We start from the raw sequence: 139,954 nt of genomic DNA on the forward strand, positions 1-139,954 counted from the left end.
ACCAAAGGGGGACTTGAACTCAGGACTCCAGACAGCCAACGCAGCACTAGGGAAGGTCCAGAGATTCCGTTCTCAAAAACCTCCCTCCTTTGGGATGTCTCCCACCACCCCGCCTGGCCTCGGCCAGGCCACCAGGATGCACGATGAAAGGGGGCATCCCAACAGGATCTCTTGCCCCGCCCCCGACCCCTAAGTCGTGGAACAGGTCACTGCAGTGGAGATTCTTTCCCCCAACCCCCACTCCTCCACGAGAGACGCCCATTCTCTTGCCTCGGCGGCGGGCTGCCTCCAGGCCTGTGGAGGGCGCTGTAGGTGCTGGGCCGCTCTGGCCGGCAAGCGGCGGGCTGGGAGGCCGCCTCCATGGTGGTGCGCTGTCCAGCATTTCAGCAATCGGCGGCGGCGCCCGCGGGGAGACGGAGGGCGCGGGGCCGCGGGGGCCGCGGAGCTACCCTGCCGAGCCGAGCCGAGCCGAGGAGGCGGCCCGGAGGCCACCCAGACAAGCGGGACCAGAGGGCCTGGCTCCAGCACCCGGTGGAGCGCAGCAGTCAGCAGGGAGGTGAGAGCCCCGGCTGGGGCGGGGGCATTTCCCAGAGGGGTTGGGGCTGGGTTGGATCTTGGGCCTCTCCAGCTGGGCCAGGGCCCAGAGTCTACGGAAGCCAGAGCGGACGGTAGCGGGTGGGGGACTGTCTGTGTGTTTGGTCGGGGGGTGCGAGGCACCTAGGGAACAGAGATGAGGAACGTTGTTCATTTCACTGAGAGAGATGGAGAAAGTGAGAACCCTGCCGGGTCACGGGCAGGACTCCACTGAGCTTAAATGACCACGGCCTGGTCCATAAGGATGCTAGAGAGGCACCCAACTGCAGTCTAATTGCCCTCTCGCAAATGAGAAGAAGGACCTGCTCCCTAGGGAAGGGAAAGACCAGTGAAGAGACCCTGTGGAGATGCTGGTCACTGGGAGGGATGAAGGGAGCAGGCCCCCACCTGAATGCTGGGCTTCTGTCCAGCATAGGGTGGCAGCATCAGGGACAGTCTGGCCCCTTTCCCAGCTGCCCAAATGCCCCTGGGGAGGCAGAAGCTGGCAACAAGAACTGGGTCTCACACAGGATGGCATTTACTCTCTCACTGGGGAGAAAATGAAGGACACAGAAGAAATAATAACCATCAGGAGTTTGGGAGGGGGGTTTCTGTGGTCTCTCTGGGTGCCCAGGGAGGGTTTCTGGGGCTCACAGTGAGTCCAACCAACCCCAGAACAAATTCTTGGTTTAAAAAGAGAGAGAGAGAGAAGAGACGCAGCCTCTTTCTTGCCTCCTCCTCACCCTCCCTGCCAGAGCTCCTGCCTGGACAGTGTGAAGCCTCCTGCAGTTCCTGCTCCTGGCGGAAGGTCCATTGTGGGGATGAGTCTGAAGGGGAGCAAGAAAAGGGCGCCGAGGTCTAACCTGGTACTCCAGTGTCTGTGCTCTATCCCAACCATAACTTCTCACTCTCTCAAGACCTCACTCACTCATCCACTTCTGGCCTCAAGGGGCCTGGGTTGACCTTTTGTTCCATGACAAGAGACAAGGCAGGTGCTTCGATGGAGACCTGAGCAGGGTTTGGAGAATTTCTCTGTAGAGGGAGCATCTTTAAGGTCATGATCCCAGCAGGTGTCAGATCCTTCCCCAGCCAGAAATAGGACCAAGCTGGCTCAGAAATTGCTCCCACACAGCATCAGCTTTTCGTTTCCCTAACTTTATGCCCCATCCCACTCTCCTGTGAGCGATGGAGGAGGAATTCTTGAAGAGCGAATAAAGAGCGGTTTGGATTTTTAAAGGTAGTGCTGAGTGGGTAGAAAGTCATGGACTTTGAAGTGTGAGAGAGATGGGTTCACATCTAAGCTGTGTGACTTCAGGTAAACCACTTAACCTTTCTGAGCCTGTTTCCCAATCTGTAAAACAGGTATAGCATTAACAGTATCTACTTTGGTGGTCAAAGAAATAATTCAACTATTTATTGGATAGGAAACTAGTTTTAAGCTATGCAATGCTGGGCAAGTTTCAGCAAATCAAATGCAAGTAAGAATTTTTAAGGAGAAGCTCTGCAAAGAGGGAAAAGTTTTCAGTATTGTTTGAAGCACATCTTCCTTTTCCCAGAGTGGGTGGACACTGGCTGACGGTCTCATACCAGGCACCATACTAGGCTACATTTAACTCAGCTCATCCTCATGAAAACTTAACAAGGAAGCCATCAATGTCCCCATTTCACAACTGAGAAATGAGACTTGAATGACTCTCACAAGGTCATGAAGCCACCCAAGCTGTCTTCCCTGGGACAGGAGTGGAGCTGATATCCTGTCCTGGCCCCTTGATATCAAGACCCAGTTAAATGTCAGTTTCTTGATTCATGATGCCAGCTTTCCAGGTGAGAAGCCTGAGGCATATGGGTGAGGAGGTGCGATGCAGTGAGGAACTGACTCCCCCAAGGTCACTGGGATATTTGGAGGTGGAACACGCTCTGAATTGTCCAACTGGGCGCCCCCACCACAACCCACCCCTGCCACCCTGACACCTGCCAGAAAGGGAGCCTGGGTCTGGCAGGCACATCTGCCCACTGCCCCACCCACTCTCACCTTCTCTGCCTGGCAGCCTCTTGCTGACCTCGGCAAGCCGGTGGCTGCCTGTTCCTCTCTGGGCAGTTAGCCCTCACCACTGTGATGAGGCCATGGTCCAGAGCAACTGCCAGCATTGCTGGGGTCAGCCTCTCCTACTGGCTTTTCCTTTGCCTGCTTCTTGCTGCCAGTGGGGCAGAACTGTAGTTCCTCCTGTCCCAGCAGCCAGCCAGGGTGCCTCTGAGGTGATGGGAGAGAGGCACTCCCCACTGCCTTCCTTAACTCCTACACACACTCTGAGCCCCTGCCATGGGCCTGTCACTTCTCACACATTATCTCATTTCATCCTCACATAACTGGGTGCCAAGCTGCCACCGTCTCCCTTTCACAGAAGAGCAAAACCAGATCTGAAAGTGACATGATGTTCCCAAGGTCACAGAGCAAGGACTTGGTGCAATCCTAGGCTGCTGCCTCAGGGGCCCAGGTGGCTCCCACAACACCACTCTGTCCTCTGTTCCCCAGGCTTTCCTCAGTGAGGATCAGCCAGGGCACTGGGGCTTGGCAGGGGGTGCATGGGGAGCAGGGGAGGGGGGCATGTGATGGAGTTCAAGGATCTTTCTGGGCCCATCTCTGACCCTGGCTCCTTGTGTGAGCTTGAACAGGTCCCTTCCTGTCTCTGGGTTTCAGTGTCCTCAACTATAAAATAAAAGGGTTTGACCACATGACACCCCACCCCAGCCCCCTGCTGAAGGCACTGCCAGCACTAAGATTTTAAGATCTCTCTGCTCCATAAATCTTGTATCAGGAACCCTGTGGTTCCATCAGCAGAGGTAGAATCCACCCTCAGTGTATGAAGGTTAGGTTTATTCATTGGAACTGAGATTTAAAATTCACCCATTCCCCTCCTAGGATCTTCCCAGGTAGCACTAATGGTAAAGAACCTGCCTGCCAGTGCAAGAGATGTGAGAGAAGTAGGGTTGATCTCTGGGTTGGGAAGATCCCCTGGAGGAGAGCATGACACCCCACTCCAGTATTCTTGCCTGGAGAATCTCATGGACAGAGGAGCCTGGCAGGCTATGGTCCATAGGGTCACAAAGAGTTGGATGTGACTGAAGCGACTTAGCCTACGCACCCACATCCCTCCAAATTACAAACCTGGGGTCTTAACTCAAAAGAGGAAAATGTGCCTGGAAGAGGCCCAGTGGTTCACTGGGAGATTGTGGTTCTGTGGCTGGGCCAGTATGGAGCCCTCCTGGCCCAAGACTTGAGGTGACCTCCAGGGACACTAAAGATGCTCTCCACACTCCTTCCTGAGTTGTTCAGGAAACCCCAGGAACCTCCCCCAACAGGACACATATACATGGGTCCTACATCAGGGGAGCAGCCGGGGTACAGTGGGGGAGGCTTATTTTTAGAGTCTTGGGGAGAGGAAGAGACTGCAGCTGACGCGCTAAAGACAGGAGGCAGAGCCCTGCCAGGGGAGTGGGTCGGTAGGGCCACTGGTTCTGGTTCACGCTGTGTTGAAGGAAGAGCAGCTGGGCAAGACATGGGGGAGTTCCTTCTCAATTCCAACAACTGGGCTCAGCGAGAGGGGAAAGGGATTGAGGAGAGAAAGGAAGAGGGCTCCAGCTGAAGGCAGGCAACTCCGTGGGTCATGGAGGCTCAGGAAGGGGGAGGAGGCACAGGGTGGTGGTACTTAGAGAAAGGAGGGCAATCATGAGTGGAGAGGAGTTAGAAGAGGGGAGGGGGGCTCAGTAGAGGGGAGTGAGATCAGAGAGGAGGAGGGGGTTAGAGAAGGGAGGGGGCGGAGTGAGAGCTCAGGAGGAGCCTGTGATGGGGAGGGACCGTTACCGACAGTTACAGACCCCAGCCTGGCCCAGCCGAGGTCTTCACTGGGGCCTCGTGCCCACTGACACCCCTGGGTTCCTCTCCCTTCACCTTCTTCTGGGTCATGAGAACAGGAGGGCGTCAGCTCTCTTGACTCTGTGTCATCCAGGACAGGGTCCTCAGGGGGCCTGGGCAAGCGAGCCAGGCAGGCCTCGGCTGCCCCTTGCACCTGGGAGAGAGACCTTGGTGGCCACTTGTGCCGGGGCTCCAGAGCAGCCCCCAACCCCCAGGGGCTCCTCGCTTATAGCCAAAAGCCGCCCGCCCATCCGTCTGTGTCGCTGCTTCCCCGGCAGTCAGCCTGGCCTCAGCATCCTGCCGCCCCCGCCCTGGCCTCCTGCCCACTGCAGAGGCTGCTGTGCCAGCTGGAGCATCCTGCCGGGGCCTGGGAGGACTGGAGGGGGACCTGGGCCCAAGGAACAGGACCCTGAGGCCCAAGCAGCTTACTGAGCTGGGGTGGGGTGGGGTGGGAGGCGGGTGCTCTTAGCCTGCCTGTTTCTAGCATGCAGAATGGCCTTTGGCTCTGAGATCTCTCCTAGGACTGAGTCCCATCCCCACCCCCATCCCCCAAAACTCCCTAGGATAGAGATAAGTAAGTTTCGTTGAATTCTTCTGATGTTAAGAATGGTGCATCCTCATTGGGTTAGACTCGGGAGATAGAAAAACCAAGGAGAGAAAGGGCACGTGTGGTCCCACCGTGAACAAACGGGTCCTTCCTACCAGGACTTTGTCCGTGTGATCATAGATACACAGCATTAAATAACTGGGAACACCCTGTTGAGCGAAGTAGGCGTGCTATTTTTCACTCTATAGTGAGAGTGTTCTGATATCTTTAAAGATTCTGCAAAAAGCCTACTTTCCGAGGCCAGATGAACACTGGGCAATGGTGGAGAGCTTCCCAGGGAGCCAGGGAGAGCTGCGGGGGTGGGGGTCGGGGGCTTGCTCTTCTCCGACGCTCTTGGGTGGGGCACACCTTGGGGGTCTGCTGATCATGGGTTTCCCTTGGGGAGGATGACTCTGGGGCCTGTGCCAGGGTCAGCTGGGGACTGGGGAGGGGACAGGGGGCCTGTTTCCCTCCCCCAGGGACCACGGCAGGGGAGGGCCAAGGCTGCCAGGGGAGGCGGAGCAGGAGACAGCCCTACATCCCATGGGCAGGGTGAGAACCTGGCCCCACTCAGACCTTAAAAGAAGGAGCTCAGAACTGGGAATCAGGCGACTGCCAGTCTCCTGGGCTCTGATCGCATCTAGACCCTCACCTCCATGATCAGGTCTGTTTCCCTTCCCTGTGAAATGGGCATGATAACACCAGGTGCATGCTGACAAGCAATTTGGGGGGTGAATGCCAAGGCACCCAAGGAGGGACAAGACCCAGTGCACTGCCCAGAGGTGGCGGTCACTTGAGTGAGACCACACCGTTAGCATCCACCGAGTGCCTCCTATTTTCCCGGCATCGTATGAACAGCGGGGACATAGCCGTGAGGCAGACACCCGCCCTCACCTTGAGGAGCTCCCACGCTAGTAGGAAGGAGAGGCGTGAGGGAACTGAGGGATGGCCGTTGAGGTTGTGCTAGGGACTAAGGTGTCCACAGAGATGTGGACAGCCAGAGGAGGTGCTAGGGAGAGAGACCTTGAAGTCGGGCTTGGGAGAGAGACAGAAAAGGTGCCAGACAGAGAAAGTAAAGGTAGGGCACTCCTGATAACAGCGGGGCCACGGCCAGGGGTGAGAAGCCCCAGGGAACTAAGAGGACGGTCGATGATCTGACTTAGCCGTGGCACGCCTGGAGCTACAGGGCAACCCCAGGGGTGTGGCCAGCCAGGTCAGGTCTTGAAGGACCTTGAAAACCACTGTTAGTGCTTGAAGGACCTTGAAAACCGCTGTTAGTGCTGGGAGTTGGTTTGGAAAGGGATGGGAGTGAGGGAAGGCTTTGGAGCAGTGTCACGAAATGATCACACCTGCCCTTAAGGAAGCCCGATCTCGCTGCCTTGGGCAGGAGGACGATGGGGAGAAAGAGGCCAAGGGTAGGGGGCCGGGGTGGGGGGTACAGCTGCGGTGGGGCGGGTGTGGGGGATGTACCCCCGGGAGGTTTGACAAGGGTGGATCTAGGGGGCAGGGGTCTGGGCATGGTCAGAGTCGGGGCGGGGGCAGGGGGAAGTGGCTGTCAGCACCGAAGAAGCAGGTGGGGAGGTGGGCTTCAGGCCGGGCAGGGGGGCCCAGCCACCTCTCCTCCCAGGGGGTGGCCAGAGCGGGATGGAGCGGGAGCTGGGACTCACAGCAGGTCTCGCCTCCAGGCAGCCCTGTCCCCACTCCCTGCCTGGCAGTCTCTCTCATGCTTCCTTGTCCTTATGACCCATCCCTTATTGACCCCAGAACACCTCTCTTTCCTGCCTCCCGAATTCTCTCTTCCTCTGTCCTCTGCTCCTCATACATCAGAAAGTAGAGATGGTCATTCATTCATTCATCAAACATGAGCTCAACAGCTCCTCTGAACTAAAACACTCAGTTATCATTGTCATCCCCAAGCCCCATGCTCAGCACTGGAGAAAGGGAGAAATATCCCTCAGTCTAATGGGGAGTGAGGCCCAAGAGCTGGTGACTATTTGGGGATGGAATACGGGTTACGTGGGACCATCCAGAGAGCTGCGGGGGCACTGGCGCTGGGGGCAGGGTGGCCCACCTGGTTGACGTTGGAGCCAGCTTCACAGATGGTCCCCAGAAGAGGAGGACAGATCTGCCAGGGGGAAAAAAGGGGAAGGGCATTTCTGGCAGAAGGAACAGCCTGAACGACAGTCCTGGAGGAGGGAAGAGTCCCGGGCACTTGGGGAGGAGGGTGGCTGGAGAGGCTAAGGAGTGTGGGGCCAGGCTGGAGAGGGAGGCCTCATGAGGGGTCTTAATGCCAGGCTGCGGAGTCTGGCCTTTCTCCTGCAGGCGGCAGAGAAACCAAGGGAGGTTTCCCACAGGTAAGCACATGGCCAGAGCAGTTTCAGGAAGGTCATCTCTGAAGGACAGACAGGACTGGACAGATGGAGTGGACGGGGGGCCGGCGGTAAGCTTTCAGGACACAGGTCACATGGCCTGGGACCTCCCCTGCTGCAGCTGGGACACCCAGAACCGCGGCAGCCATGGTCTCCAGGTGCAGAGTACCAGCCTCGGTATTTCCGGAACAGTCCATGAACAGCAGGTTCCTGGGACCCGCCCATGTAGAGCCTGATTGTAGGACCTGAGTGGGGGGGTCTGAATTTTTTTTTAACGTTTCATTTTATACTGGAGTAGAGCCGATTAACCATGCTGAGATAGTGCCAGGTGGTCAGTGAAGGGCTCCCCGGGGACTACCCATGCTAGCAGCGAGAATCGGGGCCTCTGTTTTGAAGATGCTCTTTCCCTTGCCTGCATGTTCTTCTTCCTGCTTCCTTTACCTCCTCGACCTTCAGTCTCTGCTCCTGTGTCTTTTGTGCCATGCCTTGTCCCAAGCCCCCAGGTACCACCTCTTTCTCGCCCCGTCTTTTATATTCTGTCCTCCTGGGTGCCTCCCTCAGTAACCATCAGGGGCACCCATTTGGCATCTCCCATGTGCCAGGCACCATCGCAAGGGTTTCACACGTCCTAACTCATTTAGTCCTCGCAACGTCTTACAACAGAGTCAGGTCACAGCGGAGGCTATTGAACCACAGAGAGGTTGTTAATGTCACCAGCGTCACCCAGCAAAGAGGCTGCAAAGAGGCTGCGCTGTTCTGTGACGTCCCAGATGAGGAGCCCTTTGAGGGCAGCGATCCTGTGCAGAGCAAGCACAGGGCCTGGCACGTGGGAGGTGCTCAGTTTTCTCATCTGTAGAATGGGCAATTCCCCTCCAAGACTGCTCCACAGCTTGGGCGAGTCCAGGGCCCTGGTGGGGCCTGTAAACTCTGAGGTGTACAGACTGGGATGGGGACGGGCGTAGCAGCAGAGGGGGAACTCCATGCTTGGACTTTGGGGTGGAACCATTTCCCAGACAGGATGCCTTTCTGCCTCCTCTGCTGTGCTGACATTCAGCCTCTAGTAGAATCAGACTCTCTCAGATCTGGCCAGGGGCTGGGGAAGGGGTTGTGGCCAGGGTGGGGTCAAACCCCCTGATGAAGATTCTGGGGCCCAAGGTAGAGCCAGGCGGGGGCTCGGAGAGGCTGTAGCTGCCAGAGTGACCCCCATTCTCCCTGTGAACTTACAGGGCTTGTCCTTTCCCAGAGCAAGGAGGGCCCCCCACGCCCCCCTGCCATCCCTGCCTCCCACCCACCATCCCTCGAGAGCCATAGGTTATTGTCAATGATGTTGTTAATTAACTGCTTAATTAACTATTTAGGCTAATCAGATTAATTGACATTAATTGGCTACCATTTGTCAAGGGCCCTGGAAAGCGGTGCCTCTCAGAGTTGAAGCATGTGACTGGGTCTGGGCAGGGGCGTGGGGCGGAGTTGTTGGTGCCCTTTGGAGCTGGGGGAGCAGGCGACAGGCAGAGGCAGGACAGAGATGCCCAGGTGGTGCCTCTCCCGGTGGCTCACAGGAGCAGTCCTCGGACATCTGAGTCCTGGGTCTTCATGCTTTGGGAACTGCATCACCCCATCCTTTCCCATAGTTGCATTTAAACAAAACAAAAAGTCCGATCAAGTACCAGAAGCAAGAGTGAGTGCTTTCCATCCCCAAGGGCTGCAAAGACCTCAGAGTGGGGAGAGACCTTAAAATCCTAAATAAGCTGTGATATAAGTAGGTCACCACCTAACAACTGTGGGGATGACGTGCACACATTTGTTTTTTTAAAAAGGGAAAGATGAAGCAGTATAGGGTATATCAATGATGCAAAATATTAAACTGTGATAAAATGATCCGATTTGCATTATTTAGTCAATGACAGCCCCCAAAACCCACAGTACATTTTTATACCTGTTTTAAAACACAACTTACAGTTTTAAATTATAGCACTTGAAACAAAAAAGAAAAAACTACTATGAAATGCATCCTACGTTTTGAAAAAAGAAAAAAAAAGGCAACCCACTCAAAACTGAAAGTGTGAATTTGTCTTCAGAGCCACTCTTTCAAGATTCAATGGCTCCCACATCTAGTCCGATGCTGGGCTGGAAGACAGTAGCCTGCAGCTGCCTCTGGACTGTTCACTGACCTCCCCCCCTGCTCCAGAGGGTCCCTTCCCCTCTCTGGTGAATCCCTGGCTTAGCTTCCTGATGTGCTTACAGGGGGGCATAGGAGGTGTGGGTTTCAAGTATTCTGGAGATGAATACAAATGTAAGGGGAGAAAGGAGGTCCATTTTGGTGGGAGAGTCAAGCTCCCAGGATGAGGGGTCCTTCAGGGCGTGAGGAAAGCTCCCGGCTTGATGACAGAGATCTCAAGCTTGGTAAGGGAAGACTTAGAGAATGAATGTGGGGTCTCTCTCCCCCTTTACTGCCTGATCCTGCAGCCCCTGGGGAAGGAAGGACCAGATGAGACTGGAGGCGGTTGCCTAGCAACGAGAGGCGCATCTGGATCGATGGGAATGGCAGACGAGGCTCCAGCCCCCAGCCCGACTCTCTCTTTGATCTCACCCAGCCCAGCAGAAACCTGGGGGGGATGCCCAGGGCAGCCTGCCTGATTAAAGCTGAGTCAATAGAGGGAATTTTCCATAATGAGATTGTGTGGGCAGCAGAGGCAGCTGCCCTGTCTCCCTGCTGCACCCTCCCCAGTGGGTGGAAGGGGCTTGTCTGTCTGTCCAGCACACACCCTTCCTGCTGATAGCTCCAACAGGGGCGTGGGGTACATCGTCACCCAGCTTGGACTCTTCGAAGTGTTGGGCTGCCAAGAATTCGGAGCCCAGCCCTGCCCTGGCCCCACTAGCATCCAGGCCCAAGTGCTTAGTTAGTCCAGATGGAGAAACTGAAGCCTGAAAAGGGAAAGAGATCTGGTTATACAACTTCTAGCCCATCTTCCCTGTCCTTAACCCAGCCCTCAGGTGTGAACCAGGGCAGATCTGACCTTTGTGGGGAGAAGAAGCGGGGAGAGGAAATAATGAAGCTGATGACAACTCGGGGCACCTCTGGTTTTACTCCAGACCTCCCCTGGTGGCTCAGCTGGTAAAGAAGCCGCCTGCAGCGCGGGAGACCTGGCTTCGTTCCCTGGGTTGGGAAGATCCCCTGGAAAAGGGAACAGCTACCCACTCCAGTATTCTGGCCTGGAGAATTCCGTGGACTGTGCAGTCCACTTGGTTTCAAAGAGTCAGACACAACTGAGCTGCTCTCGCTTGCAGCCCTAGAGGCCAGCTTGGGAGAGTCCTCGGAGAGCATGGTGTCCTGACGCCTTAGGTGGCTCTCTCCAGGACGCTACCCCAAGGCCATCTGGCTTGGACCCTCCCCAGGACACAGAGGTCCCCACTTCCCTGGCAGCCCAGGCCATCAGGGACAGCTCAGCCACGATGAGGTTCTCCTCTCTGTCTCCTCCCTGCCACCCCAAATCTCCGTTCGAGCTTAGGCAGCCACAGGGAATCTGTGGCTTTCTCTTCCCTGTCTGGAAGTCTACAGTTCTCTGAAGGCCACTGAGGGCCGTGAAAGGAAATAGAGTGGGCTGGGTGGGGGCAGGGATTCCTTTGTTCCACTGAAACACAGGGGAGGGGAGACTGAAACACAGCTTGCTTGTCTGCTTCCAGTTCTGGTCTGCACAGGCTGCTTCCGGAATTGACCTGGTCTGTTGTTTTCAGTGGCCGGTATTGTGAGTTCTCTCTGCTCCACTGGTCTGCATTGGTCTGTGGGTCCCCTACATTGTTGTCGTTGTTCGGTTGCTTAGTCGCCTCCCACTCTTTGCAACCCCATGGACTGCAGCACGCCAGGCTTCCCTGTCCTTCACTATCTCCCAGAGTTTGCTCAAACTCATGTCCATTGAGTCAGTGATGCCCTCCAACCATCTCTTATTCTGTTGTCCCCTTCTCCTCCTGCCTTCAATCTTGCCCAGCATCAGGGTCTTTTCAAATGAGTCAGTTCTTTGCCTTAGGTGGCCAAAGTATTGGAGTTTTAGTTTCAGCATCAGTCCTTTCGATGAATATTCAGGACTGATTTCCTTTAGGATGGACTGGTTTGATCTCCTTGCAGTCCAAGTGTTGCTCAAGAGCCTTCTCCAACACCACAGTTCAAAAGCATCAATTCTTTGGTGCTCAGCCTTCTTTATGGTCCAACTCTCGCATCCATGCACGACTAGTGAAAAAAACCATTGCTTTGACTACACAGATCTTTGTCAGCAAAGTAATGTCTTTGCTTTTTAATATGCTGTCTAGGTTGCTCATAGCTTTTCTTCCAAGGAGCAAGCATCTAATCTGAGCTCCTGGTTCTTCTCTGGCCTGTCCTGGGTTGCAGTGATCTGCACTGGTCTCATTTAGGCTGTCTTGCTTTTGCTGTGGGTCGCTCTGTAGGGAGCAGATAGCTGAGGCCTCTCTGTCCCTGGGGACCTGCCATCCAGGCCTTCTGCTCTAGGAACGCAAATCAGAGCCAACAGGAACAAAGACAGGGCCCAGGGCTGGTGGGCAGGAGCCTAGTGCCAGGCAGGGCCTTCCTATCCATTGAATGACAGAGCTGGGCTCCAGGGCTTACCAAGTATGTGACCATGTGGTCTTTGCAAATATCGACACATGTAAAGTCTGGGCATAATGAGAGTGGTAACCAGGAAACTTTGCCGCCGAGGTCCCCAGAGATGGAGGTGGCAAAAAACGAACAAACATACAAAAAAACCACAAGTAGTGAGCTCCCCATCAGTACAAACACAGGCTGGGTTTCAACAAATACTCACAGATGGTTGCTTTGTGCCAAGCTCTGTGCTGGGCAATAGGGGCACAAAAATGGACACAACCCAGTCCCTGCCCTTAGACAGCCCTCGCTAGGTCAGGGGCACATAGTCACAACAGAGAAAGGTAAGCATTGAGGGTGGAGACCACAGGGTGAGGCTCTGGGAGCACCACAGAGGCGCATCCCCCGGTGGAAGTCTGGGAGGGCTTCACAGAGGAGGTGATGCCTGAGCAGAGTCCTGTAGGATGAACCAGAAGGGGAAGAGCACTCCAGGCACAGGGAGCTGTTGGGCAGCATGTTCTTGGGTGGCTCAGAGCCCCGTGTGTCTGAGATACAGGGGGGCTCAACAGGTTGCCCAGGACGCAGGTGCCAGCTAAGCTGCCTGGCCCTCTCCTGCGGACAGTGGACATGCCCTTCCTCCCTGGCTTCCCTCAGACACCCCACCTTGGCTCTGGGAACTTCGCCAACCCGCTGCCTCCATTCCACAGCACAGTCTGAGTCTGCAGGGCAGGAGACAGCTCCAAGCCTGCCTGCCAGGCGCAGCTGCCCCCTCCGCACCACCCTGCAGACGGCACTGGAGCAGGGCGGGGGGGCAGGAGTGGGACTGTGAGGGCTGCTGTCCCTCCAACAACCAGCCCTCCCCCTAAGCCAGCCAGACCCAGCCCAGGGGCTCTAGCTGGCCTTCCCCTGGCTCCAACAGGAGCAGCAGGAAGCTCTGACTGTTGAATAATTGAGAAGGCTTTCAGCTCTCTCCCTCCCCCCTGCAGCGTCTTCTTGAGGGTTGGGTAACAAACAGCGGTGCCAGCGTCTCCCAAGAGAGACTCCAAGGAGGCTGGGAGGAAGCTCGCTCGGCTAACCCTCTCGCTTCCAGCCTACCTAGTGCCTTCCTCCCCGGCCTCGCCCCGCAGCATCTGTTTCCCTGTGAACACTGGTCCCTACTGGTCCGTGTGGGTGGCAATCTACTAGTCTTCACAAGCGGACACTGATCTGATGCATTATCAAACACATCAACCTCTGATTTCTACTGTATGTCTTCCTGATTAACTCATGCCTGTAGTGGTTTAGACGAGGTGGTGTTGTTTATGGGTAGTACATCACCAACTCAATGGGCACGAGTTTGAGCAAGCTCTGGGAGTTGGTGATGGACAGGGAAGCCTGGCATGCTGCAGTCCATGGGGTCACAGAGTCGGACATAACTCAGTGACTGAACTGAACTGATGGGTAGTACAGACACTAAATAACTATACACGGAACCTCCTACAGTCCTGGGCACTGCCACACTGGGCATATGTTCATTCCCTCACCTCTAAGGCAGGGGGTGCTTAGATTAACCCCATTTTACAAATGAGGAAACTGAGCAAAATGAGGTCAAGTCGCCTTAGGGCCCATAGTAAGTGATTTGAACCCAGGCCGGCTCTTCTGTCACTTGCTGGTACATCTTGGTTAATGTGGACCGAGCTGTCCCTGAGAGTCAGACCTTTCTCCAGGGCAGAAGCCACCAACATCGAAGGCTCCAGGAAGCCAGAGAGATCTTTCTGAAATGCAGAGCTGACCGTGACTTCCCCAGCCCAGCAGCCTTCATGAGTTCCCCACGGCCTGCAGGGTATCCCTAGCTCCTCTGGCCCTTCCTGGCCCACTGTGCACAAGCCCAGGGTTCTTCCCTTTTTCTCTCCAAGCCTTCTTCCCACATGCCCCACACTCTGCCCAAGACATCCTTCCTCCCCTTCTATGTCCACTAGCTCCTACTTATGTTTCATGATTCCTCCTCCAGGAAGACCTCCCAGCTATGCTCCTCCGCAAACACGCTCCAGCTCAGTTGATGTCTCTGCCGCCAGTCCCCCGTCCCAGCAGTTATCTTGCTTCTTCACCATGCCTCTCCCCCTGCCTCCCCTCTGGTGAGCCTCAGATTCTCAGAGTAGCTGTGACATGAGTAAGTGACCTGCCCTTAGGGCTGAGAGGCCATCTCCCATAACTCCCCAAGCCCCACCGCCTGGGGCAGGGAGGGAGCACAGGAAAGCTTGTTCTGGCCGTGGGTTGATTACCTCTGCCTCCCGCCCACACCTCCTGGAGGTCTGGAGAAGGGTCCCCACAGGAAAGGGAGGAGTTGGCTGGAGACCCCCCTCCACCGGGCACTCTGGGGACACTTACCAGCATCAGGGGTGCAGCCTGGCTTCAGGGCAGGGACTGGGGTGGGGAAGGGGTGCACCCAGTTTCCTCAGACACACCGGAGATGGATTTTCTTTGCCAGATTCATCAAATATCTTGACAAAAACCATTGTTGTTACACACTCATTTCTACAAAGACCCAGACTTTGTTTCACAAGCTAAGTGCCTGGTTTCTTGTGTGTTTATCAGTTCCATCACGTTTGTGACAGTTACAAAGGATATGTTTTTTTTCCTCCAGGAAACTCAGGAAACATGTCCCTCCCACTCCCTTACCTTGCTCCACACTGGGCTTTTTCTCCGGAAGGGCTAACCCTGGGTTTTCAGTCTCCATCTTCATGGGAAGACTGGTCGCCATCACACACCCCACTCCATCCTGACCCTCTTAATTCCAGGTCCCCAGACCCCACTATCCCTGAGCCTTCAGCCTGTGCCACACACCCCCCTGCCCCTGCTTGGACCACCCCCTTCCTTAGACTCATCCTTGGACCGCTTCAAACACCTTTGCTCTTGTGAAACCTTCCCTGACCATAACAGGCAAATACAGACCCACCCTGGTCTCTTTTTTGCTCCTTTGGCTTGGGACAGGGTGGGGACGGGGGTAATCAGGATCTGTCTTCAGAACAAGCTTGTCACTGAAAGAATGAATGATCCCACCACCCTGTGAGGGAGGGAATTTTTTATTTTTTATTTTTTGCCACTCCACAGAGCATGTGGAATCTTAGTTCCCCGACCAGGGATCAAACCCATGTTCCCTGCGTTGGAAGAGCAGAGTCTTAAACACTGGACTGCTAGGGAAGTCCCGAGGTAGGGACTATTGTCTCCACTTTATGGATGAGAAAGCTCAGGCTCGGGGATGTTTGGTAACATTCCCTGATCACCCAGGGAGAACTGGTAGAAGCAGAACTCGAGCTCGAATCTTCTGATCCCAAACCAAATGCTGCTTGTTCCTGAGCCAGTGGGAGGCAGCAGAAGGGCCTCAGTGGCAAGAAGGTGGTTGAACTGTGTGCACAGGTTGAGAGTTTACGGGAAGCTGTAGGAACCTGTACCTTTGAAGGTGCAGAAGCCCTGCATCCTCCTGTCATCACTGGGGAGCTGGGCCTCTGGCCAGCAGGGGGGCGGGGAGAAGGAGCCCCCCGGAGAGTGATGCTGCCCGCTGGGGGAGAGAAGTTTCTAAGCTTCAGGAACAAAAGGGGTCCCTGGGTTGGTGCCATGTGGGCTGGGGACTGAGACAGTGCACGTGAGATGGGAGATGTTTGCTGAGGCCAGTGGGGGGCGGCAGGGGGGAGACGGTGGCCCAGGTCATCCTTGCCCTGGGCTCCGGCCTCTGCCCTCTTCTCCCCCGACAAGCAGCACCTTGCTCATCCTTGGGTCTCAGTCCTCAGCCCCCAATCATAGCTCAGCCTTCTGGATATCTGGATGTCCAGGGACTCCTCGCCCCCTCCATGTCCGGAAGAGGACGGTCACCTCTGACAAATCACCGCTGCTTATGAGACATTCACGGCATGCCCTGTGCTAGCATGCCACATGTATTAGCCCTTTACCACGGCCCTGCAAGGAGGGCGCTGTTATTAGTTCCAGATCATCAGCAAGGAGGGGCTCCCCTCGTCGCTCAGATGGTAAAGAATCTGCCTGCAGTGGAGGAGACCCAGGTTCGATCCCTGGGTTGGGAAGATCCCCTGGAGAAGGAAATGACAACCCATTCCAGTATCCTTGCCTGGAAAATCCCATGAACAGAGAAGCCTGGTGGGCTGCAGTCCATGGGGTCGCAAAGAGTTGGGCACGACTGAGCGACAAACACTTGTGACTTGTGTGATTAGCAAGGAAACCAAGGCACAGAGTTTAAGCTACATGATGAAGGTCACTCAGCTCATGAGTTCCCAAAGGGCACAGCCCTGTTTCCCGGCCTCAAGCCAGGTTCCCCAGGGCAGGACCCAGTCTCCTCAGACGCATACGTGTTCCTCTGTTCCCTCCCCCCCGACCTGGGCCGGTCACTCCCGCCCTCAGCATCTACCCCTCTGAGCTTCGGGGTGAGTGATGAGCTCATTAACTCAGAGACCTCTGTGCCTGTCAGCAGGCTGGACCCTGCAGGACGGATTGGCTGTTGCCCCATCAGTTAATGTCTACCAGCAGGGCTGGACTTGCAGGTACCAGCTGCCAGACTGTGTTCCATCCTGTCCTCAGCCAGGCCTGCTCAGGGGACCCAGGCTGGGGTCTGAGGGAAGGAGGCAGGCCCAGGGACTCAGCTGTGAGGCTTGGAAGTCAGAGCTCAGGCCTTTTAACCACTTCCTGGCTGGCAGAAGGGTGGATGCTCCTCCTCCCCCCATGACTTAATCCGCACATGGGTTTGGCCTACCCGTGGGACCTGACCCAGTGCTGGGACGGCCCCAGGCTGAGCTCTGGGCAGAGTTGGTGTGGCTCTGGCCACTGGCTACAGATGCAGGGAGGAATCGGGCTGAAGGCTTGGCTCATACATACATTGCTAGTATAACCTAGACTTCCAGAGCAGGACAAGACTTGTGGGGTCTTTGAGTCCAGCCCCTCATTGTCCAGTGACGAAGCAAGGGTCCAGAGATAGAAACAGACTCATTCAGGGTCTCACAGCCAAACGGGTAGAGAAAAGACTTTCCATTTGTTGCCCTCTCTCCAAGGAGATGCAGCGTCAATGACCCCAAGCGTCTTAACAAGTCAGGGTCAGGGTCAGGTTCATGGCTCTAGACCTCACTGCTGCCTGTTTGACCCCACAAGCCCCTCCCCCTTAACACAGCCCAGTTTATCCTCCATATTCTCCATCACAGCAAATGGCTGCACCTGGTCACCCAAGCCAGGGACCCAGTATCATCTGAGGCACCTTCCTCCACCCCACACCCAGTCTTGCCCAGTCTGTCTATTTATTTCTCGAATCCTGGTCAGGCCCCCGCTGCTCTGGAGTCCCCGTCTCCAGCTCCTTCCGCCCCCTTCTGGGAAGCCTGCCCCGACCAACTGCCTGGAGACGCAGACTCTTCTCAAATTCTCTTCCATCACACTATGCTGTGATTACCTATGGTTTCCCAAACCAACTGGTGAGCACCCAGAGGGCCAGGATGGGGTCTTGTTTGTCTCCAAATCTCCAGTTTGTTGGTAGGGGAGGGAGAAGATGGCAAAGAAGTGTGTGCTGTGTTGTCAAGTGAACATAATAGTCTGTCTCCTATTTAAGCAGCTCCTGTAATGGGAAACTCACTCATCCTGGGATGAGCCACCTAGCTTTTATTTAAATTAAATTACTTATTTGTTTGGTGGCACTGGGTCTTAGCTGTGGTGCGTGGGATCTTCCACCTTCCTTGCTGTGTGCAGGATTTTTTTTTTTTAGTTGCTGAATGTGTGGGATCTAGTTCCCGGACCAGGGATCAAACCCAGGCCCCATGCATTGGAGTCTTAGCCACCGGACCACCAGGGAAGTCCCCCTACTACTTAGTTTTTGTAAAGTTTTGTTAGCGGGGGAAAAATCCTATCTTGGGCTTTATATGAAGTCCACTTCCTCACAGGAGTCCTGGTTTTGTCTTCTAAAACCATCCCGTTTGGCTAGGGGCTTGCTCCTTTAAGTGGGGTTCAAGATCTGGCAAAGAGGAAACTTGTTAGAAAAGCAGATTATCAGCACCCACCCCAGATCTACTGAGTCAGAAATTCTAGGGGTAGACTCTGGTCATGGGCTTTCCAGGTGGGTAAAGAATCTGCCTGCCAATCAGGAGGTGTGGGTTCGATCCCTGGGTCAGGAAGATCCCCTGGAGAAGGAAATGGCAACCTACTCCAGTATCCTTGCCTGAGAAAGCCCATGGACAGAGAAGCCTGGCGGGCAACCGTCCATGTAATCTCAAAAGAGTCAAACACGACTTAGCAACTAAACAACAAGACCCTGGCCATCTATGGTTTAACAAGCCCTTCAGGTGACTCTACTAATAAGATTCGAGAACTGCTGTTCTAGACACTGGCTCCCAATTGCTGTTCCATAGATGGTCTGTATCAGAATCACCTGGAGAACACTGACAATTTCACCCTCAGAGATTTTGATTCAGTAGGTTTCGACAGGAATCATATAAGATACAAGACACTTAGTTTAATTTGAATTTCAGATAAACAATGAATAATTCTTTTTAGTATGAGGATGCCCCAAATATGAAATTCATGAAATTCAAATTATTTTAACTGTGCATCCTGTATTTTTATTTGCAACATCAGGCATCCCAACCTACTTCTAACAAGCTTCTCAGCAGACTCAGCCAGGTTTGGCCTAAATTCTCCAACCACTTGTATATTCTTATCACTTCCCCCTTCCAGACATTATATTTTTGTTGATGTAGGCTAAGATAACATGCGCTTTTGGCAGCCACATTATGATATTGACTCAAATTGAGCCTATGACCACTGAAAACCCCTAAATTCTTCCTAAATATGCTCCTTCTAACATATGTCTACCTCACTCCAATTTTAGAAAGTTCATTTGGGACCCAGCGTCAGGATGTGGCATTTCTCGTTATCCGGCTTCACCTTCTCAGACTCCTCCCATCTTTTCCGTCTGTTGAGTCTTTTTAGATTCTGACTCTGGATTTCTGAACCTTCCCAAGTGGTCATCTCAGTGAATCTGGTCATCAGGTTTTCAAAGTTCTCTCCAGTCAATGGTGAACATACTAGATCAGACATGGGTGAGGACGGAGCCCTGCGGTCCTTCTCTAGATACCCCCATCTAATGTGACAGGGACCCATTCATCAGCTCCCTCTGAGCACAGGTTAATCCACCCACCAATTAAAATAGCACAGAATATTAGTTCCCACCAATGCAGTGTCTCTCTCTCCTTATGAAATTTCACAATAATTCTGTAATAGATAATATCAGATAAGGGCTTCCCTGGTGGCTCAGAGGGTAGAGTCTGCCTGTAACTCGGGAGACCCAGGTTCAATCTCTAGGTCAGGAAGATCCTCGGGAGAAGGGAATGGCAACCCACTCCAGACCTGACATCTGCAATAACTTCCTGGTCTGCTGGTCCAGCAACCCTGACTAGGAAAGAAGTGGGCTCAGCATACAATGATTTGGTCTTAGGGGCCTGGCTGCTCCGCTAGGGGCTCAGGGGTCATTCTTTTAATAACGTCCCTCAGATTCCTGCCTGGCGCCCTCCATTCCCAGGTGAAGCTGGCAGAATTCACCATCTGTGCTAGTGGAAACCCAGACAGCATCCGTCTTGTCTTCCCGCCCCTCTCCTCTACTTCAGTCGCTTCTGAAAAACTGCCCCCCAGCAGCCTAGCCATCTCAGCCAGGCATTCTCCTAGTGCTGGCGATGGGGTTTCTCAGGGTGTGGAGACCTGAGTGCACTCAGAACTGCTCCCACCAGCTTCCCCTGCCCCGCCCTCAAGGAGCTCAGGCCAAGTTCTTGGCTGGGGAGCCTCCCCCACATCGAGGGCAAGCATGCAGAGCAGCATCACTGAGAACCTACCTGTCTCCACGGCTCTCTCGGGGCCTGAGCACTTTGCTCCCACACCCCCAGTGCATCTTTGGCATTGCCAGGTGCTGGGTAGGCTCAGGGGAGCTGGAATGAAGGGCTGGTCCCCTCCCCTCGAAGGGCTAGACCAGGGGTCAGACGCAGACAATAAATTGAGCCTCAGTATCTAAAGAGGTGAGGACAAAAGCTGTGGGGGCACAAGGAGGGAATGGCTCATCCTTCGTCAGAAGCAGGGAAGGCTTCCCGGAGGAGGTGACATTGGGACTGAACTCTGAAGGATGTGCTGGAGTTCCCCAGGTACGGAGGAGAAGCAATGGAATTCTAGCACTGGGAACCACATGGGCAAAGGCTCAAAGGAGTGGGAGTGCATGTTTGGGGACAGGTGACCCAGGCTGAGGAGCTGGATGTTGGAGCTTCAGGATAAAGTTTAGCACTGGATAAAGCTGCAAGATTGCATAAGAAGAAACACAAAGGGGTCTTGAAGGCTGTATCAGGGACCCCACCTATAGTCCTCAGTCCTATCTCCCTTTTTTTCAAACTTTAAATTTTTCATTTTGTATTGGGGTATAGCCGATTAACAATGTTGCGGTAGTTTCAGTGAACAGAGAAGGGACTCAGCCATACGTATACAAGGATCCTTTCTCCCCCAAATGCCCCTCCCATCCAGGCTGGGACATAACACTGAGCAGAGTTCCAGGTGCTATACAATAGGTCTGTCTCCCTGTTTGTCTCTTTATTCCGCTCATAGGCACTGAGCCCCATGTGTTTCAGACGCTTTGCTGGCACCAGGAATTGGGGCTAAAAAGCCCTCAGCCCACAGGTGGAGTGAAACCTGTGAGCCCACGATGACAGTGAGCGGGGAGAGCGCCAGAGAGGGGAGGAGGGAGGCTTCCAGAAAGTGGTGATGCCTGTGAGCAGTGACTTTGAGATCACGCCAGAGTCAAGTACAGAGCATCCTAGGGAAAGGGAGCAGCGGTGGGAGGGAGGGGAGGCCTGGATGCAAGAGGGATGGAGGATCTGTGTGGGCGTGGCAGTGGACAGGCTGGTTCAGGAAGCAGGTCCAAGCTGTGTCAGGACTAGGAGCCAGGGTGACCGGAAGCCACTGGAGGCTGTTAACTAGGGCATGGCAGGGTCTGATTTGCTCCTGGCCCAGTCTCCCATGTTGCTGATGGAAGATGAACAGAAAGAGGTCAGGGCAGGGGGGTGGGCAGACAGGATGCTGATGCCAGAATGGACCAGAAGCAGAGGCTTAAACTGAGGTGGTAATGAGAGAGAAGGAGATGGGTAAATGTGAGCAGTGTCAAGATGGAATATGAGACCAAACGTGATGTTGGTAAGCTGTGGTGGGCCAGGACAATGGGGGTCTCCAAGCTCCATGCATGTCCCTGGCTCAGGGCATGAGACAAGCAGAGCTCTGTGTGGGGCTTGGTGAGTGGGTGATACTTGTGAGTTACCCTCGGAGAAAGCGTGGTAGAGCTAGGGTTGCAGGGCTGGGGTAGGGACAGGCAGGAAGCAGGCAGGGCTTAGAAAAACAGCTTTGTTCTGTAAAGCCCAAAGAGCCTTCCTGAAGAATCTGGATGATGCTTCCAGGCACAGGTTGAGAACAGAGGCTCAGAGAGGGGCAGGAACATCCTCACGGTCACACAGCAAGGCATGGAGAACCCTGGCCTAGACCCCGACACTTGGGCAGATGAACATGTGAAAGGAGCTTGTGTTACCATTGTCACCTCCTGTCACTGTCTCCTTCAAGGCCTTTTTCCTCTCCTGGTCCCCCTCTCTCCTCTCTGCCTTTCAGACTCCATGGCTCTGGACACTTTGAAGCCAGTGAGGAGAGTATGTGTTGTGGGGGCTGGGGGGGTATTGCAGGAAGGCCCCATCTGGGATGTCCAGACATGCCCGGTTCCTTCTCTTCCCACCTCCCTCCACCCCTTCCCTCCCTCCCATCCCACTCCCTGGGAAGGCGGCCTCCCTGTTGCTTAGCAACTAGCAGAGCCTTGGAGAAAGGAATTGGAAATAGCTCGGGAGGTGCCTCCCCTCTGTTAAGATAAGTCCGTGGTGTGTAGGTGCTTGTGTGTGTGTGTATGTGCATGTGTGTGTGTATGCATGTCTGTGCAGGGTACATACAGGTGCACGCTCTACTTTGGGCGGTGGAGCCACCACTTCTCACCTTGCAAGCCATGCTTACTCCCTTCCCACCCTGAGCTGGAGAAAGGATGTGGCTGCCTAGAAAGTTAATGTCAGTGCCACTTCTGGTCTCAGCCTCACAAGCGATGTTTCCAGAACAAAGGAGGGGACGGCCCTGTGGGCTTCAGCCCAGATAGGCCCCCACCTGGAATGCTGACTTTGGAAAAGTTAGCCAGATCGAAGCAGGAACTGAAAACTGCATCTGTAGTGAGAATGGAGGTGAGCCTGGAGAAGGTTCCATCTTCTGGTCTCTGCACAGCTGTCCTGGAGCAGACTGGGATGGGGAGCACGTGTGGTCTGTGACTCCAGGGACCAGAGCCAGAAAAGTGGGTACTGGGGAGTGAGAAGCTGGTATTAAACTGAACCTGAAGGAAAAACAAGAATAAAACCTGGGGAACTGCCAGGTGTGCAGGCAGGGAACAGGCAGTGACCAGGCAGTCAGGCCCAGGCATTGGAACCGGGGCAGAGAGCTTTGTCCTGGATGGTAACTAGGTCCCTGAAGGAGACAAACCTCCTTTAGAAGCCATCTAGTCCGCCTTGAATCCACCTCACCTTACCGATGGGACAGCCCAGTGTCCGATGCCCCCTCATGCCCTGAGGTGTGACCCACAGGTGCAAACCTGCCACCGCCCGGCTCTGCAGCCAGAGTGGAAGCGGATTAGAGCCTTGAGTGGGCCTTTAAATCTCCAGGATTAACCCGCGCCGAGAAGAGCTTAGCAGGTGGCCGAGAAGTGACCATCCCGCCGGATGTCTGTGTGTGTCCCGCAGGGCCGAGGCCAGCCGCTCCAGGGGCAACCACTATGTCATCCACCGTGAACAACGGGGCGGCCAGCGTGCCGTCCCCGCCCGACGCGGCGAACGGCTTCCCGCAGCCGGGCGCCTCGTCGGGGGCCTGGCCGCGGGCAGAGGAGGAGCTGCGCGCCGCGGAGCCCGGCCTGGTGAAGCGCGCGCACCGCGAGATCCTGGACCACGAGCGCAAGCGGCGAGTGGAGCTCAAGTGCATGGAACTGCAGGAGATGATGGAGGAGCAAGGGTGAGCGGGGAAGGGGGCGGGGCGGGCTGTGGGCGGGGTCGGGAGGGACTCGGGGCGGGGCCAGCGTTGGGATCCCGGAGCCTGAAAGGTCAGAATCTGAGCTATTGCAGGCCCAGTAGAACTTTCATTCATGTGTTACTTTATTCTACCAATAAGCTGTCTTGAACTCCTGCTCTATATAAAGTTCTCATCTGGGCTTAGAGTCACAGCAGCCAAGGAGACACAGCCCATGCCTATGAGAAACATCCAGTCTGGTGTAGGAGAGGGGCATGTAAACGTTAATGACAACTTGAGGCCTCAGTTTTCCTGTCTGTAAGATGGGCATTTCGAGCTGCCTGGTCTATAGCCAGGTGCGGCAGCCAGGCAGGAATGCACAGCGGGCCCCTACTACGTGTGAGGACTGCCTGTGATTTCAGCAAGGGAATGTCAGCCAGCATCCACAGCCAGAAGCTTAGATTTCACCCTGTCTAGTTCAGAACCAGGGGCACACAAGTGGGCCAGATGCTGTGCTGGGCAACACTGGTCCCCAGAGCCGAATTGGAGTCACTTCCTCAAAGACTCCTCTCCCAACCCCTATTCCTTCCCCATCTCAGAAGGGAAACAGGCATGTTAACACCAACTCCACCATAAAATAGGTTAGGATCAGGATTATAGAAAGGACAGCAGGACAGGAAAGGTCAAGTACTTCAGGAGCTCGGAGGGGAGATTCTGATAGAAGACATTTGAATGGGCCTTGAGGGATGAGTAGGAGTTCGTCAGGCTGAAAAGGAAGGATAGTGCATCAGTCAGTAAGGATTTAGGGACCTCCCCTGAAAATCCTGTGGAGATGGGACAGCCATCGTAATGTGGAACTGGAGGCAAAAAAGAAAAAAAAAAGAGAAAAAAACAGAGTCATTCCCATCTCTACCTCTCCAAGGAAAACTGGAGTTCCCAAGGCTCCTTTCTGCATTTGGCTGAGTACTTTGAAACTACTGGGCTTGCTGTTGAGGGAGTCAAAGTGGGGAGCAGGGCGTGCCCAACAGGCTGGCACTGTCAGTGAGCTGAGAAATCGGAAAGGCCCAGTGCCTTAGTGCCTGGAGCCACGTGGGAGCAGACCGCCTGTGCACAGCGGCCCTTCCAGACCACACCTGTGTCTGTTCATCCCCAAGAGGCAGCCAGGACAAGGCTCACTCGCCCCTGTGGAGCCCAGAAGACACTGAGGCTCAGACAGAGACTGTCACTGCCACCACAGGCCCTTAGGAAGGCAGGGCCAAGGCTGCCAGGCAGGGCGGCTTGTAAGAAAAGGGCGCAGGAATTTGCTGTTCACCTCCAGCTGGAGACCAGGTGGGGGTGGGGAGGATCCCTGCAGAGAGGAATGGATGGGCGGAAGGCTGTTGAGGACAGAAAGGAGATTTCCAGCTAGTAATGAAAACAGGCTTGATGAGCTGTGGATGTGACCGAAGAAATGAGATCCCTGGGGGTTAGGGTGGGGAGTGGAGTATCCTTATGCAGAGAGAGTCCCACACCTTAATTAAACCTGCAGATCCTGCTGAATTGAGAAACTCCGGGAGTGGAGGGAGTGTGGGCGGGTGGGCGTTGCTAGGGAACAGATGCCTGGGACAGATGAGAGCCAGCCTTCCGTGCTGCGTTCTAGGGAAATACCCCTTTCCCCACACAAGCCCCGCCCCTTCTCCCTCACAGAGCCCTGCCCACTTCCCCTAACAAACCCCGCCCTCTTCCACTCTCAAAGCCCCGCCCCCTTATGGGGCCCTGCCCCCTTCCTAAGCCCCACCTTCTTTACCTAACTTTGTCCATAGGAAAGTTCTCGCCCCAAGCTTTCAGAGAACTCCTAAGGGCCCTCACTAATGGCAGACCCTCCCCACAAGTCCGCTATCTCCCCCTGCCGTGGCAGGCTTATTATCCCAGGGGGGCAGCCTCAGGTGAAGGGGGATGGCTGTTGACCCTGTCTTTGGTATCTAATCACCTGGCATCAAAGGCTCATTCCTCCCTGGGATGCTCCCAACAGGTCGTCTCCAGATATTCTATCAGGGGCCCTTCCACCACCCAAGCCCTCACTCCAGGTGGTCCTTAGACTGGAGTCTCCCATAAAGCTAGCTCTCCGGTTATCAACCCGCTCCCTCTGCCATCTCTCTTAGCGGCTGCCCCGGCGGTAGAGGCCACAGCCACTCTGGAACCCAACAGTCGGGGCTTCTAGCTCTGCCCTGTGACCTTGGGCAAGCCATAGCTACTGGCCTGTTAAGTAGGGGGTTGTTCTGAGGGGCCTGTGGACTAAGGCAAGTACAGGGCTCCTGCACCCCACTCCAGTCCCCAGAAAGTGCTCCACAAATGCTAGGGATCTTTGCTCTGCTAAAAATCCGGTCATTAATATCTGTTTCAAGAAACACTGGTTCATTTGCATATATTTACCTGGTTCGCAGGCATTTGACAAATATTCCTGCTAGTCATTTTGGAGAAGGAAATGGCAATCCACTCCATCACTCTTGCCTGGAAAATCCCATGGACGGAGGAGCCTGATAGGCTACAGTTCATGGGGTTGAAAAGAGTCGGACACGACTGAGCGACTTCACTTTCCCGCTAGTCATGGAAACACACATTCTTTGGCCCCACTGAAAAGCAGTCCCTTTCTTAATACTGATGGATGGTGGCTAATTCACTGGTGATGGATGCTGCCTTTGGCGCCATCTTCCTGGGCAGTCTCTATGAGCAGCCCACAGTCACTGTGGAGGCGGGGACAAAGCCCCCAGCCTCTATGAGGTGATGTTCCAGCCTTGGCCCCAAACATCCCCCTTCCCACATCCTACCCACCATGCCCCTTCTCATGAGGACTACTAAGCTGGGCTTGGAGCTTTGAACCCTCCCCTCTCCCTGCTCTATTTCTTCATCTGTAAAATGGGCCACTACCACCACGTGATGAAGATCAACTTAATGACCAAGGAAGTGATTTTCTAGGAAATGCTGGATCTGGGCAAAGGCAGGCAGAAGGAGACATTTTCCGCTCTGGGGAGCTCTTTAAAAATGTATTGTCCCCTCACCCCACCCCAGCCCCAAAGGGCAACCCAAGAAGTCCCCAGAGCAAAAATGAATTTGATGCATTTTTCCCAAATGGTGGAAGTGGCAGTGAGGGAGCCAGACTGGCTGGGGAAGCAGCTGAGCCAGGAGGCTAGGGCGCTGAGACAGGCATCCTCGCCCTGCCTACCCTCTTCCCCGTCCGAGCCCTTGCCTGTTATCCAGCTGGGCCTCCTGCATGGCCTTGAGTTGGCACGTGCTGTCACACCCACAGGGCATGGAAGGTTTGGGTACCAGCCTCCTTCTCCATCTCAGCCTTTGCCTCCTGGGAGAGCAGAGGGGAGAGGTTCAGGTGATTTCTGACCCAGGACCCTGCTGACCTGGGAGGGGTCTAGGGTAGAAAAAGGCACAGAGCCTGGGACAGTTAGACCCTCTGTCCCCATCGCTCTGGGACAAATAATCCTCAATCACCACCATTTCTTGAACACCTGCTGTGTGCTAGGCACTGTGCAAAGTGCTTTTACGTATCATCTCCCTTAATCCTACAACAATATTGAAAGGCGGGTTACTATCCCATTGCACAGATGTACAGACTCAGACTAAGAGAAGCATGTGGACTTGTGCAAGGTCACAGATCTAGAAAGTGGGAGCACTGAGATTCAAAAACTGTCACGCCAGAATTCAAAAGCATTTTTGGAGGCCCCATGTGGCAGGCAAGGTGCCAGATGCTGGGGACACAAGGTCAATTCAGACAGACAAGGTCCCTGTCCTCGGGGAATTCTCAGGCCAATGTAAGGTGCAGAAGAGTCAACAGATGAAGACTAGCCCAGAAACCACCCCTCCAGGAGGAACCAGGAGGCTGAGGTTGCTATGGAAACACAAATGTTAGCGCCTAACCTGGCTGGGGAGGCAGGAGGACTCGTCCTGCTGTAAACTTCCCATGAGTCACATCTTTGTGTTCAGCCATGGTTGTTTCTGCAGAGTAAACCTGGAAGTTAATTTATGAATCAAAGCTGTATTCCTTTTTTTTTTTTTTTAAGGTTTTTGAAAACAATTGCGAAATTGCTCTCCAAAAAGGCTGAGTCAATCCCAAATGCTTGTTGAAGGAGAGGAGGGAAGAAGGGAGAAAAGAAATGGGGTCCCTGACAAGGAAGGATGTACCGTTTTCATGGATAGGGTTGGGGGGATGGGCTTGCTGTGTGCACAGAGAGCTCATAGCCACATGACAGATGGGGTGGGACTCCAGGTCCTATTTGGCCACCATGGTTTCTGTCCAGGGCAGCCCAGGAGGAGGAGAGGGTGGGAGCTTAGGAGACAAGACTCAGTCAGCAACAGCCACTGACAGCTGGTGTGTGCTGGGCACAGGGCCAGGGGCTGGGTGAGCACAGACGCCCCAGGGGTCAGCATGGACATGGGCTGGGAGGCCTGGACAGCTGTCACACTGGTGGTGTGGGAGAGGTGACAACGACCCCAGATGTGGGAACAAAGATGAGGAGTAGGTGATTCTGGGCCTTGGTCCTCAGCCTGAGACTGGGCTCAGGGAGGGAGGGAGGGCGGAGGAGAGAAGTCAGGAGCCTCCATCCAAAGCCCAGACTACATCCCCCCCACCCCATCCCAAGCTGGGTAGCCATGGATCTACCTCTGGGATCCTGGACCGGCCACTTGGCAGCCTTGACGATGTAGAGGCAGGGATGCCCTGAGGCCCTCCCCAGGATATGGTGAGGAAGGCAGAAAAGGCCACATATGTGTCAAGGTCAGGGGTCTCACTTCTCCCCTAAAATGTCTCCAGAGAGGGACTGCAGCCTGGATGTGGGAGGGAGGCCTGTCCCAGGGTGGGACAGGGCCAGGAGGAAGAGCCCGGTCTCCCCTGGGAGATCTCCTCACCTCTGGGAACACCCCTTTAGTTTAGGTGTTGGCTTGCCTGGTTGTTGGCTTAGTTGGCTCGTTGACTGATCTGGTGCAAAATGGGTCAGCTTTGAGCTTCCCCAGCGCTGAGAACCTTGGTGGTGGTGTGACCTTGGACAGGTCATATCAAGCTGGAGAGTGCCTACCTGACTGAAGGCTGGGAGGAGGGGCTGGGGGGGCAGGTGGGGAGGAAACCAGAGCCCAGACTGCAGCTCTCACCTTCCCTGTGCCCCGCAGGTACTCAGAGGAGGAGACCCGGCAGAAGGTCAGGACTTTCCGGCAGATGCTGATGGAGAAGGAGGGAATGCTCACCAGGGAGGACCGGCCTGGGGGCCACGTGTGAGTGCTGCCAGGGCGGGGGAGGGGGCAGCCTCCGGCCAGCCCTGGGCAGCCTTCCCAGGGCTCACTCAGGTGGTCGGGGCTGGAGGTGGGAAGAAAGAAGAGGAGACAGAGAGGGTATGGTTCTTGTCCACTGGAGGGCACTAGGCAAGAGCTGCTGGGCACCTGGGCATCACTGAAGTCCTCTCCCTGCCAACCTGGGTTCTATGTCTGGCCTAGTGGTGGGAGAGAGAGCCCATATCTCATCTCTGGGAATCTTGGGCTGCAAACCAGGAGACTAGAGAAGTGTTCTGCCCTCAGTGTTGTTATTGGCTGATAGACTAGTCCCTCTGCCCCAACTATTATCACCTAGATAGTGGCCTGCTGAGTAAACACGGATGCTGGAGAGAAATGACCAGCGCACCAAAAGCCATCACTGGCTCGGCCAAAGGCCCATCTGGTAAAGAGAGCACAGGCTCTGTAGGGGTGACATCTCTGCAGCTGACACAGGACAGGAGCACTGGGTGCCGTGGGCTGCGGACAAGACAAGGAGGTTACAGGGAGGCAGACTTCTTCTCGGAGAACTATCAACCGCTCGAAACCATATAAAGTTGAGCAGCTGCCGTAGGAGGGCAGGGCCAGCCTGTCTCTGCGAGTGTCCTGTTGTGACGGCAGGGTGGGCATCTTGCTGAGACCTTAAGTCCCTGGGCACCTTTGTTGGCAGGAAAGTAAAACAGCAGCAGCGCCTTCTGAATGCTTTTCCTTGCTGTTGTCTTGAGGGCAAACAGCATTGCAGGAAGAGATGGATCTCGAAGACAGGAAGCCCAGCCTATAGAAATTATAGACTATTTCGGGTGAGGGGGTTCCCCTCCTAACCCCACTTAATCTCACTTCTCTGGCTTGAGCAAGAGCACGAAGCAGAGTCAGTGACGGTGATTCTCCCTGACGGTCCAACAGTTAGGGCTCCACGCATCCACTGCAGGGGGCACCGGTTCAATCCCCAGTCAGGGAACTGAGATCTCAGATGCCACGTGGTATGGCCAAAAAGGGGGGAAAACCCCCAAACCAGAGTCAGGCCAGCCTCAGGCTTGTGGGGGTTTGTGGGTGCTCTAGGGGAGCCAGGCTCAGCCGGCCTGTTCTCTCCCCTCAGAGGTCACACCACACCATTGTCTCCCGAGCCTCCCAGAGCCCACAGCACCCCCTCGGCAGGGGCTGTGGCTGCCTCAGTAACACCCCGCAGGCTCATCCCCGCCCCAGGCCAGGGTGAGCTTCTCCCTCCCTTCCCTTCTCAAACCTCCAGACAGCCAGATCTTTGCGCTACAACCCGTACCACCTCCAAAACCATCAGGTCCTGCCTGTCTGATCCGTGCCCCCTCAAATGCCCCCCAGGGCTCCTCTGGAAAAGCAGCCACCCTCTCCCCTTCCATCCAGTGTGAAGGCAAGAGGCCTCTTCCAGAACCTGCCTTTGCCACCTTCTCAGGGCCCTTCCAGCAATAACCGCCCCTCCAACCCACACCTTCCCTTGGGCTCCTTCCTCTTAGTCGGCTTCCGGTCCTTCCCCAACTCTGCTTTCTCCTCCAGCCGCCAGCCCGCACGTTTCTCTCTTTTCTCCATCAGATTTCTATAGAGCGTGCAGTACACACTGTCTCCGCTTCCTTAAGCCACGGAGATCCGGCTTCTGCCCCCGTGACTCCCGTGACCTGCTGCAGCTGTCTGAGTCTTGCTTGGCCTGGCCCGGGTGCCTCCGCAGGCCTGGCCTCTCCTGGCACGTGCCACCGCTCCGTTTCCCCTCTGGAAACCTGCTTTCCCTCTCCCTGGCTTCCAAGAGTCAGCCCTTTGTGACTGTCTTCCTGCCCCTCTGATGGCTTTCTGCCCCTCCCTTCCTCCTGCCCACTTCTCAGGTCTTGGCTCCCCACGAGGATCTGCTAGGTCCTCAGGTCTGCCTTCCCTCTTCTTCCTGGGGATCCCATCCATCCCCAGCTGGAATGCCCTCCTGTTAGTGGATGACTTCCAAGTCTTTTCCAGTAGTCCTGATCTTCTCTTTCCTTGAATGAATGAATAATGCATTTAAGAACCAGGACATGTTGGGAAGGAGGTCACGGAAAGGTTGCAATGTCCACCGTCTGAAGAAATGTCCTTGAGGGTCTGTGCTGTACACCCAACCCTGTATTAGTGCTATGAGGTGGGGATGGAAAAAGAAAAAGACACGCTCCCTGCTCTCTGGGTGGAAACACAAACCTCCAAGGAGGACTCCTGCTCTGGAAGCAGGGGAGAATATAGACTTGGCAGGGTCCCAGGATCCTACTAAAATGTTAAAGACATAGAAGACAAGTTTGTTAGCAGTTTGTTTGGTGGCTGGGACAATAAAGAATCCACCTGCAAAGGAGGAGACCTGGGTTCGACCTCTGGTTCAGGAAGATCCCCTGGAGAAGGGAATAGCAACCCATTCCAGTATTCTTGCCTGGAGAATCCCATGGGCAGAGGATCCTGGTGGGCTACAGTCCATGGCATTCCAAAGAGCCTCATATATTTGTCCTGTGCTATGAGGAGCTATAGGAGAGGCCCCAGGCCTGATTTATCTCTGTTCCTGCCACCTTTGCCCCTCCCCCCAGCCCCAGTAGGCCTGGCACCCAGGCTGTGAGCAGAAAGGGCCTCCCCTTTGCCTGGAAGCCTCCTTCTCCCCTGTGTGAACTCAGTCATCTGTCAATTGGCCATTAGGCTCCTGGCAAAAGGGAAACAGAACTAGTTAATTAGTGAAACTGCTGTCAGGAGGAAGAGCGTGTGACAGGCATCTCTTCCTAGGTCAGAGCCCTTCCCGGGAGCAGCCGGTCCAGCAGGTGTCCCGGGTGATGCTGGGTTCAGCCCCGATTGGCCCTTGGTCCCTCTGCAGTGGACTCTGGCTGGGCCTGCTTTGGTCAGCTCTGTGGGGCTCGGTGTGTTCTGTCGCTGGGAAAGAAGGCCTCCCTGGCCTATTCCACAGACGTGGTGAGGGGTAAACTTGCTAACAAATGTGAACTTAAGAGCAGAAATCACTAAATAAATCTAGAATTCAGTGCAGACACTCACAACTGTGTCTACAAAGCAGGAAGGGGACGGCTGAGCTAACATCCACAGTGAGGAAGCCCAGCCGGTAGAGTCCAGGGCCGGCCTGTGTGCACATGAACTCTCAAAGTCAATTGCTTAGGTGAACTTGCATTCTTAATCAAAGGTCCCCAAACCATAGATATTTCTTTCCGTCCCTGGGGCCTCAATTTTCTCATCTGTGAAATGGGAGAATGCAATTTCTCTAAATCAGGAATTGGTTCTGAGTGGAATGTGAACCATGGAGAACCATTTATACATTAGAGAACATTCTCATGAGTGGCATTATTTATGATATATATTATAATGAGCCAGGAAGGTCAGAACAGGAGAACCCAGTGTCCTGGCCCTGAGAGAGCCTGCAAAGTGGATGTGCTGGCACCAGCTGCACAAAACCAGCAATACAGGCCTCAGCCTAAGTCTGTTTACATCACTGGAACTGCCAGGACAAGTCTTACCAGAAGGTTCTGAGACCTTGTATGTCTCTCCAAACATGCATCTCCTCTATGCCTGTCTATGTCTTTAAAAATTTTTTTATTTATTTGGCTACATTGGGTCTTAGTTATAGCACATGGGATCTTCATTGCAGCATACAGGACCTTTTTTTTTTTTTTAGCTGCAGCATGCAAATTCTTAGCTGTATCATATGGCCTCTAGTTCTGTGACCAGGGATTGAACCTGGGCCCTCCTGCATTAGAAGCACAGAGTCTTAACCACTGGACTACTAGGGAAGTCCCCATGCCTGTCTTTCAATGCTTCCAGCAGATAAAAGATCCCAAGTCAGCCTCTTAGAAAAGCCTGGAAAGTAAGAGAGATCAAACAATAAGGTCTCAGGCAGGGAGGATGGGGCGGGGCAGGGGTGGGGAGCCCTGTCCCCGACACAGGGGTAGAAAGGAAAGGCGTGTCTAGGAGTGCAGCCAGCACAATAAGGAGGGCCCAGCGAGGGTCTGGACTCAGTGACTAACCCAGCTCGATGTCAGGAGGCAAGAAAGGATTCCCTGCCTTCTGTCAGGATCAAGGGAAGTTCCCTCCTCCCACCAGCTCACCCACACAATGTTTGTGGTGCCCTGAAGTTTTGCCAAAGTCTATGGTGTATGTGTCAGGCATTTGTGTGGCTGAGGGCTATGTGTGGGGATGATGGGCCCTGGGATAGGCTGTGGAGTTCAAGGGACAGGAAGTAGGAGGCCCCTGGCTTCAGGAAGAGGAGCATGGGGAAGAGAGGAGAGGTTTGAATGAAGGGATGTGCAGGTGTTTGGCTCTGAGGGAGCAGAGCAATGACATGACCGTCCATCCCCCCAGAAAAACCTCTCATAACACCTGTGTGACTTCTAGGCTGCCAAGGCCAGGATGGTGTTTGGGATCCAAATAACATTCTTTTTTTTTTTTCCCCCGCACTGTGAGGCATGTGGGATCTTGGTTCCCTGACCAGGGATCAAACCTGTGCCCCCTGCAGTGGGAGCAGGGAGACTGAACCACCAGGGAAGTCCAGCAAATGACATTCTTGACACAGGCCTCAAGGCTATCGAACCTTGTCCAATTTGGGTTACATTCTTCTTTCTTTCTTTTTTTTAAATACAAAAATCAGTCTTCAAAGAACTGCTAAGTGGGTGCTCTGCTGGAGTTTGTGCCTGAAAATCTCACCTGTAGCTGTGATCTTGCCCAGTCTCTTTCATGTGTCAAAACCACTTTTCTCCCTGGAAGAGGAGGTGTTGGTGTGTGTGTCTGACTGAGGTTCCTCTGTCTAGCAATGGTGACCATGCGGAAGACCACAGTCGCAGGCCAGGCCTCCTGTCAGGAGCTTCATAGCCAAACTCCTACTTAATCCTCTCCTCAAAGCTGGGCTATTCTTTACCCCATTGTATAGATAAGGACCCAGAGGCTCAGTGATCGCTGCCATGCCTGGATTCAGACCTGTCTGTGTGAATCCAAAGCTCATGTCACATCTTTAATGCTCTGCCATCCCAGCCCTGGCCTCCCTCACTCTGGGCAGGAAAAGGATGAGCCTGGCAAAACCAGGGCTGAGCCTCCATCTGGGAGGGGCACTGTCTGAGCCGGCGCAGGAATGAAAAATGGAAGATGAGGGGCCATTACCCTGGACCTGGGCCTTTGGAGGGTCTGTTTCTGGGCGTGTCCAGTAAAAAAGCAAATGTGCGCACATCGGGACTTCAGAGAATTGTCATAACCATCCTATAAGGTAATTAGGATGCCCCTGTTGAAGAAAGAGGCTCAGAGAGGGAGCAAGAGTGACAGGCACTGGGTCACACAGCGACTCAGGGACAGCGCATAATTAGGGCACATGTGCAGCTTCAAAGCTCCCACCCTTGCCTTAAGCCCAGCAGCCTTTAAGGACAAAGCACCCGCTCCTCCAAGTGCCCTCCGGGAACAGCCATCGGTGGCAGAAGATGGCTGGGGGCTCCTGAGCCCGGGAGCGGGGACCAGATGCTGCGGTCCCTGCGGAGTGAAGGGGAGAGTGCGGCAAGATGGATGGGGAGCCCCGGAGGCGGGCAGGGTGCCGAGGCCGGCGCCCGCTGCCACTGGGCAGTGATTGATGACAGCCCAGCAGCGGGAGAAGAGCCACCAGGCCTCCGGAGGCTGCCGAGAGAAGGAGGAGAGGCTATGAATATTTCAGAGAGGCAGCGGGGCTGGAGGGAGGACCCGGCTGGGGGGAGGCGGGGAGGGGGCGAAGGGTCTGCGGGATTAAGGAAGGACAGACATCAGAGACGCAGGAGCTCAGAGAGGGGGAAGGGCCTCAGAGAGAGAGCGGGCTCGGTGGCGGAAAAGGGGGACTGCGGAGGGGAAAGGGGCTCGGGACGAGGCCTCTGGGGTTAAGGGTGCAGGGGGGCTCAATGAAGGGGACCGAGGGACAAAGAATCCTTGTCGGGAGGGGCCTCAGCGAGGGGAGGGGCCTCACTGAGGAGGAGGGGGCGCCCAGAGGGTGAGAACCTAGAAGGGGGGGCTAAGCGAGGGGGGAGGGCTCGGTGCTCTTCTTTCTCTTTTGCAAAATAGGGCACGTTGGTTGGTTGAGGATGGGGACAAAATAGAGCATCGCTGAGGCTGGCGCCCTGTGAGGGAGGCTCCCGGTGTGGTTCCCCAGATCCCCTCCCCACCCCCGATGACCTTCGAGGGGTCGGGGCCATCCCCACCTCGCTGCCCGGGTCAGCGGGAAGGCGCGGCGGCCGGGCGGCAGGTGCTGAGCGTCCCTGTCGCCGGCAGCGTGGCGGAGACCCCGCGGCTGATCGAGGGCACCGAGCTGGGCCTGGAGTACGCGCCCTTCGACGAGGACGACGGCCCGGTGGACTGCGACTGCCCGGCCTCCTGCTACCGCGGGCACCGGGGGGACAGGTCAGCGCCCACCGCGGCGGGGAATGGGGGGTGGGATGGGGGCCGCCCCTCCCCCGTCACCTCTGCCCTCACCACTCCCCTCCCCCCCCCGCCCTGCCCCACCCTGTCCCCCTTCTCACCCAGGACCAAGCACTGGTCCAGCAGTTCCGCGTCGCCCCCTCCCAAGAAGAAGAAGAAAAAGAAAGGCGGCCACCGGAGAAGCCGGTGAGAGCCGCCCCCCCGGGGCTGGAGGCGGTGGGAGGGGCGCAGTGGGGCCCCCAGGTGCCCATCCCTGGGCGGGCAGAGCTCTGACACCCAGCACTGTGGGCCCTGCCCCTCACTGAGCCCCCTCCCTTCACCAGGCCCTTTCCCCCACTGAGTTCCCCCTCCCCAACCCACCCCAATGTCCAGCCACCCCCGAATTGCTCAGGCCCACGACCCAGCCTCACACCTCGGAGCACCTGCTCTTGGTCCCCAGCACCCTCCCAGCACACCCCCGGCTGGGGTCACCTATGGCTCCCCATCTCTACATGCGCCTTCTCCCCTGTCCTAAGTGAGGCCCTGGCAAATGTCTGGAGCCCACACTAATCCCATCCAATTGTCTGTCTCCCCCTCTTTCTGCCCCACCCTCAGCAAAAAGAGGAGACTAGACTCTGAGTGCAGGTCAGTGATGAGGGTGGGGCAGGGAGGGATGGGCTGGGCCAGGAGAGGGTGTCTTTGGGTGGGAGAGGGTCCCAGGCCATTCCCCAGAGGCTGGAGGCCTGCACCTCAGGGCCTGGGCACCAGCCAACGTTCCAGCACTTCTCCGCAGAGGCCAGAAATCCCATCACTGGAGCCTCTAACCTTTGGGTTTGAAACAGTCCTGGCTCACAGTGCCCAGGGGGCTGGAAAGGTGACGAGGGGACAACACAGGCAGCTCCATCAACTTCTCTCAGGGACCTAGTGGACCCTCAGGGCCTTGATTCGCTGTAGGATGGCTGTTGGCTTGAAGCCCTGGAATCCCCTTTTCAACTTCAAGGCCCCAGGCGCCCAGGCTTCCCCAGCCATTTCCACCACCATGCCACCCCCACCCATCCCAGGGCCCCAGTTCACTAGACAGCCCCCACCCCCGACCCCCGTCATTATGTCCGCAGCTGTGGGAGCTCCTCACCCCTTCGCAAGAAGAAGAAGAGTGTGAAGAAACACCGCCGAGACAGGTACCCTCTGTCCCCGGGGGCCTCCACTTACTTCCGTGGGACTGCCCCCCTCCATGACCAAGGCTGTGTGTGGGCTCAAGAGAACCCTTCTGTGGCCCTACAGGTCTGAATCTGGGTCCCGGAGGAAGAGGCGGCACAGGTGAGTGGCGCCCCGTGGAGGCGGGGCAGGAGGACATGGACAGAGGCCAGTGGCCCCCCTGCAGGGCCTGAGGAAGCCACGATGCGAGGAGGGTTGCCAGGGTCCTGTCCACTCCATCTTCCCACACCAGGGACTCCTCCCCAGAGCCAGACAGAGCGTTGGAGGGTTGGGGAGGAGGAAGGCCATTGCAACTCTCATTTGCCCCATGAGTCAGCCTTGCCTTGGGAGCCCCAAGAATGTCCAAACAACACAGTATACTGGTCCAGTGTCCACAGGATATATCTGTGGAGGTGCCAGTCAGGAAGGCAGAAACATCAGGACCCCAAATTCGCAGAGAAAGGGCCTGCAGGCAGAAGGATCTCCCTGAAGTAGAAAGGCTCAGTAAGTAGGAGACAGGGCAAGCGGGCTGTGCCTGCATGTGAAGTTTCTGGGGGGCTGGTGCCAGCCGCCAACAGGCCTAATTGCCAGACTGTGAAACCTCCACTCTGTGGGGCTGGGAGCCAGCAAGGGACTCTGAGCACGACAGCAGGACAGTGACTTTTTCAGGACGGATTGCAGAGAAGGAGGTGTAAGGCCAGAACCCAAGTAGAGGCAGGCATGTGGAAAGTGGAATAAAACTCAGCGCGGAGGGCAGGAGGCTGTGGGGCAGTCACATCCCCACTGTTGGAATTGTAGCCAGACCCACCACCCGCAGCTCCCCTGAGGAGGGGCAGAGTTCTCAGTTTCCTTTCCGGCAGTGAGCATCTATCTGCCCATGGCCACACCTTACTCCCAGAGCTTCCCCGGTGGCTCAGCGGTAAAAGAATCTGCCTGCATTGCAGGAGATGCAGAGATGTGGATTTGATCCCTGGGTTGGGAAGATCCCCTGGAGAGGGAAATAGCAATCCACTCCAAGTCTTCTTGCCCAGAACATTCCATGGACAAAGAAGCTGGGGGGCTATAGTCCATGGGATCAGAAAGTAGTGGGACATGACTGAGCGACTAAACAACAGCACCTAATCCTGGCTCTCCCAGTCCCCCAGTTTCCCATCTCCCTCCTCCCCTGCCGCCCTCCTCTAGTCCTTCTGGGCCAATGGGGGCCCCTCCTGCCCCTCAGTGGTCAGCATCAGCTTGCATAGATCCTCTGTCCCATTCCCGTCAGTCCTGGGAAGGACCTAGAGATGATCTGAGGCCAGACCGGCTCCCCGCCCAAAGCAGGAAGCTTGGGTTCTAGAACCCAAACCTCTGGAATCCTGGGCCTGCCCCCGACCCACTCTGCTCTCAGGTGAAACACATTCTGGCATTTCTTAGCATCACCTTGTTTCTGGTCAGAAGGAGGCATGTGTTCAGGGCTAGAGGGATTGAGCAGGAGTCTGGCGACATCAAGGAGAGTGGGGCTGAGAGACCCACAGGGGTGAGACCTTAGAAGCCTGAGCAGAAGCTTCTTGGTCCATCTCGGTCAAAGGCAGAAGGAGCTGGGCTGAGGGGCTCACCCCAGAGAGCAGGATGAGATGGGAGAGGATCCAGAAGAGTAATCCCAGAGCAGGAAGATCATCAAACCCAGGGGAAAGCATTTCTTTCCTAGGCACCAGGCCTGGACCACGTAAGACAGAGGGGCAGGAGGCCTGGACTCTGCCCTAGAGAGACCTGTCCGAGGGAACCTGGGGCCCCGGGGTCACAGATGAGGTCTGGAGGGGCCACCCTCACCGTGGCGACTCATCAGAGGGGCCTCTCCCCAGACCAATGCCAGAAGGAAAGGGCAGGTCACCCCTCCTTCTGGGGCCGGGGTCACATCTCCTGTGGCACTCCTGGGGGGAACAGAAGTGGGACCCAGATACAAGGTGATCCAGGCCAGGGCTTACAGGAGAAGGAGGGAAGAAGGCCTGCAGAGTAACAGGGACCAAAGCAGTGGGGTGGGGTGGGCGGGTCCACACCAGCCCAAGAGAGGAGCACACCTCAGGACACAGCCCAGCTGCAGGGCTCCCAGGCCCCGCCCTCCCCGGGCCAGCTCCGGCTCAGGCTGTGCTGTCACGGTAGTCTCTGCTTTCTGTAGATCTCGAAGCCCCAAGAGCAAACGAAAAGAAAAGAACAAAGAGAGGAAAAGGTGAGTACCCTCTCCCATTCTCCAGACCCTCAGCCCGCCCCTCCCCCATCCTCCTCAAAAAAAGAGCCCTGGCCTTCTGGAATCACAGAATCAGGCCCTTGAAGATAGCTCATTTTTGTCCCTGCTGCCCAGATGGAAAAATTCAGACCCAGAGAGGAAGCGGAGAGTGCCCCCCACCCCTGCCCCCATCGCAGTCATAAGAACACCAGCTGAGGGCCGAATGAGATCCTGGGAGGCTGGGATTGCCTAGAGAGAAGGACGCCTTTTTCCTAATACTGACAAATGACCCACACGGACTAGCTCTGTACCCAGGATGGGCACGGCTTGTGTTATTTTTGTAGGAGACTATGTGGGGGGGAGGTATGGGGGCCACGGGAGGAGAGGGAGGTTTTGGGGTGCAGGTTATGGGAGGGGAGAGTATGGGGTGGCCCCCATGGGCTATGGGGGCAGGGGTAAACTACATGAGGGGGGTCAGGGATGGAAGCAGAGGCTTCCATCAGGCCTTCACAGGGATCCCCCAGGGAGATGGGGCAGACCATGAGGGCAGCCGATTTCTCTCCCAGGCCGCACGCAGAGTCCCCAGGCCGCAGGTCCCATCGTCACAGCAGCGGCAGCTCCCACAGCCCCTCCCTGTCCTCCCATTACAGTAATTCCAGATCACCCAGCAGGTAGGTGCCAGGCTACCAGGGGGGTCTAAGGGGTGGCTGAGCTCCCTTTCTGCTGGAGGGAGGGTGCCTGCAGTCCCCAAGGCTGGTTAGTGGCACTGGTGGACAGACAGGAACCGCATCAGTGGGTAAATTTACTAGGACAGCTGTGCTGGGCATATGCTAGGTCGCTTCCGTCGTGTTCAACTTTTTGTGACCCCATAGACTATAGCTTCGCTATAGCCCTGCCAGGCTTTTCTGTCCATGGGATTCTCCAGGCAAGGAGACTGGAGTGGGTTGCCATGGCCTCCTCCAGGGGATCTTCCCCACCCACGGATCGAACCCGCACCTTTTACATCTGCAGCTTCGGCGGGCGGGTCCCAGCGCCACATGGGACGGTGGTACTGCCCTTGCCCAAAGGCGCCCCCGACTGTGATTGGGGACCAAGGCAATGTGAGGGCTCGGAACTTGCTCTCTCCCCGGAAGGGTTTCCTGGCGAAGGGAGGGGGCAGGGGAGGGAGTGCGGGAGGAAGGAGGGAGGGTCGGGAGCTTGCAGACCGGGAGTCCCACGCTGGCTCCCCCGATGCAGGCTAAGCCCCAAACACCGAGACGACGGGCGGAAGACGGGTAGCCAGCGGTCCAGCGGGAGCCGGTCGCCGTCCCCATCCGGCGGCAGCGGATGGGGGTCGCCCCAGCAGAACGGCGGCAGCAGGCAGCGGAGCGGAGCGCACGGGGGCCGCCCGGGCTCGGCGCAGAGCCCGCTCGATGTACGTACGCTTGGCTTTGCGGAGGGTTCGCGCGCCGCGCGGGCTGCGCCGAGCGGGGTGGGGGCGGAGCGGGGTCGCACCGGGTCGCCGCGGGGTAGGGGCCAGTGAGTGCGAGGGGGCCGGCCGCTCCCCCCTCCCTGGGGCCCTGCCCGCACCAGAGCGGCCAGGAAGGCCGGGTGGTTTCGCCCAGTTGGCCTTAGTGTCAGGGTGAGGGAGGTCTGCACCCCTGACCTTGGCACACTGAAGGCCAGAGCAGGTTGACCACTGGGGCATCAGCCAGTTGGGTAAAGAGCTGAAAAGGAACCCAGGCCTCCGGCCCCGCTTCCCGCAGGCGTATGGGGGGGTAGGAGGGGGCATGGGCTGTGGTAGGAGTCGCAGTTGGGATACAAGGTTCAAGAGTCAGGACCGCCCCCCCACACCCCACACCCCGACCTCGGGCGTCACTGGCGCCCCGAGCCTCCCTCTCCCCACCGAGTCCTTTCCCCCTCTGGAGAGCCCTTCCTTCCTCAGCCCCCTCACAGCCCCTCTGCCTCTCTCAGATCCCTCCCCCGTCTGTCCCCTTGCATTTCTGCAGTCCCTGCTCCAGGGAAAACTTGTCCTTTCGAGGGCATTGCTTAGACAAGGGTCTCAAACCTGCAGCTTCACTTCCCTCGGCCCATCCTTCCTAAGGCACCTCCCCACACACACGTCTCCCTCAGAGGTGCTGTCCCCACCCAACTTCTAGTAGGTGCACAGACTCCGGGAGACCCATGGGGCTGTGTGGTGACTGATGAAGAAGCCTTTGCTGGGTGGATGGGCTGGGCCAGGGTGGGAGGCTCTCCCAGGTTCCCCCAGAGGCCCACATCCCCTTTTGTCTGTCCATCTTAGAGTCCAGGGTGGAGCCCCCCACAGGGAGAAGGGGACTGCAGTGCCGGCAGGGGCACTGGATGGGCACAAGGGACTTGGGGTGGGTAGGCCAGCAGGTCCCCCCCACCAGACCTGCAGGCTACCCCTAGGAGCCTCAGTGGCGGTGGGGGCTGTCCCTCCCCAGACCTCAGGTCTCAGCAGCAAACATGTACGTGTTGGTCAGTTTCATTTTGATTTTTGGCTGTTTCCTTTCACTCCTTTTCTTTTCTCAAACACCCTTACTCCTATGGCCTCCGCGAGGAAAGCCAAGGCAGCTGACAAAAGGCTCTGAGTCTCAGGATCATTTTTATTTAAGGACATCCCCTGTCTTGAAACCGTCCCACCTGGACAGGGTGCCAGGCTCCTGGGCTCCAAAGGGCCTCATTGGGCCACATGGGGAGGATCACTCCTGTGTCCCTGGGTCTGTCTTGGTTGGGGGAGAGGGCTCACAGAGGTAGCTGAGGGCGGCCAGGACAGGGACTGGTGCCACAGGCCGCAGAGGAGATGTCCAACTTGGGCAAACCCCATAGAGCGTCCCCATCCCCAACCCCATGGGCACAGAGCTGGATTAGCACAGCGGCCCAGACACCTTCTCCAGGAAACTTCCTATCTTCTGACAAGCACAGAAATGCAGGTTCTCTCCATCAGGGCCTTCTGCCTCCCCCGCCCTGGAGGCCCAAACAACAGCCAGCAAGGGCCCAGGGCCTGTGCAGACATAATGGCCAATTAAGTAAAACCCCAGGAGAGGGCAATCAGGGAAGGCTGCCTAGCTTCCGGTGGGGAGGAAGCCTCTGCAGCACCCCAGTCCTGTCTCCCTAACAAACATGGAAGTTGGCACTGCCCTGGGAGTTTTCTAGAAGACAACACTTTGTTACTCTTCCCGCCAAGCATGCCCCCCAGATCCGCTCTACCCCTTGCATCCTAGGAGGTCTGGGACTTCGGAACATCCTAGGCCTCTCACCCGAACCTCATCCCCTCTTGCCTGCACATCCTTTCGGAGGAGTGAAATGACATGAGTTCTCATTCCAGGGAGGTGAGGTGGGCTCTGGGGTCACAGACTTTGGCCAGTAACCAAAAATGTCTTTGGGAAAAAGTACCCGAGGGTGGGCTGATATTCTTGGATGCTACCTTTAAAAAAAAAGGAAAGAGAGAGAAACAAATGGGAAAAGAAAAAGCTCACCGTTTTTTAACCCCGTCTATGTTTTTGTTTGTTTTTTTTTAGCCTCCCATTTGAAACGTGGTAATACTGTGATTCCATTTCTTGTTTAGCTGGCAAGGGGAGAGGGTGGGGAAGTTTATGTAATTTTTCCTGTTATTTTGTTTTTATTCGTATTTCCTTTCTTTTTTTTCATTTTGTAACGTACAGAAATGCAAAGCATCTCTCGGGGTTTTTTTCCTCTATCTTCTATGTTGTTCTAGACTTTTGCTTTTGTGTGTGTTACTGTGGGGATTGCTCCTTCTAATGCAGAGATGGTTTTTGAATCTCAAGTGAACATTAGTCATATACATATCTATATTTTTTTCCTTTGTAATCAGGATTTAAAAGGGAAGATAACTCCTAAAAAAAAAAAAAAAGACTCCACTACCAACAGCTCCTGCCAAACCTTGGGCACCAACCAGCCCTCCCCTCTACCTCAGGGCATAAGCTGGAACTGCTTCAGCTTTTAAATTAACAAAAGATGGTGTGTCCATGTCTCAGTCTATAAGGAACCTTGGTGAGAAGCTGAGAAACACAGGGAAGGCAAGAGGTCATCATCCATTGCTTCCCAGAGCCCTGAACTTTCTCAGTTCCATTCCTTCCAGGTCTCAGATCCTTAGGAGGCCCTGGAGCAGGGAGCTGAAGACGCACGATAGAATTTAATTCAGGTGAGGGTTGCAAAGCCAGATACTCTCAGGCAAATGAAAAAGTCCATCCTGGGTTGGACTGAGTGCTAGCTCCTGACACATCTGTTAGTTGTCCCATTCCAGGGCAGAGCTGAGCCCCAGAGGGTTTATTGTTCCCTGCGACTCAGAGAGGTCAAGTGACCAGCTCAAGGTCACACCGCTTTTTAGAGGTTGATCCAAAAGGAGACTGCAGCCTTCTAACCTCAAGATTCCCAGGCACAGCCAAGATGTGGGAGGGTTGTCAATAGAAAACCCACTTCAAGGAGCCCTGAGCAAGGGGAGGAGGATGTGGGAGGTGGCTGCTGGGTGTCTCAGCTCCTGCTTCCCTCCCTGGGGATCCCAACAGGTGTCAAGGCCAGCTTCCAGCTCTCTCAGCTCCCCAGCACGGGAGCCTGCCTGCACCAAAAGCAGGCTATGGGGGGCCCAACGTTACACAGCCCAGTCCTACATGATTGCTGCCTCAGAGACCCACAGAGCCCCGCACCCCCACAGTTCCCATACATGTGGGGAAATAAACAGGCACAGAAAGGGAAGGGAGTGACTCAAAGCAAGCTATGTGGGACAGACGAGGAAGATGACCTCACGGGACAAGTCCTTCCATCCCATCTCACCTGCCTCTCTCCACCCCCAAGAACATACCTGCTAGCTCTGCCCTCCCCAACACACAGGCTGCAGGCTTTGCAGCCTTAGGCAGCAGGGTCCCCTGCCTCAGCTGCACCTGCCCCTAGTGTCGAAAGTGTTGAGGGAAGCCTTGCTGTTTGGTGAGGATGGCAGAGGACTTGGGGAGCAAGGCCCCCGGGCTCTCTCTGGCCTCTGCCTCAGGCTCAAGTCTCATCATCCAATGGGTGGCCTAGAGTGACTCCAAGAAAAGGTGCCCGTGGATCTCCCAACCTGCCTCATCTCAGCCTCCCCGTCCCACCCTACCCCTCCCCCCAGGAAAGAGCAGTGATCATAGCTGTAGGGGGGCAGTCAGGATAGGAAGGGACATCCTGGCATTTCTTCCAGGATGAAACCAGAAGACAGAAGGGATGAATTTTGGTAAAATGATACTGAAAGTGAAAGTGCAGTCGCTCAGTCGTGTCCGACTCTTTGCGACCCCAGGGACTGTAGCCCACCAGGCTCCTCTGTCCATGGGATTTTCCAGGCAATAGTACTGGAGTGGATTGCCATTTCCTTCTCCAGCAGATCTTCCTGACCCAGGGATTGAACCCAGGTCTCCTGCATTGTAGACAGACACTTTACTGTCTGAGCCACCAGGGCCAGCAAAAATGATACTGAAGCCAGGGGTAAAGGGGAGTTGAGGCTGAGCCAGTCCTCCAAATTGAGTCTGTGGTTGCCTTCCCTTTTAAATGCATGATCCCTTTCACCCCATCAGTCCACTCTGATTGGCCTTGTTTAAACAGCTTTTCTCGTCTGTGTGGGTCCACCTTCCCCTCTGTCTTCCCCCCTCTGTCTGTGTTTCCTTCTGCCCTTGTTTCTCTGTGTCTCTTGGTCTGTCTGTCTCTATGTGTGTCTCTCTGTCTCTTCCTCACCACCTCTCGCCCCTGACTTGGGCCTCCCTCCCCATACGCTGCCAGCCCTTCCTTCACCGTGCAGTGGTTCTGTTCCCATCAGCTGCTTCCTGCATGCCCTCTGGAGGTTTTCTGTTGTTTAAAGAGTTAAGGAAAGGTTGACTCTTGGAGTGTGTGGGTTTAAAAAAAAAGCAAACAGAAATGGCTGGGCAGGATCTCACTCCCATCCCTGGGACTAGACCAAAAGCCGAAAGCCGCAAGGCTGCCCCGTGCGATTCAGAGGGGGAGCACAGCTTAGCGTCTCTGTCTTCCCGGATTCTGCATTCCCAGTGCGGAGACCTTCTTTTCTCTTTTATTATTGCATTCCCGTCCCTGACCACTGAGAAGGTAGGTATTCTGGCTCCGCTGTGCGCCGCTCCCATCTCCAGATAAGCCCCGCCACTCTGCTTGGTTTGAATGTGGTTTTCTTTCTCTCTCAATCTCTCGATCTCGCTCTGGTTGGTTTTTCTCCCCTCCCATTTTCTTTCTTTCTTTTAGTGACTACTCATTTGTAACTTGCATTTTCTCCAAATGAGCTGCAAAGCTGTGTTTCCTGGTTTGTCGTTTAGTTTTCTTGACTTTTCACCCCCCCCCCCCCCCCCCCACAGCTTTTCTGGTTCATTCTACCCTCCTTTCCCACCTTCCCCTTCTTCTTCTCCATCCCGCCCCCAGCCCCTCCCTCATGGCCCTCTCTCTTTCTCATTTTGTTGTCCAAATGCATTTCTGTGTGGTTTAGCATTCTGAGTTTGTGTTCCCTTCCTGAATTGTATGCTGCGGTCGAGCCAACTTGATTTCTGTTTTCTGGAGTAGCTGTTAAGCCCCTGACCCTTCACCCCTGCCCATCCCCGGAGCCACCCTGGGCAATAAGCAATGTTGGAGGGGGTCTGTGCTGGGCCTGTTGGCCTCCAGATCCTGGAAGAAGTTCCAGCTGAGGTCAGTCCTAAGGAAACAGCTCTGTCCCACCCTCCAGGCCCTGCTGGGCCCCTTCGGTCCTGCCCTGGCGGCAGGTGGAGCTTTAGCAGGGAGCCACAGACTCTGGGGTGGTAGCTGGCATCAGGGCTGAACTGCCTCCCTGCTGTATCTTTCAGGTGTTAAATGGTAGTTGAACTTCAGGGGTAATGCCAGCTGGCCAGGAACAGGTGCCGGAAGTACACAATAAGATGGCTGCTTGGCTAAGTCTCTGTGGGGCAATCTGAGAGATGGAGAGGATGACACTCAGCTCACCTGCCCACTGCCTGGACCATAACCCAACCAGACCGGGGCTCCCTCAGTCCCCCAGCGTCCTTCCATTCTTCCAGATTTGAGCTAAATGCAGTGCTCCAGTGCAGATGACCCAGAACGGACAGTCAACAAGGGCCAGGGTCCCCCTGAGATGCTGAGGCAGAACTAGGCCTCGATCTGGGGACCTGGGACTCCCAGCTCAGTGCACATGCAGGCACGCGGAGGATACACATCAGCAGTTGGTCCTCAGGGGCCTCCCCTCCCCATACCTGCCCTTGACACTGTTTCCTCTCCCACCTGGGAGCTGCTGCAGAAGTTTGATATCACAGCCCTTGGGAGGCCTCAGCAGGGCTCCATCCTGAGCTTTTGACAAGAGAAAGGCTGCCTATTCATCCTCTCCTTCCCACCCCCATGTTTGGCCCAAAAGTAGGTCCTGGGGAGGTCGCCCTCATTCCTGGGTGGTGCTGGAGGGCAGAGAAGGAAACTGCTCGGGGAGGGAGAAAGCACTGTTGTTCCGCTGGAGGAGACTCTGTCCCACCCTCATGGGAGGGTGGAGGCCTCACCTTCGAGGAGTGTCCAATGTGACCAGAGCTCCTGAAATGGGATTTTCAGATGCTGAGTTAGAGGGGGTAATGGTTTCAGATGCTCACTTGTTCTTGCCCTAAAGGATACCAGGATCAGGTGAGCGCCCTCTCCCTTACTATTCTTGTCTTTCCCCCACAAAAATGTCTTGCATAATAAGCAAAAGATGGCAAGTAGCAAGTGGTACCAAGGAGCAGAGAGGCTCCTGAGAGCAAGGCTCAGAGGCAGGTGAGGTCCTTCATTCCTGCATGCACACATTAGGCCAGCACCTGCTGATCCTCCTCCATGCCAGGCCCGATCTGGGCATCCATGCCAGGGAGAGGCAGGCAGACCTGGGTTCACAGCCCCCACCTGCCAGGCCGGAGGACTGACAAAGATCACTCAGAACGATGCAAGGGAAGAGATGAACCATGGATAAGGAGCTAGTTCCTGCTGGTCATGGTACCCCCAGCCCTGGCACAGCCTGGCTCAGTCCACACCGAGGGAAGGAACAAGGATCTGTGGGATCATAGAGGAGAGTACCCAACTCAGGGTGAGGATCAAGAGAGGCTTCCTGGAGGGAGCAGCCTTGAGCTAGGGTAGAGGACTGATAGGAATTAGCCATGCTGTTGCCTGAAGAATCCCAGGGACGGCGGAGCCTGGTGGGCTGCACAGAGTTGGACACGACTGAAGCGACTCAGCAGCAACAGCAGCAGCCATGCTGTGGGAAAGAAAGTGAAGGGGAAAGAGGCAAGAAGGGACAAGAGTCCCTAAGAGCAGGCTCCTGGAGATGTTTGGAGGTCCTTGGCCATCAGTTCTGTCCAGCTGTGAAGTTCCATGGTGTCTGGACTTGGATGTCCCTAGACTCCTGGGAAGAATGAGAGCCCAACTGGGGATGAGGCTTACCCTCTGGCAGGATCAGGGTGATTCTTTATCCCTGGCTTCTGGAGGCATGGGTGGATCAGGGTGAGACAGGCTCTAGAAGTCTCCCCAGGGAGGTGCTATCTGCTACCCTGTCCGTCACAGCCTTCCTCATATCCTCTTCCATCTGGGTACTTGGGTGATACCTCATGGGGCCCCAGGCCTTCCTGCCCTGCTCAGACCCTATTCATCTGTAAAGGGACCATGAGTCAGTCGACCTCTGAAGAGAACCTCTCAACCCCTGTACAGGCCTACCAAGCAAAGATCCACTTATCCCCCGTGATACCAACAGAGAAACTGAGGTTCTCAGAGTTGATCACTTCCTTAAGGTTTCGTAACAAACTCAAATCAGAGCTAATCCCAAGGTGTTTCACCTTGCCAGTTAGTGTCATCTTGGCCTCTGGCAGCCATTTGCCTTGAAGGAGGTGAGAGGGAAGTGGGGAAGAGCTTGGACTTCAAGACATGCTAAGCGGAAGGCATCCAGATCCATGCTGGGGTCTGGTTCAGGGGCCTGGACCTTAGTGGTTAGGATCCTGGAGACGTCTTTCTCATTTGCCTCCTCTGGAAGGAAAAGGATGCTGGATAACAGAACCTAGTTCTGAGAGCTTGGGCGCTGGGGAGGAGGGGGGTCTGTGTTAGAAGAGACGAAGGTCTCCTGGTGATGTCTACTGAGAGCGGACTGCCATTTCAGAGGGGCCATGGCCGAACACTCCAGTCTCCCTCTCTCCCAGCAGAGGTGAGCTGGTGATCAGGAAGGTCAGGGTGCTCAAGGGGCACCCCAGTCCCCAGTGATATCCACTCTGCCTGCCTATGCCTGCCTCTGCTCTAAACAGAGACTCTGGGCTTCATGGCCCATTGGGCTTTGAACAGTTGCTTTCCCCGCTATGGCTGGTGTTCACTGACTGCTGCACCCACCAATCACGAGCTAGCTACACCCTGCCCCAAGTGGGGCTAACTTCTTGGTCAGTGGGTTCATGCTTGCACAGAGAGGTCTTGACACCCCCAACCCCCGACACTGCCTCCATCCGGAAGTATCCAGGACCATACCAAGGAAGCCACACTCCTTCCGGTCCCTGGCAGCAAGGTGCCCTGAGACGTGGCAGCTGGTTTTGCTTTTTCTTCCAAAGAGGCTGCCAAAGGAGCTTGGCCCAGAGCCTGCCCCTTTCCCAGGACTCCCTGATTGGGCCCTGGCCCATGTAAGGGCCTGACTTCCTTCCTCAGTAACTCGTATTGAGGCCCTATTAGATGCCAAGTGCTGTGATAAAAACTGAGGTTATAGGGGACTTCCCTGGTTAAGTAGTTAAGATCCTGCACTTCCAATGCACAGGGTGCAGGTTTGATCCCTGGTTGTGGAATTAAGATCCCACATGCTGCTCAGTGTGGTACAGCAAAAAAAAAAAAAAAAAAAAACAACCGAGGTTACAAAGCTGACTCCTACACCAGATTGGCCCTGAAGGTGCTCAGAGTCAAGTTGGTGCTGGTGACTGAGGGATGGGGAGGAATGAGGGACAGACAGACTCACAGACAAGTACAATCAACTGTTACTGGCCGGAAGCCCAAGGACAGGAGGAAGGGTCAGTTCTGCGGAGGGAGGGGGATGGAAAGGGGAGTCAGGGAATCCTGGAACATTTGCTCTGGAAGGGACAGCCAGAAGCAAAGTCTGGCCCTGTCATTTTGTGGATGGGAGACTGAGGCCCAGATCGGGCAAGTGACTTGGCCAAGGTCACTCAGTGAGGTCAGTAGTGGCAGGCTCTCAGAGCCCTGCTTCCCAGCCAGGGCCCTTTCCGGTTTTCCATAGCCCGATCCTTGTGTCCTGAGTCCACTTTCAGAAAATACATTCCACATCTCTATCCAGTGGTCACTCCAGAGGTGACCCCTGGGCACAGGCGCAAGGAGCCAGGCGCTGCCCATCCTTCCTCCAGAGGCGGCGTGGCCTCCTCCCGGCCTAGAATGGGGTGGTTGCGTTTCTCTCTCTCTCTCTCTATCTCTCTTGCATTTTTGTGAATCTAATGATGAACTTACGCTACCACACTTTTCCCTTCTCTTACACATCTTACCTACTAAAGGAGGAAGTGCCACTTTATTGGTAAGTGGACGTTAACCAAGAGGGACTTAAAAAATCAGAACTTAAAAAAAAAGAAAAAGGAAAAGAAAAGAGAGAAACAGAAAGACAGTCGGGTGCTACTGACAGCTCCACAGATCTCTGCAGGGTCGGAAAACAAAGAAAGAAAAAAAATGTTAACAGAAAAATGTCAGTTCCCCAGGAGTTCAGACATTGTTTTTGATTTTTGGTATCTAATGACATTTGTGGATTTTTTTTTTTAAATTTCTGTTTTTCCTCCCTTTCTTCGGTTCAGTTTTGAGTTCAGTTGTCCCGACCCGCCCCCACCCCATCTGTGTGCCGTGTGCCCCCCCATCCCACACCCCCCCACACCCACCCCCACGCGTTGGGCGGCCTGGCCTGGTGGGCTGGCCCTGGCCCGGCCTCCCCGGTGCCCGCCCTCTCTCTTCTCTCTGCCGGGATCCTCCATCCCGTCGAGGGGCGGGGGCAATGCCAGCCCCCACCCGGTGCCCGTCCTGGATGCCCCTCCCTGTCAGCCCCCCCTCAGCCCCCACCGCTCCGTCCCTCTTGTGTTCTGCATGCCGAGAACCTTGCATGAGCTGCACTGTTGAGGCCAGAAGGTGGACACTCAGGAGAGGCAGAGGCAGGGCAGGCGCGGGGAACCGTGTGTGCGATGCTCCGGGACTGGCAGGCCCCCGGCCCGGGCCCGGTGAAAGCTCCCTCTCCTTCTCTCCCCCCACCCCACCCGCCCGCTCTCTCCCCCTTCGCCCTCTCTGGTTCCTCCTCTGGATCTGCCCTCTCCGTCTGTCCTCTTCTTTCTCTCTGCTGCGCTAACCTCTTCCCCGTCTCTTTCCTCTCTGCTCGGCTCTGTCTGCCCCCCTCTGGACTCTCCGTCTCTGCCCCGTCTCTGCCCGCCCCTGTCGCCCCCGCCCCGTCCCCTCTCCACCCCGCTCCGTGCCCTCTCTGCCTCTCTCCCCGTCAGAAGCCCAGCTCGCCCTCGCCCAGGGCCCGCGACCAGGCGGAGGCCGGCGCAGCCACGCCGCCCGCGCGGGGGAAGGAGAGCCCGAGCCCGCGCTCGGCGCCGTCGTCGCGGGGCAGAGGAGGCCGCGCGGCGGGCGGGGCGGCCAGGAGGCGGCGGCGGCGGCGGCGGAGGCGGCGATCGCGGTCCTCGGCGTCCGCGCCCCGCCGCAGGGGCCGCCGGCGCGCCCGGCCCGCGCCGCCCCGGGGCTCGTCGCGCTCGCTCAGCAGGGCCCGCTCCAGCAGCGACTCGGGCGGCGGCGCCCCCGGCCCCGGGCCCGAGCCCGGCTCCGAGCGAGGCCACGGCGGGCACGGGAAACGGTGAGCGGGCTCCCCTCCCCGCACTGAGCACTTACTCCCGTCAGCCCCTCTGCCCACCAGGCCCTCGCCCCCGTCATTCTCCGTGCACCGAGTTCCCCCCACCCCGCGGATCACCCTCCTCCGACGGAGCCCTCCCCCCTCCCTGGTGGTCCTCCCTCCCCACGCACTGAGTTCCCCCTCCCTCCCTCCTCCCCCAAGCAGACCTCTTTCCCCATCTCCCCGCTAAAATCCAGGCCCCATTCCCACGCTAGCAAACCCTCCTTCCTTACGAGCCCCTCCAACCCCAAGATCACTCTCCCTCGACGGCACGGAAAGGCCTCTTCCTCACTGATTTCCTCTCCCCGCAGCAGAGCCCCCCTCCCTCTTCCTGGAACCCACTCCCTGCCCCTCCCCCAACACCACCCCCGTCCCCTCGCCAACCCCATAGAACCCCTTACCTTCCCAAGACCTTTCCCTTCCAGGGGGCCCCCTCACTCCCTTTCCTGTCACCCGAGGCCCCCCTCCCCTGCTCAGGGCCCACTCTCTGCCAGCTGAGAGTCCCCCTCCTGTCGCCGTGCCCCCTCCTCCAGGGCCAAGGAGCGAGCCCCGCGCGCCCGGCCCGCCAGCACCTCGCCGTCCCCGGGCAGGCACGGCGGGCCCGAGGGGAGGAGCTCGTCGCGCAGCCCGGACCCGCACCCGCGCTCCTGGAGCTCCAGCCGCTCGCCCTCCAAATCCCGATCGCGCTCGGCGGAGAAGAGGGCCCGCAGCCCCAGCCGCTCGCCGTCGCCCAAGAAAACCCTGGGTCGGTAAGTGCGGGTCCAGGGGTGGCGGCGGCGGCGGGACCGGACGGGGGCGGCCGGGCCGCGTCGCTCACCCCGGGCCGGGCCCCGCAGGGACAAGGACGGGGAAAGCCGCGCGAGGCACGCCGAGGCCGAGGCCGCCCGCGCCCGGCGCCGCTCCCGCAGCTACTCGCCCATCCGCAAACGGCGCCGGGACTCGCCCAGCTTCATGGAGCCGCGGCGCATCACCAGGTAGGCAGGGGCCGGACCACGGGGCTCCCCCACCCACTGAACCTGGTGCAGGGCCGGGTAGGGGGGCGCCGGAGGAGAGAAGGTGGGGGTTGGGGAAGGGAAATGGTGGGGTAGGACCCGAAGACTGGGGCAGGCTCGGGAGGAGGGAGGCCTCCGGACGGGAAGCCGTCTGGGAGGCCTGGAGGGGAGGGGCCGGTACTCGGTCTGGGGACAGCAGCAGGCAAGGAGTTCGGCTCTGGAAGGTTCCAGCCATCCCTGTTGGAGCCCCTCCCTCCTCCTTCCCGCCCCTCATTCACCTCCTGGCAATGATGTCTCTCTCCTTCTCTCCTTCATCTTAAGGTCCAGCCTGCTGAGTGGCCTGTGGCCAGCCTGGGGGCCGGGTGGACCCCCTCTCCACAGGCCGCAGGGGAGATATCCATGTGAGCTGACTGGCTCTATTCAGCTGTCTGTCTGCCTCTCCTTTTCCCACTAACCCTTTCTGCTCACTTCTCAGCAGCCCCCACCCCATGGGGGAATTTAGAGGAGGGGGCAACAGCAGTCTGGTCTCTGGGGCAGTTGAGAGAGAAGCCAATCCCTCCCAGTGTGCCCACACAGTCTGTCAGGACTGGGGCTCTGGGCCTGGGTCTCCAGGTGAGAGGATGGTCTGCATTTGTGGAAATCACTCTGCAGCCCCAGGTCCCTGACATGGGGTAAAGGACCACAGGCAAAATGCTGAGGCCGCCTCTGCTCTGGCCTTGCTGGGCAGCCTTAGGAGATAAGCCTGCCTCTCTGGGCTTCAGTTCTCCTATCAGAGCTAGAGGCCAGCCTGCCAGGCTTGGGATACCCCCCCAGTAGATACCCACATAAGCCGGGTGCCCTAAGACAGCTAGACCTCCACGCCTTCCACCTGGCACCCACTCCTGCCCGCTCCCAGGCTGCCTCCTCCTCCCCTGCCAACTAACTTATACATGTTTTCTTTCTCAGAATTAACCCCACGCAGTGGGGCGCTGTCGCCTCCTTAACTCTATTTTCTTTCCTCTGGGTCACAGTCTCCTGGCTTCAGACTAACTCCGGGCCAGGGGGAGGTAGTGGAGTAAGGTGTGGGGGGCTGGGAGGCAGGGGGCCTTGGGCCAGGGCCTTGGGCCTGGGCAGCAGTGGCCAGGGGCCTCCTCCTGTTCCCTCTGAGTGACTTGAAAACCAAAATCCTCAATTCTTTGGGGGAACAAAGAAGCAGGACTCAGCTGTATTCACAAACCCTCCCAGGCACAGAAGCTGCTGCTTAGCTTGGCTGATGTGAGTTGACTATATTTAAAAGTATCGTTTATTCAACAAATATTTATCAAGCACCTGCTTCAATCAAGCAGAGACTTGGTCCCCTTTCCCTGCAGGAAAAACAAAGCGATCAACATGAAATTGGCTAGGAACCACTGCCTGTCTCATCCTGTGGGGGCAGAGGTGGAGGTGGAGGCGGGGAGAATTCCAAGGTGGAGATCAGGGGAAACTGAGGCCGGCAAGCCCTGGCCACTGATGGGGATGGGCTCAGAGCCAGAGTGAGGGCCCAGGACTGGCAGAGCTCAGGGCCCCTAATGGCCTGTAATCGGCTTTTCCCTCCCGGCAGTGCCCGGAAGCGTCCCATCCCCTACTACCGACCCAGCCCCTCGTCCTCCTCCAGCTGCCTGAGCAGTGACTACTCCAGCCGGAGCCCCAGCCACAGCCCCAGCCCCGGCCACAGCCACGGAAGCTACAGCAGCCGCAGTCGGACCCGCAGCCGCACACGAAGTCCCTCCCAGAGCCCCACTCCCAGCTACCACAGCCGGAGCAGCTCAGAGAGTGGGGGCTTCTGAGCCCAGCGAACCCAGCCTCATGCCCTCTGGCACAGGGCAAGGCGAGGGCTCCAGGAGCCGTGGGAGGCGGTGGGGCCTGCACCCCACTGCTACAAAGAGGTCCCGGAACCGGGGAAGACCTTGAGGGTGGTGGGTGCCCTGAAGACAAAGAGGAGCTGGATTCTGCTGCTTCTGGAGGGTCCCCACCCCACCTCCTGCTCACCTACGCAGTCCAGGGAACAAAGAGCCGTTTCGAACACAGGGATCATCACCCTTTCCTGCTTGATGCCAGCTCACCAGGCTGAGGACCTCAGTCCAGTGGAGCCAGGGACACCCTGTTAAAAGTGCCAGACCTGGGAGCCTCCCCTGCCACTCCCTAGGGCCCTCAGTTCCTCTCCACCTCTGGGCGGACACGGAGTGGGACAGCAGGCGGGAGCTAAGTTAGACAGAAGGAGGAACGGCCTAACCCTTGGTGCACCACCCTCCAGGCTGGGGAACCCCTTCCTTCTGAGCTGGCTGCAGGAGGACCCTAGCTGCAGGCTAGAGGCTGGCCCCATGGCCTCCGCAAACCCCTTCCCTGGCCCAAGAGTGCCCAGACTCGGTGGGGGCCCTGAGCCTTAGCCCACAGGCCCAGGGAGCTCACCCTTGGTCCCACCTCTCCAGGTCAGGCTCTCCCCTCCAGCCGTTGCCCTGTGCTCTTCTGGGCCAGGGCTTCACCAGCCAGGCCGTCTGTGTGACCCAAGGTGGGCCCTACAGACCCCAGCTGCCTCTGACCCTGAGATCAAATGGGGTCCCGGTCAGGAGGTGGAAGGGAGAAGGGGGGATAGAGGAGGAGCCTGCGGGGGGAAAGCAGTGCAGTGGGAGGACTGAGCAGGCTCCGGAGTCCCGGCGTGCCCAGTGGCTGGAACCTGGGCCAGATGGCGCGGGCGTAGGATAATGTGCACTCCAGGGCATGCCCACGAGAGCAGGGAGCCGGGGGAGCACTTGTCCCTCCTCTCCCAGAGAGGGGTGCTACAGCCCTTTGAAGGAAGGGTAGACTCTAGATTGAGGGCGGTGGCCTGGGGCACGGACGGACGGACGGACGGATGGGGAAGCAGTGAGCCCCCAGCCCTCTCCTGCTGCTCCCAGCCCCCTCCTCCCGGGGCCCTCAGGGATCTCACAAAGTCTTCCTTGGCCCAACAGGGCAGATGCCCTGGGCTCCAGTTGGGGGAGGGGTCTGGGGTCTGATCCGGGTTTCCTCCCCCCACCTCACCCCCCCCCCATTTCCCCTTCCTTCTCCGCGGTGCGGATAGAAATTGGACTCTAAATAATAAACACTTGGAGCCCAGATGGCAGGTGGTGAGACCAGGCCTCTGTGGATTTGAGTACCTGGGGAGTGCAGGGAGGGAAAGGGGGGTCCTGGGGTCCTTCCCTCTGAGAAATGAGAGGGACCCAGGAGAAGAGCGGGCACCGAGGAACCAGGGTGCAGCACCTCCACCTCTTGCTTCCATGCATGAGTCTGCAGATCGGTGGGGAGAAAAACAGGGCCCCCAAAAGGCCTTCTTCCTCTCAGACTGGAGGCCCTGTGGGCTTTGTTTTTTTAATTTTTTTTTTTTTTTTAATTTGGCTGCTCCGGATTTTAGTTGTGGCATGTGGGATCTAAGTAGCCTGACCAGGGATGGAACCTGGGCCCCCAGCATTGGGAGCATGGAGTGTCATCCACTTTACCACCAGGGAAGACCCGCCCTGTGGGCTTTGAACACCCCTGTTTCCCCGACCCCCCAATACCTGGCCTCACTTCAGCAGTGAATGGGGAAGCAGGGTCCACATGCAGGACCTTCCTTACAGGTGGGATGTTCAGAACAGCTGGAACACAGCTCAGAACAACACTGGCTCTGAATCCAGGCTCCACTCGGGGCTGGGAGGAAGCCGAAAGGGGAGATATTGTCCTGAAAGTGCTTGGCACAGGGCCTGCCTGCCATATAGCAAGTCACCCATGGGTGGCCACTTACAGAAAACACTGTGTGTCCAGCCCTGGCTGGAGGCTAGGATGGGGATTGAAAAGGGAGAGCTTGGTGTGGCTTTTTGCTGTTGTTTTTAACAGCTACTCACATTGTATTTATTTCTTTTACTTGTATGTGTTAGTCACTCAGTCGTGTCCGACTCTGCCACCCCATGGACTGTAGCCCGTCAGGCTCCTCTGTCCATGGATTCTCCAGGATAGAATACTGGAGTGGATTGCCATTCCCTTCTCCAGGGGATCTTCCCAACCCAGGGATCGAACCCAGGTCTCCCGCATTATGGCAGGCAGATTCTTTTATGTAGATTTAAACACACACATTCTGCTCATCTTCCTTCTCCTCTTAGAGTGACAGAGTCTAACCTTGCTTTGAATCAGCTGCTCTTTGGGAATCTGAAAGGAGGCCATCACGCCCGCATCTGCAGGCAGCCTGGTATCTCAGACATTCTGCAGTCCTTTAGGGCCCCGCACAGGAGATGCCCTGGGTCTGGTCTGGGCTGCAGACCCGAGGAGGGGTTGCCGTGCTCTGAAGCCTACGGCTCTGTCCACACGTGACCCCTCTCTAGTTTCTTTTCCCTCAGGCTGGAAGGGGCACCTGAGGAGGCCTTTGGCCACTGGCTCTGTTTCTGATCTGAGGAAGCTGTTCAAAGAAGCACTGGTGATCTCCTTAACCCTTTACACCGGTCCAGCAAGAACTGGGCTTCAGGCAGGGGTTGGGGCTACAGGGAAAGCAGACTTGGTCCTACTTTAGAGATGCCACTCTTTTGGAGGGGGCAGGCGGGGCATGAAACAGCCTGAAGGTGAGCACGCAAGTCCAGCCTGTCTCCCACCCAGCTGCCCCTGCCCCTCTGCCTTCCCCCTTCCCTGCCCTCCCTGCCCAGCCTTCCTCGTCCACACCCCACAGCCAGGCTGTGACCAGGCAGTACCACTCCCTTTTCTACCCTACCCCCGGCTCCTGGCCTCTCCCCACCACCCTGCCTCCCATGCCCACCTCCTCACTAGCTGGCCTGCCCCTTCTATCCCTGCCTGCCCCTCCCACCACATCTAAAATGCCAATCTGACCTTTCCCTCACTCCTCCCAACAGGCTTACTGAACACCTACTGTGTGCTCTGAGGACCCAGTACTGGAATTAATGAAGCAGAACTCCCCACCCCGAGGATCCCAGGACCATGTCTACCAGGCATAGGGCTTGGAAGGCATTCCAAATGGCCCCTGAAACTGCCATCCTCCCATCCCTTTCCTGGAATCCAGCAGACCCTCCTCCCTGGAGGGTCCCTCGGCCCCCCACATGCCCTGTCCTCCAGTTCCCTAGGAGCTCCCGGTTTAGGTCCAGCTCAGCTGCCTCCTCCTCCAAGGAGACTTCCTGATTGCCAGCTGCAGTGGCCACTCACTCCCCCTGGTTTCCTCCAGCCTTGGTCTGTCCCTGCCTTTAGGGCATCAGGCAATTTGGGCTTTTTGGTTTTTGGTTTTGGCAGCGCTGGGTCTTTGCTGCGGCACTGTTATTGTTTAGTCACTCAGTTGCGTCCGACTCTTTGCGACCCCATGGACGGCAGCCCATGAGACTCCTCTGTCCATGGACTTTTCCAGGCAAGAATACTCGAGTGGGTTGCCATTTCCTTCTCCAATAGGACTTCTTTGGGGGCCTCTGTTCTGCTGACCACAGGGGGGAGGTGACAGCCCAGGGGGAACGCAGGGCCAGGGCAGACAGGGTGCCCTCACCCAGCTGCACCAGCCACTAGCTGGGGGACCATGTGCCCTCTCGGCCTTGTGAGCTCAGTCCTCTACTGGTGGTCCCTGTACTCCAGACCCCCGACTCGAGGCCAGCTCCCAGCTTGTATCTTGGCTAGAGCCCCCATCTCTGACCTGCACATTTTCCTCATCTGCAAAATGGGATGAGTGACCAGGACCTTTGGATGGAGGGTGATCTGATCCAGAAACACCTGTGGGTTCGACAGGGGTTGCTGAAACTCAGTGCAGCCTCCTCATCACTCTAGGGATGTCCTGCTCAGTGCTGGGGGTGTTGCCCATTGACCTTGGACTGTGCAACATGACCGGCTCATTTCTGCTCTCTCCCCATCTGCGGTCCACCAGCCCCAGTGCTAAGGCTTCTCATTGCACCTTGGGGACTTCTCATGTTGCAGAGCCCAGAGACTGTCTATGCTGAGTAGTTTCAACTTGCAGGCTTAGGTGCCCTGAGGCACGTGGGATCTTAATTCCCTGACCAGGAATCAAACCCGAGTCCCTCGCATCAGGAGGCAGATTCTTTAACTCTGAGCCACCAAGGAAGTCCCAGAGCATCAAACTGTTGATGCAGTTATTTCTTGGCGTGTCTCGCTCACCCTACATCTGTGAGCTTCTGGAGCCCAGGCCATGCCTTCTTATCTTGGCATCCCCCAAACAGGCACCCTTGCGATGTTTGTTGAATGAGTAGAGGGGTGAACAAGGGAACTGAGAAATGAGGGGTTCGGCCACTGTAGGGGAGGGTGGCGACAAACGGCGAGGTGGCAGCAAGAAGACCCCTAGAGGGCGACAGAGAGAAGGGAAAAAACTGCAGGTTGGTCCCGGGCCAGAAGGGATACAAAACTGGCCAGGACTGAGAGGCGAGATCCCTGGGGGAGGGTCCCTGTCAGCCTGAAAGCCCGAAGCTCTCGTCCTCAGCACTTCGCTGGATACTTGGCACCTGTTCTCCTGAAAAGGACAGGGAGGTACCCCACCCCCTCCTGCTCCCCTGCCATCCCTCCCCCAGAGGGTTGAGCCTGCACTCTTCTGCTCTGACCTTGGGAAAAGGGAAAAACACTGGAAGGCAGGCAGGAAAACAGGAAACTTGAATTCCATATCGGGTAGCAAGGAGGGGAGATGGGGGCAGGGGTGGGGGAACCTTTGGAAGATGTGGCATTTGGGGCATAGTAGTCCTCTCCTCTGCATGCGGGGCCTCAGGGACCCCTCTGTCCACTCCCTCCCAACACACACAGCAGCCAGGAGGCTGGACAAGGCTTTCCTGTGTCCTGGCAAATCCGCCCCCTTTACTTAATTTGTCTCCTACAGCCCCAGACCCAGCGTAGCAGGTCACAAGTGTTCATGCCCAATTTGGGGGTTCCAGCTGACTACCCCCCTCCCATGCCTCTCTGAAACGCTCTTGGAAGCACCCTGGCCTCCTCCCCAGCCTCTCTTTAGCTGAGGGCATATTCAGCAAACCAGCTTCATCACCAGGCACCTGCCCTTCCCTTGCCAAGCTCCCCTCCACCTGGGAAAGGATTTTCAGGACACCCAGCCCATGAGGGTGCTCCAGCCACCCGGGCTCCCACCGCCAATGGCCACTACCCGCCAGGGATTCTGAGTCTCAGCATCCTCTGGGCCCCTCTGTCTCCTCTCACCATATGCCCGTCCCTGGGGGGGAGGGGCTGCAGGACGGGGCGGGGGAGGGAGGGAGAGAGTGGAGGAGAATCTGTTGATTCACCAGTGCTGGAAGGAGTCTTCGAGAACATCCAGTCCGATGGTCTCACTGTACAGATGAAGCAAATGAGTCATAGAGACCGGCCCCTGGCCAAGGTCACAGTCAGAGACATGGACGTCCCCAGACTCCCAAGCCTGACGGATTCTTGTTGCTGGTGGCAGGGCAGGAAGAAGAGGATGGAACCCCAGCCCTCCCTCTGGCCCCTCCTTGGCGCCCCTCCCCCCACTTCAGAGATGGTGGAGATGAGGTGACCCCTCAGGCCAGCCAGAAGCCAAAGGCTCAGTTAGGAGCTGGGTTTGTGGAAATGAACTCCTGCAGGAGAAGTATCTAGATGCTTCCAGAGAGACCCAGTGCCTCCCACCCCCATTCTAATTACGGCTGCCCACATTTTTAGTTCCCAGCAGGCCCAGCGACTGGCAATTCATCAGCTGTCAGGCCTCTCCTGGGAGCTCCGGTAGCTGCCTGAACACTCTCGAGCTTTCTCTGAGGCTGGGCCAAGGGAAGGAGGGGCTGGAACAGCCGCAGTTGGCAAAGGCCTGCCAAGGGAGTGGCTAATGCGGCTGAGGCCTCCGGCACAGGGCCAGGAGGCTGGGAGGCTAGTCTCTAGGCTGCTGCAGGGTACTCCAGACTTTGAGGCTAGGGATGAAGGGAGGGGACCCTATGATTAAGGAGTCCCGGCAGTGCCCACCTGCTCCCCAACCCCTTGGCATCTGGGAAATCCCTGGGGGTGGAGTTATCCCCTTAATCCCCAGAAAGCTACCCCAGGCAGCTCAGTCCCCTGGAAGAAGGGTGCTCTGCTTGGTCAGGGCTGGAAGTGAACCCAGAGAGGCCGGCCCCACCCTCCCTGTCCCACAGGTAACCCTGGGCTGCACCCCTCAGCCCACAGCCCTCCCTGGATGGACTTCCCAGGCCGGAGAGGCAGGAGGCCCCAGGTTCCAATCCTTCCACCCATCACCAGCCTTGTGACCTTAGGCCAGTTGTGACTCAGTTTTCTCATCTCCAAAATAAGACCCTGATAAGATTCTTGAGTGTGCTGTAAAGTGCATCCACCCAGTTATTTCTCATTAATCTAAGCCTCAGTATCCAAGATTAAAGGCCCTCTTTCCTCCTTTGTTATTATAACAATGAACACTTCTGAGCACCAGGCTCTTCGCTGGAGTTATCATGTTATAGATTCAGCACAGCCCTGAAAGATGGGTGTGTTGTTATCTGCCGGCTCAACGAGGTCAGCAGGCCAGTGAACAGCAGCAGATTCACACCCCACCCAGTCTGACCCCAAAACCCAGTTTCTCCCTCGCTCACCCCCTCTTACCACCACCTAGAGCCACCCAGGTCCCCTCCCTTGTGATTGGCAGCTCTGATCAGAGTCCCTCAAGAAGTGACCAACCAAAGATGGACGTGGGGAATTCCCTGGTGGTCCAATGGTTAGGACTCCACGCTTTCACTGCCAAGGGCCCAGGTTCAATCCCCTCGTTGGGGAGCTATGATCCTACAAGTCTCGTGGTGTGGGGGAAAAAAAAAAGTAAGATATGAAAGTTCTGTCTTATGCCACCCCTGTGGGTTGCACAACTTCCTCTGGCTGGGGCAACAGGGATGGAACCTCCCCACCCTGGTTTCAGGCAAATCGAAGGAAGCTCTGAAAGGAGCCTCTGTCTACAAGGTACTGGCGGCCAGGCAGGCAGCCCCCACCCAGAGCGTGGCTAGGCTGAACTTGAAAGCATCTGTGATTATATGTGACAGCTCCCGCGAGGGTGGGGCACCTGGGCTCCAGTCTGGGCCGAGGTGGGCAGGCAGGGAGCAGATGAGGGCCCTCCCTGGCTCCTGACCTCACCCTGACATTAAGAGCTGGGTTGGGTGGAGCTGGGAGTGCCAGGGAGCCAAGGCCTGGGGCTTCCTGAAGCTGAGACCCTTGGGGGTCGGGGCTGGGGGGGGGGGGGGGGGGCAGCAAGCAGAGTGTGTCTCGGGAGAAGAGAAAACAAGAGGAGTCCAAGGTGGGAGCTTGACCAGGGGAAGAGCCCTGAGCACTAGAGATGAGAGCCTTCCTCTGCTAGTGGCTTACGGGAGACTGTAGGCCCATCACCTCATCTCCAAACCTGTTTCCTCATTGAAAAAGGAGGGATACAGGACACATGTCAGGAGAAGGAAGGCAGGAGAGAGAGATTGTTAGGATTATGGCAGGAAGCTAGGGGCAGCATCTTTTCCCAGAGCGGGTAGTGGGGGCGTGGATCTCACAGGCGGTCAGATCGGAGGAGGGGCCGGCCTCAGGCTCCAAGCAAGTTTGAAGGAATTGCCCCCTCTCCGTCTGCGGGAATATTCAACAGAACAGGATCGAGGTAATAACCTGCCAACAGGGAAAGGAGCATTGGCCCAAATCACACAAACAGCAAAGCCCTGACTAGATTCAAGGTTGCTGCATTTCAAGTTCCCCTGTCTAGGGCTCCTCCAGAAAACTAGATATAATGGGGAGACTTGACCATAACCTTCTTCCTGACCCCTTCTCAGTACTGGCCCTCAAGGTTTGTGATCTGAGTCTACTCCACTGGGGTTCAGTGGGCAAATGGCCAAACCTACACATACCATTGCCTCTGCAACAGGGACACATACATGCTTTCCTTCTTGCCCCCTCCTTCAACTTCAGGGGCTAATAATAATTATAGATAATATATTATCTATATATATTATCTATATATAAATATAGATAATATATTCATTATCGTGTACCCTGGACTAAAATGTTTACTTGCATTGAGGCTGAATCTTCAAACCAACCTAGCGATGAAAGCATTATCATCACCACCATCATCCCATTTTCCCGATGGGGAAACTGAGGCAAAAGACTCTGAACTTGCACAAGTTCATCCAGTGAGTGGCAGAACCTGCATGTGAACTCAGGCGGTCTACCTCCCGAGACCGCCCTAACCACGCTGCTTCTTAAGGCATTATATCACAGACACACTGCCTTCCAAATCCTGGCTCGCTCTGCCAGTTCCTAGTTGTGCGCCCTGGGACTCACTGCTCGACCTCTCTCTCTCCCCTTGGGACTCACTGCTCGACCTCTTTCTCTCTTTCTCTCTCTCCCTCTCGGCTTTGTCCTCCCCGACTGTCCACAGATAGAGGCCCAGCGCTTTAGCACCCAGGCCTCCGAGCGTCCAGCAGTGGGCAGTGCTCCGACATCGAGGCTCTAGTCATTTGTTTTCTCGAACAAGAGAAGGTTCCAGATGTGGGCAGGGCCTTCCTCGCCCCGCCCCGCGCCCCGGTATGCAGTGGAGGGGAATGCAGGGGGAGGGGCTGCCCCCTGGCCCGTCATTGCCATTAATAGAGACCTGAAACACCGCCTGCTAAAAATACCCGGCTGGAGACCCATAAAAGCGCTACGGGGTCCGGCGCCCGCCACTTCTCCCGCTTCTCCGAGCCTACTCCGGACGCACCCAGACTAGCCAGCATGGCCGAGCGCCGAGTGCCCTTCTCGCTCCTAAGGGGCCCCAGCTGGGACCCTTTCCGCGACTGGTATCCGGCCCACAGCCGCCTCTTCGACCAGGCCTTCGGGCTGCCCCGGCTGCCCGAGGAGTGGTCGCAGTGGCTGAGCCACAGCGGATGGCCGGGCTACGTGCGCCCGCTGCCCGCCGCAGCGATCGAGGGTCCCGCCTACAGCCGCGCGCTCAGCCGACAGCTCAGCAGCGGGGTCTCCGAGATCCAGCAGACCGCCGACCGCTGGCGCGTGTCCCTGGACGTCAACCACTTCGCCCCCGAGGAGCTGACGGTCAAGACCAAGGACGGCGTGGTGGAGATCACTGGTAAGCACCCCCTGGCCCCCGCCCCAGGGACGCCGGCCCCTCGCCTCTCGCGGGTCCCGGGGAAGAGCTCTGGGTTGAAACATGGGCGGGGAGCCGGGAGAGGGGGCCGCTGGAAAGTGAAAACTTAGCCGAGGACGGGCGGTGGGGGGGAAGGCGGGGAGCCCCCAGAGCGGGGCCCGGCCTCTTCGCCCTAGCCCTGGTCTGTATTCTCTGGAGTTGGGGTTTGCTGGAGTTCCTAAGGGATCTTTTAGCCCTAAAAAGTCTCCACTAAGGAAAGCAACGCCCCCTTCCAGCGGAGACTCCCCTCAACCCCAGCCCTCGGACCTGAGGACCTGGCCCCCAAGGGACCAGGCCCCCCCGCCACGCCCCACCCACCCGGGCCCGCAGTCGGTATGAAGAGGGCGTCGCCCTCGCCGCCCTGCCCCCCATGCCCCCCACGTCACGGTCCCTGCTCCCAGCCCGGGTCCGCGGAGGGGGCGTGTGCGCCTGCCCCGAGCCGCGCTTCCACCCCCACCCCCCACTCGCCAAGCCCCTGAACCCGAACTTTCCAAAAGCTTCTGAGTTCCCCAAAGCTTCTGAGTTCCCGGGACAGTCTCGGGCACCCAGATCCCTCCGTCAGTCTTGCCAGCCCGGAGTCCTGGCCCGCAGGTGGGGCGCGCTGGGCTGCGAGCCAGCGGCTAGGCCGCCCCTCCCCGCCTCCTCTGACCTACTTCCCCTCCCCCTCCTCCCAGGCAAACACGAGGAAAGGCAGGACGAGCACGGCTACATTTCCCGTTGCTTCACTCGCAAATACACGTGAGTCCTGGCTCCGGATCTGGGGGGCGGCGGGCGGGAGAGGGGCGCGCGGGGACGCCCTGGTGTGTAACTCTTGTCCACCCTCTTTGCCCGTCCAGGCTGCCCCCCGGTGTGGATCCCACCCTGGTCTCCTCCTCTCTGTCCCCTGAGGGCACACTCACCGTGGAGGCCCCGTTGCCCAAGTCAGCTACCCAGTCTGCCGAGATCACCATTCCCGTCACCTTCCAGGCGCGTGCCCAGCTTGGCGGCCCCGAAGCCGGAAAGTCCGAACAGCCGGCAAACAAGTAAAGGCCCTTTGCCCAGCGGCCCACCCCACAAGTAGCCATCACTGACCATCCTCACCCGCCAAACCTCTATGTTCTTTTGATACGTTTGCCTTCTGTTTTTCTCAAATAAAGTTTGAAGCCACTGCCCGCCACTGCCTCAGACCCTGCTGGTTTTGTGAAGGAAGAAGGGTTGGTGCTGGTTTGATGTTTGCTGAGGGCCCGCTGGGCACCAAGCCCCAGGCTGGGTCCTGTGGGTGCAGTATCATCTGTCACTGGGCACAGCCCTGCCCTCCTGTACCCCTTGTTCATTAAGAGAGAAGCAGTGATTGTTCACCGGAGTTAAAACGCCCAGGGCTGGAGGGGGAGCAGGGGAAATTATGAGAGGCACTTGACCCAGGCTTGGGCACTCAGGAACCACCTGGGCAAGGGGGCAGGTGAGGGAAGACAGGGCAGGGCTGGGGGAGAGGGCTTCCTGGGAGCTCAGATTCCTGACTTCATCGTAGAGGGTTTGGACCAGGTAGATTGGAGGGGAGGTGTGGCCACCCCTGGCGGCTTTCTGAGGGGCGATTCCCCCAGCCCAGCCCATGTAGGCAGCACGGGACCTGGGTCCTCAGGTCTGAGAGTGCCCCGCAGAGAGTGATGAGCAGGTGTGGCTTAGGTTTTGGTGGAAGAGAGAGGCAAAGACCTGATGTGGGAAGTAGTGGCCGCAGGAGGGCCTACCTTGCCTGTCCCTGCCAGGAACGGCCACGCCTGCCTTGGCCCTCTTCTTTGTCTCTGCCCTCCCCACCACCCTCTCCTACCCACTCACTCTCCCTGATGAAGGAGGGTCTGGGAAGACCTTGGGGAGGGAGGAAGAAGATGCAGGCTTTGGAGCTCAGTCTGAACTGCTCAAGGTCTTGAGAGACCTTACAGTCTTCTCCACCAACAAGGTCCTAGAGCCTGGGGCTGTGGCCAAGACAGACCCTGTTCTGATTGCTCAGCCAGGCTTTGCCAGGGTTCCTGAAAGGAGCAGCACCTGCAGGGCAGGGCCTTGAGCACCCACCCACAACCATATCCCCGCACGCTGCCCAGCTTCCCAGTCTCTACTCCCTGGTGCAGGCTCCATGTTCGGACACCATGATCTGGAGCAGGCGTAAAGCCAAGGCAGGTCCCAGCCCTCCAGGGCCCCGCCGAACCTGGAGGGAGGCCCACAGAGAAATAAACACCTGGAATAAGGGTGGTGCTGGCCCAGCTGGCAGCGCGGGTCTGGACCTGTCGGCCCGGGCGCTGCCCAGTCCACCCACCCTCCCACCGCTGGTTCCCTGAGCTCTGATCTCTTAAATCTTCCGCCCGCCTCCCTGACATGCACACCCCCCACATCTCAGGTGTCTCCTGGACGCCTCCACTTTGCTGGGCCATGACCCAGAGTCAGCCCGTCTGCGTCTCACCCTCACTCTGCTGGCTCGCGCCCTTGCAGCTGGCAACAGGATGGACCTGACTTCCACGGGTGTGTCTGGGTCCTCCTGTCTGGTCAGAAAGAGCGATCTCGAGGCTGCCAGCTCCTCCGCCGGTGCCCTTGATGTGTGGCAGAGCTGGTGCCAAACCTTTGACAAGGTAATCCTCAGGCCAGCCCTGAGAAGAGGTGCCATTACTCCTGCTTGGCAACTGGGCAGCAAAGCCTCAAAGAAGTGAAGAGACCTGGGACTTCCCTGGTGGTCCAGTGGCTAAAACTCCAAGCTCCCAATGAAGGGGGTTCAATCTGGGGTCAGGGAACTAGATCCCATGTGCCACAACTAAGACCCAGTGCAGCCAAATCATAAATAAATAAAATTATTAAAAAAAAATAGAGCTTCCTGGGTGCACCCAGTAGTCCTGGAGGGCCATCTGAGTGACCACAGGCACCAGAGAGCAAACGAGCTCAAGACCCAGGCCGGGGCGGGGGTCTCCACAGCTTGAGCCCAGGGAGGCTCCATGGGGCCTCAGGAGGAGACGGATGGTGATGGAGGTGAGCCTGGGGGCCAGGGCCACTCAAGGAAGCCAGCCAGGCTGCAAAATGGAGAGAGCTGCCGGCTCTCAGGAAGACCCAGAGTCCAGGGCCATGGCCGGGGGCAGGCAGGGGTCAGCGCCTGGGTGCAGTCAGTGCTCCAACTGGAATATAGGTCTAGGGGCTCAGACCGTCCTCTAGGACACAGCTGGGGTATGAGGTCCATAGGAGGTGAAGAATTGGGGCTGCGGTCTCTGTTGGAAACCCAAAATAAGTGATGAGGAAGCAGGGATGGAAGCTCAGTAGGCTGCCTGGGTCGTACCGTCAGGAGCAGGGCAGAGGGAGGACCGAAGTCTGAGGCTGGGCTGGTCCTGTGTATGCCTGAGCTCAGCTCAGAAGATGTGGGATCTGGGACTTCCTTGGTGGTCTACCGGGCTTCCCCAGTGGCGCTAGTGGTAAAGAACCCGCCTGCCAATGCAGGAGACATGGGCCCATCCCTGGGTGGGGAAGATCCCCTGGAGGAGGGAATGGCACCCCACTCCAGTATTCTTGCCTTTAGAATCCCATGGACAGAGGAGCCTGGCAGGCTATAGTCCGTGGGGTTGCAAAGTGTCAGACACGACTGAAGCGACCACACACACACTCGCACTGGTGGTCCTGAAGAGGAAAAGTTAAAATTTTACATCACCTCCTGTTCCTTCTGCCTCTGTAACTCAGCTGGCTTTTTGCAAAGTCTGGATCACGTAGGTCACGTAGTCTCCAGAACGTGGGGACTTTACTAGGAGCTACACCTTATCTCACTCACCCTTGTCCTGCTCTTCGCAATTGCTCAGCCCCTGCAAACCTGCTTCATCATGCCTGTCCGTGTAAAGGTCAGGCATCCCCCTCCCTTAAACCAGCCTATTAGCAGCTAGTGTTGCCCGCTACAGTCTGTCTATAAAAACTCTGTAACCCCTTTGTTCGGGGCTCAGAGCTTGGAGTGGTAACTCCTCTGGGCCCGCCGGCATAATAAACCTGAGTTCTCCAACTCTCCGAGTGTGGTGCTTGGTTTCTCAATTACTGGTTTCTGTAACATTTCTGGAGGCCCCAGCGAGATTCCAAGCACGCCAGCCCCTCGAGCCGCTGGACTGGTGGGTGGCTCAGCCTGGCTAGAGCGAAGGAACCCTGAGACCAACAGGAGGCACGCCACTTGACGGTATTCCGGGTTCTCTTTCGGACCAGTGTTCTGACCGACTCTCTGGACAGCCAAGCCCTGACAGGACTCCGGGGAAGGAAGGCATTGTGACTGATAACCTCCTTGGAGCTCCCAGGAAGGCAGCAACAGTTAAGGAAACCTGGGGACTCTGGAGAAGGGAGGCATTGTGATAGCCTCTGAATGATTATGAGTGTGTGATTGCTGATTGAACAGAGAGAGAAATTTTGCTTCTTGGAAACTGCAAAACCAATTCTTTTTGCATATGCGATTAAAAATAACTAGCTTGTTAAAAGGCCTGCCTAGGAAAAAGCTTGAAGTTAACCCTTTCCATGTCCTTGAAATACACAGCCCACTTTGCCTGAGACCTCGGCCTTGGGCAAATTAGAACTTCAAGCAAAGAAGAAAAAAGGAGTCAAAGAGAGATTTTAAATCTCACACTGAGAACTATAAGATCTCTGTCTGTCTGGATTTATGTATGTCTCAGTGTATGTCTTTTGTTTTTTTCTGATAATATTGTTGAAGTTGTAAATGAGTTCTAATTTAATTGCCCTAAAGAAAAGAAAGCGCTTACAAATCAAACAATTCTAAATACAAGAAAAGTTAACCTAAACAGATTTCAGATTCATGTGAACTGGGAAATATTCAATATTAAATATCTAATATTAATGTTTTGTTTGCTAATCTAATAAGGATGTAGGATGTATGTTTTAATAAAGAAGGTATAAGAAATAAAATTACATTTTATAAAGGAAAAGGAAAGTTCTGACTTACAGATGGCTGTTATAGAAAGTAATTAAAAAGTTTGTGGAAAGTGGACCCTAAAAAAAGTTTTGTGCATAGTTAGGACTAAGTTTAAAGTAAATTTAATTAAGTTTACCTAAATGAGTTTAAAGTAAGCTGATGCAAAACTTGAATTTGGCCTTTCTCTCTGTTAAGAGGACATACTTTCTTCAGATGTTGAACTGCTTTTAATAATAGATTTAAGTTTCTTTACCTCTTAATTGTTCTGTATTTACCTTTGAAATCTTTTGTTAACTTTGGCTAAGTAAATAAGTATTATTTCACAGTAACTTATATGATCCTACCTGACTGAATATAGTTATAAACCCTTTTGACATTTATTGAAAAACTTCCTAAATAACTTGATTTCTAGCTAACTTTGGGATGCTTCAGAGGGCCCCTGAAACATCCCAAAGAGCTACTAAGCTACCTGGGTTCACTGGACATGTTCAATTATGTGGGAAGTACTGTTAGAGGGGTGAAAAATCTTATACTGTATGGTTGATGTTACTAATATAGATATCCTAAAATTATGTGAAATTCATATAGATCTGATATGCCCTGATAAAAAATATAGTCAGTTATAATTCTAGTTACCATATTAAAGTGTTAGGACCAGGTTTCTTTGTCAACCGCAATAGACTCAGATTCTAAACATGCCTTCTATGGTTTTACTCTCATGCCTTTGGAAAAATACTGCTAGTTCTTCAAGATTTATGGAGAAGACTTTCTAAGATTAAGCAGATTAAACAAATTTTGTTATTAACAGTAAGCTGGTAGCAGACTGGAATTTGGTCTTCTCTCTGTTTAGAGAACAAAGTTTTCTTAGAATGCAGCTTTTGATAACAAATTATTAATTTCTTTGCCTTTAAGTGATTTAGATTTGTTTTTAAAATCTTTGTGTTACTTTGCTAAAGTAAATAAACATTATTTAAAATTATGGTACGTGTAGACAAAGTTCATTCTGCTTCTACAAAAAAATAACCCCTCACGGTTAGACTTTTGCTATCTTGAGGTCCTTAAAACATGGCAATAGTCTGCTCCTAAATCAGGAAATTAAAAATGGATAAACAACAGCTAAAAACCAAAGAGCCAGGGCTACGGAAATCTAAGAAGGCCCCTGGGCTTTTCCCAGCTCCCTGACAGACCTCATTTTTATCTGATGGGATTAAGCCTTCCCTAGCTACAGTGTTACTGCCGTCACAATGAGTTCTCCGAAGAAAGAAAAAATTATGTTTCACTGAATTTTAAATTCTAGTTTTGTTAATTAAGGTCTGTGCTTACTAAGACTCACTTCTGAGATAGTTCCTTGTCATGCTATATTGCTAAAAGGTTTAATTAAGTTATTAAAAAGGACACTCTAAGATTGTTTCTAAAGCTTAACTCAGTAACCAGTCTTTGGATAAAGGTCAGATGCTCCATGATGTACAACCAGGAGATTAACACTTGGCTATAATCATGTAACTGAGTCAGATGACCTGGGGTATACTGGGCTATACCCAATGAAAGTTCTTGACTTAAATTCTTGCTTGTGACCTTACTAATAACTGCCAGCTATATTATTTTCTATGTAGCTTGTTTCAGAAGATTATTTCTTACGTTACCAAATGTGTGACTGAGCCTGTGATAAATGCAGATATGCAGTTCCATGTGAGATCAATAACTGTAATAATGTAACTCTAGATGTGGGAAGAAGCAACAGGAGGAAATATTTTCCTGGACCAAGAGGCTAGTAAGACAGGTATGGTCCAGAGACTTTTGCTACTTACAAGGCCTGTTCTAGTGACAACACATTGAGTGGCCTGTCAATGGAATCTTTGTTAGACCTGGGAATGAACCTTCCCAGCACCGTGGGACACAATGACCTTGAAATGCCCCCCAAACATGGTCAGATATGTGGCTATGAAGGGGCCCTGCTGACTGGAAGCTGGCCCTTGCCAGCTGCCTCTACAAAAATTACATTATGACCACTATAAGATGCTGACCTTCAACACCCTCTTGAAAGGAGTTCAGGATGGAGACAAAAAATAAGACACTCCGTGCTCTGGGAAAACCCTGGAAAACCAGGCCTCCAGATAGTCAGATGTTCTTAGGTAAAGGTTTTTATGAGTCCAAATTCTTACATCGTCTCCTACCTAGAGAAACACTAATGTCACAAACCAATGTCTGGCCCTGGATCTCCTGGCTAGCCCCCCAGCAGCTTTCCTACTTCTATTAATCTTTGGGCCATATATCTTTAACTTCTTGTTAAGCTTCTCCAAATAGTAGTACGACAAGAATATCTCCTGGCCATCACCCAGACAGTGCTAGAACAAGCTGCCCTATCATTCTCTGCACTCTCATCTCCCTCTGTAAATGCACCCTGAGGTCCTCAGGCTATTCTCCCTTTAAGATCTTATACGGGAGACCACCGCCAGTGATACAAAAGCTGAAGGGAGACCACCAACAACTAGCTGACCTGGAGATGTCCCGACACCTCCAGGCCCTGGAAAAGTCTTCCGCCATATTGCCCAAGAAATCTTAGAAAGGACACCGATTCCTTTGGGCAATTGGGTTCATCCTTATCAGCCAGGAGATGAGGCATGGGTTAAAGATAAGACAAAAAAAAAAAAAAAACCCACTTCAGCCAGTTTGGACAGGTCATCCTGGCAACCCCTACTGCCGTTAAAGTTATAGGTGCCATCCCTTGGATCCACCGCACCGAGTCGAGAAGGCAGCAGCTTCCTGTGATGAGGACACCTGGAAAGAAGCTCGGGACCCCAAAAACTTCCTCAAGGTCCAGTACCAAAGACAACAGCCCTCACCCACGAAGGACGCTGAGACCTGCTCTAGTCACTCTGGAAGCTGAGTAGTCAACGTTTGACAGAAGCTTGAGGATTCTTCAGCCTTGCTCCAGCCACGCACTGGCAGCTGGCTAGTCAATGCATGGCGGAAGCCTGAGGATCCGGCTATCAAAATATCGACGGATTTTCACTGTCAACCCTGGCCTCGATCCCTAATCGGTATTGTTGTTGGTCCTTACAGGACCAACTACACTCCCTGGCTGAGGTGGTTTCACAGAATAGGAGCGGGCTAGACCTACTGACAGCTGAAAAGAGAGGACTCCGCCTCTTCTTGAATGAAGAATGCTGCTTTTATGTAAACCAATCAGAAATAGTCAGGGACATGGCCCAACAGCTAAGGGAACAAATCATAAAAAGGAGAGAAAAACTAGCTAATTCCTGGGGTAACTAGAGCAATATCTGGAGCTGGGCCCTTGTGGCTTCTCCCTTTAACAGGTCCTCTCATCATGCTCTTAGCAGTGCTATTGTTTGGCCCTTATATTCTCAATGCAATTACCCAGTTCCTAACCTCTTGGATTGAATCCGTAAAGTTGCAAATGGTAATAGCTCAATATAGCCCCCTAAATGATGGGGAGCTCTGAATGTCCTACCAAAACATGAGATGATGCTTTCTACAATGAGTGATAGAAGCATCAAGAGGGGGGAATGAAGAGGAAAAGCTAAAATTTTATATCACCTCTTGCTCCTTCTGCCTCTGTAACTCAGCTGGCTCCTTGCAAAGTCTGGATCACGTAGGTCACGTAGTCTCAGAACGTGGGGACTTACAATACTAGGAGGTGGACCTTATCTCCCTTACCCTTGTCCTGCTCTTTGCAATTGCTCAGCCCCTGTAAACCTGCTTCATCATGCCTGTCTGGGTAAAGGTCAGGCATCCCCCTCTCTTAGTTTCAACCAGCCTATTAGCAGCTAGTGTTGCCCACTATAGTCTGTCTATGAAAACTCTGTAACCTCTTTGTTCGGGGCTCAGAGCTTGGAGTGTTAACTCCTCTGGGCCCGCCGGCGTAATAAACCTGAGTTCTCCAACTCTCCAAGTGTGGTGCTTGGTTTCTCGATTACTGGTTTCTGCAACAGTCCAGTGGCTAAGGCTCTGTGCTCCCAATGCAGGGGGTCTGGGTTCGATTCCTGTTAGGGGAACTAGATCCCGCATGCTGCAACTAAAGATCTCCTGTGCCACAACCAAGACCTGGCGTAGCCAAACAAATAAATAAATATGTTTTAAAAAGAAGAAGATGTAGGCCTGGCAGCTCCTCTGGGCAGGCGGGCTCAGGTCTGGGTTCCCCACTGGGAGAGACTGGCTCCGGGGTGTTGAGAGACTGGTGAGACTCTGCCCTACTGCTGTTCCCGCCTCTCCAGGCCTTTCTCTGATTTCCAGTGGGTTGCTCTCTAAAGGCTCCCATGTCCTTCAGGGCTGCAGACTCAGACACTGGCCTCGGTTCAGTGAACGCTAGGATCCGGGCCCCTCTGCTCAGCTGAAGAGCATCTAGGGGGCAATGCCCCTGTTACAGGTCAACGACAAAGGCTCCCTCTCAGACCTCAAACCCCTGAGGCTGCCACTCACCCCTCCCCAGCTCCCCTAGGGACTCATGGGGTGCACAAGCCACTCTCAGCTCCAGGTCAATGATCCCTGGGTCTCTTCTTTCCTCTCTCCCTCCCAGTTGTGAAATCTGCCCTCCCTATTGGCACCTTCTCTGGACCCAGCATCCAGCCCGTCAGTCCAAGTCCCTGCTTGAGCCCACGGGGGCAAGTGGAGGACACAGCCTCGTGACGCACACCACAGACAGGAGCTTGCACAGCCGGGGGGCGGGGGGTCTCGGTGGAGTGGGAAAGAGGGATTTCTGGAACTGTATCTTGTGTGATAGGTAAGGCAGGAATTGCATGGGTAAGGGTTGGAAGGCCGAGAGGCAGGGGGTAGTGTGCGGCTGAGATGCAGTGGGCACAGGTCCTGCCAGGGGAGGGGGGAAGAGGGCCACAAGCCAGGGGGTAGCAGCAATCAGGCCTCTGCAGGATGGGGGTGACAGACCAGATGTGGAGGTGCTGGGGGGCGGGAAAAGGAGGGGACCTCTGAAGTCCTGAGCTCCTGACTGCCATGATGCCCTGTCTGGGGCTTGCTGACCTCCCTGTCTCCGCAAAGTCAGGCAGCCCCCAGACCTTGGCTGCTGGAGGAGTGAATTGTTTCCAGCTGCTCTCATCTTCCCTGCTACTGAATCAGCCCCGGGGGTTTGCCAGGCGCAGACTGCTCCTGGAGAGGGTGGGGTGGAGAGTAAAAACTGCCCAGAGAATGGCTGCAGAGGACCTCGGGGCTGAGTCCAAAGGGCATGGCCAGACCACTTTTGGGATGGGAGAGGGGCAACCAAGGGAAGAATGGAGAGGAGGGTGGGGTAGGTCTGGAGTCCCTGCCCAGGCTTGGCCAGGAAGTTGACTGAGAGCCCAGGGTGGGGCGGAGTTCAGGCTGGAGAGGTCCTATAGAGGTAGGAGATAGACTGGCTCTGGCTTGGACATTTACAATCAGCCACCCTTCTGTTTGCATTTTCTGGGACAGGAGATAAGTGGGCTCCAACTGAGGAATTTACAATCAGCCTCCTGATTGCTCTCCAAAATGGAAGTAACAATAGGTAAATAGCCAGGGTAAAAAACAGGGTAAATAGCCAGTCTTTGTCTCTTGTTAACATCTCAAGGCAATAATCATGGCAAGGACAAAGAGAGGCAAAATCCTGTCTGAGTGAAGGATTACAGGTTCTCTTCTTCCCCCTAGTTAGGATAAGGGAGGCACTACACATGCGCAGAAAGGCTCCTTGGAGTCAAGTCAGAGGATAATTCCAGGCCATAATGAGTCTTGCCCCTCCCAGAAGACTTCACTTCGAGATCCATCTTGGCTGACCGTTTGCACCCCAGGGGTTAATTTGTCCTGAGACAAATTAACTGTGGGGGGTAGAGGGGGAGGACAAAACAAGATGACTGGCCTGAGGGAAGACAGAGATCTGGAAAACTGCCCCCTTATAAACGATTTAAAATTTCCAACTCTCTCTCTGAACTTGCCCGAGTGCTTTTCTGCATGTCCTTTTCTTTTCAATAAACTTTCTACTTTACTCTTTACCTTCTGCCTCCTTGCCTGAATTCATTCTTGACTAGTCAGGCAGGGACTAGGGACTCTAGCCCTAACTGCTGGCTCCTGTGGTCCAGGGGTTAGGAGTCCGTGTCTGGGAGACTAAGTCCTTGCTTCAAGCTGCTGTTTACTGCTGCGAGTGCCTGAAATCATTATCTGCTGGCCTTACCCTGGACCCTCTGCCCCTCTACATTGCACCCAACCCCTACATGCACACAGAGGAACCTGGGACAACCCTGCAGCCAAGGCTTGGCCCTGGGTCCGGACCTGCTCAGCAGCGACTGAGTTACCTCTTAGGATCAAAGCAGGGATGGAGGATCGGCATGGCTGTGGGTAGCTGGGCGAGCCTGGGCGGGCCTTAGTCAGACTCTGGCACTGGGCCCTGCCGCTCAGACCCTGACGACATGGGGGCTAAGCCCTGCCTTCATGACTGCTCTCCTAGAGAAGCGGCCCCTAGGAATGTGCGCTCCACATCCCAAAGGGTGTACCATCTGTCCATCTAACACGTCCCTGGGTTCCAGCCCTGAAGAACAAGAGCCCGGAGGCGGGAATGACGCCATCCATGGCAAGTTCCTCTTAGTCTCTGGGCAGTTTTGACTCTCCCCTCCCTCCTCCACCTGCCCAGGTGCCTCTGACTTCATCGCATGCATCAAGCTCTGCCTCCTGAGGGTGAACTATATTCTCATGGGCATCTCATGAGACACCTCTGCTGGGAGAGCTGGAAGCATGAAAAATCTGACTCACTGGAAGAGTCGACTCATTGGAAAAAAAAAACAACTCTGAAGCTGGGAAAGACTGAAGGCAGGAGGAGAAGGGGACCACAGAGGATGAGATGGTTGGATGGCATCACCGACTCGATGGACATGAGTCTGAGCAAGCTCCAGGAGGTGGTGAAGGGCAGGGAAGCCTGGTGTGCTGCAGTCCATGGGGTCACAAAGAGTCAGACACAACTGAGAGACCAAACAACAACTTCTGAGACGGCTCTGCTGGGAGAGCTGGAAGCGTGAAAAATCTCAGGAATCCCAGGTTTGGCTAAGAAGGAACAACTCCAGATTAATAACAGAATCTCTGGATGGCCTTGGGTAGGAGCGTGGAGGGCGGAAGAGCCTCACTGGCCAGTTGTCAGCACCTCCATCTCTTCTGAAGGGCAGACTGAGGGCAAGGGAAACTCAAGCGCCCAGACAGGCCTCCCAACTCCCAGCCCAGAGAGAGAAGGTCATGTCTGGGGACCCTGGGGAAAACTGATCTTCCCTAGGAGAGGTCCCTGCAGTTTCATATCCACCCCACTCCACCACCCTTCCTTCCAGCCTCGCACACCAACCACCCTGGAACACCTCCCTGCACAGCCTAAGTGGCAATGGTTGGGTTAAGATGCAGCCCTGGTGGTCCAGAGGCCACCCCAGTGGAAGGACATCTACCCTCACCTCCACCTCAGGGCTGAACCGGGCAGAGCGTGCCAGGAATAGGGCAGAGCCTGCTCGGTTTAAAGAACCGACAGAAGTTGCAGGAGCCGCTTTGCATTCAGGAAAATGCATTGAGCTGAGGCCAGGTCCAAGTCTGAGTCAGCTCTGTCCCTTTTGGAGGCATGGCCTGGGGTCCAGCCCTGAGCTGGGCTCAGTTTCCATTCTGAGGGGTCTGGGTGGCTCCTGAGGCCCCTCCTGTTGGGATTGTCGGTGTTGCCAGCTCTGTGCGAGCTGGGAATCAAGGGAGAATGGCCAAGGTTGGCAGCTACCGAGGATTCCCTAACAATGGTAGGAAGGCCAAATTCCCAGGGGGACCCAAGGGTATAAGGATGGCTTTCTAACCAGGCCAACCAGGACCTGGTACAAGAAAGGCCTTCAGTCTTGGCCCTGACCCCGGGGCAGGTCTAGACAACCCCTTTCATTCCCCCTCATCAGATGGGTTCATGAAAATCCTTTGGAAAGTCCTTTAGGGATGGCTGTGTTGAGACTGGGAAGACAGCGGGGCAGGGGGATTGAGAACTTCATCGGGTGAATGGATGTGGTCCCTGAGCCCCCTTCCCCAGCCCCCTCTGAGCCCCTATCCTCCTTGCCAGGTCCGTGTCCCTCTCTGACCCTCCACTCCCTCACTACAACCCCCTCCCAGCACCAGGCCCCTTCTCCCACACTGGAACTCCCTTCTTTCTGGGAGTTCTCCCACTTCTCTGAACCCCTACATCCATCACCAAGCTCTCCCACTTTTGGAGCCTCCTCCCCCACCTCTCTGGGCCCTGGAGGCTGAGCTATCCTTGCACAATCCCTTTGGTGGCCCTGTTAAAGATCTCAAAAAACAAAAGAACAAAAACAAAACCCTTCTCTAGGTGTGACCAGCCTGAAAGGCTTGAACCCTAGAAGTGGTCTCAAAGGCCAGTCCCTCGGCTGGAGCCCCAAGGCTCTGGGTTGGGTGGGGCAGAACGGTTCTGGAAGAGTAACTGGCTCCCACCAAGCAGAGAGCAGGTCTCTAGGGCGTCAGGCTGTATCCACCAGAAGGGAAGGAAGGGAAGTCTCCGCTGTGAAGAGGGTGGAGCAGGGCCAAGGCAGGCCCTGAGACGCCCCCTGCAGGATGCCCTGGGTTCGGCCTCCCCAGCCTCCCTCCTCTCCCCGCCCCAACCCCAAATAGGACAGTAAGTGACTGCCCCCTGGTGCTCTCCCAGAGATCCCCAGATACCTGACACCACCCACCCCAGGGAGCTCAAGCCTCCCTCCTGGAGCACCTACCTCATTTCCTAGGTCAGGCTTTGCAGGGTCTGGGAGCCTATTCCATCTTCTGTTCCTTTGCCGCATGGGTGTTATGAATCACACTGGCCCAAGGCAGTGTGCTGGGCACCTGCTAGCTGCCAGTCACACCTTAGCTTATTAAACCCTCATAGCAACCGTGTGCCACTGAGAGGCAGCAGAGGATTACAGCCGTGCTTGTGGCCACTGATCACACTGGGTTCAAATCCCCACCACGGCGCTTATGAGCTGTGTGACCATGGGCAAGTTACTAAATCCATTTCTTCCTCTGCAAAACGAAGTTGGTTATATGAATTAATACATGGGAAGTGAAAGTCGCTCAGTCGTGTCCCACTCTGCGACCCCATGGACAAAACAGTTCATGAAATTCTCCAGGCCAGAACACTAGAGTGGGTTGCCGTTCCCTTCTCCAGAGGATCTTCCCAACCCAGGGATCGAACCCAGGTTTCCCGAATTGCAGGCGGATTCTTTACTAGCTGAGCCACAAGGGAAGCCAATACATGGGAAGCCTTTAGTTACCTATTTTTCGAGTAAGAAACAGTCATGGGAATTATGGGAAGATAACTTTGACCTTATTAAGAATGGAAATCACCCTTATTACAAAGTGAAATCACTGGTGATCTTTGTAAGTCAAAGTTTGAGGGAGGAATTCCCTGGTCATCCAGGGCTTAAAGACTGTGCTTCCACCGCAGGGGGCACAGGTTCTATCCCTGGTCTGGGAACTAAGATTCTGCTTGCTTGCATCTCAGCCAAAAGAAAAAAAAAGTCAAAGGCAATATGAGGAAACAGTGACTGTTCTTTCAGTTCTGTTACAAAATGGAAGGAAATGGGACTTGAGCTTTAGAAAGTAATCTTCTTTAGAGAAGATTTCCATTCAAGACTAAAGACACTTAACGAGTTTAAATGATGTGAGGATGGATGGAGAGAAGCAATGGAGCAATTGATAATGGAGATTTAGTTTATAAACAGGAACATAAAGTTCCAAGAAAGAACAGACTGTGAGGGAATTCTCCAGTGGTCCAGGAGTTAGGACTGGGCTGCCATTTCACAGATACGGAAACTGACTTCTGAAGGACTAAGGAACTTCTCAAGTTATGAGAAGTTATGCCTCACAACTAGAACAGGATGGGAGAATTCAAATCCTAAACTTTTAAGCTTTCTACCACTGAAATCCCTTCATCTGGAAAATGACACATGTTGCTGGGGACAGAAATCTCGCCTTTCTAAATAGCCAGTAGCCACACCGAAGCTGGTCTTCAATTCCTCACTCCTGATTTGACACTGCCTCAGGCAACCCATCTCCCCTCCTAGCCTCAGATTACACAGCTCTAGGTTGGGAGATGAGAAGGGCGGAGATTGGGGTCGTCTGAGCTTCCTAATATTTCTGACATCCGCTTCTTGGGGGAAGAGCTCTGGCTGGCCACCGCTCAGAGCGGCCATCCCGGAAGTGTGGGGGAAAGAAGGGCGTTGAGTGGGAGGGGGTTTTGCAAGCGGCAGAGAAGGCTAGAGACCAGGGCGGGGGCCTGGCCGTGGAAGGTCTTGATGTCCGAGGCAGCAGTCCTCTGGACCGTGGGGCATGCGTGTGAGGTGATGGAACTCGGTGGCCAACCCCTGAGTCCCGCCAACTGCTGGGAGGATCAGGCAAGCAAGTGGTACAGAGAGACCCCCAGCTTTCTCTGCAATATGAAAAGAACGGGGACCTCCAGGGGCTGGTTCCAGAACAAGATCCACGTAGGTTAGAAAGCATGGCGAACCCGCCCTGGATTTGACAGGCTGCGTCGTTGTTCCAGAGGGGAACTCTGAGGGTCAGGCATTGGGTCGCGGGCCCCGCGGGATCCCGAACCCCGCCCTTCCAAACCAGCTCCTTCGGCCGGCCGATCGCGGCAACGGACAAGGCCCGCAGAGGTCGCTAACTCCCTATAAGGCGTTGTAATGCCCTACAGAAGCCTAGCCAGGTTACTCCGGGTGACAAAGGCCCGCGATGAGGGCGGAGACCCGGGGAGAAGAGAGGGGAGAGTGGAGAACGGAGGCGGGGTGGGTGTGGCTTAGGAAGCCCCGGCGGTGGGAGGAGAGCCGGGACGGAGCGCCTCGGTTGGGCTCCGGCAGCCGCCAGGCTGATCCCGGAGCAGAGCCCTAGCAACAAGCCGACCATTGGACGAGCGGGGCAGGCTGGCTGTGATTGGCTCTCGCTGCTGCCCCCGATTGGAAGGCGGCCCCGTCTCCGCCCTTGCTCACATCCGGGGTGGTCTGGCCTGGCCTGGCACAGTCGCCGATCCGAGGTTGTCAGGTTCCTCTTGGCCTCCAGGTGCAGCGCCCCCGGAGACACGGCTGACCGCCGCGCGGGCTCGTGAAGCTCACCCATGAGGAATCGCCGGTGTTGACGCGCGCCTGTGTGCCGGCCCATAAAAGGCCCCGGGCACACGCAGGGGGCGAGATCCTGCCCCACGGGGCCTAGGTGTTTGAGGATAGGTGACCCGAGAGAAGCCCGAGGATGGTGCTCCCCGATGGGTTGGAGCTGGGGCGGGGCGGGCCGAGCTCCAGGGCCCTGCTGCCGTCTCGGGGTCTGGGCCCAGCCCGGGGCGCGAAGGCTTGCAGAAAGCCGAACCTGGCCGCACCCGGGTTTGGCTGCAGAGCCGGGCAGTGCCCGGCGGGGGGCAGCAGAGGATGGAGCCACAGAAGCCGGCCCCTAGGTGGGGCGGGGTCGGGCCCCGGATGGATGCTGAGCCCTCCTAACGCCAGGGCCCTGCAAATTCAAGTAATGGGGCAGGAGCGGCCAGACCGGTTGCCGGTGCGTTCTTGAGTGCTGAAGCCCTGAGGGATGGACCAAGGCAGTTTTGTTTTCTTACCTTGGTTGTTATGGCCCTGTCACCACTGGGCTAAATACATTTTAGATCCTTAACCTTTAGGATATTGGGGGCGGGGGAGGGTGCCTCCCCTAATGCCTTTGCCCATTAGTGTAATGAAGTGCGTGTCTGATTTTGAGGATCTGGACAGCATTTAGGGCAATTACAATGGAAATTAATTCACCCACAGTGCTTGCAGTCAGCGACAAGCTGCTCCCCGCTTTATACGTGTTACCCAGCCATTTACTAAATCTATTTTGTGTATTGAATGAATGTAATCCCTAATTTAGGTCAAAAGAATAATTTTCACTTGGTCCACCCACTACCTTCTCCAACCTAGCACTCATCACTGAGGGACCACAACATTCCCCAAAAAGAATTAAAAAAAAAAAACAACGGAGCAGGGAAAACCACCTATAAACTGTAACACTTCCATATTTTCAGAGGCAAGGACTTTTGGAAGGCAATATACTTTCATAAGGGAATCCAAAATCAGCTATCAGTCGGGCTTTAAATAACTGAAGGGACCATCCAAACTCCCCATCTCAATTCTGGCTTCAGAAGGCTAAAAGCCAGTAAGCAGTAGAGTAACTTGTCCATCGTGGAGACTGCGTTAAGTCTAGATTCATTCTCCCAAGGTAGATCCAGTGTGAAGGCAGCCTCTCAGGCATGATTGCGGGTTCCTGACAACTCTGGGAATATGGTGGGCTGCACTATTTCGCTACCTAGGCCAGGCTCGGGCAGAGCAGCTGCGGAGCACCAGGACTAACCAAACAGAATAAATGGTTGCTGAGTCAACACAAGGGCTGAGCGGACACCTACCTAGTTTTTTATTTTTCCATCCAACGGAAGGAGATGGGTGTGAGGAGGCAAAACACCATAACCTAAAGGACTAGTCAGAAAACAAGACAGTTCCCCTGCATAACGGGCAGGTAGCTTTGTTCTTGTGGGCTCGGGTCACACAGACCCTGGTGCTGACTGCTGCTTAAGAACACCTGATTCTGAAGGAAGAGCCCTGGGCTGGCCATAATTCAATTCAAATTCAATTCCATCTGAATCAATGAAAAGGCTAGAGGGAGGGACAAAGAAAAATCTTTATGCAAGACCAAAAAAAAAGTGCCCCAACAGAGATGGGAACACATCAAAATGACACAGGAGGAAACAAATGGGCAAACTCAGAACCTGGCACTTTCTGTAAGACCACCAAGTGGCCTAGTCTCTGGAAAAGTCAGTGTTACACAAGTAGTGGAAGGAGCAGCAGCTTTACAGAAACCTAATCATTATTCCAATCGATCCATTTCATTTGATCAGAGGAGGGTGGTTAGGAAGTGCTATCAGAGGCATTCTGGGTATGTTTTGGGGAGATCAGAATATGGGCTGATATCAGGAAATTACTATAATTTCCTTAGGTGTGATGACAATGGGATCGTCCTAAGAGAATGTGCTTTTTAGGAGAAATATGAACATAGGGAGTGAAATGTCATTACTTTCAAGGTTCCACAAGACAAATATCAAGGAAATGTCGCAAAGCAGTGGATATTTACTTATCACTGCACCGTTCTTTTTAAACTTTTTTGAAATATTTCAAAATAAAAGGCTGGGGGCAAAGTCCCCTGATACCACCTAGCTATCCTTTGAACAGGGTTAAATCTAACGCAAGAGGCACTAACTGGGACTACCAGTTCCAAAACATTCACATTTAAAAACCACAAGGCAGGGAATCCTCCAGTGGGCCAGTGGCTAGGACTCTGCACTTTTACTGTCAAAGTCCCAGGCTCAACTTCTGGTCAGGGAACTAAGATCCCCAAAGTTACACAGTAAAGCCAGAAAAAGAAAATCACAAGGCAGAACCCTGTATGTGTATGTGTATACACAAGATACCTTGTGTATCCCGTGGGTCACTTAAACCTCAAAAGCAGCAAAAGTCCTCCCATCAAACTGATTCCAACTGAGCCAGATTAGGGACAGTGGTTCACTACCTGTGGGAAGGAAAACGGGTGGCTGGGAAACAGCCAGGAGAGACTTAGTGTTACCTGATCTTGCCAAACTACTGACCGGATAGTAAATTTTTTTTTTAAGTTTCACGGGCAACGTATTGTCTCTTTGCACTTTATCCCCCTTTACAGCCCTTTAAAAATATAAAGCTAGGTAGGGATTAAGTATGCAGATGAAATACCAAAAATCCTATGGGCTGGTACTAGGCACTCAGTTGGTGTGACCCAGCCACTCTCGCCACAATTCTTCACTGACCACAGGTATCTGGTTAATCAGAGGTAGGGTTTGTGGCCATTTAGATCCAACCACAGCTACCCATACCAGAACTGGAAAGTTCAAACCAGCAGCTAATTACTAAGTTGGTATACCACATTTTATTGCTGATTAGGCGGGAGACCACTAGGATCCGTCAGCTGTTAGAAATCAAGAACAGTGTTACCCCGGGTAGTGCTCAGAAGGCCGATTCTCCAAGTTTGCTTTGAGAACTGCGCCCAGTCGGGAGCTGCCGTTCTTGGCCACTCAGGTCAACGAGCGTGAGTCAACACACATACGTTCTGCTGACTGGCACAGAGGCCAAAGTGTGAGGTCATTACATATAAATAGAGCAGAGGGAAACTACACTCCCTCCACCAGGCAACTTATTTGCTACACTAAAAGGCTCCTTGCCACCAAGTCCCAACTGATGTCCCCCCCACTCCACCTGCAAAGCTCTATTTAGAGCAGGAATGGAAAGCCCTGCTCCGGAGGCCTGAAGCCAAGTAGATCATTCACTCCTTCACAATTACCCTCCTGCCCATCACCTTTACTGAATTCCTTCCCACTATCAGTTTTCCAAGTTCTAGAATGCACTGAGGAAGAGGGCCCCTACCATTGGTGCCTAACCCATGGTATCATTCAACTCCTGCATTAGGAGAGCTTTCTTAACCTCAGCTCTTTGGGGCCATTCTTTCCCAACTACTCATCACTGTGATGAAAGGTCGTCCCCTCCTTCTGCCAATACTTCACATATGAAATCTATCACTGGAGACTGAATGCAGGACGTTGGGAGAGTCCAGATGACTTCCAAGAGACCTGCGAAACTGTCAAATAAGGCTACTCTTCGGGTTTTTGTTTTGGAAAGCAATTACTTTCCATGAAATTGTTACATATCATAACATGTAATAGGTATCTATTATTTTTAAACAAATGAGTATTTTCAGCTTCTGGTTTCTGACATAAACTAGCCTCGAAACTTATATTTACATAAGAGTGATGTAAAGGGGTCCTGAGATGAAAAAGTTTAAGAAACACCTGCATTAAAGAATCCTTACAACTGGGCAGAAATCCAGCACTAGACAGCATTTCATCTCAAGAGAAGTTTCGTCCGTGAAAAATCCTCTCAGCAAATTCCAGGCACTCACAATGGGCATGCCTGTGTGCTAAGTCACTTCAGTGGTGTCCAACTCTTTGCGACCCAATGGACTCTAGCCCGCCAGGCTCCTCTGTCCATGGGCTTCTCCAGGCAAGAATTCAGGAGTGGGTTGCCATGCCCTCCCCCAGAGGACCTTCCCAATCCAGGTTTCAAACCTGTATCTCGTCTCCTGCACTGGCAGACAGGTTCTTTACCACTAGCGCCACTTGGTAAGCCCCTTCACAATGGGATGTTACACCAAAGGATCAAGGGTGGATTTGTTCATTCTGGGTTTCCCATAGCGTCTTAAGGAAAACCCTGAATGAACTTTGTTGCCAACTCAATACTAACACCTTTCAGGAGCTACCCTTCTTTCTCAAGAGCCTTGGTGAGCCTGTTCTCATCTTGCCTGTATTTCTATTCCTCTGTCGGCAAGACATGTCTGTCTCTACCCTAGTGACTCCCACATACGGAGGTCTTGCTTGGTCATGCATGCTGGATGCTGGCTGCTGCTCAGTTTCATCTCCCAGTTGAGCAGAAGCACATGGGTCATGTGAGCTGTGGGACCTTAGGCACAAAGGTCACTTCTGTGTCCACAGCTCTATTTGCAGTAGCCTCTCAGGGCGGTCCTGAGGGACAATGAGCCAAATCAGGTGAATTCAGTTAACATGGCAGGAACCTAGTGACACAGCATGGCTCGTAAAACGTGATTACAATGTCTCAAAAAATTGAAAAGCTGTGTCCTCTTCCACTGCCATGAACCAATGCAGCCCCCTCCCTGCCTTGCTAGAGCATATCCACACTGGCGGGGGAGGAAAGCCTTTGCCCTGGTGTTTCCTCCTGTAGACAATCCCTCCTCAGAGCTGGTGAGGGCAGAATACCCCACATGTCTGGGGGTACAACTTGAGCCTTGAACTTGTCCTGACAGCCACTGTCAGCAATGGCAGGTCGCTCAGTGCCCAGCTCAAGTCAACTCAGGTTGCTGACCTCCTCAGAAAAGACTTCCCTGGCAGTCCAGCTGCTAGGACACCACGCTTCCACTGTAGGGAGGCGGCGTGGGGCATGCAGGCTCAATCCCTGGCCAGGGAACAAAGATATCACGTGCCATGTGACTTGACCAAAAAAAAACCCAAACCAAACAAAAAAATACCACCCAAGACACTACGTGAACATTTTAAAGTGTAGAAACCCATCTCGTGCAAGGCATAATGAGATATCCGATGGGCACCTAACGGAAACATCAAGCCGGGCATGTGACCCAGTTTTCACTGAGACCTACATTCCCCACCCCCAGGGCTTGGAAGTTTAATAGTCATTTACCCAAGAATCAAAAGGAGCCACGATTCAAACTTAGGGTTCAATTCCTACAAGAAACGATGGAGGCCCAAAATGTGCGACCCTTCTTCAAGGTCAGTAAACCCAGGTCTGATTCCCAGACATAGGCACTTTCCAATATACAGTTTCGCCCCTCCCCCCATCCAACCGCCTTCTTTGAGTGGTGAAGAGGGGAAAAAACACCAGGTCCAATCAAACCTTCAAAAGCAAAGGAAAATTTCAACTCATTAAAATAAAACTAGGCAGCGCTGACATCAGATCTGTAAGTTTATTTGCTCAATGTACGACAGCTACATAATGACTCACATTCATGATATTCCATCACTGAGGAAAACTGCTAAGAATGGTCCGTGTGTGAAAGAATTCCTTAGAGAAACACGGAGTTGGAAAAAAATAACCACTGATTAGACCTTAAAAATAGTTCACTGCATAACATGACAAAAAGCACAAAGGCTCATTCAGAGAACATATTCGGTGTTCTCCTACACCGTAATAGTTATAATTTCACCATGACAAACACCAGACATTAAGATTAAGCTAACACTGGTGTTTCTTTTGCTCCCCCCCCAAAAAAACAAAATGTATAACTGCATGTCACTATAGCAACATCCAAAACAGATCAATTTGTTACGATCACTATTTGGTAGAGCAAACTTTACCCCCAAAAGGAAAAATTAAATTAAAAAACTTTAAAAAATTTGAAGACTTAATTTTTTTTTGTCATAGGAATACATAACACCTACAGTATAAGTTAATAAATTTCAAGCTACTGTATAGAAATACAACACTAGCATGCACAATATTGTATCAATAGAGTAATGGAGGAGTAATCATTTCACTGGAGAGACAGTATCATAGGCAAGTGCATTTCTTTAAAAATAAAGAAAAGAAAAGAAACCATTCAAGCTGCTTAAATATCAAGTCTCCCATTCCCTCTTCATTTTTTTTTAGCCCTCAGATGTGGTTTTTATCTTGCATTATTCTAAAAAGCAGCCAGAGCCAAAGCTGAAATTTAAAAGAAAAATAGGTTTTGTAATTCCAGTAAATCATTTCCAAATGCCACAAGGGAAGGACACAACACTGCTCACTGGACATGAAGATAAAATTAAGGGAAGTCCCACCTGCCTCCCCCCTCCCCGCCCTCAATCTCTTCCCATCCATGGCATTGACCTTAGGCCCCTGCTAGGGCACAGAAGCTCTAAAGCTCTCTTCTCTTAGTTCTTCTGGTAGGCTCGGTTAACTGGGACCCGCTCTTGCGCACATGGAGGGGGCCTTCTAAGGAAAGTCATGCTGGGCAGCCTGTGCCACGTGGCAGGGCATCGCCACTCTTCTATCTTCACTGTCACCTGGATCCTGGTCACTGTGTTCATCTCACAACTGGAAGCTCCATTTTGGTTTTAACAAAAGCAACTGTCAGGTTTTTCCTCAATTATGACTCATTCCTCTGCCTGCCTAAATAAAACAAAGAAACAAACAAATCTGGTGTTGTTACCTATCTCGGCAGTTCATGCTATCACTTGTAAAAATGCCTAAACGCACATGCAACAGGTCGTGTTTTCAGAAAGACTTATCCAAAATGAGAACGAAGGACCTAAGGCTGATGGAAACAAACTTGTGGAAAGAGTATGGTGGTTTCCATCAATTCTAAAACGTGCAAAGATGGCATAATCCAATTTCCAACTTCTGTATTTTCATTAAAAGGAAAAAAAGAAAAAGAAAAAATTGTGGTCAAATAGGAGTTAAGAATTTATTATCTGATAATGATGCTATTTTATTTTCCTACAACAATTCTTTGGGGGAAGGAGTGTTTTAACGGAGGAAAAACGGATACACGAGGTTCCCAAAACTGGACAGAATGTTCATGGAGAGAGCTCTTCCTTCAGGATTTTTCTACCAGTAAGCTCCTAGCACCTGAATTTCCACACACTGCACCACGAACCTTCTCAAAATGACCGCCAGCTTCTACAACCCAACAGCTTTTCAACCCGTCCATGCGCATGCTGTGGGCACGAGATACAATGAGGAAGACCCAAGAGAGGAGACAGATGGCAGTGCCACCCGAGGAAGCTGTGGCAACTGAAAAAACCCAGCACTTCTCTGAAATATCAGCACGATAAATGACATACAGACCTGAATTTTCTCTAGTTTTGTGGTGTTCAATGTTTCTATTAAAGTGATTAATCGTTTGTTGTGGATTTAAGAAGAAAGAAGGACAAAAATCCCACAGCCACCTGCCAAGCACCTATTAACCAAAATCTAACAAGTAGTTCTGATTCTCCTCAGGCAAGCCTGTTGGCCTAGGAGACAGAGAACAGCAAAACCGACCTGGATAAGGCTGAACAAGGATGTAAGAGCCAAAATAAAGAAAAACACACAATCAATGGCTTGATGTTAACATATGGCTGTAATGTAGAAATACTGTAAACTGCAATTTAGTGTTAATACTGTCAACTAATCTGAAAACTGGCATGGCCTAAACCATAAACAGACCTTACGTTCTATCAGCTTGGGATTTAATATTCCATGTCTGCTAAGAGTACACCCTGAAAAACAAAATGCACAGCTAAAACAGATGAGCTAGGAAGTACCCAAAACTTAAAAGACGAGAGCATATGTACATAAAAATCCTTACTGGAACCACAGAACTTATTGAATGAGGGCCATTCTGCTTTTTCTTTTCATCTTAAAACCCTATTTTCTAGCAATAAGTTAAATTAAAGACAGCCCCACTTGCATTAATCTACAGAACAGTCCATATGCCAGTGTGAGGCTGCTATTCCAAAACCAGCACAGCTAGCCTGACTTTCCACTAGTGGTATTTTGGCAAAAATGTCAAAAGAGGCGATCAAAGACAGGACAGGTCGTGGGTTTCTCCCTAGGAAGGTCATCCCTCCCTTTCCCTCCCCCACCCGACCCCCGACTCATGGGAAAAAAATAAAGACTGCAGTAGTAGCATCAGCGTGCGCTGCCAGTCCACCTGGGGGCCTTAATTGTTGCCTTCGCCGCCGTCGTCGTCTTGCTGGTCGCTCGTCCAGAGCGTGAGGTTGTCACGGAGCAGCTGCATGATCAGCGTGGAGTCCTTGTAGGAGTCCTCGTTGAGGGTGTCGAGCTCGGCGATGGCGTCGTCGAAGGCGGTCTTGGCCAAGTGGCAGGCTTGCTCCGGGGCGTTCTGGATCTCGTAGTAGAAGACGGAGTAGTTAAGGGCCAGGCCTAATCTAATGGGGTGAGTGGGCTGCATGTGCTCCTTGCTGATCTCGTGGGCTTCGCTGTAGGCCTTCTCAGACGACTCCACGACGGTCGCCCTCTTCTCACCGGTGGCGACCTCAGCCAGGTAGCGGTAATAGTCCCCTTTCATCTTCAGGTAAAACACTTTGCTCTCATACTGGGTCTCGCTGCAATTCTTGATCAGGTAGTTATCCAGCAGGCTCAGCACATCCTGACATACGGCCTCCAACTCCTTCTCTATTTTTTCACGGTAAGCACGGACCATCTCTATTTTCTTCTCGTTACCGTCGGCAGATGTCTTCTGCTCGATGCTACTGATAACCCTCCAGGAAGAACGGCGTGCCCCGACTACATTCTTGTAGGCCACAGAGAGAAGGTTTCTTTCTTCATTGGACAGTGGCTCATTCAGCTCTGTCACCTATTGAAGAGGAAAGAAGAGCGAGCTGTTATGGCACAGGTGATGGCAAGTTGGGCTAATCGTATCTTTTATGCTACTAAAACACAGAGACGGATCAGCTGATTAAAGTCATCAACACACTGTGTGAGCACGTGGGAGGGAGATGGAGAGGGAATCAGCAGCAAGAAGGGGAGAAACCACAGCTGGCTCAATGGTGCACGAACCCCCTGCCTCCTCCCTAGAGGAGGACACACATGCTCAGCTGCTTCCAGAAAGAACTATCAAGTCTAATGCTTAGATGAAAAGCCAAATTTTGACCTAAGTTACAAACATCAACAGTTCTCTTGGGCAGCATTACATACACACCAATGCCAGGGATTTTAATTAGAGGTGCCTTTTATACCTCATCAGTTTGTTTGTTTGGAACAGAAACCAGAATGACAGCTTCCTCCTACTCGTGCCCTGTTCGGCAAACATGAGTCCCATCTCTTTTGGGTGAGGGTATCTTGCATACTCAGTGAGAAAAGAGAGTCACCATCAAGTTGACTTTGAGAAACACAAGCTTTCTCTGCTCTTAGGAAGATATAAATTCCAGGCTCGGGGCTGACTGATCACTGAGATATTAGCAACTTGGGGAACACATGTTTTAGTGTTTGGATACAATTAGCAACAAGATGAAGAGAGGAGCAAAGCACTTCTGAGCTGAGGTGGCCAACAGGAATTAATGCTTCTCTCAACTGTGCACTTCTAAAGGGTCTCCACGGTCCCAAACACCAAGAGCCTTGAGCAAACAAAAGCGACAGCACACCTATGTTGCATGTTTCTATGACTACCGAACAACTGCATGTAATAAAGAAATTAGATCAAATGACTGAAACTACATTTTCTTAAGTGATATTACCTGATTTCTGTGATGTCAGAGCCGTACACTTTAGGCTCTTATTGCTCTTCCCTCTTTTTCCTCCCTCTTCTGAGGTCACATTTTTACTTGTTTGGTTGACTACCACATCCAAACCGGTACCTACACAGTCACTGGCAGTATCAGAAAGCCCAGACCATGAGCTCTCTCCTCAGATTTTCAACAGAGATGTCTCCCTTCCTTCATCCTCTCAGGTGCCTGCGCTCGAGTAGTAACCTATTAATTGCAAGCAACTTCTGCTCTTTGTTCTTCCTCTGCCTAGAGCATTTACCTGTGTTCCTGCCTGGAAAATACACAAGAACCAGGTTCTATCTCCTGTGAAAGCCTGACCACTCCACTCCTCCCACCCGCAGTTAAACTGGCTACTCTCTGTTTACCGTGTAGATTACAGCATCCACGTCATGTTCTATTACTGCCAGATATGAAAGGTGGTGGGACAGAGTCCAAAAAGATATGCTGGGCTGGGATTCCAGGAGACTTGTGTATGGATCACTTCCATGTGGTATACATAGTCCTCTTTTATAAAGGAAGGAGTCGAGTGGGAGACAGTTACTCGTAATGAAACTGGTTATGTGACTGAAACAGTTCCTCTTAGAATTAAGGCTTCCCTAGTGGCTCAGACAGTGAAGAATCTGCCTGCAATGCAGGAGACCCAGGTTCAATCCCAGGATCAGGAAGATCCCCTAGAGATGGAAAAGGCAACCCGCTCCACTATTCTTGCCTGGGAAATCCCACAGACAGAGGAGCCTGGAGGGCTACCATCCATGGGGTCACAAAGAGTTGGACATGACTGGGCAACTAACACTCTCTCAGAATTAAGTCAGAATGTAAACCAGACTTAGAGGTTTATATGTTTGCTTACTAATTCTCACAACATCTGGCCAATAATACATACTCAACTACCTTCTAAACTTAGGGTTTTTGTATGTTACCTTTTTATTACGCGTTACTGATTCCCCACCCTAATGTGAAGCACAAATAGCTCCAGCAGAGGTGGCCGAGAGGAAACAGGTGCACGCTGGGGGACGAGGTTTCGGGACCTCAGCAGTGAAAGTGCGGTGTCCTAGCCACAGGGCCCCCGGGGGACAATGTCCCGCACTTTAACTCTCCGTGCAGGAGGCCTCTGCATTTCTTGCATCATCCAGGCTGTCTTCCTGAATCAAGTCTCACCTGTCTGCTCCAGGTGGTTCTCCAGTCCTTAGCTCCCTTATATCACTTCCTTTCCCTGAACTTTAGTATCACATAGCCTGGAATAACTCCCTAGACTGGCTTTCCAACAGGCTGCGGCCTCTGTAGGCCTGAGCCCTGCACGCCACAGGCTACCCACCCATAGTCACTGAATGTGCAGATACTGAAGACTAGCTGCCGCTGGCTCGTGTAACCTGAGAACTGTCTCCCATGCAAGAAGCCCCAGTGCCTAAGGCCACTGGGGTCGCCTTCAGGCCTTTCCCCTAAATCATGCCATATTTATTTCAAGAGCCAGCAACTATTTAAAGTCCCAGTGACCTCACCAGTTCTCTATACCGTTAAGTCTTTTGCTGCGGGGCTGTGGAGACCAGAGCTGGCCATTTGCACTTATGCAACGTTTGTCCAGTTGCCTCAGACAAACTCGAACATGAAGATTATGAAATGCCAACATCACCTTTAGATACAGTAACTCAACCACATTTGGAACATACCCAGATGTTTTCTCTGCTACTGCAAAACTAAGTTAGAGGGGAAAACCTTTAACACTTAAAAAAAAAAGTCTGCTCAAAGGCACTAAGATGTCTCTAAAATCCTTAAATCAGGTTTTTTTAAAATCCTTAAGATTAAAATGACTTGCATGAGAGGTAATCTGTGGTTTTTAATTAAAATAGAGATCCCAACCATACTAGTTTCAAAAGTCAAGATAACTTTTAAGATCAAAAAAATTATTCACATAGTGTCCTAAAAAGGTTTAACCAAGATAGAATGAGTATTCAGTGTGGGAGGGGTGTGAGATGTGTATCATTTGGAAAGGAAGGCAGTGTTTTTCAAAACGGCCACTGAACTGTTTCTAAACACACCACTGGCCTATGTGGTTTCCCAAATGTACTGTCATGGCTACTGGAAAACGTGGGCAATTTGCAAATTCTCCAGTTTTACATTCTGTTTAAAAATAAGATTAAGGTTTCTCTTCTCAACTCCTATGATACCAGCCCAAGTTCAAATTTCTTTCAGTGAGTTCAAGACAGCTTTTAGCAGAAAGGTTAGAAAAATCTGTTATTCTCACCAACAGTAGAATCAGAATGCCCCAAATCCCAGCTGCTAAGGTATCCAGATATTAATTAGTATCAACTGTTTTCCCCTAACAGTTTATGAGGGGAGAAACCTTCTCCCCCTAAGATTAGCAACTCTTGAGGGGGCAGGGGGCATATGGGACCTCTGTGCCTTTCTCTGTGACCCCAAAACTGCTTTAAAAAATTGTCTATTAAAAACATATATATATATTAGCAGACACCGGGTGTCACATTTGGCCCCTCAAGCATTTTTGGTCCTCCTGTGCTTGGAGTGCTATCACCTCAAAGGGCCAAGAGGCTATGAAAAGGGAAAATGAACACGCTACACCAGAAATAAAAGAAAAACACGAGAAGGTACAAGATGAGCATTGGTGTCCATGTTATCAATATTCTGAGCACACAGCAGAATAACCCACTGCAAGGAAATGCGCCACTGCTCTGCTTGCATACAGTTAACCATATAGTCTAGAGGATCTGGTGGTTTAGTCGCTAAGTCATGTCCAACTCTTGCGACCCTGTGGACTGTAGCCCACCAGGCTCCTCTGTCTGCGGGATTTTCCAGGCAAGAATACTGGAGTGGATCGTCATTTCCTTCTCCAGGGGATCTTCCCAACCCAGGAATCGAACCCCAGTCTCCTGCATTGCAGGCAGATTCTTTACCGACTGAGCTATGAGGGAAGCCCAGAGATGGCTTACTAAATATCAATTTAAAAAATTTGAAAACAATCTGAAGTTCATGTTGTGCACGTCCGGACAAGACGCCTTCAATTTAAAGTACAGTGTGTGCAAAAGAAGAGTTAACACAACAGGCTTGAGATTGCTATCTTTAGAAAGGCCTGCTTGCAAAGCTGACCCTTGGCTAGCATTTGAGAACTAGGATTCTGGAAGGGTTCCCACTACCCCCGATTAAGAATGGCCCATTGGCCCTAAAAAGTTTGTCCAAACAATGTGTTCCTTCCAGAAGTCTTGAATTTGGTATGTGCGAGGCACAAAGTGCTCCGCAAACACGCCTCAGTAAGACCTCTGGGAACTGAGTCTCTAATGAGCTTCCTTCCCAATAGACATTTCACACACACAGTCCACCTCAGTCTCCAGAGAGAGAAGACTCTGAGACCTGGCTTACTCTGCTCTTCACCCCAAGGACCTTTTCTCTTGGCTGCTTTAGCTTTGCATCCTTCCATTGTAATAAATCATAGCCAAGAGTATGGCTCTGGGACTTCCCTGGCAGTCCAGTGGTTAAGAATCTGCCCTGCAATGCAGGGGACTTGGGTTCAAACCCTAGCTGGGGAACTAAGATGCCACATGCTACGGAGCAACTAAGCCCGTTTGCCACAACTAGAGAATCTGTGCACCACAAGTAAAGATCCTGCATGACCAAAGATCCTGCGTGCTTCAACTAAGACCAGACACAGCCAGATAAATAAATAATTTAAAAAAAAAAAGTATGGCTGTATATGCTGAGTCCTGGCAAACCACTGAACAGGGAAGGAGCCTTAGGGACGTCAATACCTATTCATTCTGGGAAATTTGATAACATGTCACATAAGGTCTGATGACAAGAAAAACACAGTTACAGGCCACTGCTTACCAGATAAGTCACCCGGCGTTCACCAGGCACCTAGCGTGCGTCACATCATCCCTCACTGTGCCAAAGACAGAACATCTGTGAGATGCCCTCAAGGTACTAGTTCATGAGGAAGAAACATAAATGTACTCACGTTAGATCACCAGTCACAGAGACACTCTCAAGGCAGCCAGAGTCTGCCTGGGAAACTCATTCGTTAGGCTTTTAAAAGGCAGCAGCAATGATCCTGGATAAAAATTGTGCTGCAGGGAAACATTCCAGGAGAGGAATGTCCCGGAAGAGTCAGGGAACTTCCCTGGCACACTCAGGGCTGAGCTCAAGGCCTCAGCGACGAGGAGAGCTGCTGGAGAACCTGGCCTTTCTGACAGCTGTCAGGTACCATGTTCTCGCAATTGCCCCGACGTGGTGGACCTTACACTCAATAGGTGTGCTGCAGAGCAATGAATAGACTTTCCCCTCAAAATCAGTCCACTAACAAACAGCAGGGCAGGGACACGAACTCAAGTTCTCTGGTTTCAGATCCCGAGTCTCTGATGATGTAAACCCTGCCGTGTACCAGAGAAAGAAACTAGAACTCAAGTCCTCCACTTTCAGATCCCGAGTCTCTGACGATGTAAACTCTGCCGTGTATCAGAGAAAGAACTAGAACTCAAGTCTGCTGGTTTCAGATCCTGAGTCTCTGATGATGTAAACCCTGCCATGTACCAGAGAAAGAACTAGTTTCTCCAACACAGGCGACACCTTGTTTTACTGTATTTCACAGTACTGCGGCTTGTGGAGACTGATGGTTTGGGGCAGCCCTGTTTCGTCAGATTGATGGCTACCAACTTTTAACAATAAAGTAATTTTTAAATAACAAGAACCTACTGCACAGCACAGGGAACTATACTCAGTATCTTATAATAAACTGTAATGGAAAAGAATCTGAAAAATATACACACACACATATATAAAATTGATCACTTTGCTCTACTCTTGAAACTAACACAAAACTGTAAATTAACTATACTTCAGTAAAAAAGATGTACTTTAAGACATGCTACTGCTGGGAATTCCCCTGGCAGTTCAGTGGTTAGGACTCCATGCTTTTACTGACAAGGGCCCAGGTTTGATCCAACTAAGATTCCACAAGCCGCACAGTGTGGACCAAAGACAAAAAAACAAAAACAAAAAAGACTCAGCCACTCGCTAAAAGGAATTTAAAACCAATCGGTAATAGAAAAGTGAGCAAAAGGAATTGTAAAAAAGGAAAAAGTTATATATATAGTTATATATATATATAAAACCCAAAGTCATTCACTTTATAAATGTTTTCTCCAATCAGACTGGCAAAACAAATATTTTGATGACTGACTGTGAAGGCTGACGGTGTGGATAAACAGGCACCACTACCATCCATTGGTGGATATCATAGATTAGTACAAACTTCAGGGAGGGCAATTTGGAACAACTATCAAAATTAAATACTAAAAAACCTTCTGACTCTGCCATTCCATTTCTAGAAATGGATTCACTGTGTCATTTCTAACAGTTAAACTCTGGAGCCACCTAAATGGTCGTCAATAGGAGTCTGGTTTATGAACATCCATACAAGGGAATTCTCGGTAGTCATTTTAAAAGTATTTGTATATTCTCACTGTATCTCTAGAAATGTTTCTAGATATTTCTGTATCACTGAAAACAGAGTGGCTGAGAGGCAGTCAAGGTTGATAAGGTTCAATTTTTGACTACCAGTAGTACCTACTCAAACAAAACCTCTCCATAATTTACTCAGTTAATCACATCCACCAAACTTTTTCGAACCAAGTTTAAAAAAAAAAAACAAACTTAAAGCCAGCAGTTTTATATAAGCAAGGTTACTAATGTAGTAAATTACTAACTCAAGCCCACATCTGCTGCTTTGCACTCACCACCTCACTTCTACCAAGAATACCTTTAAAAATAAACTTAGTTGCATAAAAATCTTTCATTATATCTTTACACAGATTAGGACTGATATACAGTAGTATATAAACCACAGATTTCCAGCCCCGTTTCATTGAATTAGTTACTAATTTAATTCTAATATTTTCCCAGTTTATTCACTACCTAATCTTATGATTCCCAAATACCACTGATATTTGATATTTGTGCAAGGATATCTGCTGCAGAAACAAGGACAGTATTATGAATGCTATAATGTGCATCTTCGTTTCATTCTGAGTTTAATAGAATACTTTCAGGGTTTCATTCTTAAATCCCGACTCTTTGTTTAAAAGATATTTCTTGTAATAAATACTCATATATTCCGTATTTTTCTAAATAACTTTTGTAGTATCAGAAATGAGTTCTTTGACCAAAATTATAATTCCTCTTTGGTACTCCAGATAGCTCTTTGTGATTCAGTATTGTTATTTCCATTTTAAAGAGTAGAAAATTAAGGCTCAGAGCCAAAGAGTGGAACCTAAGTCTCATGGCTTAAAATCTCATATGCTTTCCACTATATGATCAGTTCTTAACCAAGGAGGAGCTTCTTGTAAATTACTCTCCCTAGCAGCCCTAACCCTCAAGGACTCAGTACTGCACGGGGCCCACGTCTTTCTCCAGGTGAAGCACTGCAGGTGAACGTTCGTCAGAATGCTGAGTCACCGCATGGCTCAGGCATTCCCCTCCTGCGGCTGCTAAGTCGCTTCAGTCGAGTCTGACTCTGTGCGACCCCAGAGACGGCAGCCGACCAGGCTCCGCGTCCCTGGCATTCTCCAGGCAAGAACACTGGAGTGGGTTGCCATTTCCTTCTCCAATGCACGAAAGTGAAAAGTGAAAGGGAAGTCGCTCAGTTGTGTCCGACTCTGCGAGACCCCATGGACCGCAGCCCACCAGGCTCCTCCATCCATGGGGTTTTCCAGGCAAGAGTACTGGAGAGGGGTGCCATCGCCGTCTCCCCATTCCACTCCTAGGGATACACAAAAGAGATGTCCAAGTGTTAACAGCGCCAAGGTAGAAAAAACCTTGCTCCGAGTCACCAACACCCAGACCCAGGTCCCACAGTCTTCCTCACGCTACATACTCCTCTGCCCTCATGGTTTCCCTATCGCCCAAAAAGCACTTCCAGAACGCATCACGAAGAATTTTCTGTAAGTCATCCTTTAAGCCCTAATTCAAATACCGCACTTACTTCCTGAAGCCTGAAAAACTCGCAGGCAGAACCAATTACGTTTACTGTGTTAGTAAGTTTCACCATGCACTTGTTACACTGCTTATTTCTCCTGCCTCAGGGTGTAACCCTGCACCTTGTTTCCGCCTCAAGACTGAAGTCCTTAAGAGCAGGGAGCACACTGCACTTATCAATCAATCACCACAGTACCTAGTCACTTCCCAATGTTTGCTAGGTGACATCAATGTCACAGGATGTATCCAGCCCAGACTAACTGCATGAATGGCCCACAGAACTCCTTCCAACTCTGTATGTGTGCGTGCGCTTAGCTGCTCTGTCGTGTCTGACTCTTTGCGACCCCATGGGCTGCAGCCCGCCAGGCTCCTCTGTCCATGAGATTCTCCAGGCAAGAATACTGGAGTGGGTTGCCATGCCCTGTTCCACTGGATCTTCCCACCCTAGGGATCAAACCCAGGGCTGCCAGACTGCAGATGGATTCTTTATCGTCTGAGCCACCAGGGAAGCCCGACTCTCTGTGTATAGCCCCTTCCTTTTAAGTATGACTTTGAGGCTCCTTCCATCAAAAACAAGCATGTACTTCACCTCTATCATCTGAACTTGATCATGCGACTTGGTCAGCAGAGCATTACCAAGTATGAGGCAAGCAAAGGCCCGAAAAGTGCTTGTGAATTGGGGCTCGCTGCCGGGAACCAGGCCAAGGAAGCGTGGTTCACCCAGAGACGAGAGACCATGTGCAGAGGCCTCAGCCTCTTCATAGTTCATCTGGCCCCGAAGGAGCCTCCAACAGACCCCAACTACCTGGCCAGTCCACAGAACTGAGACAAACATTTGTCTCCAGTAGTTTGATACAAACAAAAACTTAACTAATATTAAGCTGGCTATTGTTAGGTGCCACCAGCACCAAATATAAGAACAGCTGAACTTTAGGGTCAAGGTACAGGACTTGAAGCAAAAATAAGGCCACTTCATTAGCCCAGATTCCACCCATTGCTCCAGTCTGATCTCACTTTTCAACAACTGGGACATAAGCCAAAGCTCCGCAGCATGCCATTTAACCCCACACGTCAGGAAACAGATATGCTATGCTCCAGCACACCCTTGGCTAGCAGTCAAATAATCCTATTCTAAAAATTAGCTCAATCAAAATTAGCTTAACAGGTTTTTATACATACAAGCCCATATTGACTCCCTCACAATCATCTCCTCTTTCTTGCCTTTTCTTTGCTTCTCAGATTTCTTCTGGAATTGATGTCATGTTCCCTTTCTTTGGGATTGTTGACTTGTGTCCAGACCTCTGGCCGACTTCCTTATCAAGGCCATTCCCTCAAATTAATTATAAACAACAGTTCGCTTTGATCTCATCAATTCTGACAACTTATCTTCAAACCACACCTGTGACCTAAAACCTAAAACCATTCATTTAAAAAATTACTTTATATTGGATTTTCATTAATTTACCATGTTGTGTTAGTTGCCAGAGAAGGCAATGGCACCCCACTCCAGTACTCTTGCCTGGAAAGTCCCATGGATGGAGGAGCCTGGCAGGCTGCAGTCCATAGGGGTTGCGAAGAGTCGGACATGACTGAGCGACTTCGCTTTCACTTTTCACTTTCACGCACTGGAGAATCCCAGGGAGGGGGAGACTGGTGGGCTGCTGTCTGTGGGGTCACGCAGAGTCGGACACGACCGAAATGACTTAGCAGCAGCGTGTATATGGAGGGGAGCATGGCACCCCACTCCAGCGTTCTTGCCTGGAGAATCCCAGGGAGGGGGAGCCTGGTGGGCCGCCGTCTCTGGGGTCGTGTCGGACACGCCTGACACGACTCAGCAGCAGCAGTGTTAGTTGCAAGTGCAGAGCAAAGTGATCCCGTTGTACATATGCACATATCCATCCTTTTCGGATTCTTTCCCCATGGAGGTTATTACAGAATACCGAGTTCCCTGTGCTATAGACTAGGTCCTTGTTGGCTGTCTATTTTCTATATAGTAGTGTGTATACGTTAGTCCCAGACTCCTAAGTTACCCACCCCCCAACAACCACCACCGCTGAAATCAAACTCCTGGGAGTCCGCTGGCGGTCCAGTGATGAGGACTCAGAGCTTTCACTGCCCTGGCCTGGGTTTCAGTCCCTGGTCAGGGAACTGAGATCCTGCAAGCCCATGTGGCACAGCCAAAAATAAATAGAAAATCAAACTCCTATCCTCTAATATTACCAGGCCTCACTCCCACCAACTAGATTTGCTCTTGAGCACTCTCCTTTTTCTTTCAGCCCCTTCCCTTTAGGCTTTGTTTCCTCCTTGTAAGGCAGATCCATCAAATTAAATTATTTCTGCATGAATATCAACTTTCCTAAGCCTCGTCCTGCTGCTGCACCATCCCTAAACCTCACTCAATACAGCCACCCAGCCTGCTTTCTGCTCTTACACCCAAAACAGAGGGAAGAGGAGAGGATGGAGAGAGACCAACAAAAAAAGCCAGACTGTAGTCACTAGGAATTAAGGCTTTTTTTAAACCTCAGGCTGGGCCCCTCTTTCCTGTACTTGCCCATTAACATGTAGTCCAAGCTCAAGTTTACAGTAAGTAAATGACCCCTTTGAATTACATCTCCTACTTCCTGCAGCACCAAGTTTCTGAAAACAAGTCTAACTTGTTACCATTTCTCCACCTTTCATTCACTCCTCAGCCCATTATTACTGTCCCAACTGTCTTCCTACTTCACACGTCCTGTGTTCTCCTGTCTTCCTCTTACATCTTGTTCCAGGCACCACAGAAGCGTGGTTCCCTAGGGTTCACATTTTGACTCTGACTCTCCATTCTGCCTGGATGACCTTATTGTGCCTGGTTTTAACTGGCATGGATTCATAGGAGATTCCCACTAGACTGTCAGTTCTATGAGGGCAGGGGATATTACATTCTCCAGGTCTGAGAGTAGTCTGGTCATTAGTGGTTCCTAAGTAATTTGTTTCCTTAACAGAGGAGTAATAAGTAACTCTGAGAGCTTAACCTATGCCATGCACTCTTCTAAGGGCTTTTCCTGAGTTAACGTGTAGCCATGATGTCTCTACTTAAATGTTTGCTCTTGAACACTCTTAAATGTTTCCTTAAATACAGCATGACAGCAACTGCCTTCATCTCCATCATTTCTCCTTCTATCTCCAGCCATCAAATTCTCTCTCATATCCGCCCTCACGGTCCCTGCCCTGGTCCTCATCCTTTTAGACTATGCCCTGCGATTATTTATCAGTCTTGCCCCACTCTCCTCCTATTCAATTTCCACACTGCTGCCACGGCTCTCAACAAACCAAAACCGGGATGAGGACCCCTTTCTGCCGAAAATCCTTCAATGACTGTCCACAGCCTAAGAAAAATCCAAACTCTGTAAGGCCCTTTGTGAACCGCCCCACTCTGGACTCATTTCCTAACATTCTCTCAGGGCAACCAAGAGTGAGGGTGTGAGTCACGCAGCAGATTCAGCTGTCTGTACATTCTGAACCTGAACAATGCCACGCCTTCTGCCTGGACACTCCTGCCTCCAGCCGTCTCCCCTCCACACCCCCACCACGCCCATCCCCACACCCCTACCTCTACCCCACCCCCTACCTCCAGGAACCGTCCCAACACCCAGGCTGACTTCAGTTGCCCTCCCACTCCACAGCACTGGGCTGTGACACTTCTCTGCCTGGGTATTGGATATTCCCACCCACTGAGGTTCAGTAATCCCCCCTCTCACAGCTCTATCTCCCCTGGGTGATTTCTGGATCAGTCCACTTCTGGCAGTTCACTGAGCATCTACAAAGCATTCAAGTTAACATTCTTTTCTTCCTTTGATCTTCACTGATATCCCCTCGAAATGTGTTTCAAAAAAAAAACACAAACCAACATGTTTCCACACTCCTGCTTGCAAATTCCACATAAGATAGTATTACTTTTGATGAACAAAAAAGTCACAGCTTCCTCCCATTTCTTTCAAGTGAGGGATACTCTTCCATTCAGCCTAAGTGGCATACTTTACTTCTGGGCAATACCTGTAAGATTCCAATGGCAAAACCATGGTACTTATCTCCTTGTGCTAAAAATTACAAGTTCTCCTTTGGTAAATGATACTTAAAACATACCAAGATCATGGGACCAAATATTTTCTAAAAGAAACCAGGTTACACTCATATGCAGTCTTAGGGCTCACATTTATTTATGATAAATACACTCACGTTTATCTTAGTGATGTCCTAAAGAAGTTCGTTCTGTATTTAAAATCTAGACTAAGCAACAACCGTCTCAGGGACAACTAAATGGAAAAGTATTAAATATACAACAGTTTGAAAGAATTTCAAAGCTTCTGCAAACAGTGGAACACTGACTAAAAATTAATGAAAACAGGTCATTGAGACAACAGCTTAAAGATCATCAGTCTCCATATATACACCCTATGACTCCTTTTTGAAAACTAAAAAGCCTTTTAAAGAGGCTGAGATTCAGAGAAAAAAACAACAAAACTTTAAACTCAAGACTTAAGCATATTAAACATTTACGCCTATAAAATGGGACCATCACTTTTATAAAACTGTTGTGAAATTAAATGGGGAAAAATACAGCCAAAGTGATAGTAAATGTTCAATTATATTGGAATATTTTTATCTAAGACTGTGTAACTTAAAATATTTTTGTCTTCTCTAAAAGATCATAGTCAGTGCAGAAATCTACAGAACAGATGTGAAAAAAGTCATACCAAAAAGTACACTAGCTTTTATACTGCAGACCAGATGCTTAGTTTAACGCACCAACATTTCAGGGTAATGCTATGCCGTAACAAATTATAGTACTGATGTGATTTTCACAACAGATATAAACACTTGCTAAAAAACTGGTCTTAATCAGTCTTTATTAAAAAGTTTTTTATGTGTATAAAACCAGCCAGATTAGGAAGGGAATAACCTGACCAAAATGCGAGAGTGCCATAAATCCAAAGCAAGAACGAGTGACAGTATCTGTTTTGGGGAATCTATATGCTAGACATAATTTTAAATAAGTAATACCCACAGAAATGTATTTTATGCAAGTTTTAAACTTCACTTCGTTACTACAGCTGCTTGAAGTTTTTACCATCTTGTTTTTCGTTCCTCAATAAATGAGTCTAGTTCCAAAAATCTAGCCTTTTTCTGCACGACTTTCAAATGGTAAAAAATAAAAAGGCAGTATACTCACCCATTATTACTGATGTCACTAAATTGGTCAACTCCATACTTCTGAGCACGGATTCAAATTCGGGATGTCTGGGCCCAGACGGCTAGTGTGTATACTTTCTGCTGCTGCTGTTAAGTCGCTTCAGTCGTGTCCAACTCTGTGCGACCCCATAGACAGCAGCCCACCAGGCTCCCCGGCCCCTAGGATTCTCCAGGCAAGAACACTGGAGTGGGTTGCCATTTCCTTCTTCAATGCATGAAAGTGAAAAGTGAAAGTGAAGTCGCTCAGTCGTGTCTGACCCTCAGCTACCCCATGGACTGCAGCTTCCCAGGCTCCTCTGTATGTGGGATTTTCCAGGCAAGAGTACTGGAGTGGGGTGCCATTGCCTTCTCCAGTGTATACTATCTACCTACCTACTTTTACTTATTCACACATACAACCAGTAGTATGCTGACTTTAAGGCAAAATGATTTTTTAAAAGATGCTTGGCAAGCAATGAGATGGAACAAAAGCAAAACTTGTTTCCCCACATCGTTCTTAACAAATCAACTGGGTTTTAGCGCTCCTATCGAACTGGTGGGACTTCCCTCGTGGCTCAGTAAACAACCCGCCTGCTTATAATGCAGGAGATGCGGGGTTTGATCCCTGGGTAGGGAAGATCCTCTGGAGGAGGGCATGGCAACCCACTCTAGTATTCTTGCCTGGGAAATCCCGTGGACAGAGGAGCCTGACGGGCTATGGTGCAGGGGGTTGCCAAAGAGTTGGACACAACTTAGGGGCTAAACAACAATCAAATTGGTGATAACAGTCACAACTGAGAAAAGGTATCAGCCTCTCTTGAACCCTTTCCAATAAAGGCAATAGAAAAGAAGTCCTGTAATGAGAGAACCCTTCTGTAAACCTACAGCCACAGCATCCTCTTTCCTCCACCCACTCAAGAGCCATCTAGTCTTTTTCTCCTCCTCACGAGCAAAGGCTGATGGGAAGCAGTGCTTTGGATGTCAACCGAAGAGAAACACTTCTCTGAAAATCTGGGAAAAACTTCATCTGCCATCTGGATTAAATGCTTTAAGCAAGAAACTACACTCTGAGGTTGCCAAATTTGAATGTAAAGCGATCTTGCCGGTAACTGGAACATTTGCGGGAAATAAGGGGTAATTTTAGGTCAATAAAAAGCCATCATGCAAGATGGTAAATACCAAGGGAACCAGAGAATAGTGAAGTATACAGATGGATGACTGGCCAATATGCTGACAAATGGTGAAATTGGTTATATGGGGTTATATCATGCTATTTATCTTTATTTTGCATATAAAGTTCCCATACTAGTTTTTATTTTTTCAACTTCTTTTTTAAAGGCACTCATTCCATCCACCCTCACTAAAGCAGAAAAAGGGAGGCTTGGAGCACATAAGCTAGCGGTTAAGCTTTCCCGTTTCAACCTTATTTTTTCTTTTTGGAGCCAAAAGGGCAACAGAATATCCTTGACCTTTGAACCATGTGTATGTAATATCTAGCTCAACAATTACATCTTCCAAAACTTTTGAGATAAAAACCACTACTGGTGACGGTTTCAAGTTCCTTAAAAATTCTCAGCTGTTCTTGCAACAATTCCACTTTTGGGTCTCTGTCCTAATATGCAATCTGTGTTGAAAGCTTTATCCACAAAGACTCTCATGCAGTATCTATAAATTTGGAAACAGCTTAAATGCTAAACAAAAAATACTTAAAATCATGACACATCTGCAGGTCTGTTCAGCTATTAAGATACTGATTAACATCAAGGGAAAAATTCAAGGTACAAAACCCTGTAGAATGACATGATGGGAATATCCCTGGCATATGGATTATGGTGATACTTGTCATCCCCCCAAAAAATTTTTCTAGTGTCCTAAAGGCCAGATATTTTGTCATCAGTTGTCAGTTTCAATGGTGACAGCCTTCCAACAGCCAGACTCCCTTAGAAGATCACAGCATGCCCAAATTCAAGCTGGACATAGTCATCCAGCTTTCCTTGTCTCAGAATGCTATTCTGCTGTTCTCATCCTATCCTGGGTAATGCTCCTCATCCTCATGGATTGGGTCATTTTCAACCTACTTTAAAAAAATAAAATAAAAATCCAGGGTCTGAACTCAACGTCTGTTTTTATTACACAGATGTAGTGAGAGTCCAGAGATGAGTCATACTTGCAACACAGAGTATGATTTGAAAAGAACATCTATCCGTGGGTCTAGCCATGCCAGACAGGCCCTCAGGTAAGAATGAATGTCCTGGCGGGAGTGTGGGATTGGTTTGCAGGTTTCCATGCCGGGCCTCTGCTGCAAAGACACACTCATTCGCTACTTCACATTAGACCCGCACAAAAGGAGCACTGTGCTCAACCGAATGGCACGGATTGCAACCATCAGTCGAAAACTTTTAAGCTGATTTTGACATCCTGTAAGTACCTCGCTCATAGGCAACTTTTCCCCTAGATCTTGGTTAACTGAATATGGCAGCTTAAGTGTCATATTAGTAACTCCTTTCAGAAAGCTCAAGAGGTTTGAAATGATCTCTCTTCAAAACAAACCTGTTTTTCAAAGCATTCCTCCTGTTACCTCTTAGCCTTCTCTCACTTCTCACACCGCCACAGCTGCTCTTCACACTCGGCCGTGGGGAGGAGGGGAGGGGAGGGGATTCCTCCCGCGCTACCGTCATTCCACGTTCAGCTGCCCACTGCCATCACTGCCATACTCCCAGCTCTGGCACCCCTCTTCTAGTAACAGAACTTTCAGGAGGGAAAAGCTGACACTACACCTGGATCCTGCTCACCAAGTCCGGCTTTACACCTCTCCAAAAATAAGACACTGCTACAAAGATTAAGACCAGTGAGTTTACTTGCAATTTTATGTCTCATATGTAAGAACACTCTCATTTCTACCTACCTATTCACAACCCAACTAAAGCTATGCACCCCATTAACAGTGTTCAACGTAGATAAAGGAAAAATCTACCTCCTGGGACACTCTTCTAAGTAATATGCTGACAAAAATTTGGTTTAGACTTATTCAGTTCTTTCAAAAGAGCGAAAGAAAAGGACTAGTCTTAAAAGATTTACAGATTTTTATTGTTTCTGCAAAATCATGGAACCAATCCAATGTAACCATTTATTTAAAATTAAACCTCTCCTTTGGGAATTTTTGTTGATTGCTCTTCCTGTAACTATTTTTCCCCCCTAAATTAGCAAAATCAAAAATTCAAGGATCTCTGCAAGTGCCAATCTAAAGTAAGATAACAGGGCTTCATACTAAACCAAAACTAATACCTAAAAGGGAATTTGGGGAGGACAACAGAAAAATGGTTATGAGAGCAAAGGCCATAAGGCAGCTTCTTGGTAGACTTTATAACCTAGAAAGTCAATGGGTGCCCCATAATCACAGTCGTTGAGTCTAACAAAAAGAGCTTAGAAAATAAGACAAAAGAGAAGACAATGGCTTATATACGACTTTTTTCTCTATTAAACGTATATAAGGCCTTTGCCTACTTTTCTTCCTCATCTCATGGAATCTGGGAGGAATACAGAAGTAATCAGATGCCCTACCAGATAAAAGTGTTAGAACTGATCATACCAGAGGCAAAACATTGCTCCTGGCCACTCAGAAGCACCAAAACAATATATTTAGCATCTTACTTATGAGAAGCCCATGTGTGAACAGCTCCTGACTCTCAACACTGCAGGAACTGCCGCCACACAGCAGGGCAAGTGTGTCTAACAAAGTCAGTCAGCCTTGGGGTGGAAGATGAGTGATCATAAGAACACCAGCATAACTCCTATAATCTCCAAATAGTCAATAATAGTTTGCTCAGATTTCAGGTAAACTGTTCTTATTTGGATGAGCATCACAGTTTTTAAGCTCTGGAACTTTTAAAATGGAAATACAAACCAAGCCAAAAGAAGTGCCCCCTCCTTTTTTTTTTTCAGTTTAGGCTGAAAAGGTTCAGATGTTAGAAAACAAAGACAAAGGGATACTGATTACCACTGGCTGAGAGTACTTCATTACTGACACATTCCTGAATCAGTAATCATGTGCTGAAATCCAGCCAGCTATGGCCAACCATGGTCACTTTTTAAAAATATCATTTTTCCCTTTTCTAGAGTGCTACTGAATAGTACACTTGAAAAGGGTTAGTTTATGCCCTGTGACTGTTACCTCAACAAAAAAGACTCAAATCATTTTCTCCACTCTTTTTGGTAATTTAACTAGAGTTTGGTTTAATAAATAAATAAGGCTTCCTCCAAGTACCAGAAGATGAAATCCTCCCAGGGTCTGCAGTTAATCTAATGAACTGTAATGAAGATGCACATTGAGCAACATCTTTTATCTCGATTAAAAAAAAACCCATATGAAATTGTTTAAATAATTAGAAGAGGCACTTAGCAGTCATTTAAGTTATCGGGAAGGTGAACACAAAAAGCCAACTGTTATCTGTATTCTTCCACTCCAAAGAGAACAATTGAAGCCACATGACTTCGATTATAATAATGGCTGGCAGAACTCCACAAAGAGGCTACAGAGGTGTCATTACTCCATTAGTGATAATGGCTATTGATCTAGCCTCCTGGAAGAGCTAGCAGAAAAAAACAGAATATTTAACATAGTTAAAAAAAATTTTTTTTAAGTATATAGATTCTGCTAGGAAGGCATTTTTACATAATTAGGATAGACTTTTGCCACTAATGCCCCTCTGCCGCCAACACACCATAAAATGTTTATCCCAGTAACTTCAACATTAGTTGCCTAGAACCTTTTCTCCCCAGCCCCTCCCAAGGCAAATACAAGTAGCTCAAGAGGCTGTTAAAATCCAAAGGACAAGTCAGTATTGTCTAACAAGTAGGAAATATCTAGGTGATCGCTTCTTTTTAGATACAAGCCTACACGTGTCTGAAAAGACTAAACTTCCTTCTTTCCTCTTTTTCAAAATACGTATTATTTCTATCTTGGTTGCACACCTATAACTATCACAGGTCCCGTTTATTACTAGGGTACCTTCACTAGATAGGAATAAATTTCACCACTCTAGCATCTGGATGAGTTCAACCTTAGAACTCACTTTAGTGGTAGGACTGAGTATTTTCTATCTTCCTGTATTTTCCAAATTCTGTGGTGACTTATATAAACAAAGAAACAAGGCTTAGTTACCTTTTTAAAGCATCTACATTTTTTATTTAATCCTCACAACTGTTTCAAGTAGGTGTTGACCCATTTTACAGATGAGAAAAGGAAGGTCAGACGTAAGACCAATTCCTCAAAATCACAGTGAACAGATTTGCTTGGAAAAATGTCTGCTTTATTTTATAAAACTGTTTTCCTTCCTCCATACTCCATTAAGGAGCATAAGCATAGCAAGAGAAGCTTTCCAAATCTCAAGCTGGTGTCTGTAGCAGATTCTCATTCCCTAACGTTTACTGAAAATGTCCCAGTAGGAAGTCATAATCTTTTTTAAGGTTTCTATTAAAACTTGCCAAGTTAATAATCTGCAATAAACCCACATATACCCCTACACTATGAGTATAAAACATATTCTTGTTTTAAAATTTTCCATCTCTAGTCCTTCAATGCCCAAGGTTATTATTGAGATGAATGTTTAAAAACATGACTGTATCTTATAAACTTTCAAGAAAATTGGAAATAGGAAAGGTGAACAGGCATATCCAGAGATCCCTGGTGTGCCTGTGTCAGGATAAAGGACATTCTTCTTTGGGGGACCAATTCTCCTCTGGCGGAAGAGGAAGTGCTCAATTCCACCTGGCTTATCTGCTAATTTCTGCATTACCCTGGACAAATGCCATTTGCATACTCCCTACCAGCCCTGAGGTGCATTGCAGCCTCTGTGTCATTGTGTGTGACATCACTGGGTTGCTATGGATATAGGTGCGAGGTCACTCGCTTTCCTGTGAAACTAGAAATATGGAAAAATTAGAAGAGTCTAAATAACGCGATAAATGATATTGATATCCACTGAAGTGCAACTTATCATTTGCACCTTATAAAGACAGCGACTGTGACAGTATATTAATACAGCAGTACTCCCAATTTCAGAACCAATCCTCTTCCTTAATGAGATAATCTTCTCTGCTAATGTAGCTGGTTTAAATGTAAAGGCATCAGCCTTGTCATCTCCTGTGAACCAGTAGAGTTATTCGAGAATTAATTAATCTGTAATGCCTATACCGCCTCATTAAAGAGGTTTCATGTGCAAGGTACACTCCTGTATCCGCTGCACACTGGAGATGCATTTTAAAACCTTTGTTACATAAGGCAGGAAGTTAGATATTAAAATAGTGAGACTGAAATCATTAGATATATATGTTTCATTTAGTAATGCTCAATATGTCCCCCTCTAATATCAAACCGGTTGACCGCCCATCAGATAAATGTAGCATTACTGACAAAGTGGTGCAATACAGGCAGGAATCTGCAAAATGCGACAACTGGAGATCAGTATTCTCTTTTCATCAGCATTGAAGATGCGCTAGCTTTTTTTTTTTTAAGCTTCAGATGTGTCTAACAAAACAAATTAAAACAAAAAAAAAAGACTTTTTCCCCTTTAAAATAACTCCTCCCCAGCCTCCACCCAGTCTAGGCTCTCTGCAATATGACAAATGCAGAATCTTCTGGAATGACTTGATACTGCCTCCCACCACCGCTTTGTTTGCAATATCAGATCAGAGAGAATATTTTTTTCAACTTAAAGGAATTTCAACAGATGTGTGCCTGTATTTAAAAAAGAAACAGCATATGTCACAAATTGAACCAGTCGGCTAAATTCACAACCTTTATTTTAGAGACAATACCTACCCTTTCAGTACGAGCACAGTAAGAAAAAAAATGGAGATGACATATTGAGAACAATCAATGAAAACGCTAGCGAGACAAACGTGCCCCCCTTCCTAAAGGCAAGAAGAGGGCTTGCTTTGGGGAATGGAGAGAGGGGAGCCTTTTGTTAAGAAAAACGTGAGCATGGAGGTTTCGATTTTGCACCATTGAGTCCAGATTTTCAGGAGACCCTTCATTTTTTCTCGAGGAGGTTCTAAAGGATCTGTCTGCAGAAGGTAGTGGGAACATTTGGGGAGTGGGGTGGGTGGGCGGGGGGGGGGGGGTATTAGAAAACCCGGAGACCTGCTGAGTGAATGGGAAAGGCGCCGCCCAGACATCAGGGAGAAAAGAGGAACCGCATCCATGCGGTCCCCCGCCCCCACACGCCCAGGCTGTGGGAGGAGGGGGAAGTGGGGCACAAAGGATGCGCACGGCCCCCCGCTCAGGTCCCCAAGCCGACCCGAAGGCGCGGCGGCCAGAGACCCCGCTCCCGAGACCGGCCCCGAAAAGACCCCGCCCCAGCCTGGGCGCGCGGGGAGGGCCGAGGCGGCCGGGCCGCCGGCCCTAGGGGACGCTCGGGGAGAGGCCGCGTCACACACCTGGTCCTCAGCGTTGTCGGGACCCTCCCCGGCCCCCTCAGGGGCATCCAGACCTGCAGTCGCCGACGGGCGACTAGTCCCCGGGCAGAGCCCGCGAAGGCCCGCGGCCGCGAAGGGGCTGGGGCGAGGCGGAGGGGGAGGGGAGGGGAGGGGAAACTCACGTTCTTCATGGCAGCGGCCATGTCGTCGTAGCGCTCCGCCTGCTCCGCCAGCCGGGCTTTCTGCACCAGTTGCTCGCGGTCCACCATCTTCACGGGCTGGGTCGGGCCGGACGAGGATGATCCGGGACGGCCTGGAGGGCTCGGAGGGCGGCTGCGACGCGGCTGGAGCCCGTGTGCTGGAGGGACCGACCCACACGAGACGTGAGCGGCTCGAGGCGACGGGCGCGGAGGCTGCGACTCGAGCTGCGACCGCGGGACCGGGCGCGAGGCGGCTGCGGCGGCTGTGCGTGCGGCGGGCGGACAACCCCCTGCGGCCCCGCCCACGCCGCGTGACGCAGACGGCCCCGCCCACCAGCCCGCGCAAGGCCCCCGCCCCGGCCCCGCCCCGGCCCCTTCCGCTTCTCGGGTTTCCGCTCCCCGGCTCAGCTCGCTACCGCCTCCCGGGTATCCCCTTCTTCCCCGGTGCCCCTCGACAAGCCCCGTGCTTCACTTCATCCGGCTCGCTGCGCCCTAGCTTCTCCAGACGGTCCCCCACCCACCCTGGACCTGCAGACCCCAACCCTGCCAGGCCCCCGACTCGTGGGCCCCTGGGAGTTGTAGTTCTCCCTGGGATGGGGTAATATGTTGGGGAGATCAAGGACAAAGGGGCGGTCAAGACTACATCTCCCAGTGGTCATAGCGGGACAGATGAAGGAGGATTGAGGAGGTGGTGTGGGGCGGGTTGGGGAGGTCTAATTCCGCGGCTACTGGGGACCCCTGGCGGGGACTAAGGCTGCCCGAGTCCGAGCGAGTGCTGATTCACGGCCCCGCCCCATATTCTCCGGGAAATTACTGGGGGAGGGGGGCCAGGACCTCAGCCCTAGACCTTGTTTCCGAGATAAAACAGCAGGCCCCCGGGAGACTGGGAAGATGGGACGCATTCACTACTGATCCAAACTGTCTGGGTGGTACTCACCTCAGAGATGGTTGAATTAAAAGAGCCAAACCTTGGGGGGACTGCCACCCTCCCCCACAAGGTTCCGTCTCTCCTTCCCCGCCTCGAGGTTCTTGGACCTGACAGGTGGAAATGTGGAAAGACAAATACTGGCCAGGCATTCTGGTTAATACACGGAAAGGATGCAGCTGTTTGCAGCCTGACCCCTGGGGAGCCCTTTCTTCCTCTCCAGGGTGGAGCGTTACCAGAGCCAATGGATGCTTACCACTGAGTTCTGTCTGGGGGTTGACCAACACTTCTCTCCCCGCGTAGGATATACACGATGGGGTCAGGCTGACTAATTCTTGCTTACATGCTTCCCTTTTTTGACATTCCATGTAGCTCACATACCCCAAAGTTTTGAGTGCACATTTTATTTATTTGGTACTTATCTACTGAGCACCTGCTATGTTCCAAGCACTGTTCTAAGCAATGCGGTACACCAGTGATCAACAACACAAAATTCTGCCCAAGAAAATAGGCTAAATAATGTGTAGAGTACGTTAGAAAATTATAACTAGTTAAAAAAAATTAATGGGCACGAAGTGTTGTGTATGAGAACTGAGAAAGAGGGAATTTCTGTGAAGGAATAGTCCAGGCTCTATGCTGAGCACTGGAGGAAGATAGCATGGAACCCTGCCCTCAAAGAATTCAGAATGTGTTAAGCACTGTTGTTTTGTTTTTTAATTCTTTCATGCTAGATAGAAAAAGGTTTTTTCTGTTGTTGTTTGGTGGGTTGTTTTTTTTTTTTTTGGCCTGCTCCTAGGCAGCTTCCCAACCATGGATTGAACCCAGGCCCTGCACAGCAAGAGAACAGTCCTAACCATTGGACCCCCCAAGGAATTCCCAGGAAGAGGTTCTGAAGAGCTGGAAATATTTCCAACCCACTCCCTTAAAGATGTATAGGATTTAAAATAAATTAATTAATTAACGTGAAATGAAAAGCAAAAGAAAAAAAAAACTTTTTAAGAAAAGGAAAAGATCTGTAGAATTTGAAAGCAGGCAGAAGGGACAAGCAGGGGACTCAGAGGCAGATTCCTCCCTGACATATGTATTGTTAGACAGAGAATCCAGTGTGTTTGGTGCCTGAAGAGATGGGTAGTAGGGACTGGGGATGGAATTTGGGGAGTTCCAGAACTTGGGGAGCCCTGAATGGCAGGGCAGGGAATGAAGTCTTTCTTCCCAAATAAATAGAATACCTGTGAGAGATTTTAACCAGGGCAGGAAATGACCAGACTTGCATTTGGTTTCCATTGTCGTTGCTTCCCAGTGCTGAGTACAGCGCCTGGCACAGCATCCGTATGTAGAATGTGTGAAATGAAGAAATGAATGAACACGCGTGTGTTCAGGGAGACTCCTCTGGCAGGAGTGGAGGAGATGGCCTGACTGAGAAGAGCCTAGAAATAGCTCTCTTCACCCCTCCTCCAACATGGGATCTGGTCCCTCCTCTCCTACTACACTACCCAGCAACATGCAATCCTGCTGGTGAATAAACCCTCCCACTTCCTTCTGTCTCTTACGTGCCTGTTTGCCAAGTCCTTCCTCTTCTTTTCTCTTCCTCCCTGCAGGACAGGCCTCAGTCTTTCTGGCCTGGGCATCCCAGGTCTGTGAGAAGGAACCATTACAGCCAACCCTGCTTGTCCGCAGGTGGATTAAATGATTCAGGACCAGTGATTCAGGACCCAGAAGCTACATCTCGGGAACTTTCTGGCACATTTCAGGCTGCCTTTCTCCACCTCACTTCTTTCCCTGACTAGTTCAATGGAAAGGGGGGAAAAAAAAATCCAGGCCAAATCTGTTTGGGGAAAAAGTAAAGCTAATGCAAAGAAAAGGATGTTCTAAAGGGAAACAGGAAGGCTATCAGCAGTCTCCGTGTTGAGACCCATCTCTGATGGCCCTGCCTTCCTTTCCCTTTCAATTCTTTTTAAGACTCTAGGCTTACTGCTGCAGCTGCCCAGTGGCCCCAGCTGCTTAGAGGGCTGCTTTACAGGCATAGTGACATGACATAGAGCAAATGGCTTGGTATTCTGGTTTCCTCCTCCACTCTGTGTGGTACTGATGAAAGAAACGTGGAGCAAGGAGGTGGAGAACTAGCCGTTCTGCCTTCTGCCTGGCCCTCCGCTCTATGTGCAAGACCTGTGTTCTCTCTGGTTCTTAATTTCCTCACCTTTGAAGTGAGAAATTAAACTCAACGTTCCACCCAGCCATGGTGAGTTCTAGATTAGAGTCGGCCTGTTCCTCATCTGAAATGGAAGGCTATTCACAGTCTTTAGCTGTGGAAACAAGGAATCTGTCTACAGACCTGGGAGCTGGTTCAGTGCCAGAGCTGAGAGGCTCAGAGTCATCTTTGTTTTTTATTTTATTTTTAAATACTTTCTGGCTGTGCGGCATGTGAGATCTTCGTTCCCGGCCAGGGATCAAACCCATACCCTGAACAGAAGCAGCCCAGAGTCTTAACCGTTGGACCACCAGGGAAGTCCCCATCTTGGTGTTTTTAGACCTGGAAGCTGAGACACAGAGATCTCAGCTGTATGACTGGCCAATGGCCACACATCAGCGACCCCTAGAGCCTGAATTCAAACCCAGGCAGATCTTCTGGACTTCAGGCGGTAAGGGCACCCTTTCCTGCCCAAACCCTTGAGAGTCTCCCTCTCGGGAAAGGAGGAGCCTTGGCCTCTGGGGACCAACTTGACACAGGGGCACTGGGCAGGCGCCCTGTGTGGGTAACCCTTTGCTCCAAGTCCAGTGCTGGAGAATATGACCTTTAGAGGCATCCTCTTGGGGCTGAGTTGGCGGACAAACAGGCCAGCCGGAGACATTAGTGTCCTGCTGTTTCTGGGCAGTCGTAAATCACTGCAGCCCCATCCCCTGGCTCCTGGCTTCCTCCTGCGGCTAGAAAGCTCCCTGATTGGTGCGGAGGCAGCAACAGCAGCAGCAGCAGCAGCAGCAGCATCTTCCGAAGGAGACCGGCAGTGCTCCCCACCCTGTCCTCTGGGAACACTTCCCAGCTGCTGCCCTAACAGGCAGGTCTGCAGTAGGGGCAGGACGCATGACAGATTCAGAGGCAAAGGACGACAGGGAGATCTCAGTGGGCCGCCTCTCTCCCTGAGGATATGGGAGCCACTAGTGGAGGAAGCCTGTGCTGGGAGGCAGGACCCACCGGTTGAAGCCTTGACTTTGATATTGATCCTGCCCGGTGACCTTGAACAAGAGGCTTTACCTCTCTGGGCCTCAGATTGTACATCTGTAAAATAACAGAATTGGATGGATGCTTCTTAAGGTCCTCCAGCCTGTCAATTACCCTACCCGAGTGTCTCCCCAGCGTCTCTAGTGTAAGAACTGAAAGATGGTTCTATATGTGCTTCCCATCTTCTCCTGGGCTTCCCTAGTGGTTCAGATGGTAAACAATCTGCCTGCAATGCAGGAGACCTGGGTTTGATCCCTGGGTCGGGAAGATCCCCTGGAGAAGGAAATGGCAACCCACTCCAAAACTCTTGCCTGGGAAATCCCATGGACAGAGGAACCTGGCAGGCTACAGTCCATGGGGTTGCAAAGAGTTGGACACGACTGAGTAACTAACACTTTGATCTCCTTCCCTCGCCTTGGCTTTGCCGTGTGTGCCACTCCCATTGCATAGGCATCGGAGTCCCTGCTCCCTAGCCTGGAGTTCACAGGCTTCTCCCGAGGTTCCATCCTACCTCCTTGGCTACATCTCACATAGGACACTTGACTGGCATTTCCTGACCAGGCAGTGCCCTCTTCCGACTTTGGGCCTTTTCAAAGGCTGGGATAAGGATGGGAGGATGGGACAGGAATCAGGGGTGAGGGACCAACAGAGAAGCAGGGCCAGAAGACAGGCCACGCAAAGGTGTTGCCCAGCAGTGGATCTCAACTCCTTCAACTCTTACCCCCCATATTGTCCCACCTCTTCAGCTTTTAGACTCAGACACTACATGTTGAACTGACCACTCCCCTAGGAGCTCCCTCCAGCTCCCAGCACTGGTTCTAGACCTTGTCACTGCACTTGTAGGTATGGGACTTTGTCTTCCCCTGTGGTCTTACAAGTGGATTTCTCAGAGACTGATCCATCTGAGTCTGGCATGGAGCAGATGCTCGGGGAAGCTTTGTTCAATGAAAAAGGCTCTGCTTCAAGAATGAATCACCTGGTGATGGTCTTATCTCTTGAAGAGGACTTAAAAGGTTTTGCCTCCAAACAAATGGCCATGATCAAATTGTGGCCAAAATTCAGGAAGGCAGAACTGTAGACAAATCCAGGAGCAGATAGGGCCACAGCCAGACAGGATGGACTTGAAGAAGATCCAGACAGAGGATTTCAAAGACAGCCTGTTGACATGGGGCTGACAACCACAGAAATTCTCTGTTCCATGTGTCTGACCACTGCTCACCAAACCAGCTTCCCTAAATCTAAGGTCTCTCAGATCCCCTAAAACTGACTGGGCTGAAAGGAGGGAGAGATTGAAAAGTCTGATACATCTTTCCATTTTAAGTTTTGCATTCCCCTAAAGAGGCCCACTTCAAAGTTTACCACACCAAGGGAATGTTCATCTCCATTAAAAAAAAAAAAAAAAAAGGCCTTTGTTGGATTTCCCTGGTAGTCCAGTGGTTAAGATTTCATGCTTCCACTGCAAGGGGCACGAGCTGGATCCCTAGTCGGGGAAGTTCCTGTGCTGTGTGGTCTGTCTCCATTCCCAAGAGATGGATTTTCCAGGGCAGAGGAGCCTAGGATAGAATCTTCTCCTCAAACTCATCTGTGTGAACTTGGGCCAAGTTCTTCTCCAATATAGACCTCCCACTACACCCCCCAAATCTCAAAGGGAACTCTCCATCATGCCCTCTGAATGTGTTCATGCCCTCTGAATGAGTAGAGGGGTCTGAAGTCAAGGTCTTGATGCTTGACTCCAGCAAAGAGCAAATGACTCAGCGGGGAGCCACAGTGATGGGGCTGGTGGCAACCTACCTACCACAGGGAATGAAGCAGGGGCTTTCTGTTTTTAGAAGATGCCAAGCTTCCCTGGTGGCTCAGACAGTAAAGAATCTGCCTACAATACAGGAGACCCGGGTTTGATCCCTGGGTGGGGAAGACCCCTGGAGAAGGAAATGGACACCCAACTCCAGTATTCTTGCCTGGGAAATCCCATGGACAGAGGAGCCTGGCTGGCTACAGTCCATGGGGTTGCAAAGAGTCAGACATGACTGAATGACTAACAAGCTGAAGAGAGCCCATCAGTTTCGGTTCATTTCCAGGAGGCAATTTCTCCACCAGCTGGAGCTGTCCAGTGATGGCCTGGGCTGAGTCTGGGCAGGGTGGGACTGGAATCAGGGGTGAGGGACCAGTAGAGAAGCAAGGCCAGAAGACCGGCCACTCAGAAGTAATGCCCAGCAGTGGTTCTCAACTTGGCTGTGCATCGCAGTCCCCCAACATTCAAGGGAGGAGAAATAAAACCAGTTCTGAGAAAGCCCTGAGGCTGGGAATCTCAGAATGGATCAGCTTCTGCCCTTTGGATTCTCCAGCCGGAGCAGATGTCAAGCAAGGGAGAGATGGGGTACGACTTGCATTTCAGAATGGCCGCTCTGCCAATACCTAGACAAGGGGAACTTGTCTAGAATCCAGAGTTCCAGGTCCAATAGAGTGGATCAAAATCTCCAACCGTGGGGTCTGGGAACCTGAAGCTCTCTGGGGGATTCTGCCACCATCAGTGGTCTGCCAGAGTGACCTCGAAAAACCCTGGGAACCCTGAAGAAGGCCAGGCTAGGCTGCTCAAAGAGGAAGTGGCGTGGCCATGAGGCCTCAGAGAGCTGGCTGAAGAGGTACGGAACTGGCATTTTCTTGCATTGGCCACTCTGCCGAGTCAGCCCAGCACTAATGCTTCCAGGCTGCAAACCCCACTTGATCATGTAATAGGAACGCGGGTGCTGACGCAGCGGGCAGACTGGAGCCCAGGCTGCACCAGGGGACGGGAGGTAGGCACAGACACTCAGCACCAACTCCATGCTCTGAGCCTGGGGACAGACAGGAGCAAAAGGCACTCCCTCCGCAGCAAGCCTGAAGCGAATTGAGATGACTCAGGAGCATGGGGCTTGCCCTGTCTTCTAGGTTTCAGAACCAACCAGGTTTCCTCCCTGACTTCCCAGACAGATTGGTAAACCAGAAGGGACAGCAGGAGGACCTTGGTTCATCCAGTAGAGAAATCCCTTATATAGCACCCCACTTGCTGTGTGTTAGCCCTTGCGAGCACACCTCTGGCCACAGGCAGTTACCGTTTCCCGAAGCCCCGCTTCCTCTGTGGGACAACACTCAGTTTCCTAGGTCCTTTTCCCCATTGTCCCTTATTCTACCTTTGGATGTCATAAGAAAAAGGAGAGCCCTTCTTCTCCCCCAAAGCCTTTTACATTTAAGGCCAGAACAGGTAAAGCCCTTTTGTCTCCACACTGAACAAATTTCTCCAGGAACAAAGAGTAGATTTTAGCACGTTCCTTCCCCCCCCCCCCCCCCCCCCGCACCACCACCACCTCATCTATAATGTCTTGTGCATGACAGGAATGGAGGGATGGCCAAAGAGATGGATAACCAAGATATATGGTACTGAGCTCCTGACCTCTCTCCTCGTCCAAGTCAAGAAACCTGTGCCCAGGGACTTCCCTGGTGGTCCAGTGGTTAAGACTCTGCACTCCCGATGCAGGGGGCCCAGGTTTGCTCCCTGGCCAGGGAGCTAATCCCATATATTGCAACTAGAAAAAAAAAGAGAGTGAGAGAGAAGAAAGAAATGTGTGCCCAGAGGGTTATACAAGGCCTGAGAGCACTTTATGACAAGTGGAGATTGGGCCTCCAAACCTGGGCAGGGCAGTCACACCAACTTAGGGTGAGCCAGGTGCCTGTATCAGAGGCTGCCTCAAAGTCTATAATCTCTCCCCCTAAGTCTTCATCTTGTTTCTAACACTCAGATGCCAAGGAAAGGCCACTAAGTGAGAAAACACAGGAGCGCACATGCATTTACCCCCATTCTTCCACACTATAGATGAGGGGTCCACGGCACAGAGAGGTTAAGTAACCTGTCTAGGTCACACAGCTAGTAAATGGAAGGTCTGAGTCATGAAAGAAGTTCACATGTCTCCTGTTCTTCACTGGAGGGGTGAAGGCAGGCCCGACTCCCTGCACACAGCTGGGTTTAATTCTAACCACTCCCATGGGAGGAGGCAGATAAAGCTGGGTAGGAGGAGGAGCCTGACAGAGGACGTGAATGACCTGCTCTCTCATGAGAGTGGGAAGGAGTGTATTCCCCAGGAGGATGAGTCAAAGCCAAGGCCCTCCTGGAGAAGCTGGAGGGACAGCAGTTTCCAGGCATCCTGCCCAAGGCAGTGGCTGTCCATGCTGGATTCAGGGACCTGGGGCTGCAAACAGAACACTGGAGACCGGCCAAACCAATGATGGGCTAAATAACCTTAAACAAATCACTCATCTTCTCTGGATCTCTGTTAATTCTGGAACGCAGAACTAATGATCCATCAGCACAGAAAAAGCCACTTGGGTTAAAAACTAAAACTTTGACACTTTCTGCTCTTTGTTGAAATGATCTGAACTCTAGTCACCCTGTGCAAATCAGAAGGCTTCAAAGAAAACTTTGGGGATTTCCTGGGTTTGGGGGTGTCAGGGAGGGGAGGATAAATAAAACCAGTCCCGAGAAAGTCCTGAGGTTGGGAATCTGAGACTGGATTGGATCAGATTGGACCAGATTCTGCCCTTTGGATTTTTCAGCCAGGGGAGATTTCAAGCAAGGGAGAGGAGGAATCAGGTTTGCATTTTAGAATGGTCACTCTGGAAGCTGGAGTAGAGGGTAGACTGGATGGGGAGACCAGAGGAAGGGAGACCACGGGGGTAGGGGTGTTCCTATAACAGCCACTGTGAGAGGTATGGGAGTGAGGGTAGGGCAGCAGTGGTGAGCAGAGGAGATGCCCAGCGTGACTCCTAGACAAGTGGGTGGACAGAGAGAGTCCAGTTCTCCTCGACAGAGCAAGGTTAAGGGAAAGATGACAAGTTCAGTTTGCGAGGTGAGATGCCCAGATTGGGTCCCAACATAGAAATTTGAGTTTGCAGTGGGTGGCGGACCCAAGGGCCTTTAAAGACTATAAATGGGGGACTTCCCTGGTGGTCCAGTGGCTAAGACTCTGCACTCCCAATGTAAGGGGGCCTGGGTTCAATCCCTGGTCAGGGAACTAGATCCAGTATGCTGCCACTAAAGATCCCAAGGGCCGCAACTAAGACTTGGCGCAGCCAAATAAATAAATTAAATATATATTTTTTAATGAAGAGTATAAATGAGCAGGGAGTGAGGTATGGGATTGAGGCAGAAGGCAGATGGGCCCTGCCCACCCCCTCCTCCCAGAGTAAGCTATCGGAGATTCATTCCCTATGGACTGAAACTCCAAGAATAGCAGGACAACTAAGGGAGGAGGCTGGGCCCTGCCCAGACCACATATTTCATTTCTCAAAGTCAGGAGACCTCCCTAACAACACGTGTGCAGAAAAGGTTCCTTGGAGGTCAAGGGGGAGTCATGTCAAGGGATGTTTCTTACCCAGACGCCTTTTCAGTAAAATCCATCTTGGCTAAGAGACATGTGTGCATACATGGGAGGATCCTGAGATGGACCAAATATAGACTGCGAACCGGGCAAATCAAAATGATTGGCCAAAGGAAACCCAGAACAAATGCCCCACAAAAGTAATTCTAACTGCCACGAGGGCGCGATTCAAGAACTCTCCCTCTGAGTCTGTCCATGTGCATATCTATCCACACGTACTGTACTGTTTCCTCTTAATAAATACTTTACTTGCTTCACTGCTTTCCGTTTTTATGGGAATTCTTTTCTGCAAAGCTGAAGGGCCAGGGCCCTTGTCACTGGTCATGGGTCTAGTAGCTAGGGTCTGATGCTTTCTCCATCGTGACGCAGCTTCAGTCTCTAGCTGGGAACCCAAGCCTCACTCCAAGCCAGTGCAGGCCGAGGCCACCCGAGATCAGGGTGGGTCAGTGAACACGAGCTCAGGAGACCTGGAGGGATCACCAGGAAGCACGAGATGTGACCTCACAGTGTCCAGAAAACTGGAAGGACACAGAAGCAGGCCTTTGCTGAGCTAGGGCATCTTTGTTAACCTTGGCAAGTGCAATTTTAGTGGAGTTGAGCTGTAGTGGCTCAGAATGGCAGGGGTTAGCAAGGTGGTGAATCAGAATTTGGAAATGACTGTTGTCTCTCTCTTTTTTCAATTTAATTTTAATTTTATTCTAGAGTACAGTTGACTTGCAATACTGTGTTACAGAAATGACTATCTTCATCAGTTATTTAACAGTCAGATGAAGGAGGGAGAAGCTGATATTGCTGGTGGCTCAGGACCGAGGGAGGGTTTTCTTTGTCTGCAAAAGGCTGGGGGTTGTTTAAAAGCCTCGGGGAGAGTCTGGAGAGAGAGAGGCTGGAAGGATGGGGGTGAGGTGGGAGGAGCAGGTAGATGAATTGATGTGGGAGAAGTCTGGAGCCCTGGAGGAGGGGTCAGCGGGGAAGGAAGGCAGGTGGAGACTTTCAAGTGGAGAGCAGGGAGGTTCCTGGGAAACTTCTTCTCCAAGAAGAAGCTGAAGTCATCTGCTGAGTCATGGGAGGAGGAGGGGAAGAGGCTGGTGAACAGGCTGAAGGTTTGAGGGAGCCTCTGGGGAGGGTGGGGGAGTGAGCTGGGAGAAGAACCAGCTGGGCCTGGAGGCCGCGTGCACTGGGCCCCCATCTGCTAGGCCCTGTGGTTTTCTTTAGCAGTTCTCACTCAGCGCTGCGGGTCAGGAGCTGTGAAGGTGGAGGTCAGATCACCCAGAGCAGGCAGTGGTCGGCTGTGGCCAAGAGACTGGGGGTCAAGAGGGCTCAGTATATCAAAGGAGTGGGTGCTAGGACTGGCCAAGGACATGGACGGGGCAAGGTGGGGAAATCAAGGCAGGAGGAGGTCAGAGGCTGGAAGGCTCAGGAACAGGGAAGAGCAGGCAGAGGGAGCAGTGAAGTGGAGGACCCAGGAGAGTGGGAAGCCCCCCAAGAGCAGCAGAAAACTCTGGGGGGTGGACAGGCGCTACGGCAAAGACTCCCTTGAGAGGCTCCGGTTGAAGACACTATGTCCTGTGGATGCTGGAAGTTCCCAGGATGAGGCAGGGCCTGGGGAAGGAGGAAAATGACCGCTAGGGGTCAAAGGCTCAGGAAGGCCACCCAGGACCAGGCTTTGAGGGCACAGGGATAGTTCACAGAGCTACAAGCTTTGGCCCCAAGGAAGGGGGTCTGCCCAGGGGGTTTGGAGGAAGCAGTGTGGCACACGGGGCAGCTAGTGGCTTGAACCTTCATGTCTTTCCATTCTGCCAGGAACAGGGCCCTGCCACCCTTGTATCTTGCTCCTGTAACTCTGATCTCTGGGCCAGCACTTCTACCTCGGGAGGAAGATGGGATGATTTGGGCCTCCTGAGCTTCACAACCAGAGAAGAGGAAGCCAAGGGCTTGAGCAAAGGGGAGTGTGGCCACGGTATTCCCCTGCCGTGTGCTTGCTTTGTCCACTGGGTCATGCAGGTGGCTGAGGACAGGCAGCAGGCAGAGTAGGGGCTGCCGTAATTCCCCAGGTGCTGAACGTCCTGGGGCAGGGAAAGATAAAGGAGGAGGCTGCCAGGCAGGCAATAAACAAAAAAAAAAAAGAGAAAAGAGAAATAAACAGAGACAGAGGGACAAGGATCCGACAGGACAGAGAGACAGACAGGAAAGCAGGATGGCTAAGACAGAATTGTGGAGAGAAGGTGCTGAGCTCACTGGCCACGTGCCCATGGCTCATTCTGGAAGCCACTGGGATGGACCCAATCAGTGCAAGACGGATGGCTGTTCTGGGAAGGCAGAGGCCGCCAGGCCAGGCAGCCACAGCATCCCTTCCATCTGCACCACCTGCTGCAGGAAGCCCAGTCAGGTGACTCTGGCTAAAGACTGAAGAGTGCCCCCAGGGTTTCCTCAAGGGCAGCAGGAAGTGGGAGAAGAAGGGGTCTGCTTTGGACACAGCACTCCCCGCCCCCCAACCCGTCTGCCTCTCACTAACTGTGAGGTCTGGCAGCCATTAACCTCCCTGCAGTCTTCATCGCCATCAGTAAGATGGAAACGGCCACCCAATGCTCAGAGGTTGTGACATGTCTTCACCTGCCCCACCGGGGACCTGAGTAACCTGGGGGTCAAGGCTGTCCGTCAGGTCTCACAAGAACTTGGAGGCAACTGACGTCTCTGTTCCTGGCATCATTTGAGGAGAGTTCCAAAAATCTGGCCAAGCCGTTTGGGGCAGAGGTAGGGAGTCAGAAGATTCGGTTGTGACCCCAGTTCTCAGGGCTGCACCACTGCTAAAAGTCAAAGTCGCTCAGTCGTGCCTGGCTCTTTGCGACCCCATGGACTATACAGTCCATGGAATTCTCCAGGCCAGAATATTGGAGTGGGTAGCCTTTCCCTTCTCCAGGGGATCTTCCCAATCCATATCCAGGTCTCCCATATTGCAGGCAGATTCTTTACCAACTGAGCCACAGGGGAAGCTGAACAATACTGGAGTGGGTAGCCTATCCCTTCTCCAGTAGATCTTCCCAACCCAGGAAATCACTGATATAGATCTCACCAATTAAAAGCTCCTACCCACCTCCCTAGACTTTCCAGGTGGCTCAATGGTAAAGAATACGCCTGCCAATAAGGAGACTCGGGTTCTATCCCTGGGTTGGGAAGATCCCCAGGAGAAGGAAATGGCAACCCACTCCAGTATTCTGGCCTGGAGAATCCCATGAACAGAGAAGCCTGGCGGACTACATCTTATAGTGTTGCAAAAGAGTCAGACACAACTGGAAGACTAAACAACAACCCACTTCCCCTCACTCCCAAACCCCAGCACTTATGCTGGCTGCCAAGCCCCAACGACACAGGGATGAAAGGACATGTATCATCGCTCTGTCCCACCCACCTAAGAGCTCTTCCCCAGATGGCAGCCCTCCACAACTGATCATCAGTGTTGCCTCCACACTGGCCTCATTCTGCCTCTCCACCATTTACTTGTCCCTCCCTTGATTCAAATGTTGGGTACTTATTAGGTGCATCATATGTGGTGGGTGAGACAAATAAAGACACATGATGAGAAGACGAGCCCAGGATGCTGGGAAGGGACATCAAGGGGACCCTAGTTTCATCTATTCAAGTCCTTGGCCTCCAACTCCAGCTTAAGTGCTTCCTCTTCCAGAAGGCTTTCCAGAACTTCTAGGAGTGACTTCTTTAAAAAAAAAAAAATTTATTTATTTAATTTGGCTGCGCCAGGTCTTAGTTGCAGTATGAGGGCTCTTCGATCTTCCTTGCGCCACGGCAGCATGCAAACTCTTAGTTGCGGCATGTGGAACCCAGGCCCCCTGTATTGGGAATACAGAATTAGCCCCTGAACCGCCAGGGAAATCCCTAGGAGTGACTCCTTCTGCTTCTGAGCCCACATTCCTCCAAAGCTGCATACACCAGGGTCTTGCTCAAGGGCCAGGAATGTATATGCACAGTATCCTTACAGATTGTCTCCTCTTTGGGGTCAGAGTCCAGATCCTATTCACCTTTGCATTCTATGGAACCCAGCACAGTTGCAGGGGATCAGAGGTCAATGGATACAAATGTTTTTGAACCTCAGTGGAGTTCATCAGATGCATAATAGTTTATGTCTTTAAGCCTTAGTCTCTTCACTTGTTAAGTGGGGATAATAATTTTCACTTCCTGGCGAGGCCAGATGGATCAAATGAGATATTGCATGTGAAGTCCCTTGGCAAGCTGGAGGCTGCACAGCTCTGCGCAGTCGTGGGTTGTTGCTAATAATACTGCAATCTCGGGGCCGGAGTTGGATGCAGAGAGGCAGGGAGCAGGCGCCCCTCTGTCTGCAGCTTCTCCTGTCTGACAGTGGTGGAAAGGCTCTCGGAGCCTAAAACAACCCAAATGTGGGCAGCCAGACTGCGGTGGTAAGAGAAGCCAGTGGAAGCCTGGATAGTCAGGTTCCAAGTCTGCCTCTAGCTCAGGGTGGTGACCTTGGACAGGTCAGTCCCTTCTCTGAGCATCAATTTCTTCATCAGCCAAGTAGGAATTGAATTCACTGGTTGGCTGGCAGCAGAGATGAGGTGAGGCTCTGGTAGGAGCTGGAATGCAGAGGAACGCCACACCAATGTCCTAGTATGTGGGGTCCCAGTGAGGTCTGCACCAACCAGTCTGTAGACATTACCCTTTCCCTTCCAGCCCAACTGGGTCAGATGGCAGCTTCTCTCCCTGGGAAACCAGGCATAATTTCTGGCCAGAGTGGTGCTCAAATATTGTTGAATGGAAGAATAAATGAATGAACAAAGGGGACCCCACAGAGGGAGTGCCACTGTTAGGTTCCCAGAGCATTACAGCCCCTCTTGGACAGGTTAGCAGTTCATCCCTCTGCTCACGGTCTGCTTCTACCAGAGTTTGAACCATCATCACAGCTCCCCTGCATTAATGCAGCTGGTTTTCCTGTTTCCATCTTCTTCCCCTACTATCTACCCCTTCTCCACAGGATGCTTAGAGCGATCTTTTTAAAACTCAAATCCTATTATGTCTCTCTTCTGCTTAAAATCCTCTGGTTAGCTTCCTAGTGCCGTCAGGATAATCTTCCTAACCATTAATGAGCCTACAAAGGCTCTCCTTCCATCTCAATCCACTGTCTCCCTTGAGCCTCTGTTCCAGCTTCTTTTCCATTCCTCCAAGAAGTCCAGGCTCCCTTTCATCTGGTTAAAAGCTTTTTTCTTTCAAAAGCTTTCCCCGGTCCCTCCTTCTAGACTCGGTTGTTTTTGTTCAGTTGCTAAGTATCTTTCGACTCTTTACGACCCCATGGACTGCAGCATGCCATGATCCTCTGTCCTCTACAATCTCCCAGAGTTTGCTCAAATTCATGTCCATTGAGTCAGTAATGCCATCTAACCATCTCATCCTCTGCAGCCCCCTTCTCCTTTTGCCTTCAATCTTTCCCAGCATCAGGGTCTTTTCCAATGAGTCAGCTCTTTGCATCTGGTAGCCAAAGTATTGGAGCTTCAACTTCAGTCCTTCCAGTGGATATTCATGGTCAGTTTCCTTTAGGATTGACTGGTTTGATCTCCCGGCTGTCCAAGGGGCTCTCAAGTCTCCATGGAGTACTCATCTAGTTTTAGTGTTACACTGCTCGGTCATGTCTGACTCTTTGTGACCCCATGGACTGTATAGCCTGCCAGGCTCCTCTGTCCATGGAATTGTCCGGGCAAGAATGCCCTGAAAACTGCCCCAGACTTAGCACTCTATTCTTCTCCCATCCAACTCTCACCAGTATTTCATGCAATCACTGGTCTATCTCCTGCCTAGATTGTAAACTCTACAGGAGCAGAGACCTGGTTGGATGCACTGTTTGTTCCTTTGACACAAGGAAGGGCTCAACTATTAATATTTGCTGAGTAGCTGAGTGAGGCTGAGAGGAAGAAAGGCTGCTAGCAGTCTTTGAGAGTAAGATAAGCTTAAGCAGACAAAGACCAAGGGCAGAGGCCAGAGAGGTGCAGGGGAGGGGGCGGGGTGGGAGTAGGGAGAGACAGGGCCTAGACTATGAGTTTGATGAACAAACTGCTGGGATCCAGAGACCACCCTTCCTGCCCCTTGTCTACATCTCAAAGAACCTGAGGGCCAACCTTGCACGCCCAGGCCTTTGTCGGGGGCCCCTAAGCGGCTGGTCGTGAAACTCTCAGCCTAGTACGCATGTCTGCAGGTACCTGGGCCCGCCCCTTCCAAATGCCAGTTTTCATGAAAACTGGCCTTATAATTTTAATAGTCCTCTGCAGGGTAATCCTCCCCTAAAACAACAATAAAGAGCTCAGCCTGGCCCGATTGGGGCCGGGTGGAGTGTCAAATGCTCTTTGTAAACTGAGAATGGCCCCACAGACTAGAAAAACTCGCCTTCACCCCAGGTTCTTGGGCGCTCTTCCTGACCCCGCATAGGTGGCACCAGGCTTCCACCCCAGTACCAGGCACACCCGCCTCTCCAGTAGCGGAGCCCAGCAGGCTCCCCAAAGCCCCGAGGGGCGCGCCCGGAAAGGGCAGATTCTCAGATAGGAGGGGAGGTGGTGCCTTTGCCTTTGGCTCCGCCCCACTCGCACGCCGCAGCTTGCTGTGATTGGCTATGTCAGTCCATGGCTCTCCAATCAGGAGGCTACCCCGGAGCCAGAGGTGGGGCTTCGGGTCTTACGCAGGGCGGCTCCTAGGTTCTCCCCTCTTGGGCTGTCCACCCCGCCCTGCCCCTCCGCCGTGACTCAGCAGGAAGGCGCGACCCGACTGGGCCGGAAGGGCCGAGCCAAGTCACCCCTCCAGGTCCACGCCACTGAGCGTGTGGGACTGGGAGGAGGATTTGGGGGCAGAGGTGAGAATCCCTAGACCTGATCCCTGATCTTTGTGACCCAGAAAAACGGATCCTTCTCTGACCCTGCGTTTCGCTTTTGTACAGTAGCGATAAACACGTCCAGAAGCCAGGAGACACGGTCCTACTAGTTAGTAGGAAAAGCATGGGGCTTTTCTCGAGTTTTGACAGTTCAGGGAGCGAATCTCACCCTCTTAATTATCTGCCTGTGTGATCCTAGTCCCTAAATCCTCCTGTGTAAAATCATAGAAAGATGTTTATTTCCATCACTTAGGTTGAGACAGTGAAATGAGACAATGAATAAAATGTATATGAAACCACTTAGTTTCATAGGTGGCTGCAGAATTAAATTAGAACCAGCTCTGATTAGCGAAACAAAAGGGACAGTTTTGGAAAGCTGGTCCTGGAGGCTAGGCAGTAGACAAAATAAACAGTTCTGCCTAATAAATGGGCAAGAACCCAAGCGAAAAATGGGCAAAAGGACTTAATAGACATTTCTCCAAAGATACACAAATTGTCAATAAGAACAACAACAACAACAAAAGACACTTGTCATAATTAGTCTTTAGGGAAATACAAACCCAAACCAGGAGATAACACTTCACAGTCACTAGGATGGCTAGAATTTTTTTAAGGGGATGGGGATAACAAGAGTTAACAAAAATGTGGAGAATTGGAACCCCTGTGCAGTGCACATGGGAATGTAAAATGGCCCATCCACCGTGCAAAACAATTTAGTAATCCCTAAAAATGTTAAACATTGAATTATCATTTTTGCTATTGTTTAGTTGCTAAGTCGTGTCTGACTGTGCAATCCTATGGATTGTAGCCCACCAGGCTCCTCTGTCCATTGGATTTCCCAGGCAAGAATACTGGAGTGGGTTGCCATTTCCTTCTGCAGGGATCTTCCCAACCCAGGGATCAAACCTGGGCCTCCCGTATTGCCTGATTGTATGTCTACAAAATGTCTAGAAGCCATCGGGACAGAAAGTGAGGCTGCCAGAGGCCCCAGGGGTGGGGAAATGGCGAGTGACTGCTAATGGGTATGAAGTTTTTTTGGTGGGGTGATGAAATGTACTGGAATTAGATAGTGGTGATGGTTGCACAACCTTGCAAATAGCTAACGGACCACTGAATTATACATTTTAAAAGGGTGAATGTTATGATATGTGAATTATATCTCAGTAATGCTGTTGTTTAAGAAAAGGCAAAAATGTAGGAGTCAGAGGGCTTGCAAACGTTGGGGTAGGAGACAGGGAGGGTCTCATTAGGGGTAGGCTGTTAGGGCTAGAGTAGAGAAAATCAAAATAAAAATGATGTGGGAACGTGCCTGTGTGTGCAGTGGTGGTGATGGTGGCCCTGTGTGTTCATGTACAAAAGGGCTCTTTAAAAACAGGATATATAGGGACTTCTTGGTGTTCCAGTGGTTAGGACTCTGAGCTTCCACAGCAGGGAACCTGGGTTCCATCCCTGGTTAGAGAATTTGTATCCCACAGGCTGTGTGGTATGGCCAAAATAATAATAATGGACATGAGTTAAAAAAAAACAACAGGGTATCTAATTTTTAATTTTCAGTTGTTTGGTTCTTTAATGTTCTTTATATTTATTTATTTGGCTGTGCTGGGTCTTAGTTTCGGCACACGGGGATCTTCGATCTTTGTTGTGGCGTGCTGGATCTTTATTTTTTAACATTTATTTATCTATCTATGGCTGTGTCAGGTCTTAGTTGTGGCATGTGGGATCTTCCGTTGCTGTACGCGGACTTCTCTAGAGTTGTGGCACTTCATGGGTTCCAGAGCCCACGGGCATGAGGGCTTAGTTCCCCCCAAGGTGTGTGGGATCTTAGTTCCCAACTATGGATCAATTCTGAGTCCCTTGCATTGGAAGGTGGAGTCTTAAGCGCTGGACCACCAGGGTAGTCCCTCAGCTGCTTGTTGAATGCTTGCTCCAGTCAGTGGCCGGGCGTGCACCATGCGCAGCCTGGAATCGGGGGAACTTTGGGGGTGAAGGGCTTAGTCAGTGGACAGGTAAAGGGGGAGTCACAAAGGAGGTAAAAGCAGATGCTGCTGCTGCTGCTGCTAAGTTGCTTCGTGTCTGACTGTGCGACCCCATAGACGGCAGCCCACCAGGCTCCCCCGTTCCTGGAATTTTCCAGGCAAGAACACTGGGGTAGGTTGCCGTTTCCTTCTCCAACACATGAAAGGGAAAAGGGAAAGTGAAGTTGCTCAGTCGTGTCCGACTCTTAGCGACCCCATGGATTGCAGCCCACCAGGCTCCCCCATCCATGGGATTTTCCAGGCAAGAGTACTGGAGTGGGTCACCAGTGCCTTCTCCAAAAGCAGATGGGAGATTCAGAAATCAGTAAAAGTCAGGGGGACTTAGCAGGACCTAACCTCCATAAGGGGCTTCCCTCATAGCTCATTTGGTAAAGAATCTGCCTGCAATGCAGGAGACCGAGGTTCAATTCCTGGGTTGGGAAGATCTGCTGGAGAAGGAATAGGCTACCCACTCCAGTGTTCTTGGGCTTCCCTTGTGGCTCAGCTGGTGAAAGAATCTGCCTGCAGTGCAAAAGACTTGGGTTCAATACCCGGATTGGGAAGATCCCCTGGAAAAGGGAAAGGCTACCCACTCCAGTATTCTGGCCTGGAGAATTCCATGGGCTGTGTAGTCTATGGGGTCGCAAAATGTTGGACACGACTGAGCGACTTTCACTCACTTCACTAACCTCCATAAGAATTCCTGAGATTTTTGGTAGGGATCCTTGGTATCCTATTTTAATGGGCCCTTTTAATTAATCTTAAGAGGCAAGGTGCAGTCAGGAAGTTGAAAGAAGCAGGAGATGGCCAAGAGGCTCATTACCCTTAGAATAAAACTCCTTCCTGTGGCCCAGAAAGCCTTGAGTGGTCTGACCCTTACCAGCTTTTACCTGACTTGTCTCTTGGCACTTTGCTCCAGTCACATTGCCCTTCTTGCTGGTGCTTCTGCAGGCCAGGCTAAATCCCTAGTGAAGGACCTGGAATGGTCTACCCTAAACCTTTTCATGGTCAACAAAAGGCTCATGGCTGGTTCCCACCCAGGCCCAGCTCGTCTCACCTCCTCAGAGGCTTTCCCTCACCATCCATTCCCTCCTAAAACACCCTGCTTCATGTTCTTCCTAGCACGAATCACTGCTCCAAATCTCTTGGCTGTTGATTTGTTCAGTGGCTTATCACGGGACTTGCCTTGAAGGTAACCTCTAGGCCCTGCAAACAGAAACGGGTCTAGATCTTTCTGGGGCTCTGCAGCCCCAGAGTCCAGCCCAGTGCGCAGACTAGCACATGGGTACTCCAGAAATATTTGCTCAGGTCCTCTGTTCACTGGCCAACTATTATTTGAGCACCTGCCGTGTATGAGGTCTTGCACACAAAGTTGAACAAAACAGCCCCAGCCCCAGGAGGACACAGCCAAGTCAGAGCAGTCTGCTGAGATGCAGGGGTTGGTGCTGTCCCTGGGCAAGTACACGGTGAGATGGGGGCTCCTAGTCCTGACTGGATGCGGTGGTGGGGGGTACCCATGAAGGCCTTCTGGAGAAAAGGAAAGCTGAGCCATGAGGCTAAATAAGAGTTGACTAAGGGGGAAGGAGGGGAGAGGGTGACGTGTATTCCAGGCAGAGAGAACAGCATGTGCAGAGGCCCGGTGGGAAGAAAGCCCAGACATTAGAGGAACTGAAAGTAGTTCAGCCTGGCGAGATCCTGGCACCAAGTGGTGATGGATGATGTCAAAAACACAAGCAGGGCCAGTCTGTGCAGGAGACTTTGTAGACTGAACTAAGGAGTTGAGCACATGGCCTTCCCTGGAGGTCCAGTGCTAAGACTCCATACTCCCAATGCAGGGGGCATGGGTTCGATCCCTGGTCAGGGAATTAAGATCCTGCATGCCATGTGGTGCAGCCAAGAAAAAAAAGAATCTTAACTTCCAGTCCTACATCTACTCTGCAAACCTGGATAAATCATTTCCCATCTTTGAGCCTCAGTTTTCCTTGTCTGTAAAAAGGGATGCTAATACTTCCCTTGAGTTGAGCACCGATGAAAGCACTTTGTTAGATGGGGAAGGGGTGTCCAGGGGTGGGAAGCTGTGATACACCTCAAGATAGTGAATGTGGGTGTACCTCAAGTCAGTCAGTCAGTTCAGTTGCTCAGTCGTGTCCGACTCTTTGCGACCTCTTGGACTGCAACACGCCAGGCTTCCCTGTCCATCACCAACTCCGGAGCTTGCTCAAACTCATGTCTTATTGAGTCGGTGATATACCTGGAGAGGTAATAACCATGGGTGTGCAAAATGATAGCGTGCTAGACTCAGGTCTGAGGCTCTGGGTGGCTAGAACATCCCTGTTTCTCTGCCTGACTCCCTCCGTTCTTTGGTGCTCTCACGGGAGATGAGCCCATGTCCTTCTACTCCACCATCCAGAACCAGAAGCCCGGAATTCTTCCTGAATTCTTCAGCATTGTCATTCCTTTCCCTCCTCCAGCCCTCATCCCTCCAGTGACACAGTGGGTTGCAGGGCGCTCCCTGACAAATGGAGACAAAACCAACACTGCCAAGAGCTGATGGAGTTTGGAGCTTAAGTGTCTGCCTTCCTCTTTGGCTGGCAGCCAGGACTTGGGTTTGGAGCCTGTGGGAAGCAGAATAATGCCTTCCCCCCAAAGATGTCCATGTCCTAATCCCTGGAGCTGGTGAAAATGTGACTTTACATGGTTAAAAAGATTGTGCAGATGTGGTTAAATTAAGGACCTTGAGATGGGGAGATTATCTTGGATTATCCAGGTGGGCCTGATATAATCATAAAAGACCTTTAAGGATGGAAGAGAGAGGTGGGAGAGTCAGAAAAAGATGAGATGATGGAAGCTGGTGTCGGAGTGATGCAGTTGCTGACTGGAAGGAGGTCTTGAGCAGGCATGGGATTCAGGCAGCCTCTAAAAGCTGCTAAAGGTGAGGAAATGGATTCTCCTCTGGATCTTCTAGAAAGAATATTGCCCTGCCAACACTTGAATTTAGACCAGGGAAACCCATTTCCGACTCGTGACCTCAGGAACTGTAAGATGATAAATTTATGTTGTTTAAAGTTACTAAATTTGTGATAATTTGTTACAGCAATGAGAGAAAACTCATACAGAGCCTGCAGGCTAATGTGGAAGGCAGGATTTTTTTGGTCAGACAGTTGCTATTAGCAAGTCATGCACCCTGGGGCTGAGAGAGGCTCTGGCAGGATCCCCCACTTCTCTGTGGCCCTGGGGCTCCAGGTGAGGTACCCCAAGAGCAGCCTTTGGGGAAGCCCCAGTGCTGCGTCCTTTTCCGCATCATTCTTTCTGCCTCCTGTCAATTTTTTTTCTCTTTTAGTCACTCCACTGCCGTGACCGCCGTGTTTCGTGACCTTGAGTAGACCCCGTCGAGGACCCAGATTTCTGGGAACGTGAGGATGGCCCAGGGGACCTTCTAGGGGCATTCCTGGCGGCCTGACACTGTGAGTCAGCGTCTCCAGGATGCGATGGGCCTGCGGAAAGCTCTCTGATGATGCTCTTGACCCGCCCTTCATCCCCCAGCAGGTTTCCTCCAGAGTCCTAACCAGAGTCTTTCCTGCTGCCACAAACAGTGCACTTACGCCCCAACATTGACCTTGGTTAAAAGACGAGGGGCCGGGAAACAATGCTTTATTGACTTGGCACCTATGAATGGGTGGCTACAGGCCCCCAGGGTTCTTTGCATCTGCAAAATGGAGGCTGTGTCGTGGGGGCAGCAGAAATCAGAGTTGCTGGTTCCAGCTGCAGGTTGGGGCCACTGTCATTGCTTTGGCCCCTTCCAGTCCCCTTGTCCAGCCAAGCACCATCTGGCCCTCTTTAGCAGGCCAGGGCAATGACCCCAGTTCTTCTGCAGCCCTTGGCAGTCTAAGGTCAGAACTGTAGGCCTCTCCTGCCTTCCCTCTTCTTGAGGATTCCAAGATGAGTAGAGGCGGGAGGGAAGGGATATACCCCATTTACAGCTGAACCTTCTGGAGCACAGACCAGGAAGGCTGGGTCAGGGTTCCCGTAACGGGACCCCTGCCAAAGAGGACAGTTAGGAGTTATTCACTTCCCACCACTTTCTGTTTGAGCTGAGCAGACAGTGGGAGCTTTCATTGAACTGGGCCCACCATAGGTGATGACAGTGAGGTCACATACTAAGTTGATGGGCCATGCTCCCCTAGGCAGGACCACACCATTTGGGCAGGCTCGCTCCCAGGCAAGGGGAGGGCAGGGCAGAGTGAACCGCTGCTGTCACAGGAGGAGGACTTCCTGGAGGAAGAGGGGCAGGCCGCAGTAGGCTCCCAGAAGAGGTGGTCTGCAGAGCAAGCTGGGTCACGCCGGCTGGCACAGGACACTGGCATCCTCGCTGTGGTCACAGTTGTGGGCATCCCAGCGGATGTGAGAGCACAGCAGCAGGGCACTCTCGTCCCCACGGCACTTGACATTGTCCAGGAGAATAGGGCCTTGGCCTGGGCCAAAGCGGGCCTCACCAGGGGCTGCCAGGGCCTGGCCACAGCCCAGCTGGCGACACAAGACGCCAGCTGCCCGCAGGTCCCAAGCATCATCACAGACAGTGCCCCACTGCTGCCCTAGGAAGAGTTCCACACGCCCCTCACATCGGTGGGCTCCGTTGGCCAGACGTAGGTGTCCTGTTGGGGGACAAGGCCTGGGGCTGGAAGGGGCCGGCCCAGGCCAGACCACACCACTCCCAAGCTACACCAGGGGAGGGGTAGTTAAGGGGAGACAAAGGGTGGTGGTTTGGGACACCTCACTGCCCTGGGAGCCACTGGATGAGGGCAGACAAATGAGATAAAATAAGATGGGCATCAGGAGAGTGTGTACAAGCCCTTGTGGGGCGCTCTGTGCATGCTGTGAGCTCCATGTCTGCTCTCTCCTTAGTTGTTTACAATCCCAATACCTCAGCCCTATGGCTGTTGACAAGTGAGATTGTGTCCCCGAAGGTCACCATTTCCCCTCCCTTCTGGACTCCCCAATTAAAGCCTGAATTCTTTCATTGATCTCCTCAGGACAGGAACCCCGTCCCTTTATGGTCTTAATTCTAGAAATCTCTCAATTGCTCTAGCTTAAAACCCCCCTCTCTCTTTCCAGACATCATATCTCTATTGATGAGGCCTGAGACTAATAGGAAAGGACAAGAGTTCTAGGACCTGGTGCAAATCTGCTGTGTAACCTGGGGCTGTGACTTCCCTCCAGATCTGGTCCCTCCTACTCTGATGTCTCCACCTCACTCTTAGGGACTGTGAACACCTACCGTCCCTGGGCCGAGGAGTGGGCACCCGGGTGGTCTCAGCACCCTCCTGCTGGACTAGCTCCTCTGGACCTGGCTCAGCAAGGACAGAGAAAGAGGTGGCTGTGATACTAGGGAACCAGTCCCTTGAGACCAGGTCACCTCTTACTCTCCAAGGGAAGCCTGATCTAGGATCAGAAAGGGCTTCATAGGCCCCCACTCCTTGGAACAGAAACGGGGGTTGTGTTTCTCACTCAGCCCAAAGCAGAGCCCTCTGTGGCCAAAGCTACCCACCACCAGGGCACCAAACAAGGGCGAAAATATAAATTCCCACATCCGTCAATAAAGAGACGCATTTTTAAATGTGTCGGACTCTGCAACTATCCCTTTTCCAGTGACTTCCCAAGGGACAAACGTATGCGCCCGGAAAGCTGATCAACTCTCATTGCTAACTAGAGCCTTTCGGATCCTTGACGCAGCACAGCAAAAGCTCCCCGACCACGCCCTTAACTGACTCTCCCACACTGTGCTCCCGGACTTCGGACTCAGCTCGGGCCCCGCCCCGCACTGCCGCAGAGGGCGCTCCCTTCCCGGCCCCGCCCATGCCGCGCAGCCGCAGAGCGAGTGGGCTCCACCCGATGGCGGGCTCCACCTCTTACTGCGGAGCGTGAGCACTCCCGCCGCGCTCACGCTGCAGTGCTGAGGTGAGCGCTCACGCGCGACCCCGCCCATTTCCCAACGAACCCCGCCCTGCCCTCGCCTCAGAGCGGGCCTCCGCGAGGCCCCGCCCATCCCCACAGCCTGCCTCCGCGAGGCCCCGCCCATTCCTCAGCCTGTTCGTCCCGCCGGCACCGCGGTACGCGCCAGCGCGCGGCCCCGCCTACTTCACAGCAGGCACCGCCCATGCCTAAGTAAGCGCCTGCGCGCGGCCCCGCCCACTTCTCAGACGGCGCTCCGCGTCGCCTTTGCTGCAGTGCACATGTGGTCCTGCTGCGGCCTCACCTGAGCAGAGGGCGCCCGCATCCTCATGGTGGCCGCAGTTGTGCTGGCCCCAGCCCAGGTGGAAGCAGTCGCTGAGGCGGGCCTCCGTGCCGGCGCAGCCCACGTTGTCCAGCAGCACGGGGCCGCGGCCGTAGCCGAAGTGGCCGAGGCCCGTGGCGCCCAGCGCCGGCCCGCAGCCCGCCTCGCGGCAGGCCACGCGCGCGTCCGCGAAGTCCCAGTCATCGTCGCACACGGTCCCCCAGCCCCCGGCGTACAGCACCTCCACGCGACCGCGGCACGGGCCTGGGCCACCCACCAGCCGCAGCCGCCCGCCTGCGGGGCGCACAGGCCCGCGGCCAGAGGGGCTGGGCTGGGGCCGCCGGCTCCCTGGCAGAGCCCCGGCCCCACCCCCTCCCACCCGCAACGGAACCCTTGCCCTGCCACTTACTTTTCCCTGCCGCCCAGGCGGCAGTGGTGAGCCTTGCGGGCTCCCTGGAAGGTAGGGCACCGACTCCTGTAGCTGCAGAGACAAGGCATCTAGAGCGTTTGAATGGGAAAAGGGGACTTCTGGCCTGCAGCAGGGCACAGGGCGCGCCTACGGAGATGTACGACCTCTACCACGCTTTCACCCTACTCAGCCTCAATTCTAGAGTTACCATGTTGTCTGCTGTGGTGGGGTCAGGAAGCTTGAAGCGAATGAATCAAATCCTTCTTACAAATTTCAGTGCCAACGATAGTTCCAGCCCTCATTCCAAAAGTACTTCTATCCTTCATTCAACTTGTATTTCAATTTTCACAAGTCTCCTCGATTTCCAACCTTAGCACCCCACTCCACCCAGCCCCTGCCAAATTTTATTTCAGAGCTTCGAAGAAGTGCCTCCTCCCTCCCTGCTGAACTTTCCAGAGCTCTGGATTTCATCCTTGCTCCATCTGCTCATCCGTTCTCTCACCCACCTCTTTACCATCTGGTCAAAAGCCCTGGCCTGCTAGCCCGGGCCCCCTCCCCATGGATCCAGACAGTCTTTCCAATTCCCAGTCCTGCCCACCTCACCCCTATCATTCCGGCCTGGAGGGCAGGGCTCCTTACCCTCTGGCTCTGTGTGCCAGGCCCAGTCCACTCTTGTGGCCGACGGTGGCAGTGCTGTGAGGGTCGGGTGGCCCAGGACTAGAGTAGGAGAGAAGGGAGTGGGGTCAGAGGCCAAGGTTCTGGTTCCTGTAGAGGATGAGAGGGTTTCCCTGGAGAAAACAAACAGATTTTACTTCCAGAGCTGGAGGCTCAGCCTCAGCTGGGGTCCAAGGAAGTCTGCCCCGCTTTGCCAATTCTGGTCAAATATTTATTTGTGCTACCTAGGCGTACACTTTACAGTTTATACAACACATTCACAGGCGTGTTTTCATTTCTTTCCAGGGTTCTCAGAAGCCCAATGTGTGTCCAAGTCGGGGAGATAAAGAAGGCCTTGCCCACCAGGGAGGGCCATGTACAGTCCTGAGGGGCTTGCAGAACAAAACTCACTATCCCCATCTTACAGATAAATAAGATTAGAAGGGGCAAGGGGCATGCTCAAGATTAGGCAGCAAGGTTAGCTGAGGGTTTGCCAGGGCTCACTCTGCCTCACTGGGCCTCAGCTTTCCCATCTGTAAATCGGGATTGATGGCTCCTGGTTTGCCGTGAGGCATGGGCAAGCACTTTATATCTGGCAGAGTGGAGTCCATCTGTAAAGTCCCATTAACAGCCCTATTATTTCTATTTGTTCAGAAAACCTTTCACTGCAGAAGAAAGACCAAATGAGGGGAAATACTATCATAAGAGAATCAGGATTGAAAGAGATAGGGAATTCTGGGGACACTGGCATCGCAAAGAGTTGGACACTACTGAGTTACTGAACTGAAGTGAACTGAACCTGAGTTTCAGTGAAAGAATTCTAGAGTATCTCTAGAGCTATCTTAAAGTACTATTACTTTACTCTGAAGTATTTCACAAAGAGTGCTTAGTAATCAACAAGTGTAATCACCAAGAACCTACTCTATAGCACTCAACATACTGTAATAATAACATATATGGGAAAAGAATCAAGAAAATCCATGTATATACGTGTATATACGTATAAGTATAAGGGTTCAAAGAGTCAGACGTGACTGAGCACGCACACACATGTATAACTAAATCAGCGTGCTGTACACTGAAAAGAATTACAACATTGTGAATAGACTATATTCTAATATAAAATAAAAATTAAACTTAAAAAGAAAATACCAACAATTAAAAAAAAAAAAAAAGACTACTTAGAGCCAGAAACTCAGCAGTGGCCACAGGACTGGAAAAGGTCAGTTTTCATTCCAATCCCAAAGAAAGGCAATGCCAAAGAATGCTCAAACTATCACACAGTTGCACTCATCTCACATGCTAGTAGAGTGATGCTCAAAATTCTCCAAGTCAGGCTTTAACAGTACGTGAATCGTGAATTTCCAGATGTTCAAGCTAGTTTTAGAAAAGGCAGAGGAACCAGAGATCAAACTGCCAGCATCCATTGGGTTATCGAAAAAGCAAGAGAGTTCCATAAAAACATCTGCTTTCTTGACTATGCCAAAGCCTTTGACTGTGTGGATCACAATAAACTGGAAAATTCTGAAAGAGATGGGAATACCAGACCACCTGACCTGCCTCTTGAGAAATCTGTATGCATGTCAGGAAGCAACAGTTAGAAATGGACATGGAACAACAGACTGGTTCCAGATAGGAAAAGGAGGATGTCAAGGCTGTATATTGTCACTGTGCTTATTTAACTCATATGCAGAGTACATCATGAGAAACACTGGGCTGGATGAAGTACAATCTGGAATCAAGATTGCCAGGAGAAATATCAATAACCTCAGATATGCAGATGACACCACACTTATGGCAGAAAGCGAAAGAGAACTAAAGAGCCTCTTGATGAAAGTGAAAGAGGAGAGTGAAAAAGTTGGCTTAAAATTCAACATTCAGAAAACTAATATCATGGCATCTGGTCCCATCACTTCATGGCAAATAGATGGGGAAACAGTGGAAACAGTGACTGACTTTATTTTCTTGGGCTCCCAAATAACTGCAGATGGTGACTGCAGCCATGAAATTAAAAGATGCTTGCTCCTTGGAAGGAAAGTTATGACCAACCTAGACAGCATACTGGAGAAGGTAATGGCACCCCACTCTAGTACTCTTGCCTGGAAAATCTCATGGATGGAGAAGCCTGGTAGGCTGCAGTGCATGAGGTCGCTGAGAGTCAGACTCGACTGAGCGACTTCAGTTTCCCTTTCCACTTTCATGCATTGGAGAAGGAAATGGCAACCCACTCCAATGTTCGTGCATGGAGAATCCCAGGGACGGGGGAGCCTGGTGGGCTGCCGTCTGTGGGGTTGCACAGAGTCAGACACAACTGAAGCGACTTAGTAGCAGCAGCAGCAGACAGCATATTAAAAAGCAGAGACCTTACTTTGCCAACAAAGGTCCATCTAGTCAAAGCTATGGTTTTTCCAGTAGTCATGTATGGATGTGAGAGTTGGACTGTAAAGAAAGCTGAGTGTTGAAGAATTGATGCTTATGAACTGTGGTATTGGAGAAGACTTGAGAGTCCCTTGGACAGCAAGGAGATCAAACCAATCAATCCTAAAGGAAATCAACTCAGAATATTGATTGGAAGGACTGATGCTGAAGCTCTAATACTTTGGCCACCTGATGCAAAGAGCCGATTCGTTTGAAAAGGCCCTGATCCTGGGAAAACTTGAAGGCAGGAGAAGGGGATGACAGGATGAGATGGCTGGATGGCATCACTGACTCGATGGACATGAGTTTGAGTCAACTCTGGGAGTTGGTGAAGGACAGGGAAGCCTGGTGTGCGGCACTCCATGGGGTCGCAAAGAGTCGGACACGACTGAGTGACTGAACTGAACTGAGTGCCATAAAACTCTGGAGACATATTTAGACTACTGTTAGACAACTCTGGAGCATTGGCGGGGTGAAGTCACTCAGTCGTGTTCAACTCTTTGCGACCCCATGGACTGGGGCCCACCAGGCTCCTCCATCCATGAAGTTTTCTAGGCAAGAGTACTGGAGTGGGTTGCCATTTCCTTCTCCAGGGGATCTTCCCAACCCGGGGATCGAGCCCGGGTCTCCCGCATGGCGGGTAGACGCTTTACCGTCTGAGCCACCAGGGAATCTCAACTGGTGGGGTAATACTGCAGTATTACATAGTCGTGGAGTCTACTAGAATTTTATGAGGCACTTCTAAAGCCGTACTGAGAAATAAAAAATTAACTTGGGGGCCTTTTTGAAAGAGCTCAGGGAAACATCAGGCCACTCAACATCCCGCTCCAGTCCAAGGCCCCGCTTCCGTTCTCCTGCTTCAGAATACGGCCCCGCCCCGCCGCCCCGCCCCGCCCCCAACCCCGCACCTGCGCAGAGCGCGCCGGCGTCCTCGTGGTGGCCGCAGTTGTGCACGCCCCAGCCCAGACTCAGGCAGGCTGCTAGACGGGGCTCGCCGCCTTCACAGTGCACGTTGTCCAGCAGGATGTGCCCCGTGCCGTAGCCGAAGAAGGCGTTGGTAGTGGCTGCCAGGGCCGCCCCGCAGCCCAGCTGGCGGCACACCACGGCCGCGTCTGGCAGCCCCCAGTCGTCGTCACACACGGTGCCCCACAGGCCACCGTGCAGGATCTCCACTCGGCCTTGGCACGGGCCTGCGCCCCCCACCAGGCGCACGCTGCCCTCACCTGGTGATGAGGGCGGGAACCAGGAGCATCTCCCGCAGGGCTTTGCTGCCCATCCCAATCCAGTGGTCTTCCTATTGCCTCAGGCCCTCTGCATACCCACAATACATGGTGTCCCAGGACCTAACACCCAGGAAGACCTGCTCACCCACTTACCCACAAAGCACTGCCTCCTCACAGTCTAGGGGCGATTTGGGGATCTGAGGATAGAATCCTATGACTCTGTCACTTTCTGCCTGCCCTTGTCCACGCTCTCCTAAACCGTATAGAATGTGCTGATTCCTTACTTCACAAACAACTCTGCCTCCAGGAAGCCCTCCCTAATCTCTGATGAATGGGATCCTCTTCCTCCTCTGGACTGCCTTGCCTTTTTATCTGTCCTTTAAGAGAATTTTTCATTTTTCATTTTCTTGCTCTAAGATCATTATCAACATTTCTATATATAGTATATCTGACTCTCCCATTGGATTAGCCTTCAGCCCCCACCTCTTTTGGAGAAAGAAATGATAATCCACTCCAGTATTCTTGCCTAGAGAATTCCATGAACAGAGGAGGCTTGAAGGCTACAGTCCATGGGGCCACAAAGTGTTGGACACGACTGAATGACTAACACTAGCCCACCTCTTTTATTTTCTCCAACCTTGTGCTATTTTTATCATGTCACTAGAATGAATCCTCTTTCCCTATCCAGATAGTGAGCAGCATGTGGGGTGGGGGTGCAGGGGGCAGAGCAGGGATGAAGGAGTGACCAAACTCACCCATCAGTAATCCCTCTCTTCCCACTGCCTAGGGTAGGATTTGGGAGATTCCTCCTGGATCCCTCTCCTAAGACCCAGGTGGTCCCCCACATTGCTTTTACTTACCTTTTCCATTCTGGGGCGTTGTAGGGGGTGCCCTGCTGGTTAACACTCTCCTTGTTGGGGTCTGCGTGGGCAAGAATTCTGGGAAAGAAGCAGGGTGGCAGAGAGGAAGATGTGGATATTTCTGTTCTCCATCCTCACACACACAGATATGTGAGGGGCAGTGTATGGACCCTTAAGTTTCCTGATCTCTGGGCTTCTGGCCACACAAAGGGTCAAAGCTGGGGACTCTGGGTAAGAGAGGAGAAAGGGCCGCCTGAGTCCTGAAAGCAGTAGCTTTAGAAGAATTTACTTTAGAGGATTTCTTTCAGTTCTTGGTTTCCTTAGTTTTTAAAGCAGCATCACATCACCTGAGAATTTGTTAGAAATGCAACATGCAAATTCTCAGGCTCCATCCCAAATCTGCAGAATCAGACATTCTGGGATGGGGCTAGCATCATTGTATGTGTGTGTGTGTGTGTGTGTGTTTCCTGTGTCCTGCAACATGCAGGGATCTTAGTTCCCTGACCAGGGGCTGAGCCTGTGCCTCCTGCAATTGGAGCGCAGAGTCTTAACCACTGGACCGCCAGAGAAGTCCCACCATCTGGGTTTTATAATGAGCCCTCCAGCTGATTTTCTTAAAAAACAGAACTACTGCTTTCGAGGTCAAAGCCTCCCAGAGATTTGTGGCAGGTCTATGGCAAATGGGCCTTAAACCACCAGACCCCAACGGTCTGGATATAAAACTGGGAAGGGGGCTCTCTGCTGGGATGATTGAAGCCCTCTGTGGAAGCAGTGTTGCTGGTTTTCAGCAGAGGTCATACCATAAGCCGGAGCATGGCAGGGCCCAGGCTCCTGCCTGCCAGGCTGGGGGTCTTCCCCAGGACCATGTACACACTGCAGCTGCTGGCTTGGTCTTCACTGGAACATTCTTACCTCTGGGAAGTCCCTTCACGTGTCTAGCCCACAGCCCTGCTGCCCGGCAGTCTGTCTGCCCTTCTAGGTCACAGGCTGTCCTGCTCACCATCACACAAGACCGCCACGTCCTCATAGTGGAAGCAGTTGTGCACGCCCCAGCCTCGACTGCTGCATTCACTCAGGGCGGCTTCCTGCCCGCGGCACTCCACGTTGTCCAGCAGGATGGGGCCTCGGCCCTGGCCGAAGGCGAGGGGCCGGGGCACAGGCAGCGCCAGGCCGCAGCCCAGCTGACGACACACCACATTGGCATCCACCACGTCCCAGTCGTCGTCGCAGACGCTGCCCCAGGAGCCCCCGTGTAGGACCTCCAGGCGGCCCCGGCAGCGGCTCGGGCCCCCCACCAGCCTGAGTTCTGTAGAGAGAGTTGATCTGGCACGGGGTGGTGGTGGGGGTCACTTGGGCCCTACCTAGAGGATGCCCACCTTGCCAAGAAGCCGTGGGGACCTTGGGCTCAGTCCCTCCTGGGTCTTATTTTGCCCTTTCTGTAAAATGGGGACACTGGAGCTGTTCCTTTGCATCTTGAGTAACAGCGGTCTTCTGAGCACCTGAGTGCTTTGGGAGTGAGAGTTGGGGGGAAGGGTGGGGGGAGAGGCAGGGGCACCTACCTGGAAAGGGCAGTGAGGTGGGCTGTAGGGCACCAGCTGGAACAGAGTTAGGAAGAGCATTGGCCCCTCAGCCCCCTCCCTTGGCCCCAGGAACACAGCTTCCCCCCCAACCCTCCCCTCCAGTCCTCACCATCACCCCCTTCCTCGTCACTACCCCTGCTTTGCCAAAGCCTCTGACTGCCCCAGTTGGTCTCCTAGCTTCATCCCTCTCCCACTGGTCCATGGGCCGCCCCAGAGAGATCTGCCTGAGACCCAGACAGGCTGATCACATTCCACTGCTGAATTCCTCAGAGCTTCCCCTTTTCCTGCAGAAGTCCTGGACCCTAAACTTTCTCTGCAAAGCCTTCTAGAATCTTCTGAGCAGCCTCACCTTCCTTCTTAATCTTGCATCAGTCTGGTCCCCAGGTCTGTAATCTTGCCGTCTCCTCTGCTCACCCTGCTCATTACAGCCCTGCAGATGGAGCCCCCTC

General features: G+C 52.4%; 4 protein-coding genes and 1 non-coding gene across 6 annotated transcripts in view; 3 read left to right on the top strand and 2 right to left on the bottom strand.

Moving 5' to 3' along the window:
- Positions 1-449: 449 nt before the first annotated feature.
- On the top strand, positions 450-54,140 carry SRRM3 (serine/arginine repetitive matrix 3). The gene is made up of 15 exons (XM_027961474.3): positions 450-556; positions 22,838-23,102; positions 28,251-28,352; positions 34,626-34,754; positions 34,878-34,958; positions 35,367-35,396; positions 35,867-35,929; positions 36,033-36,068; positions 38,101-38,151; positions 38,715-38,819; positions 39,385-39,562; positions 49,629-49,984; positions 50,554-50,769; positions 50,857-50,994; positions 52,592-54,140. Exons 2-15 carry the CDS (start codon positions 22,870-22,872, stop codon positions 52,815-52,817), a joined length of 1,944 nt encoding a protein of 647 aa, XP_027817275.1. The 5' UTR covers positions 450-556; positions 22,838-22,869; the 3' UTR covers positions 52,818-54,140.
- Positions 54,141-61,642: 7,502 nt separating this feature from the next.
- Positions 61,643-63,252, top strand: HSPB1 (heat shock protein family B (small) member 1). Its single transcript, XM_027961472.3, has 3 exons — positions 61,643-62,044; positions 62,776-62,839; positions 62,938-63,252. Exons 1-3 carry the CDS (start codon positions 61,693-61,695, stop codon positions 63,125-63,127), a joined length of 606 nt encoding a protein of 201 aa, XP_027817273.1. The 5' UTR covers positions 61,643-61,692; the 3' UTR covers positions 63,128-63,252.
- Positions 63,253-83,536: 20,284 nt separating this feature from the next.
- On the bottom strand, positions 83,537-107,903 carry YWHAG (tyrosine 3-monooxygenase/tryptophan 5-monooxygenase activation protein gamma). The gene is made up of 2 exons (XM_027961806.3): positions 107,628-107,903; positions 83,537-86,930 (listed from the first exon to the last, which is right to left on the bottom strand). Exons 1-2 carry the CDS (start codon positions 107,712-107,714, stop codon positions 86,274-86,276), a joined length of 744 nt encoding a protein of 247 aa, XP_027817607.1. The 5' UTR covers positions 107,715-107,903; the 3' UTR covers positions 83,537-86,273.
- Positions 107,904-115,258: 7,355 nt separating this feature from the next.
- On the top strand, positions 115,259-115,331 carry TRNAG-CCC (transfer RNA glycine (anticodon CCC)). Its single transcript has one exon. It is a non-coding gene; the product is annotated as a tRNA-Gly (tRNA).
- A 14,393-nt stretch (positions 115,332-129,724) lies between these two features.
- Positions 129,725-139,954, bottom strand: part of SSC4D (scavenger receptor cysteine rich family member with 4 domains) — a 13,929-nt gene continuing 3,699 nt past the window's right edge. Inside the window, exons 3-11 of one of the 2 annotated variants that reach the window (XM_027961216.3) lie at positions 139,485-139,520; positions 138,926-139,231; positions 137,926-138,003; positions 136,751-137,065; positions 133,410-133,487; positions 132,771-132,842; positions 132,344-132,655; positions 131,366-131,434; positions 129,725-130,742 (exon numbers count right to left, since the gene is read on the bottom strand). In XM_027961216.3, the coding sequence (XP_027817017.1) occupies positions 130,426-130,742; positions 131,366-131,434; positions 132,344-132,655; positions 132,771-132,842; positions 133,410-133,487; positions 136,751-137,065; positions 137,926-138,003; positions 138,926-139,231; positions 139,485-139,520 (1,583 nt within the window). In that variant the 3' untranslated portion in view covers positions 129,725-130,425. The remainder of the gene's footprint in view (positions 130,743-131,365; positions 131,435-132,343; positions 132,656-132,770; positions 132,843-133,409; positions 133,488-136,750; positions 137,066-137,925; positions 138,004-138,925; positions 139,232-139,484; positions 139,521-139,954) is intronic. The other variant, XM_042239949.2, reaches the window with a different exon arrangement.

Source organism: Ovis aries, chromosome 24 (assembly GCF_016772045.2).
Source record: "Ovis aries strain OAR_USU_Benz2616 breed Rambouillet chromosome 24, ARS-UI_Ramb_v3.0, whole genome shotgun sequence".
Lineage (NCBI taxonomy): Eukaryota > Metazoa > Chordata > Mammalia > Artiodactyla > Bovidae > Ovis > Ovis aries.

Bases quoted from the DNA above. Each gene is read 5' to 3' on its own strand.
- YWHAG (XM_027961806.3), bottom strand. From the start codon at position 107,714: ATGGTGGACCGCGAGCAACTGGTGCAGAAAGCCCGGCTGGCGGAGCAG. The intron at 86,931-107,627 runs GTGAGTTTCCCC...CCTCTTCAATAG, and splicing joins TGGCCGCTGCCATGAAGAAC to GTGACAGAGCTGAATGAGCC.
- SRRM3 (XM_027961474.3), top strand. From the start codon at position 22,870: ATGTCATCCACCGTGAACAACGGGGCGGCCAGCGTGCCGTCCCCGCCC. The intron at 35,397-35,866 runs GTCAGTGATGAG...TTATGTCCGCAG, and splicing joins AGACTAGACTCTGAGTGCAG to CTGTGGGAGCTCCTCACCCC. The intron at 38,820-39,384 runs GTAGGTGCCAGG...CCCCCGATGCAG, and splicing joins AATTCCAGATCACCCAGCAG to GCTAAGCCCCAAACACCGAG.
- HSPB1 (XM_027961472.3), top strand. From the start codon at position 61,693: ATGGCCGAGCGCCGAGTGCCCTTCTCGCTCCTAAGGGGCCCCAGCTGG. The intron at 62,045-62,775 runs GTAAGCACCCCC...CCCTCCTCCCAG, and splicing joins CGGCGTGGTGGAGATCACTG to GCAAACACGAGGAAAGGCAG. The intron at 62,840-62,937 runs GTGAGTCCTGGC...TTGCCCGTCCAG, and splicing joins TGCTTCACTCGCAAATACAC to GCTGCCCCCCGGTGTGGATC.